The following is a 144,179-nucleotide window of genomic DNA, read 5'->3' as shown; positions in this document are numbered from 1 at the left end:
ACTGTAGCTCAGACAGAGTTGCCGCTGGCATCACAGTAGCCTCTTTTACGAATGTTATTCTTCTCTGGTGACTCAGTCTGGAGGGACCACCTGATCTACACAGTGTGGCAGTGCTTATTTCTCCATTTTTTCAGACTGGGTCGCACTGAGCTCTGAGGATTCTTCAGTGTCTTTCAGATCGTCCTGTACACTGCCCCAGATTTCTCCTTCTCTATTATCATTTCCCTGACTTGTCTGGAATGCTCTTTTGTCTTCAATTTAATTTAGTCTGTTGGAAATCTGCCATAATGTTGGTCCTTACTGGGAGTATTTATTCAGGATATCCTCCAGTTTTCCTCATCAACAAACTGGGGGTATTGGTAAGGTAATGTAGAGTATTGCACCTGAAAAGAGCTAATGTGGTAATTACGAAGGGGATGAATACTTTTCCAGCCTCACAATTTTGTTTTGTAATTTTTAATAGATTGTTGATAGGCTTTTGGATTTTGGCATGATGTACAATATTTTGTAGATTTGCTCAAAAAATCCTACAGTGATATATTTTGTAAAATGTGAAAACCATTGTGGGGGCTGTATAATTTCTCTGTGCACTGTATATGTTTCCATATGCATCCCTAAGATTCATTATCTTGCAGGCATACTTAATAAATCCAGTATAAGAGAACAAACTGCACAAATACTGGGAGAAAGAAAAATAATAAATACTGATACTTTTAAATAAATAAGCAATAAATATTGAGAAAATAAGATGAAGAATTTTGAAAGTGAATCCATAGGTGAGATTGTGGGAACAGTTCAGTGATGGGGCAAATGAAATTGAATGAACCTGTTCACACTGGTTCAGGAGCCTGATGGTTGGTGGGTAAAAACTGTTTCTGACCCTCTGGTATGGATGATCAGGCTCCTGTATCTCGTTCCTCATGACAGCAGCGTAAAGAAAGCATGACCTGGTTGGTGGGGATCCTTGTTGCTGTATGCTGCTTTCCTATGTTGATGCTCCATGTAGAGCCCCATGGGGAGGGATTTACCTATGATGTAATGGGCATAATACTCTGCTTTGTGCAGGATTTTCTGTTCAAGGGTTTCCTTACCATACAGAGAGGTAGCTAGTCAAAATAACTTCCCCCACACATCTACAGGAATTTGTCAAAGTTTTAGATGCCATGCCGTATCTTAACAGAATTCTAAGGATATCATTCTTTCTCTATATGTACACCTATGTGCAGGGCCCAAGGCAGTTTCTCTGAAATGATAACAGCTTTCCACCTCTGATCCCTGGATGAGGACTGGCTCATGGACCTCTTTTTTTCCCCCTTCTTCCAAAGTTAATAATCTGCTGTTGGTTATTAGGCTTACCCCACACCCTTGGGTACTGGTACGATTGTCTCCATTTTGAATCATGTGGAAACCTTGGGTTACATCAGTGAGAGACTGAAGAAGTCCTTGAACACGTCTACAATTGGGTGGTACAGGTTTTCAGGTACAACATCAGAGCCTGATGGGCCCAGGTCTAGTTCTATTATCCCTGTCAAAGTGTTAAGCTCATCTTGGAGAGAAGCATCATGGCCATTCATGATGTCAGATTTTCCCTTGTATGAGGTGATGGACCGCAAACCCTGGCAGAGCTGCATAGGTTAAAAGCTGGCAGAACAGCTTGCGATGAAAGACCTGAACTGTGCTGGAGAGTTTGATGTTGTATGTGTTAGAGTCCAATCAGAGTTCAGGAGAGAGTGAGTTTAAAATGAGCAGGTTTGGGTGAGGCTGGTTGTTTACAGCAGTTCAGATGTGGTAGGTGTCGGTGGCAGAGGTCTACCAATGTTGGAGTGACAATATAAAAAGAACAGATTCAGTTAAATCCAGTCTTTTATTCAGCAGCTAAGGTGTGGTGAGTGTGAGATCTGGTATCAGAGGCCTAAACTCAACTTCAAATGAAGGGAAGGTAGGGTCAAGCGGAGTGGCATTTGTCAGAATGTGCCAGTGCCTGGAGAAGTAAGGGGATTAGGAAGTCAGTGTAGGGATCCCCTCTGGCTATTCCGCTGAGCAACAATTATACCTCTTTGGATACTGCTGGGGGTCGTCGTGCATATTGGCATGAATGACATAGGCATGGAAAAGGGAAGAGGTCCTATGCAGTGCGTATATCGAGCTAGGACAAAGGCTGAAGAGAAGGACCTCCAAGGGTAATCTCCAGATTGCTCCCTGTGACCGCATGGATGAAAGAGTGGCTGTGAAGGGGTGAGAGTCTCAAACACTTGGATCATTGGAACTTCTTCTGGGGAAGAGGCTACTGGAACAAGACGGATGGGTTGCAACTAAACTGTAGAGGAACCAGTAACCTGCCCAGGAGGTTTGCTGATGCTACTTGGGACAGATTAAACTAGTTTTTTAGAGGGCTGCGAACCTGAGACCCAGGTCAGAAAAGTAAAAGATCCTTAACAGTGTTGCTGAGCAGGGAGATATGCTATCGAAACTCATAGCCACTTGAACGTGGCTACACAGGTCGATAAGGTGGGTACAGAGGGTTATGGAATTCTTGTTTTTAATAGTCGACACATTGAGTACAAAAGAGGTTATGTTGCAACTTTATTAAACTCGAGTTAGGCCACTTCTGGAATATTGCATATTGTTCTGGTCGCCCCATCATAGGAAGGATGTTGAGGCTTTGTCGAAGGTGCAGAACAGGTTTACCTGGATTTTCTATGCTATCATGAGAGGCAAGGTGAACTTGGGTTGTTTTCTCTGGAGTGCTGGAGGCTGAGGGGAGATCTGATAGAGTTTTATAAGATTATGAGTCGCATTTATAGTAGATAGAGAGTAGCTGTTTCCAGGGTTGAAATGTTTAATACCAGAGGGCATGCATTGAATGTGAGAAGCTGTAGGTTCAAAGACCATATGAGGTAAAAGTTTTTTTACTCAGAGTGGTCGATGTCAGAAATGTGCTACCTGGTGTGGTGGCTGTCATAAACATTAGAGACTTTTTACAGGAGTTTAGATAGGTACAGGAATGTAAGGAAGACGGAGGGTTATGGGCATTATATAAGTACGAGGGAAAAAGTTCAAAGTAAAATAAAAGCAAAACTCTATTAACAGCGAATGTATATGTCATCACATGCAACCCTGGGATTCATTTTCCTGCGGGCAAACTCAGCTAATCTATTGAATAGTAACTATAACATGATGAATGAAAGATCAACCTGAAGACAACAAACAAGTACAAATAAATATCAATAAATAATGACAACATGAAATAACAGGATAGTGTCCCTAAGGTGAGATAATTGATTGTGGACCGTCTCAAGGGATTAGTATTGGAGTGTTTTTGATTTGTTTTTTAACTGGTTCGGCACACCATCATGGGCTGAAAGGCCAGTTCATGTGCTGTACTCTTCTCTGTTCTAGAACTCAGAATCAGGTTTATTATCACTAATAAAGATCGTGAATGTTGTTGTTTTAAGGTAGCAGTACAGAGCAAAACTCAAGTTACATTAACAAATTATAGAAAAATAAATACAAAGTGTAGAAAGAGAGCAGAAATAGTCAGGTAATGTTCATGGGTTCATTGTCCATGTGGAAATCTGATGGCAGACGGGATGAAGCTGTTCCTAAGCTGTAGAGTGTGTTTCTTCAGGCTCCGGTACCTCCTGTCTGATGGTGGTAATGAGAAAAGGACATGTCCTGCGTGGCTGGGGTCTTTACTGATGGATGCGACCTTTTTGATTTCTATTGCACAGTGGTATCTTGTCAGTGTTTGTGTGCATTTTCTAATTTTTTATATTATATTTCTTTATATTGCTGTGAATACCTGGAAGAAAATTAATTTCAGGGTAGTATATGGTACACACACAATGCTGGAAGAGCTCAGCATATCAGGCAGTGTCTATGGAAATGAGTAATTAGTCACCGATTTGAACTAAGACCTTTCTTCAGGATGGCGGGATGTGATGCCTGAATGAAAAGGCGGTGGGAGGGGAGTGAAGTTAGCTGGAAGTTGATACGGTAAGCTAGATGGGTGGGAAAGGTCAAGGGTTGGAGAACAAAGAACCTGATTGAGAGGAGAGTGGGAAAAGGAGAAATGGAATGAGGAAGGAAACTAGAGGGAAGCAATAGGCAGGTGAGAAGAAGTAATAGGTCAGAATTGGGAATACAGCAAAGGGTGGTGAGTGAACATCATTCATTGGAGGGAGAAATCGATATTTATACCATCAGGGTGGAATATACCAGATGGAATATAAGGTGCTGCTCCTTCCCCTGGAGGGTGGCCTCATCTTGGCATAAGATATGAGTCCGAGACCTTTGTTCTCAGTATGCGACTTTCCATTCTAAGAGATCGAGTTGTCCTCCTCCTTTAATGAATGTTTTTGCTCCTTTGACCATTGTCACTGCCCTTTCCCACATCTCCTCTATTTCCCACACATCTGCAATCACCTTGTCTTCCTGCTCTCTAATAATAATAGTCCTTCTTCTCTTCACGTACAACCTCTGGATCCAACACTTTATCCTCTGCAACTTTTGCCATGTCCAAAGGGACCTTCCCACATAACATCTCAACCACCATCACCCCCTGACTTTCCACAGCGATGGCATCATTCATGATTCCTGTGTCCATTTGTCCCTCCTGACTAAACCCGTTCCATACACTTAACCCTGCAAGCATCCCCAGTGCTAAACCTGCCCATACATCTCCCCCCTCACCTCCATTGAGGGCCGCATTCAGGTGAGGCAACATTTCACCTGTAAATCTGCTGGGGCCATCATTTATGTCCGTGCTCCCAATGTGGTCTCCTCTGCATTGGTGAGACCTGTCGTTAATAGTCGGAATTGCTTCTCTACCACTACGGCATCATTCTCAACAAATGGAATTTCCCAGTGTTAAAACATTTTAATTCCCATTTCAATTCCTGTTCTGACATGTTGATCCAGGGCTTAATTGTGTGCCAAGATGATGCACATTCAATGTGGAAGAGCAACATCTTATATTCTGTCTGGGTACCCTCCTACCTGATGGTAGGAATATCAATACCTCCCTCCAGTGAACATAATTGCCCCTGCGCCACTCTGACATTTTACTTCTTACCCGCCTATTACTTCCCCCAGGACCTCTGCTCCTCCATTTTCTTTTATTTTACACTCTCCTCTCCTATCAGATTCTTTCTTCTGCAGCCCTTGACCTTTACCATGCACCTGGCTTCACCCATCACTTTCCAGCTAGCTTCTCCCCTACCTGCACCTTTTATTACAGGAATCTGCCCCACTTCTCTCTCAGTGATGGAGAAAGGTCTTAGAACAAATTGTAGATTGCTCTTTTCCGCAAATGCTGCCTGAGCTGCTGAGTTTTTGTGTGTGTTCCTTTGGATACTTGCATCTGCAGATTTTCCTGTGTTTTAGTCATATATAAGAACTTTGTTAATAAATTTAATTTGAACTTTAAACTTTGATGCATGTCCTGTTGAAAATATCCTCAAGGATGGGGAGGATAGTGCCCATGATGGATCCTTCATCTGATTGCTTCAATGTCTGAGGCGCAGATCAGATTGTCAGAGATGCTGACACTTCTCTCCACACGCCACCTCCAAACACATTCCGTGTTATTTACATCCGCCGACCAATCTGCAGTTGCAAAATATAACTTTGTGTCTATGATAATGAGATGTCTCTTGTGCTCTCACGAGGAATTAACCTGTGTGACGTTTCTGTTATAATTGTAATTGTTGCTACAGCAAGAGACAATTATTCAGAAGAAACTGTAAAGGAATGTGTAAATCAGACCAGCAGCCCTATGACAGTGATTGATTGTGTCTGGTGAGTGTTTTACAATAGCTTGTCAAGATGGCACCTGGGGAGATTTATACAATTGGTAGCCAAGGTAGTGTTGGGGAGGTTTGTACAAGAGATGGTCAAGATAGTGCACAGCTGTACTCTCCATCAAGACTGTGTTTCAGATTTAGTTGTTTTTTATAAGTTTGTGGGGATAGTTTTGAGGACTGAGTAGGAAATTAGGGGTCAGCTTAGGGTTTAACGACAGTGATCTAGAGGATTTAGAGGTCAGACCTCTTCTCCGCGTTCGATGGCCAGTGACATGATGAGTAATGAAGGACATTGAGAGATGAGGCCTTTTGAAGAAATCCTCAATGGTGGGGAGGCCAGTGACCAATGCAGAGTTAGTTCAGATGACAACCCTCAACACCTCTTTTCAATCTTGTGCTTTGTCACATCTATATCAGACAATGATGCAACTAGTTACAATGCTCTCCACAATAAATCTATAGAAAATTGCTGCTGTGTCTTCCGTTATAATTTATTATTATAAACTTATTATTATTACACAGATTATTCTAATAAGGAAAAATATTGACTGACTCTGTTTACATTTCTTGTTGCCCCAGTAAAGCAACCAGCATATTCAAAGACCATACCCTGGCCATTCTCTGATCTTCCCCACCCACCAAAAAGTCAAAAACACGTATCACCGGGTTCAGGATCAGTTTCTGCCCCCACTGTCATCAGATCTGAAATATATTTGTATGACAAGAGGATCTGTCCTGGGTCCAGCATGTAAGTGCCATTACAAAGCAGGCATGGCAGCTCGTCTGCTGTCTTAGAGCTTTGCACCGATACACCGTGCCACCTAAGACTTTGACAAATTTTGAGGTGTCACCCCCCAGATTAGGATTTTTTATCGCTATGCCATAGGTATTTCATTTCAGCAGTACTGTAAAATCAGCCTGTTCTACTCACAGCCTGCTCACAGCCTGAGCTAAAGATAAAAGGTTTTGCTGTTCAATTTATAAATGTGGTGTCAGATAATCAGGATTGGGAATTGGGAACTGGAGATCATTGAGTTGGAGTCTTTTTGGGGGGAACTGGGAGAAAAGACTGGAGGGAGGAAGACTGAGGATGCTGTCCCTGTTGACCAAGGTGCTGAGTGTAGATGAATAGCTTCAAGGAGGACCAGCACTCCTGTGCCAGACCTGTTTGTTCAAAATGGATCTTGAGCGACATTTGGAAGTTGTTGTGTGTGTTTCACACAGACCAATGATCCAGTGCACGAGTTAAAGACAGCTTCAAGATGAGCTCCTAACTAAGTGCACAATTGACTGTTTAAGAATAATGGTCCTTTTTGTGTTTTATCCCCCCCCCCTTCTTTCCTTTATAACCGCTTAAGTTAACATTTTTAAATGTACTTATTTATAATTGTATGCAGTGTATGTTCAGTTATTTCTTGCTGACACAACATTCACACGAAATGCAAAGATCATCGCCAGAGGCTCAGCAATCTCCTCCCTCGCCTCCCACAGAAGCTCGGGTACATCTCATCTGGTCCCGGTGTCTTATCCAACTTGATGCTTCCCAAAAGCTCCAGCACATCCTCTTTATTAATATCTATATACTCAAGCTTTTCAGTCTGCTGCAGGTCATCACACCAATCACCCAGATCCTTTTCCATAGTGAATACTGATGTAAAGTATTCATTAATTACCTCTGCCACCTCTTCTGTTCCATACACACTTTTCCACTGTCACACTTGATTGGTCCGATACTCTCACATCTTATCCTCTTGCTCTTCACATACTTGTAGAATGCCCTGGGGCTTTCCTTAATCCTATCTGTCAAGGCCTTCTCATGGACACTTCTGGCTCTCCTAATTTCATTCTTAAGCTCTTTCCTGCTCGCCTTATAATCTTCTAGATCTCCATCATTAACTAGTTTTTAAAAAATCTTTTGTAAGCTCTTCTTTTCTTCCTGACAACAACATTTGTAAACCATGGATCCTGTACACTACCATCCTTTCCAAGTCTCATTGGAATGTACCTACACAGAACCGCATGCAAATATCCCCTGAACATTTGCTACATATCTTCCGTAAGTTTCCCTGAGAACATCTGTTTCCAATTTATGCTTGGTAGCCTCATAAATCCCCTTACTGCAATTAACCGTTTCCCTAACTTGGCTGTTCCTATCCGTCTCCAATGCTATGGGAATGGAGATAGAATCCTGATCACTATGACCAACTTGTTCTCCCACTGAGAGACCTGACACCTAACCAGGTTTATTTCCCAATACCAACTTCTCATTTTGAAGGCTTATCTACATATTGTGTCAAGAAACCCTCCTGAACACACCTAACAAACTCCACCCCATCTAAACCCCTCAGTCTAGGGACATGCCAATCTATATTTGGGAAATCTCCCACCACGACAAACCTGTTATCATTACTCCTTTCTAGAATCTGTCCTCCTATCTGCTCCTTAAGGTCCCTGTTACTATTGGGTGGTCTATAAAAAAATACCCAGTTGAATTATTGACACGTTCCTATTCCTAATTTTCACCCGCAGAGACTCCGTAGAGAACACATCCTTGACTTCCTCGTTTTCTGCAGCTCTGACCAACAGTGCCACGCCCCCACCTCTTTTGCCTCCCTCCCTGTCCTTCCGGAAATGTCTCAAGTCTGGCACTTGAAGTAGCCATTCCTGCCCCTGCAACATCCAAGTCTTTGTAACGGCCACAACATCATATCTGATCTACACTCTAAGCTCATCTGCTTTATTCATAACACTCTTTGCAAAATAGACACATCTCAAAGCATTGGTCTGAGTGTGTCCCTTCTCTATCACTTGCCTATCCTCCTGTTTGCACTGTCTCCAAGCTTTCTCTACTTGTGAGCCAACCTCCCTTTCCTCTGTCACTTCATTTTGGTTCCCACCCACCAGCAATTCTAGTTTAAACTCTCCATACCGCCAGGATATTGGTCACCCTTGGATTCAAGTGCATCACATCATTTTTGAACGGGGCAAACCTGCCGCAAAAGAGGTCTCAATGCTTCCGAAATCTGAATCCCTGCCCCCTGCTCCAATCCCTCAGCAATGCATCTATCTTCACCTCATTCTATTTCTATAGTCACTATCACGTGGCACAGGGAGCAACCCCAAGATTACTACCTTTCAGGTCCAGGCTCCAGAACCAGTGTTTGACTACACTTCCTATCGAAGCATTTCTTAAATGCCCATAACATATCAGACTATAACAAAACCCCTGCAGGACAATACGTGGACGCTGCACTCTTGTGTTTAAAAAAAAAACACTGATCTCTGAAATCCACCCAATACTTTCCTCTGGTCACCTTAAAATTATATCCCCTAGTGATAGCCACTTCCTCCTGTGAAAAAAATTATCTGTGCCTCAGACCATCTTATACACCTCTGTCAAGTCACCTGTCATGCTGTTCACTCTTAAAGATAAAAGCCTTAACTCACTCAGTCAATTGTCATAAGACATTAATCCAAACTGCATTCTGATAGATCCCCCACACACACTCTCTAACGCTTCCACATCCTTCCCATAAAGAGTTGACCAAAGCTACACCCACGGTCTGCCCCGTCACACATGGGGGCATGTGATGATTGTAAAGGGGGAGGGGGGAATGAGGAAGCATGAAGCAGAATGGAGGGGGAGGGCTGGTAAACCTGTTATTGAGGGAGAGGAAGGAGAGTGGAGAAGTAACGGGGAAAGGGAGAAACAGCAGAGGTGTGGATGGGAGAAAGGTCTGTGGTGTAGGATGATGGGAGGGGAATGGAGGGGAGGAGGGATGCTAAGAGGGAGACATAGTAGGGGGTGGCATTTTCTGGATGCTTTCTTCTAAGTCACACACTGCCATGTCTAGGAAATACAGTGTTGTCCCTTCAGTGTCACTGGATCAAAATCCCGGAACTCCTGAACATAATTTTGGGTGTCATCACAGGTGAAAGACTGTAGCAGTTCAATAAGCCAGCTCACCATCTTTTCAAGGTCATCTCTGGTGGGGCAGTTAAACACAGGTTCAGCGTCTGAAACTCACGTCAATTTGGTGAATAAAAATAAATGATTTGCTGTTTGCTGGGGGTGGAACTGCAGATGGGGATTGTGGTTGGCTGAAAAGGATGATGCAAACACAAGTTGTACATTAACACTGAACATTGTTCTGTCTCTCAGCCACAGACACCACATTCGGTGATCTGTAAGTAACCAACACTGACCTGGATCAGCCCTGGAGAAGCTCGAATTGTTCTCAGACCAACTTGGATGACGGAAATCTTGATGGCTGGTACAGATTTAACAGGTAAAGCAAGCAGATAATCACTGAGGAACTGGACAATAAGATATAGTAGTGAAATTAGGCCATTTGGCCCATTGAGTCTGATCTCCTATTTCATCATCACAGATCCATCTCCCTCTCAGCCCCAATCTCCTGCCTTGCCCTAAATGGTAAATGTAGTGAGGCTGGGATCATCAGTGACTACACTGAGATGGGGTGTAAATACCAGGAGAGGTGGGATCCCACATTCTAAGGCACAGACAAGGGGGCGGTACAACAGAGAGGGAGTTCTCAGGATTGAGACGATAATGAACAGAGGCAGGGTGTCTCCAATTTCCCATCTCTCTCTGAGTGAATAAACTCCCTCAGATCAGGGACTGACTCTGATTGTTGTTTCAGTTCTGGAGAATGGAAGATTCCTGAGACGGTGGTTCCACACGGTAGCTGCTCTGGGGAGACCTCAGGCTTGTTAAACGGTAAGTTTAGAGTTTGCATCAGTGGGGCTGGGTTACTTTTGGAGAGGGTCAGACTGATGACCGAGATCCCTTCAAATACTGGTCATGTATCACTAAATAAACAGACAAATTAATTAAATAGACTGAAGATTCAGTTCCAATATGGAGAAAGGGTTGGGACATCGGAGTAATCCTGTAAACTATAAACCAGTAAGGCTGAGGTCAGTGGGCGAGAAGCTAGTGGTGGGTATTCTTAAAATAGGACATGACCATTTGGAAGACACAGGTGAAATAGGGACAATTAGCTTCCATTTGTGCGGGGCAAGTCATGACTTTCTGACTTGCTTGAGTTTTTCATAGAGTTGATAGGATTGATGAAGGTAGAGTTGTGGATATTATCTTCATGGATTTTACATGATAGGTTCATCAGACAGAAGAGCAGTATGAGGCTATTTGGCCCTTTGAGTCTTTGAGTCTGCTTCCCCAGTCCATCATGGCTGATTTATTATTATTTCTTCAGCCCATTCAAATGTCTTCTCCCTGTAACCTTTGACGCCCTCATGAATCAAAAACCTATCAACCTCAGCTTTAAATATACCCAATGGTATTGCCTTCACAGCTTCCTGTGGCAATGAATTCAACACATTCACACCCTCTAGCTAAATAAATTCCTCCTCATCGCTGATAAAGACAGGGTCTTGTGTTCGGAGGCTGTGTCCCTTACTATAATGTATAGATGTCATTGAAATGCCCCAGGTCCCTTATGGGAGGCTTATTCAGAAGATGAAGATGCTGTTGCAGGGAGTGTGGGATGGTCGAGGGTGAGGGCAGCAGCTCACCACTGACAGAGGCCGAACCGGACTGTGAGTTCTGCATCACAGTGCACATAGGGTGCAATATCACATTCCCTGGTGCACTGTGGGACTGAGTACATTTTATAATGTTTATAAACCTCATTCCAGGTTCCCATCCCAACGTGGGAGAGGGCCAGGTGACTAGGACCGTCTGTTTTACTTGGGCTGAGGCCACCTGTTACTGGAGCCTGGAGATCAAGGTGACAAACTGCTCTGGTTACTTTGTGTATTGGCTGAACCAGACACTCTCGGATAACGCTGGGTACTGCACAGGTAGGTCCCTGTTCCTCCATGGCACAGCAGTGCGGTAGTTGTGGGGAAGTCCTGGGAATCCCCGAGTTACCAACACACACACGGGCTGAGTTTTCTAGTCAGCAGCCTGTCCCGTGGTCAGTGATCTCCTTTCTCGTACCGCAGAACAGTACAGCACAGCACAGGTCCAGAGCCTTACAAAGTTGTGAAGACTTACTCTTAAAATCAATCTAACCCTACCCTCCTACACAATCCTCTAATTTTCTATCAGCCATGTGCCAATGAATTTCATCAATCTATCTCTACTACCATCCTTTGCAGGTGTTCCTCGCAACTAGCATATTGTATGTAAATAAATTAACATCTGACACCCACCCTCATATACCTTAACATTACGACCGCTTACATTAGTCACTTCCTCCCATGGAAAATGCCTGTGACTTTTCACTCGATCTATGCCTCTTACCATATTGTACACCTCCTCTACCAAAGCACCCCTCATCCTCCTTCACTGCAAATGGAAATGCCCTATCTCAGGTAACCTATCCTCATGAATAATGCTCTCTGCTGGCTGCAAGAAATGTTACCAGTTTCCCTCTTAAATATACTCCTGTATTGCAGTGCAATTCACTGCAACCTATAGCATGTGAATTTCTTCATGACAATGGGCTACAAAACTACATCAATGCTCTTCAGATCGCACGCTTGACAGTTAAATGTGCGGTGGATTTGAGGGTCAATGCCACAGCCGAAAATGTAGCAAGGGAGGCTGAAGCTCAGAGCCCTCCTCTACCTAGTTTCTTGGTCACAAGCGTACAGTCACTGAAAAATAAGATTGACGACCTCAGGGCAAGACTGCTGTATGAGAGGCCAGTGGGACAGATCATAATTGTTGGTTGCAATGAAAGTTGTTTAAATGTGAATACACCGGATGCAATGATACAGCTGGACAGTTTTAAGATTTTCAGAGTGGATCCAACCATGAATACTGGAAAGGTGAGAGATGTCCATGAATGTTTTCAGTCAATTCTCGTTGGTGCACAGAATTGGGGTTATGTCAGATTCTTGTTCCACTGACCTGGAACAATGAATGATTAAACATGGACTATTCAATTTGTCTCTGTGGTTCTCGTCCATAATCAGGACCACAGTTTACATATCCTCAATGGCTGATTACAAACAATCACTCATGAATCTGCACAATGTTGTCTGTAGGGAAGAAACAGCTTGTCCCAATGTGATTCAACTTGTAGTTGGCGACTTTAACAAAGCCTGTTTGAATAAAGCCCTGCATAATTATCACCAGTACGTAGCCTGTTGGACCACAATTCTGAACAAACTAGACAGTCGCTACACGATGATAAGGAATGCCTATCGTTCCTTCCTGAGACTGTATTTTGGCAAGTCAGACCATTTGTCTGTACACCTGCTACCTGCGTACAGACAGAGCCTAAAGAGCAAGGCTGCTGAGACCAAAACAACCAAGAGGACATTGCAGGAGCTGAGGAACAATTTCAGGATTGCTGAGAGTCCGTGGACTGGGCCGTGTTCAAGAACTCATCTGAGGAACTGAATGACTGCACCATGGTCATTAGGCTTCATTAAAACAGCTGTGGATGAGTGTTTCCAGGCAAAATAGTTCAGGGTTTTTGCCGGTCAGGAGCCCTGGAGAATGAAATCCAGAACTGCTGAGAGCCGGATCAGAGGCATTGAAGTGTGGAGATCAAGAACGCTACATGAGGTGCAGCTATGATCTCCAGAAAACCATTGCTGGGGCCAAGTGTAGACTGGAGTCAGTGAGGAATGCTCGACACTTTTGTCCGGGTTTGAATGAGGTAACCACCTACAAAGGTACATCTTATGGCATAGGGGAGATAGAACCATAGAACATCACAGCACAGAAACAGGCCCTTCATCCGATCTTGGCTGTGGCGAACCACATGGAGGAATGAAAGGATAGGGGTGAGAGAGAGGGTGCTCAGAGAGTGGAAAGGAGGAGGATTTGCACGGTGACTGATTATATAGAAATGACTGGAGTGATATTTCAGTAATCCATTATGTGGACAGAGGAAATAGGCAAAAACTCACAGGAGCATGACAGAGAGAGTGATGGGTTTCTGGAGTGGAAGGAATGTGGCGACTGAAGAGGGAGTGATGAATGTGTAAGGAGAGTTGGGCAGAGACATCAGTTAGAGTGACAATCCCACAAGAGGATGTGAAGAAGAGACTGACAAGAGAGTGATGCAGACATAGTGAAGGCCCCGTCGGGGAGATGTGGGGAGAAGGATTTGATGGGCAAGGGTAGAGGTATTAAAGAGCAGAGCAGAGGGTGTGTGTGTATTTCAGAAGACAGCTTGACCTGGTCTTGAGACTCCTGTTCCCTGCTATTGAGTTACATTCTGATACAATGGAAAACTTGTTTGTATGTCTTCCTATTACAGATTCCTGGTTGGACACAACTCTGGAACTCCAGGAGTTATCAACCGGAGAACCTGGTCTGGGTTTGTCCACCACCCCAGCATGGTCTGTGAGCCCAGGCTCAGATTCCCAGTCTGACATACGTCGGGAAGCACATGGATCAGTAACTGGAAGGCCTGTTCTGGCTTTGTCCAGCACCCCTGCAGGGTCTGCAAGAACCGACACAGATTCTGAGCCGGAAACAACTTGGGAATCCCGGGGATCAGCAACCGGAGGACCAGGTCTGGATTTGTTCACCACACAGCGAGGGTCAATGAGCTCAAATACAGATTCCCAGATGGAAACTTCTCGGGAAACCCATGAAACAGTGATGAGAGAGGCTGCTCCTGGTTTGACCACCACCCCAACAGGATCTGTCAGCTCAGGTATTTGTGATGAGGGAGGAATACCCGAAAGATCATTCCCTCTTTTAATCATTGATATTCGTCTGGGCTTTATCTGAGAGAAGTGTCTGGTCACAAAAATTTTGGGAGGGAGAGCTCATGAAGAGGGATTGAACGGTTTGGGTTTCTTTTCACATACAAGATATCTTTGTAAAATAGTTGTTCCCTTGGCTACCCTTCATAATTTACCTCCCAAGAGCAGAGTAGAGGGGAGTGTGTGTGTTTCAGAGGATAGATTTGACCTGGAATTGAGCCTCCTGTTCCCCACCAATGGGATACTTCCTCAAAGTTTTACAATGGAAGACTTCCTTTATATACCTTTTTGTTACAGATTTCTGGTTGGACACAACTCGAAAAGCCCAAGACACATCGACCAGAGAACCTGGTCCAGGTTTCTCCCCAACCTCAGCAGGAACTGCGATCCAAGGTACAGATTCCCTGTTGGAGACTGCTCGGGAAGCCCGTGGCTCAGCGACAGAAGACCCTGTTCCGGGTCTGACCACCAACCCATCATGGTCTACGAGTCTAGGTACAGATTCCCTGACGGACGTATCTCCGAAAGCCCATGGATTGTTGACTGGAGAGCCTGTTCTAGGTTTGACCGCGACACCAGCAGGGACCACGGGCACAGGTACATATTCCCAGTCGGACACAACTCGGGAAGTCCATGGATCAGCGAGTGGAGAGCCTGTTCCAGGTTTGAGCAGCACTACAATAGTTTCAGTGAGCACAGCTACTGATTCCCAGTCAGACACAACTCGGGATCTCAAGGGAGCAGCAACGGGAGAGCCTGGTTCAGGTATGACATCCACCAAAGCAGGGTCTGTGAGATCAAGTATGTGTGATGGAGAACAATGATGAACAATGTTTCCCTCCTTTCGTCTTAGTTACACATCTGTGCTTTGTCTGAGAGAGGTGTCTAGTTCCAAAAGTTTTGAGAGGGAGAGTTCATAAACAGAGATTGGATGGTTTTGTTTTCTTTTCAAATACAACGACTCTGCCAAATTGCTGTTCCAGTGACTACACATTATACTTCTACCTCCCAATCCCATCCTGACATGACTGTCCACGGCCTCTTGTACTGAAAGGTTGGATTATCCCTTGGGTTGGAGGAGCAACACCACAAAGTCCGTCAGGGTAGACTCCAAATTGTCGCATAGTCCTTAGCGTATCGCATTACAGTTCAGGTGACCCGGGTTCAACTCCTGTAACTGCCTGTAAGGAGTTCATGTGATCCACCCTTGACCACGTGTGTTTCCTCCGGGTGATTCAGTTTCTTCCCACTATTAAAAAACATACTATTTGGTAGGTTAATTGGTCATTGTAAATTATCCCGTGATTAGGCTGGCATTGGATTGGGAGGAGCTGGGTCAGAAGGGGCTACTCCATTCTGTATTGAAAAATAACAATCAGGGTGGTGTCACGTGATGATGTAGGATCGAGATGTTGGGAATCCAGCTCCCTCGTAAAAAGTAATAAATAGGGTTTAAATGAAGAAGCGTTAATAAATACCTGCTAGAAACTATTTATAAGCAACTCAGGATTATTTTTTGATATGGCTCCTAAACCGAAACAGAAGATCGTCGGGGAAAAAGGCCTAACCGTCTCGGTGAAGCCTCGGACTCAAGTTGGATCTCCTCCCGGCGAAGTGCATGGCACTTCTGATGATGCGGGACAGGAAGCTGCAGCAATGTCGGCAATCTCGCAGAAGAAACAGCAAGAACAACGCATGCGCGAAGAAACAAGTACGCATGAACAGATATTAACAAGACTATAACTCCCAACTACGGCTGGAAGTGAATCGGAAGTGGAAACAGACTCTTTGGGAAATTCAGAGGAAGAAGGAGGAGATTAAAGGAGACATAAGAGATATCCTGATATATATGATGAATGAATTAAAAGCTATAAGAACAGATAAGAAGGATGCAGAATACATTCGATAATGTGGTGGAAAAACAAAAGAAGTTGGATAATAAAATTAAAGAGATGGAAGTAAAAGCGGAAGAAAACATTAAAAGAATAGATGAGATAGAAGACAGTAATCTTGCCTGGACAATAGAAAGAAAACGGATGTTGGAAAAAATAGATGCGCTTGAAAACTCTAGTAGACGAAATAATATTATAATTGTTGGTCTTATGGAAGGTACAGAGGGAGAAAATCCAATAAAATTCTTTCAAGAATGGATTCCGAAAATTTTGGAAATGAAAGAAGGACGCAAAGTAATTGAAATTGAAAGAGCACACAGAGCTTTAAGACCAAGACCTCAACAAGATCAAAATCCAAGATCAATTTTGATAAAATGCTTAAGGTACCAAGATAAAGAAATGATCTTGAAGGCAGCTACTCAAGCTGCTAAAAAGAGAAATGGGCCATCGATAATAGAAGGGAAAAGAGTTTTTTTCTGTATCCAGAAATAAGTTACGATCTTCTGAAGAGGCGGAAGGAATTTAATCCAGTGAAAAAATCTTTATGGGAAAAGGGCTATAAATTTTTATTGAGCTACCCAGCAAAATTGATAATTTTCCTGGATAACGACGAAAGAAGATTTTTCGTTGACTAACGGAAAGCAGATTTGTACAGGAATTACCGGATGTCCATGAAGAGAAGTAAAGAATTATAGAAATGATGAAGACTGAAACAAGGTTGGACTTGATGGACATTTATAAGAAAAAAAATAGTTGAGTATTAATTGGGAGTAGAGACATTAATTATTTTCTTTTTTCTTCTTCACTAATATATTTTTTTTTGCAGGGAAGCTGGAGGAGCTCCTGATCGTTGGCTGCCAGTTTCGCGTGTACAATCATGGCGATTGCCATGACCCGTAAAATGGGGGGGGGGGGGGTGGTAATGTTGTGTTCTTTTTATTTGCAACATTAGTGGGGGGGGGGGTATTTTGTTTTTATTTTCTTATATATTAGTTACCTTTCGTCTGTTTTCCTTCTTTTTTGCCTGGATGGTTGGGGAGAGACTCAAAGCAACATGGAGAATTTTAAAGAGTTCCCAAGATATTATGAATGATTAATTTACTTAATTTTTAAAGTTTTAATGTTAATGGACTTGATGGACCTGAGAAAAGAAAAAGAGTTTTAACATATTATGGAAATGAAAGGAGATATAGGTTTTTTACAAGAAACACATGTAACAGAAACAGAACATAAGAAATTAAAGAGAGATTGGGTTGGAAATGTCATTGCAGCTTCATTTAATTCCAAATCGAGAGGAGTTGCAGTTTTGGTTAATAAATCTTTATCAATTAAAATACAAAATGTAGTAATTGATTCTGTGGGTAGATATGTGATTATACATTGTCAATTTTTTTCAGAAATATGGACTTATATGAAAGTTTATGCACCAAATGAAAATGATGCAAAATTCATACAAGAAGTTTTTTTGAACTTGGCTGATGCACTTGATAAAATATTAATAGGTGGAGATTTTAATTTTTGTTTAGATTCAGTTTTCGATAGGTCAACTAAAGTTGCTACAAAATCAAAAGTAATAAAATTAACTTTATCATTAATGAAAGATTTAAACCGGATTGATATATGGAGAAGAATTAATCCAAGAGAAAGAGATTATTCATTTTATTCAAATAGACATAAAACCTACTCAAGGATTGATTTTTCTTATTATCAAAAAATATTCAAGATGGAGTGAAAAGTGTGGAATATAAAGCAAGAATACTGTCAGATCATTCCCCCTTTGATAATGACAATGATAATGATGGATAAGGAGGAATCGATCTATAGATGGAGATTTAATTCAATTTTATTAAAACGTCAAGATTTTTGTGATTTTATGAAAAAACAGATTCAATTTTTTTGGATACAAATTTACATTCAGGTGAGGATAAAATTGTATTATGGGAGGCGATGAAAGCATATTTAAGGGGTCAGCTTATAAGTTACACATGTAAAATTAAGAAGGAACACATGGCGGAAATAGATCAATTGGAAAAAGTTATCATAAGGTTAGAAAAACAATCTCAAAGATTCATGACAGAAGAAAAACAAAGACAACTTTTTAATAAAAAAACTACAATATAACACACTCCAGACATATCGTACAGAAAAAGTAATTATGAGAACTAAACAGAAATATTGCGAATTAGGTGAAAGATCACATAAGATTCTTGCTTGGCAGTTGAACACAGAACAGGCTTCTAAAACAATAAATGCAATTAGAACAAGTGTAAATAAGGTTACTTATAAACCTCTAGAAATTAATGAAACTTTAAAAAAAAATTATACTGAACTATATCAATCAGAATCACAAAATAAGATTGCTGAGATAGATACATTTTTATCACAATTTGGAAGAACAGAAAGGACTAGATATGCCCTTTACATTAAAAGAGGTTGAAGAAGCTTTAGGATGACTTCAGAGTAATAAATCCCCAGGAGAAGATGGTTTTCCTCCTGAATTTTATAAAAAAAATTAAAGATTTATTAATTCCTCCTTTTAGGGAATTAATATATCAAGTGGAAAGAATGCATAAACTCCCACAATCTTTTTTAACAGCGATCATAACTGTTTTGCCAAAAAAAAGAGATCCTTTAAAACCAACATCAGATAGACCTATTTCTTTGTTGAATACAGATTATAAAATAATAGCAAAAATTTTATCTAATAGAATATCTAAATATTTACCAAAATTAATACATATGGATCAAACAGGTTTTCTTAAAAACAGACAATCAATGGATAATATAACCCTGTTACTTAGTATAATTCATTTGGCACAAAAAAAGAGAGGAAATGAGTGTGGCAGTTGCTTTGGATGCAGAAAAAACATTTGATAGATTGGAATGGGATTTTTTATTTAAGGTATTGGAAAAATAGGAGTCAGGAAAATCTTTTATACAATGGATTAAAACCTTAAATACTAATCCTCAAGCTAAAGTAGTTACAAATGGTCAGATTTCAATACCATTTTGCTTAACGAGGTCAACTAGACAAGGCTGCCCATTATCATCTGCTTTATTTGTATTGGCAATAGAACCATTAGGTGAATTAATTAGAACAGATTCAGACATTGGGGGCTTTAGAGTTAATCAAGAAGAATATAAGATTAATTTATTTGCTGATGATGTTTTGATTTATTTAACAAACCCATTGCAATCTTTGCAAAGATTATCTTTTAGATGTTGATAATGATGTAAAAAATTTATATAAACAATTATTTGCCATTATTAAAAAAAATAAAAGAGGATCTTGATAAATGGATGATGTTACCAATAACATTAATAGGTAGAGTTAATGCTGTAACAATGAATATATTTCCTGGACTGCAATATTTATTCTAAACTTTACCAATACAATTACCACAGAAGTTTTTTCAAGAACTGAATAAGTATGTAAGGGCATTTCTTTGGAAAGGAAAGATGTCAAGAATATCATTGGAAAAATTGACATGTAAATTTGATTTAGGAAGGTTAAAACTTCCAAATTTTAAGAATTATTATAAAGCAAATCAACTTAGATTTAATGCGTCTTTTTTTGATGAAGAAAAACCGGCATGGATTAGAATAGAATTAGATAAGATAGGAGAAAACGTACCAGAAGATTTTATATATAAATGGGAATCCAAATGGAAACGGGAAAAAAAAAAGAATCTCCTATATTAAGACACTTGATTGATTTATGGAACGAGGTAAATATGGACGATGAGATAAGATAGATAGATAGATACTTTATTCATCCCCATGGGAAAATTCAACTTTTTTTCCAATGTCCCATACACTTGTAGCAAAACTAATTACATACAATACTTAACTCAGTAAAAAATATGATATGCATCTAAATCACTATCTCAAAAAGCATTAATAATAGCTTTTAAAAAGTTCTTAAGTCCTGGCGGTTGAATTGTAAAGCCTAATGGCATTGGGGAGTATTGATCTCTTCATCCTGTCTGAGGAGCATTGCATCGATAGTAACCTGTCGCTGAAACTGCTTCTCTGTCTCTGGATGGTGCTATGTAGAGGATGTTCAGAGTTTTCCATGATTGACCGTAGCCTACTCAGCGCCCTTCGCTCAGCTACCGATGTTAAACTCTCCAGTACTTTGCCCACGACAGAGCCCGCCTTCCTTACCAGCTTATTAAGACGTGAGGCATCCCTCTTCTTAATGCTTCCTCCCCAACACGCCACCACAAAGAAGAGGGCGCTCTCCACAACTGACCTATAGAACATCTTCAGCATCTCACTACAGACATTGAATGACACCAACCTTCTAAGGAAGTACAGTCGACTCTGTGCCCAAAAAGAACTTTAATTCAAAATAGGCTTATTCCTTTTACAATGGATAATAAACTTTTCCATAATTGGTTCCAAAAGGGGATTAAATATATAGGTGATTGTTTTGAATGAGGTATATTGATGTCGTTTGATCAACTAAAAAAATATAAACTATCAAACAACACTCTTTTCTGTTATTTTCAACTAAAGGCTTATTTACGAGAAAAGTTGGGTCAAACAATGTTGATGCCAAAACCTAGTGAAATAGAAATATTAATTCAAAAAGGAAAAATTTAAAAAAATACATCTTATATGTACAATTTGATTCAAAAACAGACAATTAGGAATTCATAAATCTAGACAAAAATGGGAATCTGATTTGAATGTTAAAATTGATGAAAAAAGCTGGTCAAGATTATGTTCTGATAGTATGATAAATACAATAAATGTTTGACTTAGATTAATACAATATATTTTTTACATTAATTATATATAACACCACAGAAAATAAATAGATAAAATTCAAATATGTCTGACCAATGTTTTTGATGTAATCAAGAAATTGGTACTTTTTTACATTCTACTTGGTCTTGTTTTAAAATTCAACCATTTTGGATAAATCTAAGACTTTTATTGGAAAAAATTACTGGACTATAACTCCCACATAGTCCAGTATTATTTTTATTAGGAGACATTGAATGGACAATACCGAAACTTAAATTGAATAAGTATCAGAAAAAAATTATAAAAATTGCATTGGCAGTAGCCAAAAAGTTATCGCAGTTACTTGGAAATCTGATTTATATTTAACTATGGATCGTTGGAATAATGAAATACATTCTCACCTCTCAAGTATTCCACTTGAAAAAATTACATACAATCTAAGAAGTGAAAATGATATATTTTTGAAAATTTGGCTCCCATACGTACAAAAGATAGGATTAAATACATAGGTCCTTTGAAGATAAAATTATAATGTAATTGAGGAAAGTAAAAATAAATATTAAAATTATTTTGAACTCCATGGAGCATGTGGGGGTCCTCCGATATTCAGGCAATCTTTCTCTTCTTTCTTTTTTTTCTTTCCTTAGACAAGGGTTAAGGGGGAAGGGTTAAGGGGAGGCGGAGGGTTAATATTATTTTTCTTTTTCTTACTATTTTATCATCACATTTATTCTTTGTAATTTTCTAAAAAATTAATAAAAAAAAACAATCAATGAACCATGGACCAGCTTACCTACCGGATGTATAGTATGGAGAGGGGTGTGAATAATGTTTGTTATTTGGAGAACGTGTGGTGGGATGAATTTGCAGAGAAGGGTGGAGTGACTTAGAGTGTCACAGGTGAGAGTGGAGGAGTGGTGAAGGTGAGGCGAGAGAATGGTCACAGATTGGAAGGGAGGAATGACTCTGAAGAGTTACATGGTGACTGATGAGAAATAGAGATAAACAGAGTGGGATTTGAGTTATTCATTATTTGTAAAGGAAGAAATGGGTGAAGACACACAGGAGAGAGCGATGCAGAGTGAGGTGCGATGCTGGTGTGGGATGAGTGAGGCCAGTGTAGAGAGAGTGATGACTCTAAGGGAAGTTGGGCAGAGAGATCAGTGAGAGTGATGCTCCTAATGGAGTGTTGGGAAAAGGGACTGAAAAAAGTGTGGACAGACTGAAAGCCAAGAGAGAGAGATGTGTGGAGAGGGATTCCAGAAGCAAGGGGAGAGGTGTGTGTGTGTGTGTGTGTGTGTGTGTGTGTGTGTGTGTGTGTGTGTGTGTGTGTGTGTGTGTGTGTGTGTGTGTGTGTGTGTGTGTGTGTGTGTGTGTGTGTGTGTGTGTGTATTTCTGAGGATAGATTTGACTTGGAGTTTAACCTCCTGTTTCCTGCCATTGAATTACTTTTTGATCTAATGGAAAACGTGTTTACTACTTTACCCTTTCTCTATATATCATCTCACTGCAGATTCTTCATTGGACGCAACTCGGGAACGCCAGGAATCAGCAACCAGAGAACCTGATCCAGCAGGGTCTGCCAGCCCTGGGACAGATTTCCACTCGGACACAACTCAGGAAACCCATGGATCAGCGGTTGGAGAGCCTGTTCCGGGTTTGTCCACCACCCCAGCATTGCCTGCGAGCCCAGGTACAGATTCCCAGACAGAAACCACCAAGGGATCCCTGGGTGCAGTGCCAGGAGAGCCTGGTCCGGGTTTCACCACCACAGGATGGTCTGCGAGCCCAGTTACAGATTTGCAGACAGACAGAAATCAGCATTCCCTCGGAGCAGTGACAGGAGAGCCTGGTCCGGGTTTGACCACCACCACAGCAGGATCTATGAGCTCCGGTATTTGTGCTGGGAGGGGGAATGATGAACAAATCCTTTAGTCCTGGATATTAATCCTGGCTTTGGGAGAAGTGTCTAGTTCCAAAGGCTTTTGGAGGGAGAGTTCATGAACAGGGATTGGATGGATTTGCTTTTATTTTTAAAGAAAATATGTCTTTATCAACTTGTTTTTCTGATGTCAGTACATTATGATACTGCTTCCCATCACCATTCTGACATGACTGTCCACGGTCTCCTCGACCGACAGGATGAGAGCGCTCTTGGGTTTGTGGAAAAACAGTGCATAGTCCATAAGGGTAGACTCCAACTTGTGACAGCACAAATAAATAGAGCTTAATTGGTCATTGTAAATTATCCCCTGATTAGGCTAGCATTAGTTTGGGAGTTGCTGGGCCAGAAGGCCCTATTCCATGCTGTATTAAAAAATCAATACACCTGATGTTATGCAGATTATTATTTCTACCTTCCAGTAGTATCTGCTCCATCCCACTTCTCTCTTATTCCTTTCCCATTCCGGATCTGGTCTTAGCCCATCTCCATTTCTCAACTGTCCATCTCCTCCATCTCGTCCTGCTCCTTGATCGCTTTAATCCATGGTCCACTGTCTGTACTCACTGGATTATTTCTTCCTCAGACCTTAATCTCTTCCTCATATTATGTCCTAGCTTCACTGATCATTGTATTCACTCACTCAGATGCCTGGCTTCACCTATCACCTGCCAGCTTATACACTCCCATATTCTCATTCAGGTACTTGTGCCCTTCATTTCCAGCCCCAGTGAAGAGTCTTGTGCCAAAACATCAACTCTTTGTTTCTCTGCCACAAATACTGCCTGACTTGCTGAGATCCTCCAGCGTTTTCTGTATTGTGCTGGATGTCCAGCACCTTCTGATTCCTCGGCTTTACAAATATTTATTCCTGTTGTGTTGCTTAAGTTCTGCCACTCACGCTCCCTAATCTCTGTTACATTGTAACAGGCCTGGAGACATCCAGATTGGAACAGCCTGGAGGATATTCTTCTGGAGAACACAACTGGAGAATGTCCTCTGTCCCAGCAGGAGACGCAATTTCAGGTATGAGGACTTAAGAACTTTTTTTAAAGCTATTATTAATGCTTTTTGAGTTAGTGATTTAGATGCATATCATATTATTACTGAGTTAAGTATTGTATGTAATGAGTTTTTGCTACAACAAGTGTATGGGACATTGGAAAAAATGTTGAATTTCCCCATGGGGATGAATAAAGTATCTATCTATCTATCTATCTATCTATCATTCAGTCTCTCTCACTCTGTGAGGACTAACCTCCCAGGGACCAATCCACATACTAGATGTATAGTGTGTGTAGGGGTGTGAATGATGTTAAAGGTTGGAGAGAGTGGGGTGGCAGAAATGAACAGAGAGGAGTGGAGTATGGCACTGAGGGATGAGAAGAGCGATGGAGGTTAGGGGTTGAATGTTCATAGAGAGGAAGGGAGGAATGACTGGGAGGAGTTGCACGGTGACTGATCAGAAATAGAGATGTCCGGGGTGGGATTTGAGTAATTCACTATTTGTAAAGGAAGAAATGGGTGAAGTCACAGAGGAGAGAGATGGAGGGAGAAGTGGACTGCTGGAGTGGGAGGATTGAGGCGAGTGTGGACAGAGAGTGATGACTGTGTAAGGAGAGTTGGGCAGAGAGATCTCAGAGAGAGATGGTCCTTCCAGAGGGAAGGAAGAAAAGACTGAGGAGAGAGTGTTGCAGACAGACTGAATGCAGACGGAGGGTGATGAGTGCAGAGGGATTTGAGAAGCAAGGGGAGAGATATTAAATAGAAGAATAGAGTGTATATGTGCATTTCAGGGGATAGATTTGTCCTGGATCTCAGCCTCCTGCTGCCTGCCATTGATTTACTGCCTGATCTAATGGAAAATTTGCTTACAACTTTACCCTTCCTATGTATATCTTCCTATTACAGATTCTTCGTTGGATTCAACTCGGGAACCCCAACAATCAGCAACTGCAGAATTTGGTCCAGGTTTGTCCAGCACCCCAGCAGGAACTGCGAGCCAAGGTACAGATTCCCTGTTGGAGACTGCTCGAGAAGCCCGTGGCTCAGCGACAGAAGAAACTGTCCCGGGTTTGACCACCACCCCATCATGGTCTGCAAGCCTGGGTACAGTCTCCCTGATGAACGCATCTCAGAAAGCCCAAGGATCATTAACAGGAGAGCCTGTTCTAGGTTTGACCGCCACATCAGCAGGGTCCACGAGCCCAGGTACGTATTTCCAGTCGGACACAACTCGGGAAGCCCATGGATCAGCGAGTAGAGAGCCTGCTCCAGGTTTGAGCACCACTACAATAGTTTCAGTGAGCACAGCTACTGATTCCCCGTCAGACACAACTCGGGATCTCAAGGGAGCAGCAACAGGAGAGCCTGGTTCAGGTATGACATCCACAAAAGCAGGGTCTGTGAGATCAAGTATGTGTGATGGAGAACAATGATGAACAATGTTTCCCTCCTTTCGTCTTAGATACACATCTGTGCTTTGTCTGAGAGAGGTGTCTAGTTCCAAAGGTTTTGAGAGGGAGAGTTCATAAACAGAGATTGGATGGTTTTGTTTTCTTTTCAAATACAACGACTCTTTGCCAAATTGCTGTTCCAGTGACTACACATTATAATTCTACCTCCCATCCCAACCTGACATGACTGTCCACGGCCTCCTCTACTGACAGGTTGAATTATCCCTTGTGTTGGAGGAGCAACACCACAAAGTCCGTCAGGGTAGACTCCAACTTGTGGCATAGTCCTCAGCGTAACACATTACAGTTCAGGTGACCCGGGTTCAACTCCTGTAACTGCCTGTACGGAGTTCATGTGATCCACCCTTGACCAGGTGTGTTTCCTCCGGGTGATTCAGTTTCTTCCCACTATTAAAAACATACTAGTTGGTAGGTTAATTGGTCATTGTAAATTATCCCGTGATTAGGCTGGCATTGGATTGGGAGTAGCTGGGTCAGAAGGGCCTACTCCATGTTGTATTAAAAAAAAACAGTCAATGAACCATGGACCAGTTTACCTACCAGATGTATGGAGAGGGGTGTGAATAATGTTTGTGGTTGGAGAATGTGGGGTGGGACGAATGAGCAGAGAAGGATGGAGTGACTGAGAGTGTCACAGGTGAGAGGGGAGGATTGCTGAAGGTGAGACGAGAGAATGGTTACAGAGTGGAAGGGAGGAATGACTCTGAAGAGTTACATGGTGACCGATGAGAAATAGAGATAAACAGAGTGGGATTTGAGTTATTCACTATTGTTAAAGGAAGAAATGGGTGAAGACACACAGGAGAGAGAGATGGAGAGAGAGGTACGATGCTGGAGTGGGATGAGTGAGGCTAGTGTAGAGAGAGTGATGACTCTAAGGGAAGTTGGGCAGAGAGAACAGTGAGAGTGATGCTCCTAATGGAGGGAGGGAAGAAAAGACTGACAAGAGCAATGCAGACAGACTGAATGCTGAGGAAGAGAGAGATGTGAGGAGAGGGATTTGAGAGGCAAGGATAGAGGTATGAAAGAGGACAGTATGGTGTGTGTGTGTGTGTGTGTATGTATTTCAGAGGATAGATTTGACCTGGTCTTGAGTCTCCTATTACCTGCCATTGAGTTAGTTCCTGACATAATTGCAAACCTGTTTGCCACTTTACCCTTCCTTTATATACCTTCCCAGTACAGAATAAGCCTCTTTATCTGGCTTTATCTGGCTTTATCGTCCTTGGGACTCGGTAAATGGGTTGTGGGGGAGATGACAAAGACAGAAAACTGGAGATGTAATGGGTGAGAAATTCACTGGGAAAGTCTTTGTCAACCTATGACGGAGACCTGGTTCTGAATTACAGGGGTGTGTTTACTGACCGAAGACTGTCAGCAGGGGAGCCGATGAGGTTCGTGGGGCAAAGATCAGAGAATATGAAATAGGTCTGAAGCGTAGGAGAATGAGGAGAGAAGGCTTACAAAATTATGAGGGGTATAGATAGGTTGTGTGGCTAGAACTAGATGTCAGATGTTAAGCGAGAATGGTGAAATGATTCATTCAAGTGGAACATATGAGAGAATGTCTTCGCTCTGAGGGTTCATCAAGTGTGGAACAAGCTGTCAACAGATGTGGTGGACATTGGTTTGTTTTCAACATAGAAGAGAATTTTGTATAAATGCATGTATGGAGGGGTATATTGGGTGTGTTCTATAAGATGAATAAGGAAGACTACCCAAAGGCCCTCTGTGAGGCGGGATAACAGATGGGCCAAAAGAATGGATTTTACACGGCAACAATCGGAACAAATATAGGCATTGAGATAAAGATCCTTCGGAAGTGCAGGTGAGGATGGGAGAATGTGCTGACACATGGGTGGCTGTGAAGCCATCAGGAAGAATGAGGTACAGCGAGAAAAGCCAACAGCAACCTCACTGTTGCGGCAGATTAGACACGAGGGACCGAAAGCCGGGTCGCAAACCGTAGATCTGAAGGACTCAACGTTGTTGGAGTGGATTTGTTTGTAGGGGAATAAGGCCCAACAATGAGTGTAAATCCCCAGCAACCCCGCCCCCATGTGTGAGCACACAAATACACCTTCCCTCCCAGGTTGTGGAGTCATGCCGCAAAGCTAAGAGGAAGAAACCATTGAGGAGGCACAGAAATCAAGTGGGTCAAATGGGAACAGAGTGACCAAGTGACAGAGGCTGGACGTGGTCCTCTGTGATGAGAGAGAGAGAATGGGGGAGGGGGAGAGGGGAGGGGAGAGAAGGAATGAGGGAGGGAGGGATCAGTGTCAGGGCCAAAAGTAATGTCTTACAAGCTCTACAAAACCTACCCACATGCTAAAGATCTTCTGGAACTTAATGAGAACCTGGAAAATACAGTGTGTCCCATCAGAGTGGCAAAGAGGCGTGGTGGTTTTCATCCCCAATGGGCAGAACTCTAGTTCCATCATCCAGTTCAGGAGCATTGCACTGCTGAAGGACGAGGGGAGAATCTTCTCCTCTGCTGTGGCAAAGAGGATTTCCAGCTACCTCATAAGCAATGGATATATTGACACCAGCTGACATGCAGGCTTCCCGGAATGTGTGGAACATGCAGCCTTGATATTGGAACAGATCCATTGAGCAAAGCTTGAGAAAGGTGATTTACACGTCGTGTGGCTAGATCTTGTGATCGTCTGTGGATCTGTGCCACACCAGCTTATTAACGTTGTGATGGAGTTATTTTACATTCCTGACTGTATTAGAGGCCTGTTCGGGTATTAGAGGGTTGGGTAAAGAGGCAAAAACGGGTTTTTTTTGGCTGTGGCTGAGGAGGAAGGACGGAATCTGGAAGACCGACTAATCCCATTTGAAGCTGCAAGACGTGGCAGGGAGAAGATCCTACCACTGCCCCACTATCAGGAAATGTACCAGGGCTAAAGAAGCAAAACATCAATCAGCAGTGGCCTTCAGCTAATGACTCTCTGCAGCTGAGCTAGGGGCATTATTGGAGTTGTGGCAGGCAGCCATGCCAAGAGGAAACATCTTCTCCCTGTAAATCTCATTGACTGCGTGAGTGGTGGTGGCGTACAGAAATGGAGGGGGACGTGCCTGAGGAGAAGAGGAGGGTGTTGGGTTGGTGGTGTGGAGGACCTGGGGTTCACTAAAGGTGGACATGGGAGACGGCTCTCGAGTGCGTGACAAGGAAAGGAGACGGGACAGAAGGTATGGAGAGTAGAGGACTCAGAATCAGAATCAGTTTTAACATCACCGGTATACGTCATAGAACTTGTTGTTTTGTGGCAGGGTAATAAAATATTAATTATAGTAAGAAATATATATAAAATTAAATTAAATTGTTTGTGCAAAATGAGAGGGAAGAATATTGAGGCACTGTTCACGGGGTCAGTTTCCATTAAGGAATCTGATCCTGAAACTTTGGATTTGTGTTTTCAAACTCCTAATCCTCCTCCCTGATGGTAACATTGAGAAGAGAGCATGCTCTGGGTGATGAGGGTCCTTTATGACGGATGCTGCCTTTTGGAGGCATCGCCTTTTGAAGCTGCCCTGGATGCTGGGGAGGTTAGTGCTCAGGAATGGTTGAACTTTGCTCAGCTTTTTCCGATCCTGTGCAGTGGCCTCTCCATACTAGGTGGTGATGCAACCTGTTACAATCTTTCCCACTTCTGATCCTTCAATCAGGACTGTTGTGTGTCCCCTTGACTTATCCCATTTGATGTCCACAGACACTTGTTTCTGATGTGAGTGCATGATTGCTGCAGCAACGCCACTCAACCAGCAAATATATCTTAACCCAGTACCCCTCCTAATTACCATCTGAAATTATACCAACAATAGTTTTGTCATCAGTAAATCTACAGAAGGTATTTGAGCACCACCACAAAGCCATGAAGGCAGAGAGTATAGCAGTATGCTAAGCATGCAGTATTGAGATGTGCTGATGTTGGTTGTCAGCGAGGATATGTAATTTCCAATCCGCGCAGACTGGGTTCTCCTGGTGAGGAAATCAAGGATCCCACTGCAGAGGGAGGTACAGAGGCCCAGATCTTGGAGCTTGTTTATTTGAACTCTGGGTATTACTGTGTAGAATGCTGAGCTGAAGTCAATAATCTGTAGCCTGAGTTAGAGATTACTGTTGTTCAGGTGATCACAGGCTGAGTGGAGAGCCAGTAAGGTTGTCTTTGCTGCAGATCTCCTGTGGCAATAAGCATGCTGTAGCAGGTAGAGGTCCTTGCTTAGGCTGAAGTTGATTCTAGCCATGTAATTAACATGTCGACAGACGGAAACATGAAATTCAGAGACCTAAGGAGAGAGAAGCTAAGGTGCTGGAGTGGGAGGAATTGGGCAAGTGAGAGAGTGATGACCGTGTGAGGAGAGATGGTCAATGGGAGGAACAGGGCAAGTGAGAGAGTGATTACTGTGGGAGGAATGTGGCAAGTGAGAGTGATAACATTGTGAGAAAATTTGGTCAGTTGGAGGAATGGAGCAAGGGAAATAGAGAGTGATGACCATGTAAGGAATGGGACAAGTGAAGAGAGAGTGATGACTGTGTGAAGAGAGATGGTAATTGGGAGGAATGGGACAAGGGAAAGAGGGAGTGATGACTGTGTGAGGTCAGAGTGATCAGTCAAATGGATGCCAACTGTCGGAACTAGAGCGACTGTGAAGTGAAAGATCCAGACAGTTAATTCTGAGAGAGGGATATATAACAAGGCGGATTTGATAGGCAAGGATTGGAGGTATTAAAGCAAAAAGGAGAAGGGGATGTGTGTATTTCAAAGAGCAGATCTGATCAGGAATTAAGCCTCCTGTTCCCTGCCATAAAGTGTCTGAAATTCAGACGTGTTTACTATTATACTTCCTATTACAGATTTCCAGTCGGACACAACTCAGGAAGGCCAGGTATCAGTGCCTGGGGAACCTCGCCTGGGTTTGACCAGCACCTCAGCAGGGTCTGTGAGCTCTGGTACAGGTTCCCAGTCGGACACAACTCAGGAAGGCCAGGGCTCAGTGACTGGAGAACCTCGCCTGGGTTTGACCAGCACCTCAGCAGGGTCTGTGAGCTTTGGTACAGGTTCCCAGTCGGACACAACTCAGGAAGGCCAGGGCTCAGCGACAGGGGAACCTGTTCTGGGTTTGACCACCACCTCAGCAGAATCAGCGAGTACAGATACAGCTTCCCAGACAAACACAACTCGAGAAGTCCAGGGATCAGCAATGGGAGAACCTGTTTCAGGTATGACCAGCTGCCTAGGATAAACTGGGGTTTGCTGGGCTGCACAGCTTGGGGAATGAGAGGGGTCTATTCTGTGCTGTACCTCAATCAATCAATCAACAAATAGCTAGATAAATAACTAAATAACTAACTAACTAACCAAACTGATCACCCCTTCTTATTTCTAAGTTGTACCCAAGTCTGCTCCGCCATTTCATCATGACCGCTCCAATTTCATTTCAGGTCCCATCCCCGGCCTCATCTCCATATACCTTCATGCCCTGACCAATCAAGAATCAATCAAGCTCTGCCTTAAATAAAGGCTTAGCCCCCATAACTGCCTGTGTCTATGAGTTCCACAGTTTCACCACTCTCTGGCTAAAGAAATTGCTCCTTATCTTCATTCTAAACTGATTCGCCTATATTTTGAGGCTGTGTCCTCTGGTCTTAGACTCTCTCACCATAAGAAACATCCTCTTCATATCCAAACTATCTAGGGCTTCCACCATTCTCTTAGTTTAAGTAAGATCACCCTTGGTTCTTCTAAATTCTAGTGAATAGTGGACAGAGCCATCAAACACTCTTCAAACAACAAGCCATTCAGTCCTGGAATCTTATCCATGAACCTCCTTTGAACCCCCTCCAGTATCAATGCATCTTCTCTACAGAGCTCAAAACTGCTCACAAAGTGAGACCTCGCCAGTGTTTTATAAAGTCACAACGTTACATCAGCAAAATTACATAATTAACATTACATTTTCACAGCTTTTACATCCCTGCCCACATCAAATGAATGCTAATATTGCAGTTGCCTTCCTCACCACAGACTCAACCTGCAAATTAACCGTGAATAAATTCCTACGCAAGGACTCCTGATTCACTCTACACCTATTTTTTTGTATTTTCTATCCACTTAGAAAATAGTCAACCTTTTCATTTATTTTATCTAAGTGCATGGCCATACACTTCCTGTGATTTCATTTGCTCTCTCTCTCACACACACTACATCACACAGTATCTCTAATATTTCCATTCTTTCTCACTCTCTTACTCTCACTCTCAATCACACATTCTTTCCCATTCTCTCTCTCATACCCGCTCTCTCATCCTCTCTCGCACTCACGTGCTCTCTCTCTCTCACCCTCGCCTTCTCTCGCCCTCTCTTGCACACACTTGCTCTTTATTGTTCTCTCTCTCGCTCACAATTCGTCACTCTCACTCACTTTCCCTATCACGTGGAACTGCTGGTGGACCCATTAAACGACAATGTCAGGCGTGATTGTGAGCTGTAAGGCCCATAGGAGTTCAGAGAGAGGGAAAGCAAGGACAGGGTCAGAGCAATGGGGATTTGGGGAACATAGACTGAAAAGCGATGGGAAGACCGAATAAAACCCATCAGTAAGGACTGAGTTCTTCTCATTTCTATCATCATTGAGGAAGTACGGGAACCCGAAGACATACACATTCACTTTTCAGAAACAGATTTCTCCTTTCCGCAATCACATTTCTGAATGTACAATGAACAAGAACACTTCCTGTGTTATTGTCCTCTCTTTTTGTACTACATATTCCGAAGTGTTAGCAGTCTCAGGTATCTGTATTGGGCATCACTGATTGGGATGCTCTATCCCATGGTCAGTTCCTAAAACTCATCCTGTGTCAGACTGTGGAGAGAGACTGAGATCTGAGAAGGGGAAGGACGTTGTTGGTTTCACGACAGCCATGGTCTCCCATTCTCTGAACTAGTTTACCATTCTGATGAACTGTCTCACTGTTTCCAATCTTCCTTAATTACAGACCTGGAGTCTTCCGCAAGGGAACAGATCAAAGGATCATCGACTGGAGGGTCCACGCAAGAAATGACCTCTGTGCCAGGGGCTTTCTTAGGTACAAGTCACATGTCTGTTGGGTTCACTTGCTCTCTGTCTCTCACTCCCTCTTTCTCTCGCATTCGGTCCCTCCCTCTGACTCTGTGTCTCATTCTGTCTCTGTCCGGCTCTCTCTCCATCTCACTGCCTCTCACTCCATCACTCCCTTTTACTCCTTCTCATTCTCTCACTCCCTCTCTCACACTCTTTCATTTTCTCACTTTCTCACTCACTCATTCTCTCAAACACTCACTATCTTTCTTTCATTATCTCTCTCACTTTCACTCACTCCCTCATTTTCTCTAACTTTCTCTATCAGGCAGAACCTCTTGCGGACCCGTTTGCCTGCTGGTCCTGCAGTGCAGTTCAACGTAAGCAATGGTGTCAGTCGTGATTTTAGGGAGAAGGGGCCCATTGGTGGTCAGAGAGAGCGAATGCATGGAGGCCAAGAAGAGGTTTAGAGCATTGGGGAGTTGTGGATTAAAGACTCAAGAGAGAATTGGAGACTGAATAGGATCATCATTCTATCATTAAGGACACTCATCTCATTAAGGACATGATTTCTTCTCTTTTCTATTATCAAGTAGGAAGTATAGGAGCGTAAGACAAACACTCAATGTTTCAGGAAAGATTTGTCCCTTCTGCCATCAGATTTCTGAATGTACAATGAACACGTAACTACTTCCTCAGTGTTTCAGGCCTCTCTTTGTACACAAGTTATTCAGAGAGGTCAGCAGTCTCAGATGGGGATCACTGAATGGGACGCTCTTCCCCATGTTTTAGTTCCTAAAATTCATTCAATGACAGAATGTGGAGAGTGCAGGATGTTTGGGGAGGAGAGCGATGGTGTTGGTTTCACCACGTACCTAATCTGCCATTCCCTGAACTGCTGTCCCATTCTGATCAACTGTTTTAGTGTTTCCACTCTTCCCATGTCACTGTTCCATCTTTACAGACCCAGAGACTTCCACAAGGGACAGTTCAAAGGATCATCGACTGGACGATCAACACAGCAAATTTCCTCTATCGCAGTGACTTTCTTAGGTACAGGTCTTGTGTCTGCTGGGTTCATTTCATCTCCCTCTCCCTCCCTGTCTCTGTTTCTGTCCCTCTATCTGTCTCACTCTGTCCTGTTCTCTCTTGCTCTCTCATGTTCTCTCTCTCTCTCACTCTTACTCTCTCACTTTCTCTTCACATAGAATCTCTTGTGTCTCTGTTCTTTCATTACAGACCCGGAGACTTCCACAGGGGAGCGGCCCAAAGGATCATCGACTGCACAGGAACCATTCTCTCCCCCAACGGGTACCTCAGGTTTGAAGTCTCGTGACTGTTGAGGTCATTCAATGTCTGTCTGTCCATCTCTCTCCATCACCCTCTCTCGATCTCGTAGAATCTCTTGTCGATCCATTCCTCTGCTCAACCGACAGCGCAGTGCAAAGTGAACACTGGTATTAGGAGAGATGGTGAGGGGAGGAGCCAATAAGAGTCTGGAGAGATGGAAAGTCTGCTGGCCAGGGTCAGAGTAACAGGAAGCGGTGCATGAGTGACGCTAACACTCTATACCCCACTCACATTCTACCTCTCCCTTGTTCTCTCTCTACCTGACCCCCTCCGTTTTCTCTCACTTCCCCTGCCCCTATTTTATGGAAGATAGACATGGATATTTGATGTGGCTTGGAGAGGGGGAGGAATCAAGGTGTTAGAGAAAGGTGGAGGTGTAGAAGAGATTAGACAATCAAAAGAACGAGACGAGTGAACACATACTGTCAGCCACACCTGACCTAACCATGATACCATGTTGACACTGGGCTGTTTTGTTCAGGGGAACGCGTGTGGATTAAAGTGCAGTTGACATCGAGTGGAGACACGAGTGAGGAAGAACTGAGGGATGCCACTCGACGTAAGGTGAGAGAGTGAACTGAATGGGATGGGGTGGAGGGGTGAAGCAATATCATCCCTTTTCGTTTCCCTTGCTGCCTTCTCCTCTCCTCCCTTTCACTCCCCTTCTCTCATATATCTCTCCCTCTCCCAATTTTCTCTCCCTTCATCTTTCTCTTTCCTCTTAGCTCTCTCGCTCTCTGCCATACATATCCCTTGCCCCTTCACCACCCTACTCCTATGACTCCATGTTGGCAATCATTAAACTTTCCTCCTCTCTGGGCTGCAGCTCCAGGAGATGTTTGGTGATCCAGTTCTTCAGATCAAGCTTGTGCGGTTCAGGGTGGAGTCTCCGCAGGATGAGGGAGCGACCCAGCACTAAGTGAAGAAGTCTGCAATTCCATCTCCCCAATGTTTTACACCCTCTCCCTTACTCGAACGTGCTTTAAACCAAGGATACTGCCCGCAGAGGGTTAATCCTAGGTGAAACCTGAGATGTTGCTACACTACTGATACCTCAGTGTTCTGTTGTGTGTCAGCTTTTAGTTGGTCACATTGTCAAGTTTGCTCCATTGAGTAGTGATGGCAGAAGCCTAGAACTGAGATTGAGTACACTGACCTAGCCTGTTCCAGGAAGAGTACATCACCCGAACGACGTGATTGATCACAGAGCATCCTGGTTATGGTCCCTGTAAACCCCGACACCCCTCACTACAGGACTGGGTCAGTGTGAGACGTCACACACCTTCCACAGTGTATGGTCCCCGTAAACACCGACACCCCTCGCTACAGGACTGGGTCAGTGTGAGACGTCACACACCTTCCACTGTGTATGGTCCCCGTAAACCCCGACACCCCTCACTACAGAACTAGGTCAGTGTGCGACTCATATCTGGGCTTACTGTAAAATTTGAAAATTAGCTGATACTGTGCTTCATGGCTTTAATTCATCACCAATGATTTGTTGTTAACACCTGAACTGAAATTATCTGTAAAATAATGAATAACATTTGATAAAGCACAGAAACATAAAGTTGTCTTGGTCTGTGATTGTAATGAGGAAGGTCTCCTGGTCTCCAGACGTCCTGAAGAAAGTATTGCCCACCCTTGCACAGACATCTATGTACACTCACACATCACAGGACTCTCCTGCACATATCCACCCAATCACCATGACATATAACCATATAAAAATTAGAGCACGGAAACAGGCCATCTCGGCCCTTCTAGTCTGTGCCGAACACTTACATTCACCTTGTCCCACTGACCCGCACTCATCACATAACCCTCCATAATCCTGTCCATATATCTATCCAATTTTACTTTAAATGACAATACTGAATCTGCCTCTACCAATTCTACTGGAAGCTTGTTCCACACAGCTACCACTCTCTGAGTAAAGAAATTCCCCCTCGTGATACCCTTAAACTTTAGCCCCCTAATTATCAACTTATGTCCTCTTGTTTGAATCTCCCCTACTCTCATTGGAAAAAAGCCTATCCACGTCAACTCTATCTATCCCCCTCATAATTTTAAATACCTCTATCAAGTCCCCCCTCAATTTTCTATGCTCCAAAAAATAAAGACCTAACTTGTTCAACCTTTCCCTGTATCTTAGGAGCTGAAACCCACATAATATTCTAGTAAATCTTCCCTGTACTCTCTCTATTTTGTTGACATCTTTCCTATAATTTGGTGACCAGAACTGTACACAACACTCCAAATTCGGCCTTACCAATGCCTTGTACAATTTAAACATTCCATCCCAACTCCTATACTCAATGCTCTGATTATAAAGGCCAACATACCAAAAGCTTTCTTCACCACCCTATCCACATGAGATTCCACCTTCAGGGAACTATGTACCATTATTCCTAGATCGCTCTGTTCTACTGCATTCTTCAATGCCCTGCCATTTACCATGTATGTCCTACTTGGATTATTCCTATCAAAATGTAGCACCTCACAGTTATCAGCATTAAACTCCATCTGCCATTGTTCAGCTGACTCTTCTAGCTGGCCTAAATCTCTCTGCATGCTTTGAAAACCTCCTTCATTATCCACAGCGCCACCTACCTTAGTATTATCTGCATACTTACTAATCCAATTTACCACCCCATCATCCAGATCATTAACGTATATGACAAACAACATTGGTCCCAGTACAGATCTCTGAGGCATACCACTAGTCACCGGCCTCTAACCTGACAAACAGTTATCCACCACTACTCTCTGGCATCTCCCATCCAACCACTGTTGAATCCATTTTACTACTTCAATACTAATACCTAATGATTGAACCTTCCTAACCAACCTTCCGTGCGGAACCTTGTCAAAGTCCTTACTGAAGTCCATATAGACAACATCCACTGCTTTACCTTCGTCAACTTTCCTCGTAACCTCTTCAAAAAATTCAATAAGATATATCAAACATGAACTTCCACTCACAAATCCATGTTGACTGTTCCTATTCAGACTCTGTCTATCCAGATAATGATATATACCATCTTTAAGAATACTTTCCATTAATTTACCCAACACTGACGTCAAATTGACAGGCCTATAATTGCTAGTTTTACTCTTAGAACCCTTTTTAAACAACGGAACCACATGGGCAATACGCCAATCCTTCGGCACCATACCCGTCTCTAATGACATTTGAAATATTTCTGTCAAAGCCCCTGCTATTTCTAAACTATCTTCCCTCAAGGTCCTAGGGAAAATCCTGTCAGGACCCAGAGATTTATCCACTTTTATATTTCATAAAAGGGCCAGTACTTCCTCCTCTTTAATCGTCATAGTTTCCATAACTTCCCTGCTTGTTGCCCTTACCTTACACAATTCAATATCCTTCTGCTTAGTGAATACTGAAGAAAAGAAGTTGCTCAAAATCTGCAATTCATAATTCATAGTTCTGCACATCTGCCTGACACACTCTCATTCTCCATCTCTCCCTCTGACCCACTCTCGTAAAAAAACCCTGCAAGATAATTGGTAAGTTTGTCTTCTGATGCACCACATGGCATGAAAAATAACTTTATCTGCAACTGTTATATTGCATTCTGGATTCTGTTATTTTACCTCGTTCTGCCCCATTGAACTGTGTAATAATATGATCTTTGTGAATGAATGGTTTGCCAAACAAGATTGTCACTGTCCTTCGGTTGAGGCGTCAACAACACACCCATCTCGGAATGTACGGCAAGCCGACAAGCCACTGCGCACTACTGTTCCTGTCTTGCAATGCTGGTTTAATTCTGGATTATTTGGGAGCTCGAAGTTTACAGACTGTAACCCGGTACTCTCCGAGTTGGCAAACTACAGGCGTCCCCCAGCTTCACTGCCCTGGCTGTGAGTGGTGACAGAGTGGCTGAATGAACAAAGAGCCACACCCTCAACCTCTGAGCCCGAAACCCGCACAGAGTGCACAGATGAAGTACACAAGTTTCTACCCTCTGCTAGCCTGCAGATCACCCTTGGACAATGAATAGCAGATGCGTAACCTTCCCAAACCCTCTATCAGGGTCACACGATGCCATCGAAGCAAGTGGTGCACTTGTTTCTGTGACCATTGCCGCTAGACATACTCTGAAATAGTACTTATAATGGCTGAGGTCACCGCTCCTGTAAGGACACTGCCTGGGAAAAGGAAATGGCAAGCTACAGAAAAGAAAAGAAAAGAATGCCAGAGTCAATCATGGTCATGAACAGACCATGATCGCCCACGTCGTACCTCATGGCACATAATAATAACAATGGTCAACTTCCTGCATTCCCGGCAGAGTTTCATTTCTAGTGCTCAGTACTCTCTCGTAGAGGCTACATTCTCTTGCCGTAATACAATCCACAGTATCACTGACATCCAAGGTCCCATTTACTTGTCTTCACTTTTCAAACACAGGGTCCTGAATTTATGGATTGTTTCACTTGTTCACCAATTCTCTAGTGTCGCAAAATTAATTTCATTCTAGTGTAGCCCACTCACCTGGCTCGTAACAAACTTGGGTCATTAGCTAACTCTGCTACCAGCCATGTGACTCAGAGTTGACAAAACCGCCTTCCTTGAGTAACACACGACTAAGGCCGTATGATTTTGGTTCAACCAAATAGGGAAGTTTGAATGATCCAATGAGTGAACATTAACTGTGGTGAATGTTGGGTAAATGCTTCCCCATGCACAGTTGGCGTTCGCCAGGAAATAACAGATCATACACTGGCTTATAATTACAAAGGAAATGTATTTACCAATGTTTCAACTTTAGCAGATAGCAGAAAAATGAAATAAAAATAAAGGGGCCCATTGCAGATAAACCAGTCTAAACGTGCATACAAACGTTGGAGCTCCTTTCTGTACTAGTTCACTGGTTTGCTTTACTCACGATACTAAATTCCAGTCACCAGCCACAGGTCGAACTTCTCTCGAACAAACTGACTGACTAATAATTAGTGCCAATCCTCCTTGAAACCATTGGACAGCACAAATCATTCCTGGCAATAGGGTCACTCTTTGGGTGTGCTCCTCCAAGCGTCTTCCTTTCTCCACACCCCAAACCGGACTACCGTCTTTCGGAAATCTGATCACGCCCAGCTCTCTCGAAATTTCCATAGCATCCACCTAGTGCAATGTTAAAACACGCTCCATAACGAACTCGATTGACTGACACATCATTCCTAAGTTTGGCAAATGGCCCCTTATCACTAGTCTATGAAGCTTAACAACAGGACATACTGTGTTTACAGGGAAAATAAAAATGCTAAAATAAAAATATCTCATAGAATTGCAGTCGAAATGAAATAAAGCATGTTATGAACAAGTAACTACATGTCGGGCTATTTGAACTAGGATCAGTCTCATTGTGTTGATTTTACCACTGCCTCAAGAGTGGCACACACATAAAACATCCTTACAGCTCAACATGTCAATGCCATACCAGGCATCGTCCTCAACTGGTGACATTTGCGTGCTTTTGACCATAAGTCTCTAAAGATCTCAGAAAATCTCCCATTCTTTAAATCGTGGTGACTGTTCTTGTTTCAATTATATCTTCTGGCCGCTTCAAGATTGGAGATTCAAGATTATTCAATGTCATTTCGAATAGACAAGTTCAAAGAAGAATGAAATAAGAACAATAATTGTTAACTTGGATGCAGAACAAAAAAACATAAGATAAAGAACCCAAGTCTAAAAAAAAACACGAGCTATAACATAACATATATGAGGAAACAATAAATTAACTTTCATTGACTATTATGTGTATACTTGCATAATGGTGCTGACGCTCTGCAATATTTCAAATGAGCTAAAATATGTTGTTGATGATTTTTGTTGGTCTTCAGTGTTTGAGGATTCCCGCTTTCGTATCCAAGAATAATCAGCCATCATTGATCGATTCCAGTTGCCCTGTTTCTCCGTGAGCGCATTATTCTGGTGAAACCTTTCACCACGGTTGTCACTGTCAGCGCCAGGATTTCCAGGGAAGAGGTCTAAATGGAAATGCAGAAAATGAAGCTTCTGTGACACACTGCACTTCATGGTTCCGTATGCTTCAAGCATGTTGTCCAACATCTGCACGTCGTTTGGCGCTCTGTAGTTGCCAAGCAAATTTGCAGCAATATTCATGAAGGCATTTCCATGCTATTCCTTGGTTTGATTTGTTGACCAACGAAAATGTTTTCCTTAATCTTGGCAACAGTTATTATTACCTGAATTATGAATTTCAATATCAAATACAGGCAATTTCGAGTACATGGTGCGTGTAGGGATACCACGTCGAAAATGACTATTCTGTCCTCCGAGGTCAGCTGAGTGTTACAAAGTCATTGGAATTTGTGAAGCTATGCTCATACCCCCCAACAGAGGGAGACAGCATGGTCTACGTTGTTCATCTATCCTGTTCGATTAGTCCTCATCCAATCAGGTTTCTGCAGCCCCACATAGTTTACAATCGAATTCCAGACCTACTACCCCACTAAGCATTTAAGAACCATGCTATCTCGCTTTGTTGGGGGTATGAGCATTGCATCACGAATTCGACTGACTTGTTAAAAATGACTATAAAAAAAACATCCAGCTGACGCTGGAGGAGATAATGATAGGTGTCTACGTGGCGTACCTGTTCACGTGAGTTCCCATTAAGAACAGCTTGGTTCTCCTGCGGCCGAGGGTTGACCTGTGATCATTCGCACACACCCTTACATCAACGTACTTACTCTATAAGGGGAACCATAATGTACAAATGGACGCTGTGACCACGGGATCGCCCTTGACACCGATTTCTGTCAATTCCTACATAGAGGACTTTGAGGAGAGGGTTCAGAGTTCATTGCACTTACACTATAAACGCTTCGTCAGATATGTTGATGACACCTTTGAAGTGAGGACCCATGGACTCCAGATGCTCCAACAGTTCCACGGCCATCTGAACAGCATACAACCAAATATTCACTTTACAATGGAGATTGAGACGAATGGTTACCTCCAATCCTGGACATTCCAATAAAGTGGGAAGTAGACAGTAGCCTCAGACATGGGGTCTATCGGAAACCCAGTCATATGGACTGATATCTCAACAACAACTGGCACCATCACGCTTCCCAACGTAAAGTGGTTATTTCTAATTTCATTTATCGTGTGAGAATTATTTCTGACCCAGAGTCCCTATGACGAAATAAGACAATTATGCATGACTTCCCAACAGAATGGCTATAATGTGAAGGAAATGAAAGGACCGACTGAAAACCTGGGATACCTGACCATGCAGAGGAACCCGTCGTTAACACCTGCATTCCCTATATCTCCACAGTTTCTTCGAGGATCACAAGGTTCCGGAAGATATACGCGATTAATACCATCCACAAACCTATAAGGAAGCTCAAATCACGATTTATACGGTTCAAGGATGAGCTGGGACCCAGGACGGCTGGTGATTACTGAATTCCCTGTGAATGCGGACGAGGGTATATGGGCCAGATGGGACACGCGATGGAGACCCGCATCAAGGAGCACAGCAACAAACAGCAAATGCTGGAGGAACTCAGCAGACCAGACAGCATCTAGGAAAAGAGTACAGTCGCCGTTTCGGGCCGGAACCCTTCGGCAGTACTGTAGTAAAAAACCGCCGGAGGAGTATATTTAAAAGCAGGGGGCGGGGGGGGGGGGGGGGGGAGAGAGACACAAGGTGATAGATGAAACTTGAAGGGGGAGGGGATGATGTAAAGAGCTGGGAAGTAAATTGGTAAAAGAGAGAAGGTGCTCAGGTAGTGTATTTCTTTGGGCTACCCGGAAAGATCGGCGGTAACAGAGCACTGCATTTGTTGGCTTTTGGGACCACCTGGTGAAGGAAGCCGTTGAACTCAAGCTTGGGGAAAAGAAATTTAACAAAGGTGAAGGTCTCGCTCTAATTAAGAGTTTTGGAAATCGATTGTAGCCAATGGGCAACAGCGACAACCTGATTGGATGAGGACTAACCAATTAGTAGGAATGGACAACGGGATTGTAAATACCACCAGACTATATATGCCCAGGCATCATCCCGGATGAAGGTGGCAGAATTTGTCATCGAAAAGTCTGTTAAAATCAATACTTGTACCCAGATGGAAGCTTGAAAAGGACTTATTGGCGAAATACACCAGATCATTTTACGAGGGGATAATGCAGAGTTTTTTTTTCCACTGATGCTAGGTAAGTTTAGACTCAGACTCATAGGCACAGGGTGAAAGGTGGAATACTTAAGTGGAAGCCGGGAGGAAACCTCTTAACACAGAGGGTCATGCAAGTATGGAATGTGCTGCCAGAGGAACAGGTGAATGCGTTTGATTTCAACAAGGGAAGCTTCAACATTCAAGGACAAAGGGTTAAGATCCAGGTGCAGGACGCTGGGTTAGGAAAAATAACTGTCCGGCACGGACTATATGGTCCTGCCGAAAGTGTTGAAGACCGCATGTTATAATAGGACATCGATAGATTGCAGAACTGAGCTGAGAAGCGGCAGGTGGAAGTCAATCCGTAAATACGTGAAGTAATTCGCTTTGTAAGGTCAAACCTGAAGGCAGAAACAGGATTAATGGCAGATTCTGAATAGGGATCTTTACTGTCACATACATTGACCCCAAAAAGTTACAATGCAAGATGTTAGAGTGGTTTACATGTCATATGTTGTGCAAGCGTTAACTAGCTGGTGGATTGAGTTCAAAAGACCTGAGGTAACGTAGCAGATCTGTAAATTTCTGGTTAGACCACACTTGGAATGGTCACAATGGGCCCTGACAATATCGGAACACAATTGCAGAGGAAAGACAAGACCACAATGTAGTGACAGCCATGTGCGTTTATCCATAATAGTTCTAAAGATACATTCAGAGCTAATTGGGCATCCACTTAAATAATACAAATCACACAGATTCGCTGAGTCTATCGAAATAACCTTAACACAAGGCACGAGGAGACCGCTTACAAAGAGTGAGTCGCTTGAGAATAACACAAGGAACTCTGAACGATTAAAAACATTGTTAAACAACAATTATCCTATAATGTGCTCTAGAAACGTTGGAGCCCAATGTTCTCCCTTGCCCCTAAGAGGGCCTGAGAATTTATTACAGGAATATTGTGTTCAGTCTCTTTCCCTCATTACTGGACAGATGTAGAAGCTTTAAATAGGGTGCAGAATTAATTTACCAAGATGCTGCCTTGATTGGAGCGTGTCTCAAGATGATAGGTTGAGCGAGTTGGGGCTTTTCCTTTTGGAGAGTAGGATGATCTGCAGCTTCACTATGCTCTTTGTTCCAGGATGAGGCTATGCCAGTCAACAGAATGGTAATGACCTGTCTTTATTGAGGTCTCTGTCGTTATTGGTTGGGGAAGTGAGCACAGATAATGGACACCTATTACAGCTGGGCCGCAATCAGATGACAGTGTGCAATACTGATCACCTTGTTACAGTCAGGTGGTTTTCAAAAGGTACAGGTAAGGTTAGCCAGGATGCTGCCTGTCCCTATGGTTTATCATCAGAAGGTTGAGGATGAACAATCATGCATTTTCATTGCTATGTCAGGGGCTGAGGAGAAACTTTATTGAACAGTAAAATTATGGAGCATTGATACTGCAGATCAGGGGTTCCCAAACTTTTTGATTCTAAATGACAAATATCATCAAGCAAGGAGTCAGTAGACATGCGGGGGATGGAAAGGAGAGTTCCTGGAGAGTGGGGCAAGTTTTCTCTGTTGTTTTTCCCCGGTTATCAATTTTATCCTGTAACCTAAGGCCACCACCAGCATATTTTGTGTTATCTGCAATCTGTTTGGATTTATTCTCTCTGCCTGTCACCGCGGTTCGAATAATATGACCCAAGTGTGGACTGACGGACACTGAAGCAGGTCGATAGGTCACAGACTTTAATGTGATTAGTGTAAAATGGAGAAGAAAACAATAAATACTAGGCTAAACAGGGCCGCTAACTAAAACTAAAGCCATCTAGGGATATTTGTGCATTATTGCGTGTCTTTAGTGTGTTAATGTTCACAAAGGAGATAAATGAGCAGAATATCACTACTGAAATAAAAGGGGAACATATGCCACCTAGGATCAAATGCAGAACCAATTACTGAAACACATGAGAATATCATGAATGCATCTTTCATTGATAAGATTTAGCCACTGCATTCAATCATTGACAACTAATTGGCAGTGGCACAATGGAAACACCAATGTTATTGAACAGAAAATCCTACCAAATGTAGTGGTTACTGCCCGGTTCATCAGGGGTAAAGGCCTCCCAACTGTTCTGCACATCTGCATGAAGAGCTATGGCAGGAAAGCAGAATCCATCATCAGGAAATCCCCAATACCCAGGACATGCTCTCTTCTCGCTGTTGCCATCCAGCTTGTGGTACAGGAGCCCTCAGACTCACACCACTAGTTTCAGGAACAGTTACCACTCTTCAGTCATCAAGTTCTTGACTCAAAGGGGATAACTTCACTTGACTTCACCCATCATTGAAATGTTTCCAGAACCAATGGACTCACTTTCAAGAACTCTTCATCTCATGTTTTTGATATGTAGGACTTTTATTTATCATCATCTCTTCATTTTGTATTTGCTCAGGTTGTTGTCTTCTGCACTCTGGTTGAACGCCTTAGTTGGGCAATCTATCACTGATTCTGCTGTGATTATTCTTCTATAGATGACAAGAGAATTAATCTCAGGGTTGTTTATGCTGATGTATAATTGCTTTAATAATATGTAACCCCCTGGTAAGCCTCAGGCTCGCTCAGGTCACTTCTATCCAGGGGGGGGCAGCCTTTGGCCCCGCCATACTGGGTAATCAGCTTGTGTGGATGATGTGTGATGTCCCCAACATGCCAAATAACAGACAGTACACCATATGAGATTAAATGAGTTCACTTTATAGATCTTACTGGAGCTATGTACTTAACAGAGATACAATTTAAAAGGAAAAGTAAAAGGTGCCAAACTTATCAAGGTCCAAACCACTTCGTGCACAACTGTTGGAGCTCAATTAACAAAATCTTCTGGACACCATTCGATTCCCTCAAAACTACTCGACTCGTAGCACAGGACCACCCGTAAGCACCCCCTGTCTTTGTCTCCTCTCCTCGCCAGTAACCCTGGCCTCAGACCCCGCTCGGGTCTGTTCCATCGCCCAGTTTACAGCATTGTGTCCTCTCTCTCTCTCTCACCCCCTTGCCGACAACCCAAAAGCCCGCCAACAATAGCTGACAGATCCAGAAGAGAAAATAACATCTATCCCAATTGGTTAACAAATGAATACAATTCTCGTTATCAGTAATTTTCACCCAAACAAGCTGTGAGAGAAAACACTTATTATAACCATATAACAATTACAGCACGGAAACAGGCCATCTCGGTCCTTCTCGTCCGTGCCGAACACTTACTCTCACCTAATCCCACTGACCCGCACTCAGCCCATAATCCTCCATTCCTTTCTTGTCCATAACAAAGAAGCATTATTTTTTTTAACAAAACAAAGAAGACATTTTGATTAACGTACACATTAACAATAAAAGAAGAAACCCCCCTTACAAATAAAATGTACTTTAAACTTTGAAAATGGAAAAGTGTAACTTGTTTGTCAATAATATTTAGGAAATGCAGACCACGGACTATACAGATAAATATGTGTTTGTTTTTGCTTAGATTCACCCCCACTGTCTCAGATTCCCGACGACAACACCCCACCACCATTGCCATTCCGCCAATAGATTAAATACAGTGATACATTGAATGAACATAATCCAGGATCTTCTGTGTCAATTCTTTTCACTCCTCCTGCATTCTATATTCTGTTTATTTTCTGTACTTGGACAGGACGTACTTGCAGGGGGTCTGTTCTATCAGTATCTTACGTATCTGTGGAACAGAACAGTCAATGATCAGGAATAGGTGAAGAAACACAGTCAATTTGCACTGTCCAACAAGAGAAGATCTGCAGATGCTGCAAATCACAGAAGATCCTTGAGGATCTCAGCAGCCCAGCTAGCACCAATGGAAAATGTTCTGGGCTGAAACCCTTCAGCAGAACATAGGACATCTAGGATCCCCACCATCCAAGCCATGCTCTCTTCTCACTGCTGCCATTGAACAGAAGGTAGCGGTGTCTGAGGTCTCACATGACCAGATCAAGGATAATTGTTACCCTGCAACCTTTGGGCTGCTGAACCAACATGGATAACTTCACTCATATCAATACTAAACTGAAGCCACAACCTATGGACTCAGTTTCAAGGACTCTACAGCTCAGGTTCTCATTATTATATATTGATCGATCAATTTACAATGACCCCTAAAGTGTTCAGCCTCCAACACTTTGTTCCCCTAAATATTACAACCAGCGATTTTGGTCAATTAAACTGAGCATTTTTATTTGTGAATCACATGCTCCTTTTTTTCATAGTACAGCCCAAACACAGTGAGAATTGGAACACATGAGAGCATCAATAATAGTATTTTGCATGGAGACTGCCTGGCCTGCTGAGTTCCCTCAGTAATTTGTGTGGAATTTGCACTGTGTTGGGTTCATGACCCCTAGCAGGACAGCAGAATACTTGCCTCATCCCAGCATCATCCACAGAAATCCATCCGTACGCATTGAGAATCCCCCTCCTTCACAACAGGAATCACATCACCAAAACACAGTGAGACTTAATCCCTTCCAAAACAGATCATTAATTTTCCTCATTAATCAACAACCAACCCTAAACTCATCAGGGAAAATCACCTTCCAACATACAGATCAAGGACATCTCCCCATGAGGCCATCAGGGGAATCATCTTTCACATCACACCGGGAATCTTTTCCAAACCTACAAAGATCACCCACTCTGCATGCAAGACTATCCATTTCCCCTGGTTCCTGCCTAAACCAGAAATAACTCCTTCGTACAAAATAAGTATTCCCCGTTTCCTTGGTTGTGGATAAAACCAATTATTCAGAACCCAACCCTACCCCCAGGAAAAAGAAACAGAACTATGCTGTATACGGCACTTCCGAAAAGAAAGCTAGGGACCCTTCTCAACACCCTCAGTCTAGGGTATTCCATAAGCCCCCTTATAACAGCTAACTTCCTTTTCCTACATTAGAAAATACTATCTTACAGACTGCATTCCCAGTGCAATGTATCCCTGTCTCTTAAACAGAGCAACACTTTTCTCCCCCAGACCCCACCCTCTTCCCCATCTAGTTCCAACAAAGGTTCTCTCAGCTGAAACAAAGTCTGGTTCGCCTACCCAGTGCTGCCTGTCCTGAAGGACATTTCTAACCACTTTTTTGTGTGCATTCTTCACCCACTCCTCTACACCACCGGAAACCCAAACCTCAGACTGGTGGGATTCCCACATACCGCCCAGACATAACCGCATATTCAATTTCACAAAACAAGTGAGATTGCCACTTCCTTTACACAACTTGGGAGATACTGTTCTCTCCAAATCTGAGGGAAACACTTCAACGAGTACCATGGAAAACCTTCTACTCTGCAAATCAAGGGAACCAGAACAGCTCAAAGTGAAGGATAAACCATCTCATCAAACACCAGTGAAGTCAGAAAGTGATCATCAGCACCACCAAACTCTGGCATCTGTAGCTGAGTGGAAATGCCAGTCATTGGGAAATATGATGGGAAACTGGCATCTGGGAAGGAGGGAGCATTGCTGACTGTGGAACAAACTATGAAAATGTGGGATGATGATGATGGAGAAAAGAAGTAATATTGATTATGGAAGGGAAATAATGTTAACCACAGTAACTGGGGTTAACTGGTCGCTGGGCATTCTTTCCAATTGGCAGAATGAGAGATTAACTGGTTTTCCACTAATTTGTATAACATGCAAAGTCGAGATGTATAATCATACAATTATAGCTTTGATTTTTGACCATCATCCCAGATTCCCCACCACAGTAACTCATCACCAGCAACCCCACCCATTATCCAGTGATACATTGAATGATTGTAATTCAGGATCAAGAGAATCAATTCCTTTCCTTCTTTCTGCATTCTTGATTCTGTGTAACCATAACAGATGGACAAGCCTTACCTGCTCTCTCGGCATCTCACCTATTGAATGGACAGTCAACGGTGAGAGACAACTGAAGAAACACCGTTAAACAGCACTGCGTGGGGATGATGACTCAGTCCAGGACACCAGATCCACCAGCACACCTCCTACATCACCCACAGAATCCATCACAGGACATCAAGAGATTGGCTCTCCTTCACATCAAGAATCACACCTTCTAAACACTGAGAGAATCCCATTCCTTTGGATTCAGACTACTTGCGTTCCTCATAAAGCAACCTGCAACCCTACACCTACCAGGGGAAATCATCTTTCAACACACGAGAGGAAACCCTGTGCTGAAAGTTCATGGAAATCTGTGTGAGTGGACACGAGAGGAATGATCTTCCCCATCACACCTGGCCATCTCCTCTTTCAAAACAATGAAGCCCCCTACACTCCACACATTCAGGACTTTTCCCCTCCTCCAAACCATGACAGTCTCTGCTCCATAATAGATGTGGCTCCTTCCCCCAAAATAAGGATTACATTGTCTTTTAACTGGGCAGGTCAACATCTTCATCTCAGGCCACATATTCCAGCCCCCATAATAAAATGGAATACTACCCACAACCTCCAAAGAAACCAGGGAATTCATTTCATCAACCTCAATCCAGATCAGGGGTTCCCAACCTGCAGTCCACAGTCCCTCAATTAATGGTAAAGTTCCATGGCATAAAAACGTTTGGGAAACCACAAGCTACACAATTCCACTTATCATCATCATGTGTATCCCATGAATGTTCAATGGTTCAGTATCTGAGAAGGTACACAAAACACTATCTGAAATCTGTACTCTTCTGAGACATTCACAACCACAAAGAATGAATGACAGAAAACGTTAGAACCTCAAAGCTTCTTCCCCCTCCCATAAATAAACCAAGAAAAGCATCAGCCCACCAACACCACCACCCACCATGCAAGCAATACAAACTTTTCTACAAATGTGATTTGCCATTGCCTTCTTCTGGACTGTGTCTTTACAAGATGTGTGATCCCATCCATTGTCAATAAACTTCAGATTCTGGATGCAATCAAGATTTGTGATCTGCACCATCTGTTCATACTACCAGTCACCACCTGCACCCATGGTTTCACATGACCCTAATCTAGAGGCTGAGCAATGCAATACGTCAGTGGTCCCCAACCTCCAGACTGCGGACCGATAAATTGCCACGAAGAATGCAGCGGTAGCCGGAACACACCCAGCACATCTTTAAGAAAAAAGCCGAAATAGACAAGCTAATTAATTAGGTGCCTGCCGGCACGTAAATATCAACCTAGATCAGAGGCGATTGCAGATTGAATTGCCTCTGATCTCGGCTGACATTTACGTGCCGGGCAGCACCTAATTATTTAGCTTGTTTATTTTGGCGTTTTTCTTAAAGATGTGCTGAGTACCATTCTGGCTACCGCTGCATTCTTCGCAGCAATGTATCAGTCTGCAGACCGGAGGTTGGGGACCATTGCTATACGTTATGTAAGGGTGACCTGCAGGTCACCAGAGGAAAGGAGCAACCCAACACCTCATTTGGCAGAGACACATCTCCGACCCACCACCCAAAGAGGATTGCACTAAACCCCTCAAACCAGTTAAATCCCGTTCCCTACAATAGAAATATGAAACGCATCTGGGAATGAAGGAGTAAAGATGACGGGGTAAGTGCAAACTATGAAAAGGTAGGTGTTGATGGAGAGTTTAAATTGGGAAACAATGTTAACTACGAATGGCAAATTGGGAGCAGCCACTGTTACTCACAGTGGATAGATAACCACCATTCAATGAGAAACAGTGGCCACCAGACATGGGAGGGGAAAATGGGGAGATACAATCACAGCTACATTAGCCAGGTTCTTCAAACCGGAGTAAATGAGGAATAAATGTCTCACCTGTTGGAGAAACATGTCGGAGTTTTCAGGGTTGTTCTGTCCAATGTGTAACACTTGGGCCGTGTTAATCATCTCCTCACACTGCTCCTTTGTTGGGAGCCCCTTGACTGGAAGATTAATGCAGTTTTGAGTCACATTTCCACCTGGTCCAACCCAGAGACAGCAACACCAACAGGTTTGGCGATTGTGAAGGTAAGATCAGACACTATGTCACCAGGGAATGCACAACATCATGATCTGCACTGTGGCACAAAGGGGGCTCAGCAGGGAAAGAAGATTCGATGGACTGGGAGTAGAGACAGGAGACAGGGAGGGATCTCATCTGAGTCTAATTCAGAATACAACGAATGGGATTAAGCAATCTTCAAAGATGAGACGTACGGACTGTATAGTGTGAGGTTTGTGGTCTGAAGGGTAGGGGCATACAGAGAGAAGATGTAGAGACTATCAGAGAGTAAAGGTGAGGGTGGAGCATAGTAGCAATGTGCTGAGGAACTGTAAGCAGAGGGTGTGCTGTGATGTTGAAACAAGAAATGAGACATTTTCAGAGGGGTTCCTCCAACAATGTACTGATATGGTATTTGTTCCTGCTTCCAGAGGGTGGATCTCACATTATGTCCATTAACTGAGGATGCAGCATTGACTGAGGAGCTTACACTGAACCAAGTTGCGTCCCCACAACAGAGAGAGAGAGAGACAAAGACACACACACACACACACACACACACACACACACACACACACACACACACACACACACACACACACACACACACACACACACACACACACACACACACACACACACACACACACACACACACACACACTACCTGTGCACATTTCTTCCTCTTGGGCAGAGGATGTTTCCTGAATGGGTCCTTTAGTTGATGACTCACTGTGTCCTTCAGCTTTGGAAGTCAGCAGATGGAGACTATAAAATAAAGAGCATAAGAGGTTGACAAGTTGCAATCACTGAAATACATCATCAGGGTGAGACAGAGGTTTGGAGAAAAGCATGATTTCCTACCGCGGTGAAATCTCTAAGACTCTAAGACACTTACTCCCGCATGACCAAATTGGTCTCCTGAACAACTGTCACTGCCTTCAGCATGAGATAGAATGAACTTCCAGGAAGTGTTCCTTTCAGTAATTCCAGCTATTGGTACAGAGCTCAAATACAGACCATCACCTTGAGGGATCTCAGATGATGCTGAAATGTGGCAGAGATGAGAAAGATGAAAAACTGATGCCATTCACCTCTACAATTAGACCATAAGCCATTGGGACAGATTAGGCCATTAACCTCTATGAATCTGCTCTGCCGTTCATCATGGCTGATCGTAGATCCCATTCAACTCCTTACATCTGTCTTCTCACCATAGACTATGATGCCCTGACCAGTCAGGAAACTCCACATCCAACTTTTCTAGTCCTATCAACTCTCTGTAGGTTTCAATTATATCCCCATTCATTCTTCTATATTCCAGGGAGTACCAAAGGCCCAACATGCCAATTGCCCCTCATTCATTAACCCTTTCATTCCTGGAATCATCCTCATAAACTCCTCTCTGTGTCCACCCTTGCCTGGGTGATAATTCCATCACTGAAGAATGGTCGCATATATTATGGTCACAGTCGGTGACTTCAACAGGATTTCTGAAGACAACGGGAAGATGGACAGCATCAGCTCACCTCTCTCTCTCTCTTTCCAATGTTACTCAACTAACTACCTCAAACTGAACTGAACTCTCTTCATGATCGTCAGACTATATCCATCCACCCCTAGGTTTGAACAAGCCCAGTTTTGTTCCTATTTCCACACTATATATACACACACACATACATATCACTGCTAACCTGTGTAATATATCTGCATTTATAGTACTGTATTGCATAGTTACTAATAAATACTATTAGTTCATAGCAATACCAGACTCCAAAGTGTTTTCCATTTCTGCTGATTCTTTAACCCGTCACAGGTTACGTGTCACAGGACTTAACACTTTTGGCAATACTCTGCACTGTACTGGATATCTAGCAGGTGAATTAATCCAAGAGCTGTTTGTGGTCAGAGAATAGGAGAGACTGAATGAGCCTGACAGAAACAGAATTTGGTACCTGTGGACGTATCTCCCACTGGGACAGATGATGGTTCCTGGGTGTATTCTCCAGATGATGAATTTCTGGCTTTTTCACTTGTGGATATCTGGGAATCTGGAATAAAACAACAGAGAGAGTTGAGGGTGTGAACTTTGAGAAAAGTCATTGGGCTGGGACAGATGTTCGTAGAGCAGAGGGAGGATTCCATGTTGAAGGCAACATTATCCCTCTTACCTTCACCATCTTTCCCCCACAAACAATTGATATTACCCTCCTTCTGAGTGGGGATAAATTTCATGGAAGTAATGTGCAACTAATATTTATTTTCAGTAATCCGCACTGCTCACACCTGAGCTTGAAGACACCACTGTGCACGTGGACAATCCCAGACCTGGGTTTTTCCTTTACTCCTGCAATCTCCACCCTGCATCCTGGCATGGGACCCATCTCCCTTTCCTTATTCCTCTCCTCTGGAGGTAACCATTATTCTTCCAATTGATATCTGCTGAGTGGGAGATCGCGGAGTGAATTGGAGTGTCTTTGTGGATTTCACATGTCAGGACATGCCTGCCGCGCAGAAGGTCACGTTGTGAGTTGTAGATGGTTCCTTGTGGACTTCCTGCACCAGCTTTTAAAAGTGACCGAGACCTGACAGGAATCACTTGGATTGTTAGTAACTTATCAAGGGTCAGTAATGAAAAATGAGTTGTAGGTGGAACGGCCATTGTTGGAGTAAGTCAGTGATAGAATGGTCAGGCTTTCACTCAAAAGGCTTTGGCAAGAACAGTCAGAGACCAAGGTGCTGAATTGTTTGCAGTCATTTAGTTGATTGTAGATCTTAAGCTTAAGATTTTAGAGCCAAAGATATATCTATTGTAGCCAGGATGTTAGCTAAGGCAGTGAAATGCTCCTCCTCCATCATATGGGATCTTCGGGTACCCAAGAGTCTCCCTGATGACTACATCTGCAGGACGGCCAACTTCAGCTCCTGACTGAGGAGATCAGGGAAATTGAGCTGGACATACTCAGAATGTCCTGGAGCCTAAATACTTCATGGATGAATCTTTTACTGAAGTATTCACACCCAGATTGCAGGCTCCAGAGAGTAATATGCTGATCACCTGGAGAACTACGGGGTGTAAGCAGATAGCGCAGGGTTCCCCGGTGATCGCTCCACTCAGCAAGTAGACTCATTGGACACTGCTGGGGGGATTACCTATCAAAGCACAATAGCATCCACCAGGTCGTGGCAATATGACCGACTTTAAGGCTCAGATGATAAGGGTAAATTCAAGTTGAGCGATAGTGGAAGGATACGCTATAGTTCAGAGGACTGACAGCAGATTCTCTGGCTGAGAAGGAAACGCCAGGATGGTACGTTGCCTGCAAGGTGCTAGGGTCAAAGATGTCACAGAGAGACTGCAAAATATTCTTGAGACAGGATGAGCAGCCAGAGCCCATGGTGCACATCGGCACCTGTAGCATGGGTAGAAATGGGGAAGGGGGGGGCTGCACAATGAGTATAGGGAGTTATGGAAGAGTCAGAAGAGCAAGACTTCTCTGGTCTACTCCCAGTGTCACGTTAGTCAAGGCAGGAATAGGGGTATGGTACAGATGCATGGTTGGCTGAGGGTAATAAATTCTTAGGGTGCACTGTTCATAATATGAAAGAATTCACCCTACAGGTTCAGAGGTAGAATGAAGTCAGATGCATCCATATTTCAGTGGATTAAAGGGAATTACAGAGGCATGAGAGAGGAGCTGGTAAATTTTGATTGGAAAGGGACATTAGCAGGGAAATAAGAGAGAAAAAAACAATGGTAAGAGTTTCTGGAGGCAATTTTGAAGGCAAAGATAGAAACCCCAAAGATGAAGAAGTTAGTGGTAAGATACATGATTAGGAAGTTTTGAAAACCAACAGAAGGCAACTAAAAAAACATAAGAAAGAAGATGAAATATGAAGGAAAGCTATCAAATAATATTTTAAAAATTCTCAGAGGTTTTAGACATATAAAGAGGAAACGAGAAATGAGGGTAGGCATCAGACTGTTGGAAACTGACACTTGGAGGTAGTAATGTGGGAGGAAAAAAAGGTGCCAAACAAAATAATTATTTTGTGTCAGCTTTCACTGTGGCAGACAGAAGCAGAATGCCATAAATTCAAGAGTGTCGGGGGAAGAAGTTTCTTGGAGAGAAAATGCCTGAAAGTAGATAATTCAGCTGATCCAGTTGGTCTACACCCAGAGGGATCTGAAACAAGCAGCCTAAGGGATTGAGGAAGCATTAGTAATGGCCTTTGAAGCATCTGACTTGAGGAAGGTCCATTTAGAACAGAGATGGGCACAACAGTATCGTAGTGGTGAGCACGACACTATTACAGCATAGAGCATTCTGGAGTTTGGAGATCAATTCTGGTTCCATTTGGTATGTCTCCATGCAAAATGCATGGGTTTTCCCTGGGTTATCAGGATTTCTCCCGGAGTCCAAACACACACCAGGTTGGTCAATTGGTCATTGTAAATTGTCCCATGATTAGTTTAGGGTTAATCAGGTTTGTCGGTGGTGGCTGGGGCAGCGTGGCTCAAAAGTCTGAAAGAGCCTCCTCTGCTCAATATCGCTAAATAAACAATAAATAAATAACATCAAATAAGGAGGATTTTTTTCAACCTGCGGGCGGGAGTTTCTGTGGAACTCATTGCAATGGACAGCTGTGGAAGCCAAGTCATTTGAAAAGGAGGCTAATATTTTCTTGATTATTCCAGTGTCAAAGGTTACAGGGAAGTAGGCAAAGAGCGAAGTTTAGAGCTATGGAATGGGGAGTACACATGGTAGGCCAAATGGCCTAATTATGCTCCTATACGACCATAAGATATAGGAGCAGAATAAAGACATTTGGCCCATTTTCTGCCCCACCATTTCATTATGGCTGACACAGTTCTCTCTCAGACACAGTCTTCTGGCTTCTCCCTGCATGCCGTGACCAACCATTACCTTAACTATACCCAATGACTTGACATCCTTAGCCACCTGTAGCAACTGTCCCACAGATTTACCATTCTGTGCCAAAAGCAATTCCTCTTCATCTATGTTCTAAGTGGACATCCCTCTATTCTGAGGCTGTGTCCACTGGTCTTAGACTCCCCCATCAGAGGAAACATCCTCTACACATCTACTTCTTAGAGTCTTTCACAATTTGAAGGGTTTCAATGAGATGTCCCCTCTTTCTGCAGAATTCCTGAATGTGTAAACAGCAGCAGATGGATGTTCAGATTAATCACTATAGCTCATTCAGCTCTGAGCTCTTGTGAGGAAAAAACAGTTATCAGGTCTACGGAGCTTTAAAAATACAAAATTATTTGATATTAGACTCTCTTCTCGTGAGCTTCCATGCAGTGTGAACAGGTTTCCATATTTTTTTCTTTTCAAGAATGGACATTTCCTCAAATACAGTACATTCAGTTGGCTGGGTGGTTCACCTGTTCTTGTTAATGCATACTATGCTGCCCTTCATTAGTCAGGGCATTAACTATAGGATGTGACAAGTTATGTTGTGGTGCTATGAGGTGGGTGATAAGGCTGCACTCAGAATACCAGCTTCATTCATCAGTTTTAGGAAACATGTCACCAAATCAGAAAGACTGTTATAATATATTCACAAGACAAGACACTTGTTATAATATATTCACAAGACACTTGCCTGAATTTCAGTACCTAAGTTATAAGGAGAGGTTGTGTAACCTGGGATATTATTCCCTTCATCCCACAGACCAGCCATTGCTTCACCACAGAGACTTGGGTGAGGGTCCATATCTAAAACAGCTACCACTGACAAATGTGCTTGTAGATGGTTCTGGGATTGTGGACAAATTCTTGGTCTGTACACTACTGTTCCCAAGAGACCATGAATGTGTTTTAAATCAGAGACACATGGTGAGTTTAGGAGAGGGTGTATTGTGCTAGATTGTGATGGGAAGAGACTATAGGAATCACCACAACCAGCCTTCTATCGTACCATCATATGCCCATCAGGCCTGGACATGTACGGATATACAACACTCATCCAACCACCAGTCTCTGCAGTCCGCATCTTCCTCCCATGACAGATCCTAAGTCATCCCAAACAAATCACCTCCAACATTCTACCAATTGGGTCAAAGCCTCTTTGATAATTACTCCATTCCCAATCTAAGTCCCATCTTCCGAATACGTCAGACACTCCAGACCATTTGCCTAGGATGCAACATCCAGGGAAACTCAGATCTGACCCTGAATGCTACGGTCACTCAATTATCACCAACATCTGCACATTCTTCAGAAACACTTCATGTTTATCAGAGCACATGCACTTTCCTTCAACCTGTTGTGCCACGTACCAGAGCAAATGGCCTCCAAACAGACACTGCACTCAATACCTAGATATTTGTGTCCACTCTAATTGATCCGGCCCAACATGAAACACTTTTACTCATTTCCACACCCCTCTGGCTTGGTCTTTCCCATACCTTTTTGGCCCTCCCACACCTATTTGGCCTTCCCACACACCACACACCAATCTCCCATGGCAACCCCCTCAAACATCTCCCTGGATCACTCCATCATCCAAACCCCTCAACTCACTGACACACATCCTCCTTGACCACTCCGTCACCCTTCTCCTCTCAGTCAGTCACTTGATGCTGGTTGAGTCTGTTGAATGCGAACTGCAGGGAGGAGTCTCTGTAAAACACATCCCTATAACTGATACCTGAGATTGTTTCTGGGCACTTGATCGCGGACAAATCATCGCCAGGCTCAGGAGTTGTCCCCTCAGGTTGTGGAGTTGGTACAGATGCTAAATCTGTAATAAACAGGGCCACATGGTGGGAACAGAACAGACAATTGACCATCCAGTGGGGACTCCAACATCTCCCAGTCACTGAGGCTAGAAAAACTGGCCTGTAGTATCTTTCCTTCTGCCTCTCTACCTTCTTGAAGAGTGGAGTTACAATCGTAATTTTCCACTCACCCAGAATGATTCCAGAATGAGACATCTGAATGAGATTGTGCACCACCAGTGTTCTGGAACAGTAGGCTGAAGAGATTGTGGAGGGATTTGTAATGATTCTTGAAAGATCTACAACCCATACCACTAACAAAGTGCATGTTGATGTTTCTGGGACAGTGGACTAGGTTGCGCTCTGTACCGATTGCTCTTAAGAGTCCCTGAACGTGTTTTAAATGAGGGATGTATAGTGAGTGTTGGAGAGGATGCATAGTATGAACCGGTGATGGAACGAGACTACAGGAATAACCACAACCAACCTTCAATCATGCTATCGCAAGCCCATTGTGTTCCACCATGTAAGGTTATACAGCACTCACCCAATCAGAAATCACTGCATTCCACTTGCCCCTCGCATGAGAGGTCCCCTCAGCTGAACTATGTTGTCCATTGCAAATCACCTCCAGCTTTCTACGAGATGGCTGTTTCACAATTCCCCCTATTCCCGTTCTGAGTCAATCCTTGCCTGTATGTCAGACACCCCAGAACAATTCTCCAGGATGTAACATCCAGGAATGCTGGGATCTGACTATGTATGCTATGGTCACACAACTATCTCCAGCATCTGTACATTCACTTCACTTCATGTTTATCACAATGCATGACCTTCAGTCCATCCCGCGGTTCCACGTACCAGTCCCAGTGGCCTCCACAACAGACACTGCTCAGTATACCTAGATGTTTGTGTCCATTCCAATTGGTCAGACCCATCATGCAACACTCTTTTACTTGCTTCCTCACGACTCTACCTTTGGTCACTCCGACACCTTCTGGACCTTCCCACACTTCTCTGTCCTCAGCACCTCATCACCTACCTCCCTCAGCCACTAGTGCACTCATCTGCTTCAGGAACCCTTACAACCATCTCCCTTGGCCACTCTGTCAGCCATACCCTTCAGCAACTCTGTCACCCATCCAAATCTGCCACTCCATCACTCATCTCCTTTGTGCCGTCCATTACCCATCTCCTCTCATTTAGTTGCTTGATGCTGGTTTTATCTGTTGAACAATAATTGCAGAGAGGAGTCCCTGTAAAACACATCCCCACAACTGATACCTGAGTTTGTTTCTGGGTTATTGATTGTGGACAAATCATCGCTTGACTCGGGAGTTATCCCCTTGGGTTGCGGAGTTGGATCAGATGCTGAATCTGTAATAAACAGGCACGTGGTTAGAATAGAGGAACTGACAATTGTCCATCCCATTGGTAATCCGACATCTGGACCCTGAGGCCAGAATAACTAGCCTGTAGTATTCTTCCTTCTGCGTCTCTGCCTTCTCGAAGAATGGAGTTAAATTAGTAATTTTTCACATCCAGACCCAATACAGAATCTAATGATTCTTGAAATATCATAACCAATCCTTCCACAATCTCTTCAGCCTGCTCTTCCAGAACTCTGGGCGTACATCATCTCATTCAGATGTCTCATCGACATTCAGACCTTTCAGTTTCCTAGGAATCTCCTCTCTCATTATGGTAACACAGTCCAGATAAAGCTCCACCATTGCAATTTGCAAAAGGATCCATTTCAACCACCATACCACAGACAATGCCGTTCCAGATGGTTATGCAAATGTGGACAAGGTCATGCTCTGTACCCTACTGCTCGCAAGAGACACTATGTGTTGGAGACGATGTACTGTGCTAGATTCTGATGGGACGAGCCTACCGGAATCACCACAACCAGACTTCCAACTTAGCAACAAAGGCACATCTGTATGTTACAGTCAATCCTCCCACGGACACATATGCCAGGCACAGTGACCGATACAATCCCCGCTGCGCATGGCAAACCCCAAGCCCATCCCCATTGTTCAGAACCATCATCCAAGAGATTTACTTGCTCTCTCAAAACTCTCCCCTCGGTCAATCACACACCACTTGAGCCATCCAACACCCCTCTGTCCTTGGTTGGTCTGTCGCCCGTCCCCCTCGGCTGCACCGTCACCGATCTCCCTCGGCTGCTCCGACACACGTGTCTCTTGGACGCTCCGACACACGTCTCGCTCATCCACTCCGATACCAATATCCCTCGGGCGCACTGACACCCAACTCCCTCGGCCGCACAGTCACCAGTTTCCCTTGGCCGCTACGGCAATGTGTCCCTCGGCAGCTACGTTAACCCTCTGCCCTGATCCGTCCATCACCCATGTCCATTCAGTCAGTCCCTTCATTCTGGTCGAATCCATTGGATGATAATTTCAGAGTGTAGTCTGTGTAAAACACATCCCCACAACTGGTACCTGAGCTTGTATCTGGGTCCGTGATCGTGGACAAATCATCACTTGGCTCAGGTGATGTCCCCTTGGGTTGTGGAGTTGGTACAGATGTTGGATCTGTAATAAACAGGGGTACATGGTGGGTACAAAGGAATAGGTAACAGACCACCAGTCTGGGACTCCAACATCCTCCCAAACACTGAGGTTAGTGTAACAGGCCGATAGTTTCCTTCTTTCTGACTCACTACCTTCTTCAAGAGTGGGGCGATATGTGTAATTTTCTTGTCTTCCAGAAACATATAAGATCTAGTCATTCTTGAAGGATTATTACTAATGCCTCCACAATCTTTTCAGCCACCTCTTCCAGACCTCTTGCGTGTACACTATCTGGTCCAGGTGACTTGTCTACATTCGGATCTTTGTTTCCCAAGAACCTCCTCTGTTGTTATAGAAGCACAGACATTCAAATTACCACCGCAGAGACATGGGAGAGCCTCCATTTCTACCACCCCTACCACTGACTTCCAGATGGTTATGGGGCTGTGCACAAAGTCATAGTCTGTACTGTACTGTTCCCAAAAGACATTGAATGTGTTTCTTTCAGGGACACATGATGAGTGTTGGATAGGATGTATTGAATAAATTTGTGATGGGACTAGACTACAGGAATTTCCAAAATCAGCATTCCATCAGACCATCACAAGACTATCGCACTCCACCATGTAAGTTTATACAGTACTCACTCAAGCACCAGTCACTGAATTCCACATCCTCCAACAATGAGAGGTCCGTTCAGCTGAATTAAGTTGTCCATAGCTAATCATGTCCATCTTTCTACTAGATGGCTCTGACAAGTCCCTCCATTCCTACTCTGAGTCAATCCTTCCCTATATGTGAGACACTCCAGAACAATTCTCAACAATTTAACATCCAGGAATGCTGGAATATGACCATGTATGCTATGGTCACACAATTATCTCCATCATCTATATGTTTAGCACAAAGCTTGGCCTTCTGTTCATCCCGCAGTTCCACGTACCAGTCCCAGTGGTCTCCCCAACACACACTGCTCAGTATACCTAGATGTTTGTGTCCATTCCAATTGGTCAGACCCATCATGCAACACTCTTTTACTTGCTTCCTCAGCACTCTACCTTTGGTCACTCCCACACCTTCTGGACCTTTCCACATTCCTCTGTCCTCAGCACTCCATCACCTATCTCCCTCAGCCACTCGTTCACTGACCTGTTTCAGTAACCCTTACACCGGTCTCCCTCGGCCACTCCGTCACCCAGCCCACTCAGCCACTCCGTCACCCAGCTCCCTCGGCCACTCTGTCACCCAGCTCCCACGGCCACTCCGTCATCCATCTCCCTTGTGCCATCCATTACCCATTTCCTCTCATTTAGTTGCTTGATGCTGGTTGAATCTGTTGAACAATAATTGCAGAGAGGAGTCTCTGTAAAACACATCCCCACAACTGATACCTGAGCTTGTATCTGGGTCCGTGATCGTGGACAAATCATCACTTGGCTCAGGAGTTGTCCCCTCAGGTTGTGGAGTTGGTACAGATGTTGGATCTGTAATAACAGGGGTACATGGTGGGTACAAAGGAACAGGTAATAGACCACCAGTCTGGGACTCCAACATCCTCCCAAACACTGAGATTAGTATAATTCCCTTTTTCTGACTCACTACTGTCTTCAAGAGTGGGGCGATATGTGTAATTTTCTTGTCTTTCAGAAACATATAAAATCTAGTCATTCTTGAAGGATTATTACTAATGCCTCCATAATCTTTTCAGCCACTTCTTTTAGAACTCCATTTCTACCACCCCTACCACTGACAATGGACTTGCAGATGGTTATGGGGTTGTGGAAAAAGTCATACTCTGTACCGTTCTGTTCCCAAAAGACATTGAATGTGTCTCTTTCAGGGACACATGATGAGAGTTGGATAGGAAGTATGGAATAAGTTTGTGATGGGACTAGACTACAGGAATCTCCAAAATCAGCATTCCATCCGACCATCACAAGCCTATCCACTCCATGTAAGGTTATGCGGCACTCACCCAACCACCAGTCACCGAATTCCACATCCTCCATGCTTGAGATGTCCGCTCAGCTGAACTAAGCTGTCCATAACTAATAACCTCCATCTTTCTACTCGATGTCTCTTTGAAAATTCCTCTAGTCCTACTTTGAGTCAATACTTCCCTATATGTCAGACACTCCAGAACAATTCTCAAGGCTGTAACATCCAGGAATATTGGGATCTGAACCTTTATGCTACAGTCACTCAGTTATCAAGAGAATCTGTACATTCATTTCACTACATGTTTCTCACAACACATGACCTTCTGTTCATCCTGCAGTTCCACATCCAGCACCAGTCCCAATGGCCTCCCCAACATCCACTGCTCAGTATACCAAGTTATCTGTGTCCATTGCAATTGGTCAGACACGTCATGCAGCACTCTTTTACTTGCTTCCTCACCACTCTCTCCTCAGTCTCTCCCACATCTTCTCACCCCTTTCATTACCTGAATCATCCTCACGAACCTCCTTTGTACTCTGCCCAATGATAACACATCCTTTTGAGATACACAGCTTAAAACTTTTGGCAATAATCTGCACTGTACTGGATATCTAGCAGGTGAATTAATCCATGAGACATTCATTGTCAGAGAATGGGAGATACTGAATGAACCCGGAGACACAGAATTTGGTACCTGTGGATGCATCTCCCACTGGAACAGACAATGGTTCCTCGGTGTGTTCTCCAGCTGATGATTTTCTGGTTTCTTCACTTGTGGATATCTGGGGATCTAGAATAAAACAACAGAGAGCGTAGAAAAAAGTCATCAGGCTGGGAGATATGTCTGGGGACCAGAGGACTGGCTGCAAGGTGAAAGCAATATTATCCCTCTTACCTTCACCATCTTTCCTACACAAACAATTGATATTATCCTCCTTCCGAGTGGGGATAAATTTCATGGAAGAAATGTGGGATGAACATTTATTTTCAGTAATCCTCACTACTCACACCTGAGCTTGAAGTCCCAGACCTGGGACTTTCCTTTACTGCTGCAATCTCCACCCTGCATCATGGATTGGGTCCCATGTCCCTTTCCTTAGTCCTCTCCTCTGGAAATAACCATTATTCTGTGCTGCTGAGTGGGATATTGCAAAGTGAACTGCAGTTCTTTTTTTTTCAGATTTCACATGTCAGGTTTAAAAAAACAACAGGGGCAAGTCAGGACTTGCCTGCCAAACAGGTCACTGAGTGAGTTGGAGATAGATCCTTGTGGACTTAATGCACCAACATTTAAAAGGTACCATGACCTGATTGGACATGCGTGTTGAGCAGGAAATCACTTTGATTGTTAGGGTCAACGGTATTATCAAAGGTCGGTAAAAAACAATGAGGTGCAAGCGTAGCAGCGATTTTTGGAGTAAGTCAGTGATAGAGTGATCAAGCTTTGGCAAGAGCAGGCAGAAGCCAAGGTGCTGAGTTGTTTGCAATCATTTAGTTGATTGTCGAACTTAAGCTTCCGTTAAGAGCCAAAAACCTATCTATTGTAGGCAGGAAGATAGCTAAGGCAGTGGATTCTCATCCTGTATTATATGGGATCTCAGGTTACCTAAGAACTTCCCTGATGACAACATCTGCAGGACATCCAACTTCAGCTCCTGACTGAGAAAATCAGGAACATCTCGGAGGCTGAAACCTTCTTGGATGAAATTTTTACCTACATGCTCACACCCAGAGTGCAGGCTTCAGATTGTAAAATGTTGTTCACCTGGGGTGAACAACTATGGGGTGTAAACAGATATTACAGGGTTCCCCTATGGCCAATCCACTCAGAAGCAAGTATACCCCTTTGGATACTGCTGGGGGTGGGGTGACCTACCATAGCACACTAGCGTCCACCAGGTCATGACAATGTGGCTCATTCTAAGGCTCAGAAGGAAAGGGATAGTGGTGGGATATTCAATATACAGGGGGCTGACAGCAAATTCTGTGGCTGAGAAGGAGGTGCCAGGATGGTCTATTGCCTCTCAGGTGCTAGGATCAAGGTTGTCTCAGACAGACTGCTAAATATTTTCAAGAGGGTGAACAGCCAGAAAGTAGGAAGGGGGCCTGCACAGAGAGTGTATGGAGTTCTGGAGGAGGCTGAAGAGCAAGACAGTAAACTCTGGATTACTCCCAGTGTCACATGTTAGTCAAGGCAGGAATAGGACAATGGTATGGATGTATGTGGCTGAGGGTAAACAACTCTTAGGAGACACTGTTCATAATATGAAAGAATACCCCATAGTTTCTCGGCTGTCCTGTCACTCATCTGCCTCAGCCATTCTGTCACCCATCTCCCGCAGTCACTGTGACACCCACCTGGCCTCGGTCCGTCTGTCACCCATCTCCCTCAATTGTTCCATCACCCATCTTCCTTGGCCATTCCATCACCCATCTCCCTTGACTGTTCCATCACCATCTTCCTTGGCCATTCCATCACCCATCTTCCTTGGCCATTCCATCACCTATCTTCCTTGGCCATTCCATCACCCATCTCCCTTGACTGTTCCATCACCCATCTTCCTTGGCCATTCCATCACCCATCTTCCTTGGCCATTCCATCACCCATCTCCCTTGACTGTTCCATCACCCATCTTCCTTGGCCATTCCATCACCCATCTGCCTCAGCCATTTCATTACCCATCGCCCTCTGCTGTTGTCACTCATCTCCTGCAGTCACTGCGACACCCATCTGGGCTCGGTCTGTCTGTCACCCAGCTCTCTCAATCATTCCAACACCCTCCTTCCTTGGCCATTGTTACCTACCTCCCACAGTCACCCCATCATCCATCTCCCGTCATTCAGTTGCTAGTTTCTAGTTGAATACATTTGATGATAGTGTCAGAGTCTATCATCAAATATAATCTGTTTTATAGATTCTATGTAAAACAGAACCCAACAACTGATACCTGAGCTTGTATCTGGGTCCGTGAATGTGGACAAATCATCGCTTGGCTCAGGAGTTGTCCCCTCTCGTTGGGAAGTTGGTACAGATGCTGGATCTGTAATAAACAGGGATTACATGGCAGGAACAGAGAAACAGGCAATGGGGACTCCAACATCTTCCCAACCACTGATGTCAGAATAACTGGCCTATAGTTTCCTTTCTTCAACCTCTCTACCTTCTTGAAAAGTGGAGTGACATTTAAAATTTTCCAGTCTTCCGGAACCATTCCAGAATTTAATGATTTCTGAAAGATCATTCCAAATGCTTCCACAATCTCTTCCAGAACAGTAGGGGTACACCATCTAGTCCAGCCGATTTATCTACATTCCGAACTTCTCCCCAGTTATGGTTACACTGGCATTCACTACAGAGACTTGCAGGAAGCTAATTTTCTACAAAACCTGCCACTGACAAATGTGTTTTGTATGGATATGGGAAATTCGGCAAAGACCTGCTCTGTACCCTACTGCTCCCCAGAGACCCTGAATCTGTTTTAAGTCAGGGATACATGGTGAGTGCGGGGAGAGGAAATATTGAGCTCGCTTGTGATAGGAGAAACTACAGGAATAATCAAAACCAGCCTTCCATCATTCTAGCAAATGTCCACCACAGCTGCAATATAAGGTTATACAGTACTCACCCAACCACCATTCACTGTATTCCCCATGCTCCTCCCATGAGAGGTCAACTCAGCTGTCGTAAGTCATAAGAAACAAATCACTTCCATCTTTCGAACTGATGGCTAGAACCCTCTTTGACTTTTCTCTTCATACCCAACCTGAGCCATCCTTGACTGTACATCCATCACTCAGAACAATTCTGGAGGATGCAACACCCAGTGATAGTCCTATCTGACTCTCTGTGCTTTGGTAACAAAATAATCCCCTGCATCCTCACATTCATTTCACTTCATGCTTATCTGAATGACCGAACTTCTGGTCATCCCACTCACCCACGTACCAGGCCGAGAGGCCTCCACCATCCCACAGCTCGGAATATCTAGATATATGTGTCTGTTCCAATTGCTCAGAACCATTACGTAATACTATTTCGTGTTTCCACATCCCTCCATCACCTATCTCCTTCGGCCATTCCATCACATATCTACCTTGGCCATTCTATCACCAATCTCACTCGGCCACTCGGTCACCAAACTCCCTCCGTCACCCATCCCCCTCGACCTCTCCGTCACCCATCTCCCTTGGTCACCCATGTCACCTCATTCAGTCACTTGATTCTGGTTGAATAACTTCAATGATAATTTCAGAGAGGAGTCTGTGTAAAACACGTCCCTAGAACTGATACCTGATGTTGAATCTGGGTCCATGATCGTGGAGAAATCATTGCTTGGCTTAACACTTGTCCCCTTGGGTTGTGGAGTTGGTACACATATTGGATCTGTAACAAACAGGGGTACATAGTGGGGACATAGGAACAGACAATTAACCACTCATTTGGGCATCCAACATCTTCCCAAAAGCTGACTTCAGAATAAATGGCCTATCATTTACTTCCTTCTTCCTCTCTACATTCATGAAGAGTGGAGTGACATTTGTAATTTTCCAAGACATCCTGAATCTAGTATTAAATCAGTCGAACATGGTGAATGCAGGAGTGGAAGTATTGAACGATCATGTGATGGGATGAAACTAAAGGACTACATGACACTTTCAAAATGCCGATCACACCCGTTCACAAACACCAGTCACTGCATTCTGTGTCCCACTCAACTGACTTAAATCATCTCATCCGAATCAGCTCCATCATTCCAAATGATGGCTAGAACACTCTTTGACAATTCCCTCCATTCTCACACTGAAATATTCCCTACCCATTCGTCAGTCACTCCAGAACAATCCTCGAAGATGCAACATTCAGTGATACTCAGATATGACCCTGTCTACTGCAGTCACTCAATTAATCAGAGCATCTGTTTATTCATTGCACTTCCAGTTTATCTCAATGCACGACCTTCTGTTCATCCCATTCACCCACGTACCAGGCCCAGTTGTACTCCCCCACGCCCAAGCTCATTGGAAACCTACATATTTGTCTCCATTCCCATTGGTCAGACCTGACATGCAACACTCTTTTACTTGCTTCCTCATCACTCACACCTTCATAACTCTCACAACTTCTTGGCCTTACCACAACCCTCTGTCTTCACTATCCCTGTCGCCTATCTCACTCTTTTTGTTGCTCCATCACTCTTCTCCCATCAGTTTCTCCATCACCCCTCGATCATATGACTTCCTTCAGTATCTCACTCTCCCCTTACTTATTACCTCAACACATTGCTTCCTCCCTCACTCAAGAACTACAAGATTGCGCTGCATATGGCAGACATGTTGCGAGCTCCTTACCAACATAAGTGTACTGATAATTTCTGCAATTTCCTTTGAATTTCTTGTTCAAGAAGCTGATAGTCACATCATATATGACCGACTAAATCTTCTGAACACTGGGGAGTTGGCATTTTCCCACAATGCGCTGTCTTTTCTACACAGGGGTCCCCTACTTATTATTACACCATCGCTACCATGGAAGCGATGCTGGAGGTCAGAGAGAAGTAGCAACATCCTGGTGAGGTTGAGACAGCATGCTAATTGGCCATCACTCCGTAGCATACTCCTGGCTAACATGCAGTCCCTGGAAAACAAGCTGACCGGACTGAGAGGCAGAATTTCCTACCAGCAGGAAACAAGGGAATATAACATTTCAAATAATAACGAGGTAGCCTACAGAGAAGAATTCATCACCCTGACACAGTGGTATCAAGAAAACAACTTCTCCCTCAATGACACAAAAACAAAGGAGCTGATTGTGGACTACAGGAGGAATGGAGACAGATTCTCCCATAACACCATCAATAGATCTGGGGTTGAAAAGATGAACAACTTCAAACTCCTCAGTGTATGCATAACCACAGACATCTCGTGGTCTGTACATACCAGATGTGTACTGAGAAAAACACAACAACACCTCTTTCACCTCAGACGGTTGAAAAAGTTTGGCATGTCTCCAAATCTTAAGAACCTCCTTCAGGGACACAATTAAGAACATCTTGACTATCTGTATCACTGCTTGGTTTGGGAATTGTACTTCCCTCAGTGGCAGGACTCTGCAGAGAGTGGTGTGGACAGCACAGTGGATCTGTAGATGTCAACTTCTCACTACTCACGCAATTACAGTGACAGGTGTGTAAAAATGGGCCAAGGGGTCATTGGGGACCTGAGTCACCCCAACCACAAACTGTTCCAGCTGCTACTATCAATGTTAGCACAGCATTAAAACCTGGACCAGCAAGCTCCATGACAGCTTCTTCCACAAGGCCACTACGAGTAATTAATTGATCCTGATAGAATTGTATGTCCATTGTACATACTATTTATTATAAGTTACTATAAATTGCCCATTATACATTCAGATGGACACATAACACAAAGACTTTTACTCTTCATGTATGTGAAGGATGTAAGAAATAAAGAAATAAAGTCAATTCAATTAAATTCAATTCACCCCTCCAGTCGATCTTCCCCACACCATTAAGGTCATCCCACACCCTGATCTCCTCAGTCCCCTGAGTATCCCTCTCCCTTGTTCACTCTATCACCATTCTCCCCTCAGTCAATCCCACACTCCTTGATTCTGGTTGAATCTGATGAATGATGATTTCAGAGAGGAGTCTGTTTAAAACATATCCCCACAACTAATACCTGAGCCTGTAGCTGGGTCCGTGATCATAGATAAATCATCACTTGGCTCCGGAGTTGTCCCCTTGGGTTGCGGAGTTGGTACAGATGCTGGATCTGTAATAAACAGTGGCACATTGTGAGAATAGAGGAACAGAAAATTGACTAGCCCATTGGGATGAAATTAAACTGAAGAGAACAACGAACAATAAGAACAGAACTGCAGGTGCTGGAAATCTGAAGCTGAAGCAGAAAACACAGGAATGCTGAATCAGTCAGTCTGCATCTGTGGAAGCTGAAATGAATTAAAATTTCAGTTTGGAGGCAATCTGTCAACAATGATTGACACCAGACTGATAGACTCTCCAATAACAATGTGTCCTCATTCTCTAAGCATTGCTCACTTCCTGAGTTATTACGAGGCACTCACCATTCTCACTTCATAATTTCAATATACCTTCACATCACTACCTGACCCTGAGAATGGACACCATTAGTCCTAACACATGGAAAGGTTGAGAGATTGAGCAGGGATGAAGGCAGAACAACAACAGCTGGAGTTTCTGGGACCCATTTCAAAGGCACCAAACAGTCCTCTATTTTTCTTGGCTCCATGTACCTATCTAAGAAGCTCTGAAAAGACCCTATTGTATCCGCTTCCACCATCACCACCAGCAGTGCATTCCACACACCCACCACAATCTGTGTGAAAAAAATTCCTTTGACATCCTCTTGTACGTACTTCCAAGCATTTTAAAAATATGACCCCTTGTGTTTGACATTTCAGACCTGGGGAAAAAGCCTCACCCTTGTCACGTGACTGGGGTTGAAGTTATACTGGACTTGTGGTAATGGTCTTGTGATGGTGGAGTGACGTCATTTTCCCACCAATAGAGATCATGTGACAGGCTTTTTTTTTTACAGGGTATAAGAGGAGGACCCCTCACTGTGGGGAGGGGCAGTTCGTGGCTGGATTTGCCATGTTGACTTCATGCCACTGCGTGATTTAATGTTATGACGCAGTTTAGTTGAAAAATGAAGTTTTATCTAATGCCTAAAGTTTAAAAGGTCATTGCCAGCAGTTTCTTTACAATACTGCTAGTTAAGAATTAATGGAGAGTGAAGATAGGAGTTCGGGAGTTAAAGATCGAGGAGAATCGAATTTCGAAGGTGGAATGGGTTCAACCTTGTGTGATCCTCATTCGGAAGGATTTCGTTGACTGTTCTCGTGTTAATCTCTGCGGGATAGCAGAAGATTGAGAACAGTATGATAAAGGAAAGGTCAGTGCCTTTAAGCCGTTACGTTTCATAAAATTCTTCGTGGGAAGAGTTCAACGCCGGGGATCGAAGGAAAACGACGTGGAAGAGAATTTAAATTGCCTTAAAAAGTTTCTCCTTTTAAATGGACTGAGCATTTTGAACTTTTGGCAATATCGCTTTAAAGAACTGTTTTTGCAACATCGCTTTAAGAACTGTTTGAGCTGCATCGCTTTAAGAACTGTGAAGCTGCCGCACAGCAGCTGTTTTCCGGTTACGTTAGTGTTTGTTTACTTTTGGGGGGTTTGTTTTCAGTGTTTAATAAACGGGTTATTTGTTATAAAAACCCTTGCCTAACTCACATATATTTATTGTTGCCTGAATACGTAACACTATCCACATGATCAATGCCTCTCATCGTCGTATACAACTCTGTCAGGTCACCTCTCACCCTCCGTCAACTTAAGGAGAAAAGGGCAAATTCACTCAATCTATTCACATAAGGCATGCTCTCCAATCCAGGCAAAATCCTTGTAAATCCCTCTATCGTATGAACATCCTTCCAGCAATGAGTCGACCAAGACTGAACACAGTACTCCAAGTAGGGTCTGACCAAGGTCTGGAAAAGCTATAACATTACCTCACGGCACCTGAACTCAATCCCATGGATGACGATGGCCAACGTACCATACACCTTCGTAACAGCAGCTTTGAGTGTCCTATATACATGGACCCCAAGATCTCGCTGATCCTTCACACAGCCAAGAGTATTACCATTAATATTATATTCTGTCTTCAAAGTTGACCTACTGAAATGAATAGCTTCAGACTTATCTGGGTCGAACTCCATCTGCCACTTCACAGCCCAGCTCTGCATCCTACTGATGTCCCGGTACAACCTCTGACTAACCTCCAAACTATCCACAGAAACCTTAACTTTTGTGTCATCAACAAACTAACTAACCCACCCTTCTACTTCTTCATCCAGGTCAATTATAAAAATCACAAAGAGGTGGAGTCCCAGACAGATCTCTGTGGAACACCACAGGTTACCGTCCTCCAATCAGAATGTGAACCATCCACAACCACACTTTGGTTTCTGTGGGCATGACAAATCTGGATCCACAAAGCAAGGTCTCCTTGGATTCCCTGCCTCATTACTTTTTGAATGAGCCTCACATGGGGATCCTTAACAAATGCCTTACTGAAATCTATATATACTACATCCACTGCTTTACCTTTATCAATGTGTTTTATTAAATCCTCAAAGAATTCAAACAGGTTTGTAAGGCATGACCTGACCCCCTCAGGTTTGTAAGACATGACATGTCCTAAAAAATAATTCCAGGTGTTCATTTATACCCTGAGCTCATCCAACTTTCCTACAATATATGCAGCTCTGGACATGAGTTACACCATACTCAACCTATAGATTTCTGACTCGGTCTGAGGTCTTACCAACATCAGCCTCCAGATCCCTTCACTAACTGTTCTGGCATTCTGGTTCCCAAACCCTCTGCAACTCCAGCTGAAATCACACGTGCAGCATGAACAAACCTTCCTGATCGAATATTAGTTCGCTTCCAGTTCAAGTGCAAACCTACCCCACCATCCCTGGAAGAGAACCTAATGGTCCAAAAATCCAACTCCTAGACAAATCTTAAAACTGTATAATTGTCCTATTTCTAGCCTCACGATTACAACCCTGGAGATCCTGTTAGCGTTTAACTCCCTGAACTCCCAATGCAAAATCTCATCACTCTTCTTTCCCACAACATTGGTAACTACATGGGCAACAACTTTGGGATGTTCATCCGCCCACATAAGCATGTTCAGCACTAATCTGAGTTGTTCTGGACTCTGGCACCTTGGACACAACATACCATCCAGGAATCTCATTCTCACCCAGAGAACTTCTTTTCTGTTCCCCTAGCTAATGAATTCCCTATCATCCTCACCTCTTCTCTCCAGTTCCCTTCTGAGTCACAGAGGCAGACTTGGTTACAGAGACTTTCCTCTGCACAGTCATCCACCAACCCCCCCCCCCACAATAATATAATAATACACCTGTTGTTGAGGGGTTGGTCACAGGGTTCATCCAGTTCCAGCTCCAACTCCTTATTGCCAATTATTAGAAGTGCATTGGATGTATTTCTCATAGTTGTCAGTGACGCTGGAAGTGTCTTCTCACTTCCAATTTTTATTGAAGTCGCAAGAAGCTAAAGCCTCAAAATCTCCACTTCAACTCTGTCCACTCCTCCGCTTGCCCTGGCCTGATTTTAATTTGTTCCTGCTAATTAATTCTGAACACTGATTGGCTGTTGATGAAAGCATGAACAAAAACACTGTGTGTTGTTGCTTTTAATACTCAATCAGCCGATCTGAGTGAATTATGTCATCTCAAACTTCTGATCTCTTCGATTGGCCACTGTTTAAAGCTCCGAAAAAATGCTGGGAGTCACTTCCCTTAATACTTGATCAGTGAACCCAAGTGATTTACATCCTCTCCAGCTTCTGATCATGCCAACTGGCCTCTGCTCAATGATTACAGAAGGAGGCATTTGATGTCCTGAGGAAAATTAGGGTACATAAATCCCCAGGGCCTGAAAAAGTGTTCTCTGGCAAATCCAGAAATCGCTATGGCCCAAGCAGAAATCTTTAACTTATCCTTCACGACAGGTGAGGTGCTGGGGGATTGCAGGATAACCAATTTATTACGCTGTTTTAGAAAGGCTCTGAAAATAAATCTGGAAATTAGAAACCAATGAGCCTGATACCAGTAGTTGGAGAATTATTGGAGGTTATTCTAATGGATAATTATTTGGATAAACATGATTTGATTCATGATTGTCAGCATGGTTTCATGGTGGTAGATCAAGTCTAACCAATCTTGAATAGCTTTCCAGGAAGTTGCCAGGAAAGGTGATGAAAGCAAGGCAGTGGATGCTGTCTACATGGCCTTTAACAAGGCATTTGAAAAGCATGGGAGGTTGGTCAAGAATGCTCAGCTGCTCGACATACAAGATGAGGCAAGAAATTGAATTAGACATTGACATTCTAGGAGGAGGTGGAGAATGAAAGTAGATGTTTGCCTCTCTGACTGGAGTCCTGTCACAAATGCAGAGCCACAGGGATTGCAGAGTCCATTATACCTTGTCATCAATATCAACAATTAGTATGATGAAATGGTTAACCGGATCAGCAAGTTTGCTGATGACACTGAGATTGAAGGTGCAGTTAACAGTGAAGAAAGCCATCATGGCTTGCAAAGCGATCTGCATCAGCTGAAAACTGGGCTAAAAAATGGCAGATGGAACTGAATGAAGATGTGAGAGGTGTTGCACTACAGTAAGACTAACCCGCATAGGACTTACACAATGAATGCCGGGGCGTGAAGGAGTGCGGTGGAACAAAGGGATCTGGATATACAGGTCCATTTATTGAAAGTGGTTTCACGGGGAGATGGAGCCATAAAGAAAGCTTTTGGCACATTAGCCTTCACAGATCAAAATAGCCAATGTATGTCAATGTTAACATCATTGTTCAATGTGACCCCTGGTGGTAGCATTTGTATAATTCCAGACTGCTCTGGAAGTTTCTATGTTGCTACATTATTTGAATAGAAGTATCTGACTGGTTGACTTTTATCTGCATATTTGAATGGAATGTTTCTTACCCATGGGTATAAAAAGAGCTGACCAGACAACAGCACTGAGTTTTTTTCTGCTACTAGCAGGTGACAGTCCATTTTCAATTTCCCTTTGTTCTGCCAATACTCAATAAAAAGACCATGGAGCAACAAGTTTTGTGCTTCTTTCCTGACTTCGAAAAGAACCATGGTTTAAAAAAAAATCAGAATACAACAGAAGTTAAAAAAAAACAAAGGAAGACAACTTAAAAAGCAATTATGAACAAACACATGGAATATGAAGTATACAATCAAGGGAACTGGCTTTGCTGTGTTGCCTAGAAGACAACTCATACAAGATGATGCTTCAGTTCTGATCCATGGTGGGTAGCATTCCGGCTTATAAACTGAGTTGTTTAAAGGTATAACAATATGATAAGGGTCGTTACAATTCCAAGAGGTAATGAGAGGGACATTAATCTTCTCTTGTTATCATTGAAGGAGTCTCCCCTGTCCTTTAGGTCCAGATATACAGCTGAGTCTTGACTTAAGATGTTAGTCCCCCAGTGTTGTGCCACGTATTTGTGAAGTGGTTGTTCTGTCTCTCCGATATACAGATCTGTGCAGTTCCAATGTACTCAGCTGCATACCTACACCTAAAGGACAAGGACACTCCTTTGATAACAAGGACAGAGAAGACAGGTGGCTTGAAAGAAGGGCTAAAGAGCCATCTTCTTCAAACTGGAAAACCCATCCCTGAACAGATGTGTGGGGTATGACACCACCTATCAGCTACTTACAATGCAGTCCTTCCACCTCTAACGCTGCGTCTCCACAACACTTCACATCTCCATTCATGTAAAGATAAGACTAATGACCCTCTCCTTACCTTTACAACTCTTAGCAACCCTTGAGTGATTGCTATTCCTTTAAACAATTTCAAGTTTATAAGCTAGAAAACAACCCACCATGGATCAGAATTGAAGAAGTCTCTTGGATAAGTGGTGAAATGTCTTCCTGACAACACAGCTAGTACAGTTGCCTTGATTTACTACTGTCTGATGTACAGTGACCTAGATGACTGAGAACCTTCATAGACATGAAATATGAAGGTAAGGTAACCAATATGTGAATAAGGATACAGAAAAAAAAGAGGGAAAAAAGTGAATGTGGCTATTAGACCACTGGATAATTATGATGGTGAAGCAGTAATGGGGGACAAATAAATCGTTGTTGAACTTAATAAGAATTTATGTCAGCCTTCACTGAGGAGGACACTACCAGCATTCCAGAAATTTGAGTTTCAGTGGCAGAAGTGAGTGCAGTTGCTGTCACTAACGAGAAGACAACTGAAGGCAAAAAGTCTGAGGGAAGGTAAGTCACCTGGATCAGGTGGATTACACCTCCGGGTTCTGAAAGAGTTAGGTGAACAGATGATGGAGGCATTGGTGATATTTTGACAATCATTGAAAGTCAAATGGTTCTGGAAGACTAGAAAGTTGTAATTGTCACTCCACTCTTTAAGAGCAGAGAGAGACAGAAAAAAAGGAAATTAAAAGTTAGTTAGCCTGACTACAGTGGTGGGAAGATGTTCAAGTCCATTGTAAAAAGGATGAGTTTTCAAGGTATTTGGGGGCACAATAAAATAAGCAGAAGTCAGTATGGTTTCCTTGAGAGGCAATGTTGCCTGACAACTCTTTTGGAATTCTTTGAGGGAGTAACAGGTAGATCAGACAAAGGAGAATCAGTGGATGTTAATTTGGATTTTCAATAGGCCTTTGACAAGATGCCAGACATGAGACTACTTCACAGGATCAGTTTCCAACAGGAAAGATACCAGCAAATGCAGAAAATTGGCTGACCAGCTGGATGCAGAGTGGGAATAAAGGGGGGCCTTTTCTCATTGGCTGCTGGTGACTAGTGGACTAAAACCTATAGAAGACCAGAAGTATAGATAAAGTGGGTGCGGAGATAATGTTTCCTATTTTGGGCAAGTCTAGGACAAGTCTCCAAATAAATGTGTGTCCATTAAGAGCAGAGATTCTGAGAAATTTATTTACTCAGATGGTGTGAACCTGTAGAATTTGTTACCACAGGTGGCTGTGGAGGTAATGATATTAGGTATTTTTAAAGTGGATTTTTAAATAGATCTATTTTTAAATAGATTCCTGATTAGACAGGATGCCAAAGGTTACTGGGAGAAGGCAGGAGAATGGAATTGAGAGCGAAAATGAGTAAACAATGATTAACTAGCAAAGCCGACTCGGTGGGTGAACGGCCTAACTCTGCTCTTGTATCTCATGGTCCTGTGGTAGAGCTGCTGGCTCAGATGCTTTGCAACCAAGCTTCAATCCTAACTTCTGATGATATCTGTGAAGAAGCTGCATGTGACCATTTGGTGTCCTTATACATCCCAAACATCATTTATCCCAGTCGGGAAGGTGAATGAGGGAATGATACGTCCTGCTGAAGGGTCTCGGCTCAGAATGGCGACTGTACTTTTTATTTCCATAGTCACTACCTGGCCTGCGGTTCCTCCTGCATTTTATTCGTATTGCTTAGATTTACAGTGCCTACAGACCAGGAGGATTAGATTCTGACTTGGCAGATTGACTTGGACTCTGGGTACAGGGGAAATAACCGAGATAATCGAGATGATCTGCTGATCATGCGGTAGACAGTAAAATTCAGCAAACTGTGTTTTCATCATTTGGGATGTCTCAAAATTTCCAAATAATCCCCCCCCCCACTGTGTGTTAATGGGGAATGGTAACATACCTGTACAATAAACTTTGTTGCAGCAGAGTGTTGGCTTCAGCCAATACACAAAGAAAGCACCGCAGTTTTTGATCTTGATTGTCCGCTTTGTTTCGCAGTTGTTTTGCTCCCAGATGAAGCAGACAGTCCTGTGGACCTCCCCCTCTCCCACGCTGGGATGGCTGCCTGAAATGGGGTTTGTAAACATTGTAAAATATACTTGTCTCCACCGTATAATAAGAAACATGCAACCAGACCCACTGCAAATCCATTGTTCACAACCCATTGTCTGATTGGGCTCAGTCAGTGTGAGCTGCTGTCCTCCCCATAGCCACAATTAGTCTCAGAGGACAGCTCCTGTTGACGAGACCTTGTGGGTCTCTGTCCCATGAGACACAAGTCCTCCCCCCGAAGCACTTTGACAACACTGGAGCCATGAGCAAGCTGACCCACTGTTGAACATCTACAAAGAGAATCAGAGACCCCTGCAAGCTCAGAAAATATCCAAAACTGATAACAATTGCAGCAGAGATAAGTTGTTAAAATTCATGTTGCTTTTATAATTTTTGGATGAGTTTAACTACAAACATAACAAGCCTTAAAAAAGAAACAAGATTTTTAAAATATTTGCAACATGAAAACTAAGGAATGGGTTTAACTGAAAGCATTACAGAGTTTTATCAAGCAGTAGTAAATAAAGGAAACTGGACTTGCTATTTTGTCTAGAAGAAAAAAATAAACCCTGTGTTTGTCAGACCTACACACACAGTAAGACAGAAACACTTTCACCCTAAGGATCCTACATTCAGGCACAAATAGAGCAATATTGTGTATGTGTTTCAATGCAATGAGAACTGCACAGATCTGTATATCGGTGAGACATAACAACCACTTCACAAACAGATGGCCTCTGTAAACCTACACCTAAAGGACAGGGACTTTCATTTGATAACAAGGACAGGGAGGTAGGTGGTATGAAAGAGGGGTTAAAGAAGCCATCTTTGTCAAACTGGAAAACCTATGACTGGACAGAGGAATTTGAGTACGACACCACCTATCACTACTGACAATGCCGTATCAATACCCTGGCATCTTTACAACAGTTCACACTTCCATTCATGCAAAAGTAAGACTTTGACCCCCTCATTACCTCTGTAAATCTCAATGACCCTCATGCGGTTGCTATACCTTTAGCAATTCAGAGTTTATAAGCTGAAAAACCGCCCACCATGGATCAGAACTGAAGAAGCCTCTCGGATGAGCGGGAAAACATCTTCTAGACAACACAGCAAGTCCAGTTGCCTTCATTTGCAACTGCTTGAAATGGAATTACCTGGATGACTGAGAAACTTCATAGACAGTTATGTGGAAACATTACATTGTCTTATTAATTACCTCATGAACTGTGGGCTCCTATGGAATACATTCAGCTCCCTGGGTGCTGCTCCTTCACTCAAATTGCACCAGGTTTTATTCAGAGTGGGCTATACCGGCAGATCCAGAGTTCAGCTACATGCACCAGGGATCTACAGGAAGCCAATGCATCACTGCTAGATTCCCTGTAGATCCAGGGCTACAACATGGCTTAAGAGACCGGGGAACATTTCTCAGGGATGTCGAGTTCTGTTTCTGTAGAAGGGGTCATCTGACATGAACTGTGTCTAGTCTGACCTAACGGAATAGAAACCAAGTCCTTTTGTTGTACACTATGATCTTACCGTTTAACCAGCCTGAGCTTTTCCCGGAGCACTTGTATGTTGGAACGACAGTCTCAGGAATCCTCCAGCCTCCAGAACTGGAAAAAAAAACAGCATCTCCATCCTGAACTATCCAACCACTGTGAGAATGAGCAGGAACTGCAGCCTATTCCATTGGTTTAATATTCTCCCTAATCTCCCTGTATGATATTTGAGTAAAATATTCTGCAGATGCAGGAAATCTTGAGCAACACTCATGAAGTGCTGCAGAAACTCAGCAAGTTAGGCAAAGTTCAAAGTAAAATTTATTATCAGCACACATTCTGTAACCACATACAAACCTGATGTTCTTTTTCAGCGGGCACATTTAGCAAATCTTTAGAACAATAATTGTAAACAGGATCAGTAAACTGTAAACATCAGGACTGTGGACTGTAAATAAACTGTGCAAATGCAGATAATAAATGCAGTGGACAATCAACACATGACATTTTGAGCTGAGGTCCTTCACCCAAACTGGAATGGAACAGAAGCAGAAGGTACCCTACTCCCCCTCTCCTCTTCTCCTCCGTGGCCCCTTGTCCAGTCCATCCTGTCCTTCTGGTTCCCACCTCGTTCCCTTCACTGCACTGTCCACTTCTATCAGATTCTTCCTTCCTCAGTGCTCTGTCTCTTCTAGCCATCAAACCCCAGCCTCTCACATTTCCCACCCTTCGCCTCTTCTGGTCTCACCTGTCACCTTCCACTCGTACTCCTCTTCATCGCCCCCATATCTTCTTAAACTGGATACCACCCCCTTTTCTTTCAGTCTGGATGAAGGGTCTTGGCTTAAGTTACCTCTTGAATTGGTACCATCCTTCTGTCCGGGTTTCATCATTCATGTATTTACTGCATTTTTCCGATGAACAATCCGTGCTCCTCCAGGGCTGATCCAGGATGGTGTGGTTTGCACACGGATCTCTGAGTATGGAACCTGCAGCAGGAGTATGCTCAGTCTCAATGGTATAAACAATAATGGTAATTAGCATTACTAATTAACAGTGTTGATACTAATGCCTCTTACAACTTACCCCCACCAACTTCAGTTACAGTCTCCAAATAATGGCCAACTACTTGCATAAACACTGCCAGTTCAGTTTAATCTTTCAGCTCTCTTTATTGAATTGGTGGGAGTATCACTGAATCATGCTGTGTAGAAACACCTGTGCTGGTAGTGCCCACCCCTCAGCCTTATCAGGCCCAGCCTCGTCCAAGCCCTTCTTTGCCTAAATGATTCTTACTCATCTAGACACAAATTCTGCCAACAACCACTCTCCAAGACAGTGCAAACTAAGCATTTGCTGCTACGTGGGTTAAGGTCTTCTTCACAAAGCCTCTTAACCACTGCTACACATTCCCTAGTCCTTAATTTTATCTACCAACGATACAAGACCATAAGATGTAGGGGCAGAATTAGGCAACTTGGCCCATTGAGTCTGGCCCATCAACGTGGCAGATACATTTTTCCTCTCAGTCCCAATCAGAGTCAGAATCAGGTTTGTTATTACCGGCATATGAAGTGAAATTTGTTAACATAGCAGCAGCAGTTCAATGCAATATATAAAATAGAGGAAAATAATAATAATAAAAAAATCTTATTCAGTGTACTTTATACAGTGTACGTATATTGAATAGATTAATAATTGTGCCATAAAACAGCAATATATAAAAAAACTGAGGTAGCTTTCAATATCCACTTAGGAATTGAATGGCAGTGGGGAAGATGCTGTTCCTGAATCGCTGGTTGTTTAAGACGTCAGGCTTCTGTACCTCCTACCTGATGGTAACATTGAGAAAAGTGCACGCTCTGGGTGCTGGAGGTCCTTAATAATGGACAACATGTTTCTGAGACACCGCTCCTTGCAGATGTCCTGGGTGCTTTGTCGTCTAGTACCTAAGATGGAGCTGACTAAATTTCAGCAGCTTCCTTCGGTCATGTGCATTAACTTCCCCATTCCCCATACCAGACAGTGATGCAGCCTGTCAGAATGCTCTCCACAATACATCTATAGACGTTTTTGAATGTGTTTGTTGACATATCAAACCTCTTCAAACTCTTAATAATGTATAGCCACTGTCTTGCCTTTTTAATAATTGCAACGATATGTTGGGACCAGGTTAGATCCTCAGAGATCTTGACACCCAAGAACCTGAAGCTGCTCCCTCTCTCCACTTCTTATCCCGCTATGAAGATTGATGTGTTCCTTTGTCTTACCCTTCCAAAAGTCCACAATCAGCTCTTTCATCTTACTGATGCTGAATGCCAGGTTGTTGCTGTGAATCCACTCCACTAGTTGGCATAACTCAATGCTGTAAGCCCTCTCATCACCACCTGAGATTCTACCAACAATGATATATTGTCCGCAAATTTATGGATGACATTTCAGCTATGGCTAGCCACACAGTCATGTGCATATATAGAGTAGAGCAGCGGGCTAAGCAGACATCACTGAGGTTCACCAGTGTTAATGGCCAGTGAGGAGGAGATGTCCACACAGATTGTGGTATTCCAGATAGGAGGTTGAGGATCCAATTGCAGAGGTAGGTACACAGGCCAGGTTCTGTAACTTCTCAGTCAGGATTGTAGGATTGATGGTATTAACTGCTGAGCTACAGTCAATGAACAGCATCCTGACATAGGTGTTTGTGACGTCCAGGTGGTCTAAAGCCACATGGAGAGCTATTAAGATTGTATCTGCCATTGAATTATAGTGGCAATAGGCAAATAACAATGGGTTCAGGTTCTTGCTGATGCAGGAGTTCAGTCTAGTCATGGACCATTTCTCAAAGAACTTCATCACTGTCGATGTGAGTACTACCAAGCGGTCGTCTTTACAGTGGCTCAAGTTAATCTTTTCAATCACTGGTATAATTGTTGCCTTTTTGAAACAAGTGGGAGCTTCCACCCCTAGCACTGAGAGGTTGAAAATGTCCCTATTTACTGCCACCAGGTGGTTGGCACAGGTTTTCAGAGCCTCAACAGGTACTCCACCGTGACCTTCCGCATTACAAAGGTTCACTGTCCATAAAGACAGCCTAACATTGTCCTCTGAGACAGAGATCACAGTCATCAGGTGCAGCAGAGATCTTCACAGTCGCAGTTGAATTCTCCCTTTCAAAGTGGACGTAGAAGGCATTGGTAGTAAAGCATCATTGCCATTCATGCTATTCGCATGCGAACCCTGCCAGAGTTGTTGTGCACCCAATGTTACCTTCAACCTTGTTTGAAATTTTCTCTTCACCCTTTAAATAGTGCACTTCAAATCATACCTGGTTTTCTGGTACAGACCTAGATCGCCAGACGTGAATGACACAGATCTAGCCTTCAGCAGACGACGTACTTCCTGGTTCAACCACAGCTTTTGGTTTGGGAATGTGTAGTAAGTCTTTGTAGGCAAACAGTACATTCATCCACACAGGTTTTAATGAAGTCAGTAACAACTACAGCATACTCATCCAGCTTCAAAGATGAATCCCTGAATACAGTCCAGTCCACCAATTCAAAGCAGTCCCATAGGGGCTCCTGTGCTTCCCTTGCCCAAACCTTGTCGGTCCTCACTACTTGCGCTGCAGTCTTCAGTCTCTGCCTATACTCAGGGAGTAGAAGTACAGCCAGGTGATCAGACTTCCCGAAGTGAGGGTGTGGAATATTACAGTTGTCTTTCTTGATGATAATGTAGCAATGTTCCCTCTGGTATTGCAAGTAATCTGTTGATGGTAATTGTTTTGTGATTTTTCTTGTTCAGACTGGTCTGGTTAAAATTTCTCAAAATAATGGTGGAGGTTTTACAGTGCACTGTTTCGTGCATATTCATCCCATTGCTCAGATCATCTAAAGCAGGGGTGTCAAACTCATTTTAGGTCACGGGCCGGATTGAGCAAAATGCAGCTTCATGCGAGCCGGATCAGTCGGACGCGTGCGAACGCAGCTTTCGTTGCCTCCGTTTTTTCAGCCTGCTCTCATGTGTCTCAGTCTCTGCTATAACTACAAAGTGTTTCACTTTACAAATTCCGTTTCTTATGAAGCAGACTGCCGAGCAAGACTGCCGAATAAACACTAAAAACCCTGAAAACCTGGTACCTGAATAAACTCAGCATTAGCCATATCATACGCCATAGGCGCTTCGATTACTGGGGCCAGCTTTAATAGTAATTAGATATTATCTCACGGGCCAAAGATAATTCCACCGCGGGCCGGATTTGGCTACGGGCCTTGAGTTTGACATATATGATCTAAAGCCTGATTGACGTTGGCAGGAGGTGGAATGTATACGGATAACAAAATGACCCCGGAGAACTCCTGTGGTGGTAAAAAAGGACACACTTAATTGCTAGATATTCCAGGTTTGGTGAGCAGAATTGGGACAAAACTGTCATATTTGTGCACCAAGATGAGTTCATCATAAGACATTCTCCTCAACCTCTGCTTTTGAGAGACTCAGTAGATCTATCAAGACGGTGTATGGTAAACCCATCGATCTGAATCACTGTATCCAGAATGGAAAGGGTTAACTAGGATTCCATGAAACAAGGGACACACGGTCCTAATGTCCCTCTGATTCAGTACCCTAGCTCTGATATCATCAACTCTATTCACTAGGGACTGCATGTTCACCAACAAGATGATCTCCTGCCTTCTCCTCATGACCCATCAAGAATCTATCAGCCTTCTGCTCTACATCTACATAAAGATGGCCTCCAGAGTCATCTGTGGAAACAAATTCCACGTATTCACCAGTAACTCGCTAATGATTTTCCTCTGTATCTCTGTCCTTAAAGGGTGATGCTATGTTCCAAGGCTGTGTCATCTGGTCCTGGGCTCTCTCACCAGAGGAAGCATCCTCACTACATCCACCTTTCAACAGTGGATAGGCTTCAATGAAGTCTCCCCGTGTTCTTCTGAATTGTAGTGAATGCAAGCCCAGAGCCATCAAACATTACAACAAGCTGTCGATTTCTGGAATCATTTTCATGAACCTCCTTTGAACCCTCAGCAGTTTCAGAATGTCCTTTCTAAAATAAGGTACACCGACCTGGGCACCATACTCCGTGAGGCCTCATCAGTGCTTTATAAATCCTCAACATTGCATCCTTGCTTTTATATTCTAGTCATCTTGTATTGAATGGTAACATCGTATTTACCTTTCTCACCACTAACTCAACCTGCAAATTAACCCCTCGGGAATCCTATACAAAAACTCCCAAATCCCTTTGCAACTCAGATTTTTGAATTCCTCTCCATTTAGAAGATGTTTAACCTTTCATTTCTTCTAACAAAGTACATGACCATATACTCTCTCGGTACCCTTACATTTTATACACAAACATGGTATTTCTCTTCTTTGCCGAGGAGAACATGCCTAACCTCTCCACTCTCTCATCATAACTGAAACACTCCAACCTGGTGATCTACCACTGCATTCCCCCTGCAATCTTCCCATGCTCTGCTAACGAAAACCACCCCAATGTCTGCCAAGTTTTCAATAAAGTTATGCATTCTGTACCCCAACTAATAAATGTCTGTATCACATATTCATTCACAAATAGCTATCTTGTCATCTCCATAGAATGCCCTCATGTTGTCCTTCAACCTACCCTCATACTCAAGCGTTCATGGTGTACATTACAGTCTTATTTATAGTCCCAAACTGCAGGTGTTGCTGTACATGTGTTTATAAATTGATCTAAACTAGTCTAATCTGTATCAAATTCCATTTCCCAGTCCATGCAGCATCTTCAGACATCTTTACTGCACTGACACATGGATCTCTCTGTGTAGTCTGACAAACTCCAGCAACGTAACGCACTGACAAATCTTCATGTCATTGGTAAATTTACTATCGCACCTCACATGTCTATGCCAAAGTCATTCAAGTATGTGCATCTCCATTCAAATCAGAGTGTGGTGTGTACATGGTACACACTAGCAGGGGTGGTAGTAGAGACAGATACATTGAGGACATTTAAGAAACTTGGAAACTCATTTGGATGATAGAAAAAAAAGGAGTGTTATGTAGGAGGGGAGAATGGGTTAAAGGCCAGCACAATGTCATGCACTGAAGAGCCAGTACAGTGCTTTAATATCTTAAGTTGTGGAATTACACTCCATTCCCAGTGATATCCCAGATAACACTGCAGAGCAGATTTACTCGGCAATTGCCTGGTACGGGATGTGAAAGTTTGGGTTTGAGAAGCAAGTTTGGGTTTCCATGGCTTAGAGGCTGCTAATGGAAGATCTAATGAAGAGGAAAAGTAATGAGTTTCATAAACAGAGTAAGTACGAAGAAACCAGTTTCCAAGGCTGAAGTATCTATGATGGGAGACCTAGAATTCAGCTGAGGAACATGAGTTTTAGAGGGGATACCAAAAAAAAATTCTTATCACCCAGAGAGTGTCTGCAGTCTGAAACACACTGCCCGAGTTGTTGGTGAACAGATACTCATTGAGGACTAGGCCACCACTTGTGTTTCTTGGCTTTGTGGCTGCCTGTGAGAAGATGAATATCCAGTTCATAGATGGGCCACATACTTTAATCATAAATATATTTTGAACTTTGAAATTGCCACGACATTGTTGGCTTTGAACCAAATGTTGGGAAATGGAATAGTAAACTGTGGTCAGCATGGATATGATGGACTGAATAGCCTGCTTCCGTGGTCTATGGGAAATGGAATGATGCATGATGCTCAACATGGATCTGATGAACTGAATGGCCTTTCTCCATGCTCTATGGGAAATCGAATGGTGCACAGTGGTCAGCATGGATATGATGGGCTGAAGGACCTGTTTCTGCTCTATGGGAAATGGGTAGAGACAAAAAGCATGTTGTACTGAGACAAAATATCTATGACTGTGTAGCTTTAACCTCAAACATAAGAGGAAAACATTGAAACACATCTGCTCACCTCGCAGATTCCTTTCTGTCTAGCCCTTTATCTTTCCCAGCTCCCTGGCTTCACCTATCTTCACCTATCATTTTTCTCCATCCCACACCCGCCTTTTTATTCTGGTGTCTTCCCCCTTCCTTTCCAGTCCAAAAGAGGGTCCCGGCTTAAAATATTGACTGGTTATTAATTTTCACATATGCTGCCTGACCCGCTGTGTTCCTCCAACATTTTGTGTGTGTGTGTGTGTGTGTGTGTGTGTGTGTGTGTGTGTGTGTGTGTGTGTGTGTGTGTGTGTGTGTGTGTGTGTGTGTGTGTGTGTGTGTGTGTGTGCGCCTGTATTGCTTTACATACATGTTCAGACATTTCTGAGGTGTACAAAATTGCCAGATTAATCTTGACTGCGGATTTCAATCACCCTGTCACTATTGTGCAGGAACAGAAGGAAGGGTGGAAAAAGAGACAAGTTTTGGAATGTGATTGAGAGCACAGTCTGTAATCAGCACATGGCAAACTGAACAGTAGAGGAGGTGGTTCTGAAACTATCTTTAGAAGATGAACTGTGTCAAACAGAAAAGTTGCAAGTGGTATATTGTGCAGGGGATGGATTAAGCTGGAGAGAGGGCAAATGTATTTCAAAAAGTATTAAAACTGGACTAGATCCAGTGACAAAGGAAATTGAGAGCAGTCAAAGTTATTGAAAAATGAGATAATTAAATGCAATGAGAGAAACAGTGGCATGCAAAAGTTTATGCACCCCTGGTCAAGATTTATGTTACCGTGAAATTGCACCACTTCGGATCGCAAAACCCTGCAGCGGATAGTGAGGTCAGCTGAGAAGATCATCGGGATCATTCTTCCCCTGATCACGGACATTTACACTACAATCTATATCCGCAAAGGAAACAGCATTATGAAGGACCCCATGCACTCCTCATACAATCTCTTCTCCCTCCTGCCATCTGGAAAAAGGCTCCGAAGCATTCGGGCTCTTACGACGAGACTATGTAAATGTTTCTTCCCCCAAGCTATCAGACTGTTCAATACCCAGAGCCTGGACTGACATCTTGCCCGATTGTCCTGTTTATTATTTATTGTAATGCCTGCACTGATTTTGTGCACTTTACACGGTCCTGTGTAGGTCTGTAGTCTAGTGTAGCTTTCTCTGTGTTTTTTTTTACGTAGTTCAGTCTAGTTTTTGTATGGTGTCATTAACACCATGGTCCTGAAAAAACGTTGTCTCATTTTTACTATGTACTGTACCAGCAGTTATGGTCGAAATGACAATAAAAATGATTTGACTTTACTTGACTTGAATAGCTAAGTGAATAAAAGATAACCTGATTTCCAAAAGGCATAAAGTTAAAGATGACACATTCCTTTAATATTTTAAGCAAGATTAACTTTTTTAATTTCCATCTTTTATAGTTTCAAAATAGCAAAAAAGGCAAAGGGCCCAAAGCAAAAGTTTGGGCACCCTGCATAGTTAGTACTTAGTAACACCCACATTGGCAAGTATTACAGCTTATAAACGGTGTCTGTAGCCAGCTAAGAGTCTTTCAATTCCTGTCTGGGGGATTCTTGCCCATTATTCATTGCAAAAGGCTTCTAGTTATGTGAGATTCTTGGGCCGTCTTGCATGCATTGCTCTTTTGAGGTCTATCCACAGATTTTCGATGATGTTTAGGTTGGGGGATTATGAGCGCCATGGCAAAACCCTCAGCTTATGCCTCTTGAGGTAGTCCATTGCGGATTTTGAGGTGCTTTTAGGGATCATTATGATGTTGTAGAAGCCATCCTCTTTTCATCTTCAGCTGGTTTTTTTTTAAACAGTGTGATGTTTGCTTCCAGAATTTGCTGCTATTTAATGAATTCAGTATTTCCTGTACCAGTGATATGTTCCCCATGTCACTGGTTGCAACACAAGCCCAAAGCATGATCAATCCACCACCATGCTTAACAGTTGTAGAGGTGTTCTTTTCATGAAATTATCCACTCTTATTTTTCTCCAAATATATATTTGCTCATTTGGCCTAAAAGTTCTATTTTAACTTCATCAGTCGACAGAACTTGTTTCCAAAATGCATCAGGCTTGTTTAGATGTTCCTTTGCAAACTTCTGCCGGTGAATGTTGTGGTGAGGATGCAGGAAAGGTTTTCTTCTAATGACTCTTCCATGAAGATCATATTTGTGCAGATATCACTGCACAGTAGAACAGTGCACCACCACTCCAGAGTCTGCTAAATCTTCTTGAATGTCTTTTGCAGTCAAACGGGGGTTTTGATTTGCCTTTCCAGCAATCCTACAAACAGCTCTCTCAGAAAGTTTTCTTTGTTTTCCAGACCACAACTTGACCTCCACCATTCCTTTTAACTGCCATTTCTGAATTACATTAAGAAATGTAATTAATGTAATTAAATGTAATAGAAATGTAACTAAGGAAATAGCAACCTGAAAACGATTTGCTAACTTGTTATAGCCTTTTCCTGCTTCATGGGCATTATTTATTTTAATTTTCAGACTGCTGGGCAGCTGGTTAGAGAAGCCCATGGCTGCCGATTTTTGGGACAAGGTTTGAGGAGTCAGGGTATTTATAATGCTTTGAAATTTGCAACCCCTGGCCTTTCCTAATGATGACTGTGCACAAGTCATAGCTCTAACAAGCTATTTAAAGTCTGACACCTTGGTAAAAATTGTCTGAGAGCTCAAATCTCTTGGGGTGCCCAAACTTTTTCATGGTGCTCCTTCCCTTTTTTTCCCACTCTAAAATTGTACAAAACAAAAATAATGCTCTAATCTTGCTTTAAATATCGAAAAGCATGCTTCACCTTTAACTTAATGACTTTTGGAGATCAGTTCATCTTCTACTCACTTAACTATTCACAGTAACAGAAATTTTGACCAGGGGTGCCTAGACATTTGCAAGCTACTGTATGTTTATCAATCACGCATGGATGACGCAATAAGGTTCACTAAATGCTAACGCAACACTGATGCAGGATCTTCATCCTGAAATGTTATGATCACAATCAGGTTGAATATCACTGGCAGACAGTATGTTATGAGATTTGTTGTGTGTCAGCAGTTTTGGTTTAGAATGTTGTTCACTTCAATTGTTTGTATGATTTGTTTTATATTCTTTTGTGCATTAGGTGTCGGGTTTTATTTTCCTAATTAGTATTACTTACTTTTTAAATTGGGTCTTGTTTTATGGCTCCCTGTGAGCAAACCAATCTCAAGGTTGTATAATTTATACATTCTTTGATAATAAATGTACCTGATTGACTTGAAATCTTGTTGCTCTGTGGCAGCAGGATGCGGCAATACATAAATATTTATTTACTCTAATTGATCATTCTTATTAAGAAGTTAAATTAGTACACACAAAGAGAAAGAAAGTAGAAAGGTTGTGTTCATGAGTTCAATGTGTATTCAGGAATCTGATGACGGGGAAGAAGCTATTCTTGAATTGCTTACTGGTTACTGGTGTCACGAGCAGTTATGCTGTAATGAAGGTGAGGATACATCACTGTTGCAGGATCTTCATGTTGGAAACCTGCTGGACTGGCACAAAGTCCATCCTGTCCTTTAAATGAGGCAAAACAGGAAAATAGGGCAAGCTGTATTTTCCGGTGCTGAAGATATAATAAAATAATGTACGTAGGGTATGATATTGGTATGATACTCGGGTACAGATGTGGCATGGCAATTGCAATGACAGAATGATTCATTGCCTTTAGAAAAACATTTGAAAATAAATGGAAGTGCTAAATTTGGGGGTCTGTTGGGGTGTATATTCATCAGCTGCAGTCAATACAAACCTGCAAAGTGATGTTATCCTCAACAATGCTAACTCATTGTTCTTTTGAGAAAGCCAATCGGGTGGATTGATAGTGATACTTGATACATAGATTCTGACTGATTGTTGCCCATGGTATCCAAGGGAAAATGGCACAATATAAATGTAAGTGAATGAAAGGATGCTTCTGTTGGTGTTCTGCAAGTGTCAGGAACTCGCTTGTCCCTTATTCATGCTGTTAATATGAAAAACGTAGCTAACAGATTTTCTGATACCAACAACATTCTTTGTTTTGAAGAATAAAGGTCTGCAGGAAAACACTGTGGAAAGTTTAGTTTGGAACACAAGCAGCAAACAGAAATATTTCTGGAGAAATCCGAAAAATCAGCACACCGAGATATCCATACAAGGTGAGGCAGTATGGGATTACTGAAGCAGAGCAATAAATGTGGAGGGATAGAGGTTCTTGAATGCATTTAATCCTGCAGTCTTGCAGCTTCAAGACGACGGAAACCCATGGAAGAAGGGGAATGTGGAGGAATACCAGAATGTAATGGACAACTAAGGAGGTGAGATGAGAGACAGAAATAGGAATGGGTAAATGGTGAAAGGGAAGCAATTGGGAAAGTTAAAGTGTGGATCCAACGGAGGATAAAGTGGGATGAACGTAAACAATCTCAGCAAGCCAGGCTTTGACGAGAAGTCCTTTAAGACCATAGCTACCCTTTGCACAGCAGGGGACTGGAGCCATTTGCCAATACAAGAATGCTAATGAAGAACTCTAGGGTAACAGTTACTATACTTTACTAATTCTGAGTATTATTGGCCTTTTATTGATAGATTATATTGATTATTAATATCAGTATTATTATTGTGTGATCAGAGATTCCTCATTCCTCACAGTGTTAACAATTTGTCGATTTCTGTACAGAAATGGCATTTCTTGTTCAAACCTCAGAACAGTGTGTGGTGCCAGGGGCCAGGCTGTTCTCATTGCACATAAGGAAATGAAATGTGATTGAAGAGTTAATTGGTGACTACAAAGCCACTACCCAGGCTAAGCAGATGAGAAAGTCAAAGACTATTGAGATTCACTGATATTCAGAGACAGTCACTGGTCTTGAAATCATACTGTGATGAAGCACAACTGTAAAGGTTCCGCTACTACTGAATATTGAGGGACTTGACCTTGTTTACATCCTCTCAATGTTTCTCCAGTGCAGAGAAAGTCAGTGCAGAGTCTGCAGTGATGACTTGGCAATCCCCTGAGCTCTAGTTTCTCCCCACATGTCAATGAACTGCAAGCAGGTAAAATGGATATTGTAAGTAACCCATCATCCCATGCTGACAGGAAACAAGCACAGAGGAAATCTTAGGAAACTATGAAAAATAAAAAGTTACAGGGTTAGAATGACATAAGCAAGAGGTGGATAAGGTAGAACACTGAAGGCTAACATTAACAGTATCTATCTATCTATATATGTATATATATATATATATATATATATATATATATATATATATATATATATATATATACATACACACACACACACACACACACACACACACACACACACACACACACACACACACACACACACACACACACACACACACACACACACACACACACACACACACCTGGAATTGATTGATTCATTTATTTTGTCTTTCTATATTGACTTGTACTGCTGCTGCTAGGTTGACAAATTTCATGACACATGCTGGAGATAATAAACTGGATTGTGATTCTGACATGACATGTACAGAACGCAATTGTTCAGTGTTCAGATTGGAACGATGAGTCATTCCACCAATGAAAAGATGCGATGGTGAAACTGAACGTGTGGAATCCATGTATGAGACAGCACTCTCTTGCTTTGATGTGTAATAGTTAAACAGAGACTAACCTGTATAAAATCATGACAGTGTAATTGTAAGGATCTAACCATTCATGCAGACAACCTGCCGCACCAAACTGTACATGCTGGACAGTTTGTTTCAGAGGGACGTATGGGTCCATTATGGGTACTGATGACTTAGGATATCACAGAATTCCCTGTGTGAATGAGAGCAGTGACATACCTGCACAGTACACATTGTGACCAGTAAGTGTCGGCTTCAGCAGATACACAAAGTAGCCAATGCAATTTTTGATCTTAATATCCAGGCAAGTGTTGTTGTTTTGACTCATGTCAGATGCATGATTGTTGTTTCCATTCTCGGTGAAGCAAACCTTTCTCATCACCTCCCCCTCTGTCACCGTGGGATGTGAACCTGGAATAAGGTTAATACAAGTTCAATTGTCACTCAACCATCCATGAATACAGCCAAACGAAACAGTGTTAATACACAGCACAAGGCACATATAACATCTTTCAGATAGCAGTTAAACATACAATCACTCAATAATATAATATATGCCAATTCCCCGAGCCAACACATTTGTTGGCAAGAACAAGCCCGTAGCAATATGCAATCAAACCCAGTCCAGCTCATCTTCCACTGAGTGGCCACTGGAGGGCAGCACTGACTAACAGGGCTACCACATCACACCATCTCCGGCTCTGACTCTGATGCCTCTCCCCTGAATGGCTGCAAACAGGCGACACCACAGCATGATGCCCAGTTCTCACTACAGCTGATCCCCCCAATAAACCAGTGAACCAGACATTCAGCATTCCATATATACAATGCCCAACAGGGCCTTGCGATTATAGAAAAAAAACAACTAAAACCCTATCACAGGCTGTTAGACTGCACACCACCTTCACACACCAACTCTAACGGAAACACAGACCACAAAAGGTCCAGCTCCTCCACTAAGGAGCAACACGCTGATGGAGTCGACCTGCAGTGCTTGAAGCAATTCTTAATGCCCAGCTTGGGATTGAAAGAAAAGATGATTTTTTTAAAAAAAGACAGCAAGTATTGACTCTGCATCTGTGTGTGCTGGATCTTACCAGACAGCAAACAGAATAACTTGTACCCAGCCCCACAGGGAATGTGAATTTGCACCATTCTAATGCAGTGTTCAGAGTCACCAATGATCTGGTCTGGCATCAGTCAATGGCAAGCTGTTGCTTTCAACCCCACCCCACCCTGCAATCCAAACTCGCTGCTACAGATCCTGCACCCCGAGACCAGCTCCTGCTGGTGAGAGCCTACGGGCCCAGAGCTTGGACAAGAAGCTCCAGCCTCACCCCTGATGCGTATTGGACAGCTGGTGAAGCTGCACCACCAGGGCAAATGATCACATTTCAAATAAAACATTGTTTCAGAGACGTTCACACATTCAACACTTACTGCAGTTAACCACAATACCAAAATAAAAATGGTCAGTTAACCCCCATTGGATGATGCAGCAAGGCAAGGGTTTAGGTAGTGTTCAGGCAAAGGTAGTTTATGCAACACGCACAAAATTGCTGGAGAAACTCAGCAGCCCAGGCAGCATCTATGGAAAAGAGTAAAGAGTCAGTGATTTGGGCCGAGAACTTTCATCAGGACTGGGAAAAGAAAGATGAGAAAACAGAACAGTGGGGTGTTGGAAGAGGAGGAAGATGTGAAAGGTGGTAGGTGATCAGTAAAACTGGAAGAGGGGTACGGATGAAGTGAAGAGCTGGGAAATCAATTGCTTAAAAGGATAAAGGGCTGGAGAAAGGGGAATATGACAGGAGAGAGCAGAAGCCCATTGAAGAAAGGGGAAGTGGAGGAGCGCCAGAAGGTAATGAGAGAGGGGAAACAGGAATGGGTGAATGGTGAAAGGGGGAGCAATTAAGGAAGTTAAAGTGTAGAGCCAACGGAGGATAAAGTGGGATAGGGCAAGATGAGTCTTTGAAGAACATAGCTTCCCTCTGCACAGCAGCGCACTGGAGACATTTGGCATTACAAGAATGCAAATGAAGGATTCTAGGCTAACAGTTACTGTATACTGATTTTGAGCATTACTGGCCTTTTATGCATAGAATACATTGATGATTAATATTGGTATTATTGTTGTGTGATTCAAGATTCATCATGCAAATAGGGGTTTGAACAAACACAAGATTACCAATTGGTCAATATCTGTAAGCACTGGTCAACTTCTAAACAGAAATGGCATTTCTGTGTTCAAACTTTAGAACAGTGGTGTGCATAAGTAAATGAAATGTGATTGAAGAGCTAATTGGCGACAAAGCCACGATCCAGGTTAAGCAGATGAGAAAGTCAAAGACTACTGAGATTCACTGATATTCAGAGACATTAACTGGTCTTGAAATCATACTGTGATAAAGCACAACTGTATAGGTTCTGCTGCTACTGAATATTGAGGGACTTGACCTTGTTTACAACCTATCAATGTTTCTCCAGTGCAGAGTTGAAATGTGAGGGATGTCCACTTATCATAAAGGAAAGAAATTAATTGTTGATTTAACTCATTTTTACTTGCAACTCACCCTGACCATACATACTGCACATATTTTTATTTTATATATATTTCTGTACTTGGGAAAATATTTTACATTTAATCTTAAAATTCAAACAATTTAAATATAAATTTAACATAAAAGCAAATTGGAACACCAAGATTTAGAAAGCACAAATTAAAAGACAGATAATCAGCAATGAAAAACTGAACTTGCATGTTTTGAATCAGAAACAGCATCACTTTAAGTGATCAGTTCATGAGCTCTGTGTGCCCTGAGATAGGCTGGGCTGCTTGGGAACTGCTCCTCCATGGCAAGCAATGGAGCTACAGAACCTTCCCTGGGTCTGATCCGGAGCGATCTCAAAGCTCAAAGTTCGAAGTGCATGTAGTAGCAAAATATGCACACTATATACAACTGTGAGATTTATCTCCTTACAGGCAGTCCCAAACAATAGAAAAAACAAAAGAACCTATTTTTAAAAAATCATCAACCATCCAATGGGGCAAACAATAAACAAGTAGATGGCATTCTGAACTGAGGTTTACAGAAGTGAATCAGGAACCCGTTTGCTGCAGTCCGTTGCCTCAGAGTGGTGAGGAGTCAGACCCACAGCACCACTGCCAGAGAAGAAGAGGAAGGTGGCACTCCACTGCGAGACACCATGAGGATTCAAGACCAGTGTATGGTTTGAGTGACTGTGGGAGGCACCTTTCAGAGATGTGGAGACCAGTGTCCATGCTTAGGGGCTTGTGCAGAGACCTGGGTCATCATTCTGACCCACCTCATAGGCAAACTAAACCCTGCAGTTGTAATTTCTGGGCTTACCTTCCAACCAGCCTTGTCTCTTCCCGCAGCAACAATACTGTGGAACTGCTGTCTCGGGAATTTTCCATCTACCGGAACTGAAATAACAATTGGAGAATGGCTTCCTAAATTGATGCAGAGTATTCACTTTGAGAATTCAACCATATCTTCAACCCTGTCTGCTTTTAACTTTCCCCCATGCCATCTAATTTTCTTTTTTGATTCTCCATCCCTATTTTCCATATCTCTCTCCAGGTCAACCACTCACTGTGCAGAATGCGTCAGCTCTCTTATCCCTACAGTTGCCTGCTGCTCCATTGTGACGACCGATAATCTGGTCTTCCAGCAATTACCCCTCCCACACCCTTCAATCTCCCATCATGGTGGGTTTCAAGTCATTATTCCCTCATTACCTGCTGAATCTGTACCATCCTTGTTTAAGATCTTTGTCAGACATACATTGTTCACTCATGCTGGGAGAATTCATTCTCCTCCAGGGACGATCCAAGATGCTGTAATTTACACACGGATCACCAAGTGCGGAGTCTGTAACTGAGGGACAGGGTGATGATGATTAGCTTTTAGGGTCGCCTGATATCATGCTACATTTTAGTCACCCCCCCCCCCCCTCCACTTCCACCATCCCCACAGGACAAGCAACAGTCTTGTTCTCCAATCGATGAAAAGCTCTCAAATGAATGGTGGAAACTTTGCCTTATTCCAAACCTTTGCTCCATTGCACTTGGTGCAGCACACCCACAAACTCACATCAGTGATAACCTGATGGGTAACAGAAAGAGCAGCCCCAGCCATTCACTCTGGGTGTACTGGAGAACGTTACTCAACTGCACTCAGGGTTGTTGAAATGCGGGAAGCACCGTCATCAATTTCTGCTGAAATGGTTGCCTGCATTCTGCGCTTTGATGCTGATCAAATTCCTGAGAGCTATGTCACCATTTCCCACCACCATTCCCCAGTGGTATCCTCATCCCCAGCTACACTCTCCCCTATAACAAGTGCCATTCACACTCTTTGTCTCACAAAGCATTGCCCACCTCAGTTCCCTGCCACCCTCCTGCACCTCTCTCAATCCTGTCCTTCGCTCTGCCACTCTTCTCTGTCTCTCCTCCATTCAGTACCACCATTCCAACATCTCTCTGCTATTCTCAGATTTTATATATTTATCTTTTCATTTTTATTTTTTGGATACAGTTTGGAACAGGCCTTTCCATCCCTTCGTTCTGCATTGGCCAACATCTCTAGTTTAACCCAAGCCCAGCTGTGGGACAATTTACAATGACCAATGGTACATCTTTGTACCATGGGAGGAATCTGGAGCACTCAAGGAAACCGGTGCTGTCACAGGGAGAACGTACAAACTCTTGTATGTACAAACGTACAAGACCATTTGGATATTCACCCCATCGAGTCTGCTCTGCCATTGCATCAGGGCTGATCCCAGAGCCCATTCATCCCCACCCACCTGCACTCTCACTATATCCTTTGATGCCCTGACTGATCGGGAAACTATCATTTCTGCTCTAAATACACTCACAGACATGGCCTCCACTGCAGTCTGTGGCACAGCATTCCACAGATTCACCACTCTCTGGCAAAAAAAATCCTCCTTACTTCTGTTCTAAAAGGTCGCCCCTCAATTTTGAACTGTGCCCTCTTGGTCTGGATACCCCCACTAGAGAAAACTTACTTTCCACATCCACCTTATCAAGTCCTTTCAACATTTGGTAGGTTTTATTAAGATTCCACTGCATTCTTCTAAATTCCATAGGCATCTGACCCAATGCTGCAAAATGCTCCTCTTATGTTAACCCCTTCATTCCTGGAGTCATTCTTGTGAACCTTGCTCAACAGTGGGAATTGAACCTGGGTTATAGGTACTGTACGGTGCAGTGCTTCCATTGTTACTAGGCTGCTAATCGCTCATGATTGCCACAATCACCACCCCCTTTCACATCAGCATTCAGACCTCCAATTTCTTCCCTTCCCCTTGGGAAGGCTCATGATCCGATTTTAAACCTGGTCATCTCTCAGTGAATTATATTTGCCACCTTCTTCTTGTAACCACATTTCACATGGTGTTTCTTAAAAAAAATATGTAAATTAATTAGCCACCATATATTGCCCCGGTATATGGTTGAATGATATGCATGTGGGGAGAGCAAACTACAATCTACGTAGCATTGATGAGAATGGGTCAGCACATTCTTAAAGGACCAAAAGGCTGATGTCCCTGCAACAATTGTCTGTAACTCAACAACATAATTAGTGTTCAAATGCACCATTGCCATCTACCACCCCATGAATAAGAGTTCAACAAAAAAATCAATCCTGAAACAGTGAAATAAACAGAGATAAACATTGCCAGTGATGTCACCATAGCCCCTGTCTCAGTGGATGTGTTCAGTGGTAGGGGAGTCTGTGGTTCAGTGGGTACAGCCTCAGAATAGCCATTTGGCATACAGTGCCATTGCATTAAGGCCAGGACCAACAGGCTTTTTTCACCAGGCCATCAGATTTATCAATACACATTGATCTGATTGTATATCTGACCGACATTGACCTAACTGTACATACATGTATACACAACAATTAGGTATACAGTCCTCACAAAATTCTGGAGGAACTATGCAAGCCAGGCAGCGTCTATGGAAAAAAAAAGTACAGTTGATGTTTTCCCCATCCCCTTTTCTCTCTGTCCTTGCGTGCTCATCAACTCCCTCTGATGCTCCTCCCCTTTTCATTTTTCCATGGCCTTCCATTCTCTCCTATTAGACTCCAACTTCTCCAGTCCTGTAACTCTTCCATCCATCAATTTCCCAGCTCTTTCCATCATCGCTCCCCTTCTGGTATCACCTATAATCTTGTATTTATCTCTCTCCTCTCCACCCACTTTTTAAATCTACTCATCTATTTTTCTCCAGTCCAGTGTCAGTCTGAAATGTCAATTATACTCATTTCTACAGATGCTGTCTGGCCCACTGAGTTCCTATAGCATTTTGTGTGTGGTCCTTGGATTTCCAGCATCTGCAGATCATCTCTTGTTTGAAATATACAATGTTAGTATTTGGGTAATATCCTCCCACATTTCCCTTCTTTATAGTTTGTACAATGCACTGAAGATGCAACATAAGTGGGTTTAGACCATTGGATGTAAGAAATAAAATATCTTCACAAACAATGTGTCCATTTAGAATGGAGATGAGGAGGAATTTCTTTAGCCCAGAGAATAGTGAATAGGTGCATTTTATTGGCACAGTAGGGTGTGGAGGCCAAGACATTGGGTATATTTACGGTGGAGGTGATAGATTATGGGCATGGAAGCAGGAGATTGGAGCTGAGAGGGAAACGGATCAGCTATGATGAAATCGCAGAGCAGACTTGAAGGGCCAAATGGACTATTGGTTCTCCTATATCTTACAGTCTTATGGTGCCCAGTAAACTCAAAGACCAGTCTCTGCTTCAGCTCCCATTCTGCGTGGTCACTCTGAGAGTTACCTTCCACACAAGAAAACAAGTCCTGTATTCACGCTCTGTGTTTCAATGTGGGAAGCCCTGCAGGCAATGGCCAACCTCTCCTAGCTTAGCTGCTTGCGTACATGGATATCAGGACAAATTCCCAGTCTCTTCATAGTCATCCTTCATTGATGTTTCCTGCTGGAGTGTTTGGTGTGCTTCAACTGTGTTAAAAGCAGTTCAATAAAACTGCTGTAACTCAGGTTCCTCTAAATTTTCACAGAGTTTCAATACCTGAAACAAACTTAAAAAAAGGGAAGAAACACTACACTGTTGAGGGCAAGGTCCTCAGCATAAGTGCTGAGTGGAGAGATCTTGGGATCTTGGCTCATAACTCCTTGAATGTAGCTACACAGCTCGATAACGTGGTTAAGGTGGCTTATGGAATGCGAGCTTTTATTGGTCAAGTCATTGAATTCAGTCACAGCATTTGCCTCATTCTGGAGGTCAGGGAAAAGTAAGTGAGCTGATCACTAATGGCCCACTGGAAAATTCAGGCCACTCCGGCTGTCAAAAGACTTGGATGCTCCAAAAATGCACTGGGCTTCACACAGACACACAGATGTACAGAGCCAATATGAAGAGAAACATACCTGTACAATACACACTATATAAGCCCGGTGTTGGCTTCAGCTTATACACAAAGTAAGCTGTGCAGTTTTTGATTGTGATGTCCATTTGCTTAGTGCAAGTGTGTCCCTGCGGGTTATCTTGGACCCAGTTGAAACAAATGGTCCTGGTCACTTCGCCTGCTCCCACATCAGGATGGGGACCTGGAATGAAGTTTATAAACACTGTGAAATGAACCCACTCCAACATCAGGATGGGGATCTGGAATGAAGTTTATAAACACTGTAAAATGGACCTGTTCCCATGTCAGGATGGGGACCTGGAATGAGGTTTATAAACACTGTAAAATGGACCTGTTCCCATGTCAGGATGGGGACCTGGAATGAGGTTTATAAATACTGTAAAATGGACCTGCTCTCATGTCAGGATGGGGACCTGGAATGAGGTTTATAAAGACTGTAAAATGAACCCGTTCTCACTTTGGGATGAAAACTGGAAGGAGGTTTACAAACACTGTAAAATGAACCTGATCCCATGGTACAAAAAGGAATAATATCAGTACCTACCAAAGCACAGTGGTTCATAATCCAGGCACCGTTCCATTCTCAGTCAAAAGTTCACACTCCCCTCCCCATGATCCATGCACCCTGAGGTCACTTCGTGCTGGTAAAGCCCTTGGACAGGGACTCCCAACCTGAGGTCCACAGACCCCTCCTCAGGCAGCGGTGTAGGCAAGGTCATTGGATGTACTAAAGGTGGAGCTTGAGAAATTCTTGATTAGCCATGGCATCAGATCTTATGGGAGAAGGCTGGGAAGTGGAGCAGAGGGGGGGTAAAAGGAGCAACCATGATTGAATGGTGGAACTGACTCGATGGGCCAAATGGCTTAATTCTGTTCCTATGGTCTTACTGAGAGGGGTACATGGCGTAAAGGAATGTTGTGAATCCCTGTCCATAAGACCATAAAATATTGGAATGGAATTGGGACATTTGGAGATGGAATTGGGCAATGGAGGGCCTTCATTGCTGGCCTAAACATTATCGTCATGAAGGGCAAAAGAGAATTTTTAACCAAAGAAGAACTTTCAGTGAAGTGGTGCTCTATTCAATCTATAAGGGGGTCAGGAAGGTTGATCCACAACACTCCTGCAAACCCACCCCTCTTCTGGACTCCATAGAGATCCACAACTGGAGTGGAGACTGAGTAACTGTGAGGAAACCACTCGGTGAATGCTGCTGCTTACCCTACTGCAGACAGCTAAAGCCCTGACTCCAGCCAACATAGCTCTCTGGAACATAAGAGACTGACATTGTCAATCTTGCCCTGCTCAATAATCACTGTGGTAAATTTTTGTAAACCTACCTTTTAACCAGCCTGGACTCCATGTAGAGCAGTGAAAGAATGGAACCGTAGTCTCAGGAATCTTCACATTGCCATGACTGAAACAATGATCACAGAGTCATTCCCAGAATAGAGAATTTGGTCTATTATATCTGTCCAGCTCTGGACAGATCACAGGAAACTCAGTTTGTCCTTTGCCCCCTCCAAATTCTTGTGCAAATAACCATTTCCTCAAAGATGAGTGAGGGAGTTTCCTCTTCTCTTCACTCACACACTGGCACCCCAAAGAAGTGACATCCCTCTCTTCTCTGCATGACCATTCGATCACATTTTACCCTCATCGTAAACATACTAAATGCAGAAGGAAACCATTCAGCCCATCAGATTCAGACTGTACCCTTGGAAAGTCATCCTTTCAGCACCATTCACCACCTCCTCTAACCAAAAAATACCTACAAAATACAAATGACTCATTTACATCTTTTGTTATTATAATGCACTCTGTCGTATGACCATGGCCGATCAAGGTCTTTCTATGATTGTCATTTGTAAACCTTCCCACAGAAGTGATTTGCCATTCCCTTCTACTGGGCAGTGTCTTTACAAGATGGTGACTCCAGCCATATACATACTCTTCGGAGATTGTCTGCTGGCATCAGTGTTCACATAAACAGGACCTGGGATATGCAACAACTGCTATACAACCATCCACTACCTGCTCCCCAGCTTCATGTGTCCCAGATCATTGGCGGTGGGCGGTGGGGGGGGGGGGAGTGGTGAGGTCTAAGCAGTTGGGACACCTTGCCCAAGGGGGACCACAGACTAGCAGAGGGAAGGACTGCCTTACACTTCCTTGGGTATCTCTACCCCACCAACTGATACATTTGCTTTAGCTAGGGAATTTAGAAGGTAATTTATATTGCTAGCTCACAATGCAGTATATAGAAACAGCCAGGAAGAAGATGGCAAATTCACTCACAGCATCCTATTAGAATGTAATTGGGTTAGAAGTATTTAAAGTTATATCTTCATCTGCAATAATACCAAACAAGGCAGTAAGGGGATCTGGGTCAAATTGGACCCTAAAAAGTTGTGAGAAGGTATGGAATATTTCCTGCCAAAACTTTTCAATTTTAGGGCAAAACCAAAATGTATGAATTGAAGAGGCATCAGCAAAGTTGCATTTATTACAAAGTGGAGAAACATTTGGATAAAAACTGGACAACTTCTGTTTAGAAATGTAAGCTCTATGAACCACTTTAAATTGTAGAAGAGAATGACGAGCACAGAAAGATGATTTATTAACCCATTTAAGAATTTTATTCCATCTATCATCAGAAATCTGACAATTTAGGTAATCCTCCATGAACTTTAGAACTTTAAATACTTCTAAACTACAGGTTTTAGTTTTTACCTCTCTTTTAGCAAGGAGAGCAATCTTGCTTAAATGGAAGCAGTCTGCCCCTCCTACACATCTTCAATGGCTACGTGATATTATGTCTTATTTAAATTTAGAAAAGATCCGCTGCTCAGTCTTAAATTCAAAACAATCTTTTTATGATATCTGGGGACCTTTCCTAAATTACTTTTCCAATTTATAAAGTTTAACAATGCACAGACTTTTATGAATATTTTTATCTTCTCTTCTTAAGCGAATATGTTTTCTTTTCGAATTTATCCATTATCATCCTTCAGCTTTTTTCTTTGGTAGTTGGTAGGGGGTTGACTTTTTTTTATATATATTTTTTCTATGATCTATGACCTATCTTTAAATTTTTTATTACAGAGTAGTATACCTTTATGTGTTATGCTATAACATTTTGATCAATTTTATCACAATATATGAATGTACAAGTTATGTTGAGATGTATCTATGTGTTGCACTCTGTAAGTCTTGTGTTTTTTCTTCTGAATAAAAATATTGTAAAAAGAAAAGAATGTAATAGAGAACCCAGGACTGCTGAACCTCACCTGCTAAATCTGTACCATCCTTCCGTAAGTTTTCCGTCATCCATCCACCGACCACTGCACCGAGTTTCAGAGCAATTCGAGCTCCTCCAGGGCTGATCCAGGATGCTGTGATTTTTACACGGATCACCGGTGGTGGAGGCTGCAACAGAGGGACAGAATGATGACTGGGTTTTATGTAATATCCACTGTTCATTCAGCCTTTGCTATCCTCCACACAACGCCATTCCTACAAGTTTTTGTGAAGTGGGAGGAAAGAGCAGAACAGGGAAGAAACTACGTTGCTTTTCAGGGAACGTGTGTTTCTGGGGGGAATTCAGGAAGGTGCAGGATAGATACAACCCAAAGATGAGGAAGTATTCTATAGGAAGAATGAGGGAACCATGGGTGACAAGGGAAATTAAAGACAGCATTAAAGCAAAAGAGAGAGCATATAATTGAGTAAACATTAGTTGGAAGGTCACGGATTAGGAAGCTTTCAAAGATCAACAGAAGTCAACTAAAAATAAATGAGAGAAAAGATGAAATATGAAGGTAAGCTTAACAATAATATCAAAGAGGATACCAGAAGAGTTTGTCAGATACATAAAGAGTAAAAGAGAAGTAAGAGTGGATATTGGACCATTGGAAAATAACACCAGAGAGATAAGAATAAATGAGGGATGAACTCAATGAGTATTTTGCATCAAAACTTTGAGAAAATCAGGGGACAGAAGAGAGTTGTCATTACTATGGAAAAGGTGCTTGGGAAGCAGAAAGTTCTGAAGTTAGATTAGTCACATGCACCAGATGATTAAGCCACAGAGTTCTGAAAGAGGCAAGTGAGAGACTGTGGAGAAATTAGTATCGATTTTTCGCAAATCACTAGATTCTGAAGCAATGCAAAATTGTAAATGTCTACCTACTCTTTAAGAAGTGGAGGAGTCAAAACAAAGGAAATCAAAGGTCATTTAGCCTGACTTCAGTGGTTGGAAATATGTTGGATGCATGTGATAGAGTAGGCCAAAGTCAGTATGGTTTCCTTCTGGGGAGATCTTGCCAGACAACTCTGATGGACTTCTTTGAGTAAATAGCAGACAGGATAGACAAAGGAGAATTGGTGGATGATGTTTACTTGAATTATGAGAGGCTTTTGCCAGGCTGCCATACGTGAAGCTGCTTAACAAGATAAGGGGCCATGGCATTACAGGAAAGATATTAACTTGGATAGAATATTGTCTGATTTGAAGCAGGTAAGAAAAAAAGAATAAAGGGGGCTTTTCTTGATTGGCTGTTGATGGTTGTTCCACAAGGGTCAGTTTTGGGACCATTACTTTTTTACATTATGTGGTCATGATTTGGATGATGGATCTGATGGTTTTGTGACTAAGTTTTCAGAGAATAGAAGGTATGTGGAGGACAGGTAATGTTGGGAAGCAGGGAGTAGAAGAAATAAAGGCATAGTCAATTTTATAAACGGGTAGATTTTTTTTTTTAATGAGAGTTGCAAAGGGGCTTACTTGTCCTTGAGCAGCATTCCCTAATGGTTACCTTGCATGCTGAGTTGGTGGTAAGGAAGGTAAATGAACTGTTACCATTCTTTTTAGAGGGCTAGAATATACGAGCAAGGATGTCATAAGGAGGTTAGGCCAATCTTGGAATATTGTGAGCTCTCTTGGGCTTATTTAAGAAAAGATCCAGCAGAGGTTCCCGGGAGATAATCTGGGAATGAAAGGGTTAAATCTATGCCGACTTTTATGACTCTGGGCTTTTCTAGCTGGAATTTAGAGAAATGTGCTAGGACCTGATTGAAACCTCTTGAATATTGAAAGCCCTAGATAGCATGGACATGGAGAGGATGTTTCCTTTTGTGAGTGAGTCTCGGACCACGAGAGACAAACTGAGAATAGAGCAGCATTCATTTAGAGCAGAAATGAGGAGGGTGTCAGGGTGTCAAAGGTTATTGGGAGAAGACAGGAGTATGGTGTTGAGAGTGATACTTAAAAGTCAGAAACAAAACTGATGATGTTATATATGCAATAAAACAGTAAATGCCAGAATAAAGCAATGGGTTAGAAACCCTCACGGAACTCAGGTTTCAGTATGAAATCACTTCATTCAAAAAATATCATGTAAATCCTTTACGTAAGCAGAGTGTACTGAATAACTGAATTAGAAATGCTGAAAAACAGTGATTAATTTTTGAACTGCCAAAATGATGAAGAGTCTAAAATCAATGTGTTTCTTTTTTGATTTAATTTACTCGACAATGCATTGTGTTCTCTAATTTTCCTGCAGCATGTTGAATATCCCTGTACAATTAAGTCAGTACTGTTCCACAAATCAGCCCAAATCTACGTTCTGAAGTTTCCGAACTGCAGCTCAGAGCTTTCAACAAGATGCGGGGGTATGGGAGTACAGAGGAACTAGCCGAAGGCAGAGATATGAGTGGGGAAGGCAACGGTAACAAGCAGTGCAGCAGAGAGAAAGAAAACATTTTTGTGTCTTGTCTCAATTGTTCAATTTGTAATGGACGTGATCAGGGAAAGAAATATGATGAACAATATGAGACCAAGTTTTCTGGCAGGCTTATGATAGTGTCAAGGCTTTGTGTTGGGAGAAGAAACAACCAAACGTTCTCAATTACAAATTTCAGATGAAATACAAAAAGTTCGAGACATATTTACTAAAAGTATACATGGAGTATTGTGCATTTAAGGCCATGCTGGTTAAAATGGGAAAGTTTAAATGGACATACACTTTGTGAGGTGCACAACATGCTGCTCAACATCAGTGTAAGATCAAAGAATAAATGCATTGGCAACTTTATGAGCTGCGTGAAGACTGGGTGTTTCAATTATCCTGTCACTAATTGGGTTAGGACCACAGGAAGGATACAGAATCAGTAGAGTTCTTGGAATCCACAGAAGAGACCATTCTTGATTCGTACATAACAAAACGAACAGGAGATACAGCAATTCTGGACACGGATTCAGGATGATCCTGAGCAAGTTGACACAACCCTCCATGCTTCTACCATCCATGTGCCCATCGATGTTCCATTACCTGCCCTGTCATATAATGAAAGGCTTTGATAGACTGGAAACAGAGACATGTCCACAGTGGGAGAGTGTTGGATCAGAAGGCGTAGCCTCTAAATACAAGGACAGCTCTTTAGAATAGAGATATGGAGGAATTTCTTTAGCCAGAGGGTGGTGAATCAGTGGAATTCAGACTGCCACGTTGGCCAAGTTATTGGCGATAAACACAGTGGTCACTTTATTAGGTACACCTGAACACTAACTCGTTAATTCAACATTTAATTAGCCATTCATGTAGCATCAACTCAACACATAAAAGCATGCAGACATAGTCAAGAGGTTCAGTTGTTGTTTAGTCTAAACATCAGAATGGGAAGAAATGTGATCTAAGTGACTTTGATTGTAGAATTGTTGGTGCCAGAGAGGGTTGTTTGAGTAACTCAGAAACTGCTGGGATTTAATGCACATCAGTCTCTGGAGTTTACAAAGTATCATGAAAAAATAAACAAAAAAAAAGTTCAATACCCAATAAACTGTATACTGGGTGTATAAAGTGACACTGATTGCAAGAGCAACACACACATAATTCTAGGTGAACACAGCAGGTCAGGCAGGATCGATGGAAATGAGTAAACCGTCAACAATTAGAACTGAGACCCCTACTCGGGACTGGAAAGGAAGGGGGAAGAAGCCAGAATAGAAAAGGTGGGGCTGGGGGGGAAGGAAGGAAGTTAGGACTAGACAGAAGATGATAGGTCAAGCCATGTTGGTGGAAAAAGGAATGGGCTGGAGAAGAAGGAATCTGACAGGAAAGGAGAATGGATCATGAGAAAAAGTGAAGGAGGGGCAGCAGGGGGTGGTGATAGGCAGGTTATGAAAAGAATTAACAGGCCAGATGAGAATAGAAGAAGAGGAAAGCGGGGGGGGGGGAATAAAATACTTGAAGGAGAAGTCAATGTTCATGCGTCAGGTTGAAGGCGACCTTGGCAGGGTTACCCCCAGACTAACAGCAAGGGTCCTGTCTGAATCTCACCAATCAAGCCCCAGCTCTTATACAGGATATCCTGCACAGAAAGCGGCACTTCTGCTCACCAGGTGAACAGTGGGTATCACACACTAACTTACCCCAGTCCAACCCGATTCACTTTTTATCATCCAGATGTACCCAACAACTCCCTCCAGGATCTAACTCACCACCAGTCAAAGGATCATTTACAGTGGCCATTTAACCAATCAAACCTGAAGTCCTGATAAAGAGACCTGAACTGAAACATCTGTTCTTTAATCCTCTCCACATCCTCTCTCACTCTGAACCAAACCTGACCACATCCGGCATGAGAGGGAAACGAGAGAACCGTTTGGAGTCCACATGGTCACAGGGAGAACATGCAAGCTCCATGAAGATCAGGTTTGAACTGGGTCACTGGAACTGCCTTTGGTCCTTCCTCAAGCCGTGCCAAGGAGCACGGGCACCTCCGTTCCGGAGGTTTCTCTCTCAGTCAGAGGGTCTGCTGCAGTCACGGATGTGCTCCATTCACACCTCTCCCTACCGTGACAATCGGCTCTGTAACATCACCCAGCTACGCCTCTGCATCAGTCCATCTCTCATTCACACCTTCTGCTATCTCCCACTCTTCCCTCTGCTCTTCACAAACTCTGATGCCTGAAATTGTACCAAGGCTCCTTCACCAATCATCCGTGTCCACTAATCAGTTTACATAATGTACAGTCCAACTTTACTTTCACATCCCAACATAGCTCACCACTTCCTCCCAGTGTAACCTCCTCCAGCCTCTTAAAACTCCCCCAGTCCCAGCCTCTCAGAGTGTAATCACTGCATTGCCAGCCATGCTTTCTCCTCTGTCTTCAAGCCTGAAATTCTCTGCTGAAAGATCTCTGCCTCCCCATCTCCCTCCACTCCATAATGTTTATTTACCAAACCGGGTATCTGGATGTTTCTGATCACCGACTTTAATGCCATATGTTCCAGAGTCAAATTGGATTCATAATGTTCCCCAGGTCCTTCAGTACTTTTCCCCCATTAAGTACAGGCTCAGCTACAGAAATAATAAATAACATCCACTTCCTCTTACTGTACACCGCACGCAGTCTGTCCCTACAACACATTACTCACCCAGAGAACCCAGGATCAGCAACAAAATGATCAGCTCAGCCGGTAACATTCTGGAAATGAAAGATTGGAATTAACTCAGTGAGAAATGAAACACTGGGGCTGAGGACAAAGTGTAAATAGGGGAGGGAACTGAGGGACAAAATGGTTTTCCATCTGTAGTAGGATAGACATATCCCTCCATCACTGAAACCCCACAGGCAGAGGTGGATCTCCTTTTCTCCTTCATTGAGACCCCATGGATAAAGGTGAGATCTCTTTCACCGAGACCCCACAGTAAGAGGTTTCATCTCCTTTTCTCCCTCACTGAGATGCCACAGATGGAGGTGAGATCTCCCTCACTGGGAACCCACTGACAGAGTCAAGATGTCCCTCATTGAGGCACTAAACAAAGGTGAGGAATTGTTTTCTGAAACCTTACAGATGGATGAGACAGAGGAGGTCCAACAGCGCCAATTTATTTACACTCTCTCTTCCCCCCATCCCCACACACTGTCCCTGTGCAACACATGTATATGCAAACAGAGCACAAGACAAATTTCAAGTTCTAGCAGGTTTGGGGATGTCTACTCACGTGTGAATCCGGATGAGATGTGGGTGTGTGACTGGAGGGAGATGGGACCACCTACAACCTCCTCACTCTCTGCAATGAGTGGTGTCAGGCTCAGCGACAGGTCGACTACTTTCCGCTTCGGCTTCTCGAAGCAATGAAGTCTGAGCTGGGCAATGCAGCAGCTTTGCAACAGTATGTTTGGAAAAAGTATGCAAAATAAAACAAACATCATCAACCCTGAGCCTCTGCAATGAAGAGCCTATTGTTCCCTGTCAGTCCGTTTCCCTTAACAACCATAGGTTCAGTGATGGGTCAGTATTGAGCCGAGGAACAGGATTGCACACAGGTGCTGGAAACGAAATAGTCACAGGATAACAGTTGTCAGGTTTAAAATAGGCAGAATTGTGGAGTGAAAGGTGTGTTACTGGATATATCGTCTGTAATGGACTAACACATTAGTGGGAGTAGACGCATGGGTCCTCTTAAACATGTCATCGTTCCCACTAAACACAGCAGTCAATAAATTCCTAAAGTATTCAAACTTTCCTTGTAATTCAGATCCTCGTAAACTTTCTCTCAGCTCTTTCAATTTAATTGACATATTTTCTTTCTGCACACATTACTTTGATATCTGCTTCACTAACATCATTTATAACCTTAACATAACATCACGTCTTCTACTCAATGCCCTGATTTATGAGGGCCATTATACCTAAAGCTCTCTTTAGAACTGCATCTGTCTGTGACGCTGCTTTCAAGGATATAAATCTGTATTTCCAGGTTCCTTGGTTCATATACCTCAGAGCCCTAACATTCAGCATGGAAGTCTTATGCTGGTTTGTCCTTCCAAATTGCAGCATCTCACCCTTATCGGCAATAAATTCTACCTGCTCCTTTTCAGCCCATTTTCTCAGATTCTCTAGATCTTCCGCAAGCATTGATAACGTTTCTTGTTGTCCATGAAACCCACAAACTTGAAATCAGCGGCAACGTTGCTGATCCAGTTGAGCACATTATCATCCAGATTGTTGCTACAGATGACAAACAATGGACTCAGCACTGACCCCTGTGGACACCACTAGCCAAAGACTTTAGTTGGAGAGACAACCTACGCACTGCCACTCTCTGGCCACCCCGCTGATACAATGTAGAATCTAATGAACTACGCCATCAGGAATGTCAATCAAATTAACCTCCTGACCAAACTCCAAATGTGGGAAGTTGCATAAAGTCTTGTGGAAGTCCATATAAAAAAATCCATCACCTTTCTTTCATCAGCTTCTTGGTAACCTACTCAAGAAACCCAGTGTGTGCAGTTAAATATGACTTGCCTTGCACAAGCCTTGTTGACAATCTCTAATCAACCCTCTTTACCCAAATACTTATATATTGTTCTTTGCAATATCAACTAATAATTCAGGCTCACTGGCTTATTTTTAGAGGCTTTCTTGAACAATGGAACAAATTTAACTATCCTCTGAACCTCTGGCACACTCCCTTGGCTAAGGATATTTGAAATCTCTCTAACAGGACCACTGCAACTTCTACACTAGCATTCCACAAGGGCTGAGGGGACACTTTGACAGGGCTTATTTGCCTCAAAACAGAAAACACTTCCTCCTCTGTAATCTGGATATGGTTCATGACCTCACTACTCATTTGCCGCAGTTCTTCAGAGGCTGTGTCTGGGTCTGGCTCCATTCATAGATGACTATGGTGATTTGTATGAAGACCAATTTTGGCCGTTGCTCTTCTTTTGCTCTCACTGTATCTTTAGGAACCATTGGGATTCTATTTTCCCTTGTCTGACAGAGAAACCTCATGTCCTCTTTTAGCTCTCTAATTTGTCACAGGAAAGAAACATCTATCATCAAGGAATCCCACCACCCAGGCTGTGCTCTCCACTCTCCTGCTGCCATCAGGAAACAGGTATAGAAGCCTCAGGACTCACATCACCAGTTTCAGGAACAGTCATTACTCCTTGCCTCATCAGTGAACTGTCGGCACAACCTATGGATTCCCTTTAAAGGATTCTTCATCCCATGATCTTGATATTTATTGTGTATTAATTAATTATTATTATATCCTTGCACAATGGCTGTTTGACCATCCCATTGGGAGCAGTCTCCCACTGACTCTATCACGGTTCTGTACTTACTGCGATTGCCCACAAGAAAATGAATCTCAGGGTTGTATGTGCAACATATCTGTACTTTGATAAGGGCTTTACAATGAACTTTGAACACTGAACTGAGTACACCTTACTTGTGTCTCCTTTTGCCTTACGAGTCTCTGATTATCTCTCAACAACAGAGGTACCCTAAACCTGTGAGCTTTGCCTTTTATTCTAACAGGAACATACAGATTCTGTACACTCAATTTTTCACTTTTGAAAGCCTCCCATCCACCAGGCATCTCTACCCTGTCAAATCCACATTTAGCGAATCCCGTCTGATGCCATCAAAATTTGTTTTTCTCCAATTTAGATTTTCTCCTTGCCATCCCAATTTCCTTTTCAGCCATCTCCTATACTTTTTATCCTGTCTGTATATATGAAATATCTTTCTTCTTTCTACCTAACCCTCGACATTTCCCTCACCATATTAGGTTGTCTGTACTTGTTACCTTTGGTTCCTACATTGATGGAAATATGACAGTTCGGAATTCTTGTTATTTTTTCATAAAACAGCGTGACAGAATTAAACCATTTGGCCCATTGACTCTGCTCTGCCATAATCCCAATCTCCAGCATCTCCCTATAACATTTGAACCCTTACTAATCGATAATCTATTAATCTCTGCTGTATCTATACCAAAGGACTTTATCTTTCCAGCCACCACCACATAGCTAAAGAAATTTCTCCTCACCACCCCACCCCCAACCCCATTCTTCTAAACTCCAGTGAGTATAGACACAGAGCCATCAAACGATCCTCAGGAATACTTTAACCCTTTCACTCACAGAAAAATACTCATTAACCTCCTCTGGATGATTTCCAATACCAGCACATCCTTTCATAGGTAAGGATCCCTAAGCTACTGACAATATTCTAAATGCAGTCCTGTAAATACCTTATAAAATCTCAGTGTTACATCCTTGCTTTGATATTCTTGTTGTCTAAATAAATGCTATTATTGGATTTAACTTCCTTACCTTCAGTTCAACTTGGAATTGAACCACAAGGATTCCCAGGTGTGTTTGCACCTCTAACTGCATTCAGCATACCACAGTTGCTGAGGAAATGCTCGGTTGTGTGTAGCAGGAGAGGGATTTCATAAGGTCGAGACTTTCCAGAATTTGGTGAGAAGGGGTGAATGTTTGCTAGTGCTACTGCACGAGGTTGGTTGACTGGGTGGAGTTTGGGTGGAGGTGGTGAGTTTAAACTCAAGTTGCAGGGGGATGGGAACCAGTGCAATGGATCACATCGTGGTGAGGTTGTGGGGAAATATATTGTTACGCCTATATATGAAGTCAGGAATCAAAAGGTTGAGAATGAAAGGTTAATTTTCTGAGTTCTGTACATTTCAATTTAAATTTTAATGCAACGAGTATTGTAGGAGAAGCAGCTGAGCTCAGGGCATGGACAAGCATATGGAATAATGTCTCCATATCCATTAGTGAGACTTTGTTGCAGAAGGGGCAGGACTGGCTGCTCAGTATTCCATGGATCTGTTGTTTTAGACACAGCAAAGCAGACGGGATTGAAGGGGGGAGTGGTGGCATTACTAGTCAGGGAAAATGTCATGGCACTGTTCCAACAGGACAGGATAGAGAGATCAATGACTAAAGATAAATGGGTGGAACTAAGGGATAAGAAATGGGTGACCACATTAAAGAGATCAGATTACAAATCACTCAATAGTGAGCTGGATTTAGAGGAACAGATTTGTAGAGATCACACACTGTGACAATAAACACAAGGTTGTGATAGTAGGTGATCTAGACTTTCCACATGTTGACTGGGATGCCTCTAGTGTAAAAATACTCAATGGGATGGTTTGTTAATCAATACATGGTTTGTTAATCAAGGTCCCTCAGATCTTGTGGGATGTTACAGTAGTAATTGCATTTATATATAGTATTTAGGTTAATAGTGCTTAAAAAGAGCCAAAACAAACAAAAAAGCAAACAGGTTGAGTATGTGAGTTCATTGTTCATTCATAATGCTGATGTTGGTGGGCGTTGGGAAGAAGCTACTCCTAAAACAATGAGTATTTGGTTTCATGCTCCGGAACCTACTCCATGACGGTAGCAATGAGAAGAGGGCATGACCTGGGTGATGGAGTCCTTAATGCTGGGTGCTGCCTTTCTGAGGCACTGCCTGTTCAAGATGTCCTCACTGCTGCGGAGGATAGCACCTTAGAGGAATCAGGCTGTTGGCAGTTTTCTGCAGCTTTTTCTGAACCAGTACAGCCCGCACCCCCCCACCCCCGCCCCACCACTATACCATTCCAGCTAGTGATGCAACCAGTGAGAATGCTCTCTGCTGTACATCTGTATGAATTTCCGAGAGTCTATGGTGACATATCAAGTCTCCTCAGATTGACAATGAAATACGGCTACTGTCATGCCTTCTTCGTAATTTCATTAATGTTTGGCCCAGGATAGATCTTCAGAGATCTTGACACCAAGGTACTTGAAACTGCTCCCCCTTTCCACTGCTGATCCTTCAATGAAGGCTGGTATGAATTCCCTTGAGTTCCCCTTCCTGATGTCCACAGGCAATTCCTTGGTCCTACTGATGTTAAGTCCAAGGTTGTTGTTTAGACAGCACACAGTTCGCTGATCTATCTCACTCCTGTTCACCAGCTCTTCTGCCAACAACAGCAGTGCAATCGGCAAATTTATAGATGGTGTTTGAGGCACCCATGCCCACTCTGACCCCTGACACTCAAATTTCTGCCATACTGTCTTCCACTGTGAAGATAGACACAAAATATAGCTTCAGTTCATCTGTCATTTCTTTGTCCACCATTACCTCTCCAGCAACATTTCTAGTGCTTCAATGTCCACTCCCACTTCTCTTTTCCTCTTTATATATCCAAAAAAAAATCTATTTGTATCCACTTTTATATGATTGGATAGCTTACCCTCATATTTCACTTTTCACCCCTTATTGCATTGTAAAGTTGCCTTCTGTTGGTTTTTAAAAACTTCCCAATCCTATTGCTTCACACTAATTTTGCTATCTATGCCTTGACTTTTGTTTCATTGCATTCTTTGACTTCCCTTGTCAGCTCAACCTCCCGTTAGCCACATTGTATTTTGGATTGCTTTATCCTGGGCCTTCCAGATTGCTCCCCGAACATCCCACCGGTGAATATCTGCCATTATCCCGCAAGTGTTGCCTTCCAATAAACTTCAGCTTCCTCCTCTATCAAGCCTCTGTAGTGTGCTTTACTCCACTGTAATAATGATACATCTGATTTTTGCTCCTGCCTCTCAAACTGCAGGGTGAATTTTGTTATGTTATCATCACTGACTCATTATACAATACCTAATCCAGAACTGCCTTCTCCCTGGTTGGCACAATCACATGCTGTTATCCAAAGCCATCTCGGAGGCATTCTACTATTGCCTTCTTTTGGGATCCAGTACTAATCTGATTTTCCCTATCCACCAGCAAAGAGAAATTCCCCGAGGCCTGGTTCTGTGTTGTATGACTCCATGACTCTCTCCCTTCCTCTCTCAGCTCTACGGTCTTACACTTTCTAACTCACACCCCCCCCCCCCCACAATGCTCCTCACATTGTAGCAATACCTTGTGTTTCAACTTGTGATATTCTAGGACATGAAACTCCTCTGTTCTCCCTCTGTTTGCATCTGTTGACAAACAGGAGAAGAGAACAGGATAGAATTAACCAAAGGGATGGTCCTATTGCCTCTGTAATGCTCACGGAAGCAAGAGAAAATGATTTGGAATGTTTGGAGAGTAACTGTATATTCAGCCCCACAAAATATTTTGCATCTCTCTGACCTTCTCTTGCAATCCGCCCCCTTCTATGTATCTTCCTCTCTCTCCTAGCTGACTAGCTGATCTATCTCTCTCCTGTACACCACCTCGTCTCCATTAAACTTCAGCCAACAGCTACCAATTTGACAATTGGCAAATTGTCAAATGGTGTTTGAAGCACTCATGCCCCCTGACATGCTTGCATTTTGGGCACACTCACCCAATTCACCTCACTGCCCTATTCCAGGAACTCCTCTCAGTCCTGTCTCTAGGTGAGTTTGCATTTGTGGCTTTCAATACTTGATACCTGAGAAAGTGAAATGAATAGTCCTTTGTGTTCAATCTATGTTTCCTGTTGCCCATAATTTCCCGTCACGAAATTTCCCTTCCCCAAAACCATTCCAGAATCTGGTCATTGTTGAACGATCACCATTAATGCCTCCACAATCATCTCTGCTACTTTCAGCTACCCAAGTACCTTCCTCTTAGTAAGAGCAACTACACTCACTTTGCCCCGATACTCGATATTCTGGCATAGTATTCTGGTTGCATGCCATCTTGGACAATGACTCCCATCCACACCATAATGTACTGGTTAGGCACAGGAGTGCATTCAGCCAGAGACTCATTCCACCAAGATGTAACACTGAGTGCCATAGGAAATCATTCCTGCCTGTGGCCATCAAACTTTACAACTCCTCTCTCGGAGTGTCAGACACCTTGTGCCAATAGGCTGGTCTTGGACTTATTTCCACTTAGCATGATTAACTTATTATTTAATTATTTATGGCTTTATATTGCTATATTTCTTCACTATTCTTGGTTGGTGCGGCTGTAATGAAAACCATTTTCCCTCAGAATCAATAAAGCAAGTCTGTCTGTCTAATGTTGGTGTCTTTCACAATGAAGCCCAATGCAATGTAATTATTAAGTCTGCCACCTTTTTCTATTCCCCATTACAGTCTCTGCAGGATTATTTTCCACTCTTGCCTCTATTGTACCCTTTGTAGATCTGGGGACAAAAAAGGTTTTGGTATCTTCCTCTATATTATTGGCACATTTACCTGTTGATTTCATCCTTTCTTATTGTTTTTATTGCTTTTACTTCGTTTCTAAAGTCTGAAAGTTTCCCACTAATTATTGCTTTATTGAATGCCCTCTTTTGATTTTATGCTATCTTTGACTTCCTCTTAGCCATGATTGTCTCGTCCTCTCTTCACAATATGTTTTCACCTTTGGCATTTATCTATTCTGAGCCTTCTGAATTACTCCTAGAAATTCCAGACATTGCTGCTCTGACATCATCCCTGCTAATGCCCCCTTCCAATTACTTTGTCCAAATCAACTCTCATGCCTCTGTAGTTCGCTTTTCTCCAATGTATTACTGATACGTCCGATTTTATCTTCTTCCATTCAAACTGCAAGGTGAATTCTATCACATTATGATCACAGTCTGATTACACAAGACAAAATCTAGACTTGTCTTTATCCTAGTGTGCTCAACAAGAAGTTGCTTTAAAGTCATCATACAAATTCATTCTTTTGGGATCTGACGCCAACCTGTTTTTCCCAATCTTCATGAAAATTGAACCCGCCATGACTATCATTGCATTGCCCTTTTTACAGTACCTTTCTATTCCCTGTTGTAATTTGTAGCCGGCATCCTAGCTACTGTTCAGAGACTGGCATATAACTCCTGTCAGGGTCTTTTCACTTCTGCAGTTTCTTAGCTTTACCCACAAGGATTCTGCATCCTCCCAATCCCGTAAGACCACAAGACCAGAAGGCACATGAGCAGAATTACTCCATTCAGCCCTCCGAGTCTAATCCACCATTCCATCATGGCAGATCCCGGATCCCACTCAACCACATACACCTATATTCTTGCCATATCCATTGATGTCCTGACTGGTCAGAGAACCATCAACTTTTGCCTTAAGTATATGCATGGACCTGGCGACCACCCCAGTCTGTGGCAGAGCATTCCACAGATTCACCATTCTCTGACTGAAACAATCCTCCTTACCTATGTGCTAAAAGGTTGGCCCACAGTTTTGAGGCTGTGCTCTCTAGTTTTGGATAACCCCACCATAGGAAACATACTCTCCAAAATCACCATGTCTAGTCCTTTCACCTTCCAATAGATTTCAATGAGATTCTTGGGCTTTTTTCTAAATTTCAGTGAATCCAGGCTGAAAGCTGCCAAACACTTCTCATATGTCAAACCCTTCATTCCTGGAACTATCCTTGTGAACTTTCTGGACTCTTTCCAATGACAACACAACCTTTCTGAGATATAGGGCCCAGAAATGTTGACCATACTCCAAGCTCAGCCTGACTAGTATCTTATAAAGGCTCACCAGTATCTCCTTGCTTTTGTGGTCTGTTCCCCTTGAAGTAAATGCCAACATTGCATTTCCTTTCTTTACCACAGACACAACCTGTGAATCAAACTTCTGGGAATGCTGCACAAGGACTCTTAAGTCACCCAAAAGAATGGACTCCAACACTTTTCCTCACAACTGAAGTGAGGTTAGGCTGAATGGACGATAATTTCTTTTCTTGTGCCTGCCTCCATTCTTAAAGAGTGGAGTGACATTTGCAATCTTCCAGTTCTCCGGGACCGTGCAAGTATCACGCGATTCTTGAAAGATCATTACAAATGTATCCATTATCTCATCAGCAACCTCTCTGGAATCTGGAATGTAGTCCGTCTGGTCCCAGTGACTTATCAACCTTAAGACGTTTGAGTTTGCCACGCTCTTTTATCCTTGTAATAGCAATGGCACTCACACCTGTCCCCTAAAACTCATGAACCACTAGCACAGAGCTTATTTTTTTCCCCCACAGAGAAGACTGATGCAAAGTACCCATTAAGTTCATTTGCCATTCCTTTGTCCACCATTACTGCCTCACCAGCAACATTTCCCAGTGATCCATTATGAACTCCAATGCTAACTCTCTCTCAGAACTCTATGATATGGCAAAGTACAGCTCCAACACCATATACAAGTTTGTTGATGGCACCACTGTTGTAAGTTGTATCAAAGTTGGTGATGATGCAGCATATAGGAGGGAGTCAGAACACTTCACTGAGTCATGTCCTAACAACAACCTCTCACACCATGTCGATAAGACTGAAGAACTAATAGTAAATGAGGATAAGGAAACCAGAGGTCCATAAGCCAGTAATCACCGGAGGATCAGAGGGGAAGCACACCAGTAAGTTTAAATTGCTGGGTGTCTCTCTCAGAGGACCTGTCCTGGACCCATTATAGAAAGATAATTGTGAATAAAGCATGACAGCACCTCTGCTTCCTCAGTTGTCTGCGGAGATTTGGCATGTCATCAAAAACCTTGGTAGTGTTCTGTAGTTGTGTGGTGCAGTTTGCTGAACGGCTGTGTTACAGCCTGGTCAGGGAACAGCAATGCCTTTGAGCAGAAAATCCAACAAGTTGTAGTGGATTCACGCAGTACATCATGGGTAAAACCCACACAACTATTGAGCACATCTACATGAATCATGGCTGTAGAGAAATAGCATCAATCATCAAAGATCCTCATCACTAAGGCCAAGCTCTTTTCTCACTGCCACCATCAGCCTGCTGAGCTCCTCCAGCATTTTGTGTATGTTCCATGTCATTCATAGCTGTTAATTTCTAACTTTGCTTCAGTTCAATTTATGTCCCGTTCAAAGTTTTTTTGTCTTTTTTTTATTCATTCAGGAGAATTTTGTAACCTCTCCTGCACTCTCCTTTTTACTTTATCCTCACTCATCCAAAATGTTGAAATGTTAAGCCTAATATTTAGGTCAAAAATAAACTTCATCCAATCCCACCGACTGCAATTTTAACTTATCACCTGCCTAAATTCCAGCACTATGTTGGTTTTGTTACCAGTAGTGAAAATCCACTGAACCTGACTTATACTAACACACCAATTGTATATAAAACAGTTCCTCTGCCCCAGATCACTTATCTGTTATTTTAATTGCAGAATTCAAACCACTAATCAAACTGGACAAACCAGTTCTGAGGGAGTGGTCTCACCATTGCCGAACGGCTTTGTAAACACAAACTGGAGTATGCTCAGAAAGGCTGCTACCCAGGGCAACCACATTCACATCGAGGAATATGTGGATTCCATGACCAGCAAACACAGACATGTACTGAGGAATTTACCATCACAGAGCAGATACTCTGTCTGGCTGAAGCTGAGGTGAGGACGACCCTGGCCAGAGTCAATCCATCCAGATCTGCAGGGCCTGATAATATATCAGGTGGGGTTCTGAAAGACTGGGCAGCCCAGCTAACTGAGTTGCTGACAGATATATTCAACATCTCACTGGAACAGTCCATTTTACCCTCGGTTTTTAAGATGGCAACGTCATCCCACTGCCTAAGAAATTGAGAATAACGGACCTAAATGAGTGTCATGAAGTGGCATTATCATTAACTATTATGAAATGACTTGAGCAGCTGGTCAGACTGCATTGAAGCCTTTCTCCTACAATACACCCTTTACAGTCTGCTTATCACTTGAATCAGTCCACTGATTTAACACCATTATACCCCAGAAACTGGTGGGGAAACTGTCCTCGCTGGGTCTGAGCACCTCCATCTGTAACTGGAACTTGGACTTCATAATGGTAAGGTCACAGTCAGTCTGTGTGGGCAGCAACATCTCTAGTTCCATTACACTGAGCACTGGTACACCCCAGGCTGTGTGCTCGGTGCACTGATGATGCACAACTTATGGTAATGATGAGTTAGAGTACAGACAGGAAGCGGAGCGAAAGTGTGAGAACAGCAACTTAAGTCTGAACTTGGATAAGATCAAGGGAATGACTGTGGATATTTGCAAGGTTCAAATGAACCATCCCCCTCTGTGCGACGTGACTCCTCTGTGGAGATTTAGGGCACCAAGTATCTGGGAGTTCATATTCTGGATGACCTCACCTGGTCCATCAACATCACCTCCCTGAATGAGGCTGCACAGCAGCGCCTCCACTTTTTAAGGATTTTCAGGTGCGTGAGCACCCTCTAGCAGCGAAATTTTACAGGAGTCCTGACAAGGTGCATCTCCATCTGGTATGGGAGCAGCAGAGCTTCGAATCCAAGGTCTCTACAAAGGACAGAGAGAATGGTGGAGATTATCGTTGAGGTTTCCCTACCATCCATCAGGGACATTTATTAGGAGTGCTGTGTACACCGGGCACTTAGGATCCCACCTATCCATCCAGCATCCTCTTTCACTTTCTACTGCCAGGCAGGATACTCCGATGCTTTAAGACAAGCAGAGTCAGGATGGGAAACAGTTTATTCCCTTGGGCCATTAGCCTTCAGAACTCACTGCAGCATCGCATTCATAATGTCAGCAGTTCATTGGTTCTGTACGCAACAATATTTAATTTATGCTCTTTGCTTTGTGTGTTTATGCAAGATCCATTTGCAGATTTTATTCTTACTTTCCTAAGTTATAGTACCTCATATGTGTGTTATGTGTACGTCTGTGCTTTACCCCCGGTCCAGAGAAATCTTGTCTCCTTTGACTGTATACATCTACGTATTTCAATGACAATAAACTTGATTTGATTACCCTTCCTCACTGTCTCAGCCATACACTGTGTCCACTTGTATACCAACTTCCCATCCTCAGCCCTATCACTCGAGTTTCCATTTCCCTGCCAAAGTTGTTTAAACCTCCACAAGAGCTCTAGCAAACCTGTCTGCAATGATATTGGTCCCCTCTCGGGTTCAGGCCTGAAATATCAACTGTTTATTCCTTTCCATAGATGCTGCCTGACCTGTTGAGTTCCTCCAGCATTTTGTGTATGATCCACCATGTCATTCATAGCTGTTAATTTCTAACTGTGCTTCAGTTCAATTTATATCCCTTTCAAAGCTTTTTGTCTTTTTATTTATTCAGGAGACTTTTGTAACCTCTCCTGCACTCTCCTTCTTTTTACTTTATTCTCACTCATCCAAAATGTTGAAATGTTTTAGCTAACATTTAGGTCAAAGACGAACTTCATGCAGTCACACTGACTGCAATGTTAACCTATCATCTGCCTAAATTTCAGCACTATGCCGGTTGTGCTACCAGTAGTGAAAATCCACTGAATCTGGCTTATACTAACAGACCAAGTGCATATAAAGCAGTTCCTCTGCCCCACACTGGGCTCCCAGATCACTTATCTGTTATGCTAATTGCAGCATTCAAACCACTGATCAAACTGGACAAACCAGTTCTGAGGGAGTGATCTCAGCATTGCAGGATGGCATTGAAAACACGAACTGGTGTATTCTCAGAAAGACTGCTTCCTTGGCCCGAGTCAACCCATCCAGATCTGAAGGGCCCGATAATATACCAGGTGGGGTTCTGAAAGACTGGGCAGCCCAGCTGACTGAAGTGCTGAAGGATATATTCAATATCTCTCTGGAACGGTCCATTTTACCCTCGGTTTTCAAGATGGCAACGCCATCCCAGTACCGAAGAAAGTGAGAGTAACGGACCTAAATGAGTGTCGTGAGGTGGCATTACCATCAGCAGATTGTGAAATGACTTGAGTGGTTGGTCATAGACTGCTTTAAAGCCTTTCTCTGGCTACACTATACCCTTTCCAGTTTGCTTATCACTTGAATCAATCCACTGATTGAACATCATTATACCCCAGAAACTGGTGGGGAAACTGTCCTCGCTGGGTCTGAGCACCTCCATCTGTAACTGGATCATGGACTTCATAACAGTAAGGTCACGGTCATTCTGTGTGGGCAGCAACATCTCTAGTTCCATTACACTGAACACTGGTACACCCCAGGCTGTGTGCTCAGCGCATCGCTGATGCACAACTGTATCACTGGATTCATCTCAAATCATGTCATACTGTTTGCGGATAACACTACAATGCTTATGGTGATGATGTGTTAGAGTACAGAGAGGAAGCGGAGCGAGAGTGTGAGAACAGCAACACCAGTTTGAACTTGGATAAGACCAAGAAAATGGCTGTGGATATTAGGAAGGTGCAGGTGTACCACCCCCCTCTGTGTGACGTGACTCCTCTGTGGAGAGTTAAGTGCACCAAGTTTCTGGGAGTTTATATCCTGAATGACCTCAGCTGGTCCATCAACATCACCTCCCTGAAAGAGGCTGTACAACAGTGCCTCCACTTTGTAAGGATATTCAGGTGTATGAACACCCTACATCAGTGAAATTTTACAGGAGCCCTGACAAGCTGCATCTCCATCTGGAATGGGAGCAGCAGAGCATCGAATCCAAGGTCTCTACAAATGACTGTGATTATGGCGGAGAGTAACATAGACAGTTTCCCTACCAGCCATTGGGGACATTTATCAGGAGTGCTCAGGATCCTCTTCCAGCATTCTCTTTCACTTTCTATGCATTAAGACAAGTAGAGTCAGGATGGGAAACAATTTCTTCCCTTGGGCAATTAGCATTCTGAACTCACTGCAGCATCGCATTCATAATTTCAGCAGTTCATTGGTTCTGTACCCAACAGTATTTAATTTATGCATTTTACTTTGTGTATTTATGCGTGATATATTTGCAGATTTTATTCTTACTTTCCTAAGTTATTGTGCCTGGTGTGTGTGTTATGTGCATATCTGCGCTTTACCCCTCGTCAGAGAAATCTTGTCTCCTTTGATGGTATACATCTACGTATTTCAATGACAATAAACTTGATTTGCCTATCCTTCCTCACTGTCTCTGCCATACACTGTATCCACTTGTATACCAACTTCCTATCCTCAGCCTTAACACTCGAGTTTCCATTCCCCTGCCAAAGCAGTTTAAACCTCCACAAGAGCTCTAGCAAACCTGTCTGCAATGATATTGGTCCCCTCCTCGGGTTCAGGCCTGAAATGTCAACTGTTTATTCCTTTCCATAGATGCTGCCCGACCTGTTGAGTTCCTCCAGCATTTTACATGCATTTCTTTGTTTTTCCAGCATCTGCAGAATCTCATGTTTATGATTTGCCAGGTCCTGTGTTATTATAACACAATGGGTATCCCTCCTCTCCAAATTTAAAATTGAAATCCATATCTTTGTTCCCAAAAGCACCTTGAATTAAAGTCTGTTCCTCTGAAATATCACTTTAGCCATGCAATTACTGACCAATCCTCATATTTCTAAACTCAGAGCATGTAACAGAGATTATAAACTTGGAAATCCAGCTCTTTAACCATCAACCCAACTCCCAGAGCAGACACTGCAACATCTCATTGCTCTGAAATTAAGACCAAGCTAAACAATAATCTCTGGCTGATCTCCCTCACCTTTCCCAATGTCCAGATGCACTAGTGGCCATCTCAGACCAGATAGTTATTACCAGAGGGTGCAGTTTTATGGTCAGTAGTCAAAGGTTCACGGCGGATATCAGGATTCTATTTTTACCCAGGGGCTCTTCAGAGTTTCGAATGCAGTTCCTGAGAGTGTAATATCCAGATGAGCACTGGAATCAACAAGGCTTAGGAGGAGATGAAGGAAGTGTGTTCAATTGGGATTAGTATAGATAGGTACTTGATGGTCAGTGTGGTCTGGAAGGGCCAAAAGGCCTGTACGTGCTACCAGTTTTATGACTAGAGTTTCAAAGTTCAAAGTAATTTCATAACCAATGTGCATACAGTATGCTGTATGTCATCATACACTACCCTAAGATTCATTTCCATGCAGACACTGATAGTGTTATAAAGAAATACAATAGAAGCAATGAAAACTACACACAAATAAACTACACACAACCAATGTACAAAAGACAAACTGGTGGAGTTGGCATCATGCCGTGGGGATGCTTTTCAAGAGCTGGGACTGCAAATCTGGTCAGTATTGCTGGGAAGATGAATGCTGCTAAACACAGAGATTCTGGGTAAAAACCTGCTAGCTCTGCCAGAAAGCTTAATGTTCATCTTGTATTAAGACAACAACCCAAAGCACAATGCCACAGCAATCATGAAGCGGCTTCAAATGCAGAAAATTAATGTCCTCGTCCCAGTCAAATTCTGAACCTTAACCAATTGAACATCTCTGGCAAGACCTCTTGATGGCTGTCCACCACTGCTCCCCAATAATCTGGCACAGCTTGAACAATTTTGCAAGGAAGAATGAGCAAATCTTGTTCCATCACATTTGTCAAATTTAGTACACTAATTTAAAACATTAATCTCTGTAATAGCTGTGAGAGATTCAACTAATTAATGAGCAAATGGGAATGAATACTATTGACTTTTGAATTTTTAGTTTTTCTTGCTTTCTAATTCTCCCTGGATTTGGGTTCTATAGCAAAAATTAAAAGGCTCTGTGACCTTTCATCAAATGTTACCTATGTCTATGATGTGAAATCCGTCTGTTCTCAGTCTGTTTGCATTCAGTGGCGAACAGAACAGAACCAGGCAGAATTAACCAGAGGGATATTCCTATTAGATCAGGATTGGCCACAGAAGCAAGCGTAAATAATTTGTAATTTTTGCAGGGAAATAGAATATTCAGCTCTAGAAACTGCATGGTATCTTTCTGACCCTTTCTCTCCCTGTACCAGATCACCACCCTATTTTCCAGGAAACTCTGTCACCTCTCTCTGTGGGTGAATTTGCATTTGTGGCTTTCAACATGTGATACCTGCGTGAGTGAAATGAACAGCCCTTTGTTCTCAATCTGTGTGTTTCCTGTTGCAAATGTGGTGTCAAAAAGAGACTGGATTAAAACATGCAGTATTGTTTTTTAAAATACAGTATCTGCAGAGATATATTACATTATTTAGAAGGAATCTGTAAAAACAGGTCACTTGGAAAAAACCTTCCTGTTTAAATATACCAGACATTGCCTCCACAACCATCTTTGGCAATGAATTCCCAGGAGTCTCCCTCGCTAATGAAATTCCTTTTAATCTCTGTTCTAACTGGATGTCCATCTATTCTGAGGCTATGACCCTCAGTCCTAGACTTCACCACGATGGGACACAGTCTCTCAATGTCCACTCTGTCCAGGGCTTTCAGTATCCAATAGGTTTCAATTAAATCCTCCTCATTCTGGTAAACTCCAGCAAATACCTACACAGAACCATCAAATGTTCTACAGACTTTAACCCTTTCGTTCACAGGATCATTCGTTCACACAGTGAACCTCCTCTGGATATTCTCCAATGCCAGCACACCCTTTCTTCAAAAAGGGCCTCAAAACTACTCAACACTCCAAAGGTAGTCCAACAACTGCCTTACAAAGCCGCAGCATTCCATCCTTGCTTTTATATTCTAGTCCTCCCAAAATGAATTCTAACATCACATTTGCCTTCCTGATCAACTCAGCCTGCAGGTTAACCTTTGGGCATCCTGCAGGAGGACTCCCAAATCCCTTTGAATCTCTGACTTCTGAATTTTCTCCTCTTACAGAAACCAGTCTACACCTTTAATCCTTCCTCCTAAGTACATGATCATACACTTCCCTACACCTTATTCTATCTGCTACGCTTTGCACAGTCTCCTGACCTATGGAAGTCCTTCTGTAGGCACCCTGCTTGCTAAACGCTACCTCCCTCTACTTATCCATAAATCCATCAATCCTTTCATCTAGACTATTGAGATACAGTATTATGTGAAAAGAAATTATCTCAACACCGATCAGGGTAAAACAAAACTAGTCATTGGCTAGCATTCAGAAAAGGCCCCCCTTTATTCCTACTTCCAGATTCCTGTCCGTCAGGCATTCCTCCATTCATGCTGATACTTTCCTGTAATACCATGGGCGTATATCTTGTTAAGCAGCCTCTTGTGCAGCATCTTGTCAAGGGCCTTCTGAAAATGCAAGTAAACAACAACCATGGACTCTCCTATGTGTTCCCTACCTGTCATTTCCTCAATAAATTCCAACACTTGGCAGGTAAGAGAACCTTGCTGACTTTGGCCTAATTTATCACATGCCTCCTAGTACCCCAAACTTTATTTTAACACTGGAAATTCTTATCGACCATTGAAGTCAGGCTAACTAGCTTATAATTTACTGTCATTTGCCACCCTCCCTTCTTAAACAGTGGAGTGACATTTGTAATTTTCCATTCCTCTGAAACCATTCCAGATTCTAGTGATTGTTGAAAGATTACTACCAATGCTTCTACATTTTTTTTTTGCCCCCACCCCAGTCTGTGGCAGAGCATTCCACAGATTCACCATTCTCTGGCTAAGACAATCTTCCTTACCTATGTTCTAAAAGGTCGCCCCACAATTTTGAGTCTGGCTCTCTAGTTCTGGATAATCCCACCACAGGAAACATACTCTCCAAAATCACCATGTCTAGTTCTTTCAACTTCCAATAGGTTTCAATGAGATCCTTGGGTATTTTTATAAATTCCAGTGAGTACAGGCTGAAAGCTGCCAAACACTCCTCATATGTCAACTCCCTCATTCCTGGAACTATCCCTATGAACTTCTCTGGACTCTGTCCAATGACAACACATCCTTTCCGAGATATAGGGCCCAGAGCTGTTGACCATACTCCAATCTCAGCCTGACGAGTATCTTATAAAGGCTCACCACTACCTCTTTGCTTTTGTGTTCTATTGCCCTTGAAGTAAATGCCAACATTCCATTTCCTTCTTTACTACGGACACAACATGTGAATCAGACTTCTGAAAATGTTCAACACGGACTCTTGTCCCTCTGCACCTCTGATGTTTGAGTCTTCACTACATTTAGATAATAGTCCGTAATGTTGTCCCTTTTATCAAAATGCTTTCTCATTACCAACACTGTATTCCATCTGCCACTGTTTGCCCATTCTTCCTATTTGTGTAATTCCCTCTGCAATCAGATGGCTTCCTCAGCACTACCAATCCCTCCAGCTATCTTTGTATCATCCACAGACTTTGTCACAAAGCCATTAATTACATTATCCAATTCACAGACAAACAAAATGTGTAAGTAGTGGTCACAATAAGTAGAGATCATAATACTGACCGCTGAGGAACACCACTAGGTACTGGCAGCCATCCAGCAAAGCCCCATTTATTCCTACTCACGCTCTCCTGTCTGCCGACCATTCCTCTGTCCATGCCAGTATCCTTCCTGTAATGCCATAGGAGTTTAATTTGCTAAACAGTCTCATCAGTATCACATTATCAAATGCCTTCTGGAAATCCATCTGAATGACTTTCCCTGCCTGTCATTTATCTAACCGACTTGTTACTTCCTCAAAGAGCTCTGACAGATTTGTCTGGCAAGCTTTGTCTGTCTTCAGAGAAACCGTACTGACTTTGACTTAGTTTATCATTAGACTCCAAGTACCCCAAACATTCACCCTTAATAATGGACTCCAACACTTTCCTCACCACTGAGTTTAGGTTAGTATGAAAGGCCTATAATTTCTTTTCTTGTGCCTTACCCCATTCTTAAAGAGTGGAGTGACATTTGCAATCTTCCAGTTCTCCAGGACCATGCAAGTTTATTGTGATTCTTGAAAGATCATTACGAATGCATCCATTATCTCATCAGCAACCTCTCTGGAATCTGGAACGTAGCCCATCTGGTCCCAGTGACCTATCAACCTTAAGACGTTTGAGTTTGCCATGCACTTTTATCCTTGTAATAGCAATGGCACTCACTCCTGTCACCTAAAACTCATTAATCACCAGCACAGCGCTTGTTCTTTTTCCCCCCACGGAGAAGACTGACGCAAACTACCCATTAAGTTCATTTGCCATTTCTCTGTCCACCATTACTACCTCACCAGCAACATTTCAAAGTGATCTCTCTCTCTATCAGAACTCTATGTCATGGCAAAGTACAGCTCCAACACCATATACAAGTTTGCTGATGGCACCACTGTTGTGAGCTGTATCCAAGTTGGTGATGAATCAGCATATAGGAGGGAGTCAGAACACTTTACTGAGTCATGTCCTAACAACAACCTCTCACACCATGTCGATGAGACCAAAGAACTAATAGTATACTTCGGGAGAGGAAAACCAGAGGTCCATAAGCCAGTAATCACCGAAGGATCAGAGGGGGAGCACATCTGTAAGTTTAAATTGCTGGGTGTCTCTCTCAGAGGACCTGTCCTGGTCAGGGAACAGCAATGCCTTTGAGCAGAAAATCCAACAAGAGGTAGTGGATTCAGCCCAGTACATCATGGGTAAAACCCACACAACTATTGAGCACATCTACATGAATCATGGCTGTAGAGAAATAGCATCAATCATCAAAGATCCTCATCACTAAGGCCAAGCTCTTTTCTCACTGCCACCATCAGCCTGCTGAGCTCCTCCAGCATTTTGTGTATGTTCCATGTCATTCATAGCTGTTAATTTCTAACTGTGCTTCAGTTCAATTTATGTCCCTTTCAAAGCTTTTTTTGTCTTTTTATTCATTCAGGAGAATTTTGTAACCTCTCCAGCACTCTCCTTTTTACTTTATCCTCACTCATCCAAAATGTTGAAATGTTAAGCCTAATATTTAGGTCAAAGACAAACTTCATCCAATCCCACCGACTGCAATTTTAACCTATCACCTGCCTAAATTCCAGCACTATGTTGGTTTTGCTACCAGTAGTGAAAATCCACTGAAGCTGGCTTATACTAACAGTCTAAGGGCATATACAGCAGTTCCTCTGCCCCAGATTGGGCTCCCAGATCACTTATCTGTTATGCTAATTGCAGCATTCAAACCACTGATCAAACTGGACAAACCAGTTCTGAGGGAGTGATCTCACCATTGCAGGACAGCTTTGAAAACACGAACTGGAGTATGCTCAGGCAACCACATTCACATCGAGGAATATGTGGATTCCATGACCAGCAAGCACAGAGACAAGTACTGAGATATTTACCATCACAGAGCAGATACTCTGTCTGGCTGAAGCTGAGGTGAGGAAGACCCTGGCCAGAGTCAACCCATCCAGATCTGCAGGGCCCGATAATATACCAGGTGGGGTTCTGAAAGACTGGGCAGCCCAGCTAACTGAGTTGCTAACAGATACATTCAACATCTCACTGGAACAGTCCATTTTACCCTTGGTTTTTAAGATGGCAACGTCATCCCACTGCCTAAGAAAGTGAGAATAACAGACGTAAATGAGTGTCATGAAGTGGCATTACCATTAACTATTATGAAATGACTTGAGCAGCTGGTCAGACTGCATTAAAGCCTTTCTCCTACATTACACCCTTTACAGTCTGCTTATCACTTGAATCAATCCACTGATTTAACACCATTATATCCCAGAAACTGGAGGGGAAACTGTCCTTGCTGGGTCTGAGCACCTCCATCTGTAACTGGATCCTGCACTTCATAACGGTAAGGTCACAGTCAGTCTGTGTGGGCAGCAACATCTCTGGTTCCGTTACACTGAACACTGGTGCACCCCAGGGCTGTGTGCTCAGTGCACTGATGATGTACCACTGTATCCAGGATTCATCTCAAGCAGTGTCTTACAGTTTGCGGATAACACTACAATGCTTATAGTAATGATGAGTTAGAGTATAGAGAGGAAGCGGAGCGTAAGTGTGAGAACAGCAACTTAAGTCTGAACTTGGATAAGATCAAGGGAATGGCTGTGGATATTTGCAAGGTGTGGATGAACCATCCCCCTCTGTGCTATATGACTCCTCTGTGGAGAGTTAAGTGCACCGAGATTCTAAAAGTTCATATCCTGGATGACCTCAGCTGGTTCAACAACATCAACTCCCTGAACGAGGCTGCACAGCAGCGCCTCCACTTTGTAAGGCTATTCAGGTGCGTGAGCACCCTCCATCAGTGAAATTTTACAGGATCCCTGACAAGCTGCATCTCCATCTGGTATGGGAGCAGCAGAGCACCGCACTCAAGGTCTCTACAAATGACTGTGAGTACAGCAGAGATTAACATTGACGGTTTCCCTACCACCCATCAGGGACATTTATCAGGAGTGCTGTGTACACCGGGCCCTTAGGATCCCACCCATCCATCCAGCATCCTCTTTCACTTTCTACTGCCAGGCAGGAGACTCTGATGCATTAAGACAAGTAGAGTCATGATGGGGAACAGTTTGTCCCTTGGGCCATTAGCCTCACTGCTGTATCACATTCGTAATGTCACCAGTTCATTGATTCTGTACCCAGCAATATTTAATTTATGCTCTTTGCTTTGTGTGTTTATGCAAGATCCATTTGCAGATTTTATTCTTACTTTCCTAAGTTATAGTACCTCATATGTGTGTTATGTGTACGTCTGCGCTTTACCTCCGGTCCAGAGAAATCTTGTCTCCTTTGACTGTATACATCTACGTATTTCAATGACAATAAACTTGATTTGCCTATCCTGCCTCACTGCCTCAGCCATACACTGTATCCACTTGTGTACAAACTTCCCATCCTCAGCTCTATCACTCGAGTTTCCATTCCCCTGTCAAAGTTGTTTAAAACTCCACAAGAGCTCCAGCAAACCTGTCTGCAATGATATTGGTCCCGCCTTGGGTTCAGGCCTGAAATGTCAACTGTTTATTCCTTTCTATAGATGCTGCCTGATCTGTTGAGTTCTTCCAGCATTTTGTGTATGTTCCACCATGTCATTCATAGCTGTTAATTTCTAACTGTGCTTCAGTTCAATTTATATCCCTTTCAAAGCTTTTTGTCTTTTTATTTATTCAGGAGACTTTTGTAACCTCTCCTGCACTCTCCTTCCTTTTTACTTTATTCTCACTCATCCAAAATGTTGAAATGTTTCAGCTAACATTTAGGTCAAAGACAAACTTCATGCAATCACACTGAATGTAATTTTAACCTATCACTTGCCTAAATTTCAGCACTATGTTGGTTTTGCCACCAGTAGTGAAAATCCACTGAACCTGGCTTATACTAACATACCAAGTGCATATAAAGCAGTTCCACTGCCCCACATTGGGCTCCCAGATCACTTACCTGTTATGCTAATTGCAGCATACAAACTCAGCATTGCAGGATGGCATTGAAAGCATGAACTGGTGTATTCTCAGAAAGGCTGCTACCTTGGCCAGAGTCAACCCATCCAGATCTGAACGGCCTGATAATATACCAGGAGGGGTTCTGAAAGATTGCGCAGCCCAGCTGACTGAGGTGCTGAAGGATATATTCAATATGTCACTGGAACGGTCCATTTTACCCTCGGTTTTCAAGATGGCAACATCATCCCAGTACCGAAGAGAGTGAGAGTAACAGACCTAAATGAGTGTTGTGAGGTGGCATTGCCATCATCGATTATGAAATGACTTGAGTGGCTGGTCATAGAGAGCATTAAAACCTTTCTCTTGCTAAATTACACGCTTTCCAGTTTGCTTATCACTTGAATCAATCCACTGATTTAACACTATTATACCCCAGAAACTGGTGGGGAAACTGTCCTTGCTGGGTCTGAGCACCTCCATCTGTAACTGGATCCTGGACTTCATAACGGTCAGGTCACAGTCAGTCTGTGTGGGCAGCAACATCTCTGGTTCCATTACGCTGAACACTGGTGCACCCCAGGCTGTGTGCTCAGTGCACTACTGATGCATGACTGAATCACAGGATTCAGCTTAAACCGTGTCATACAGTTTGCAGATAACACTACAATGCTTATGGCAGTGATGAGTTAGAGTACAGAGAGGAAGCAGAGCGGGAGTGTGAGAACAGCAACACAAGTTTGAACTTAGATAAGACCAAGGGAATGGTTGTGGATATTAGGAAGGTGCAGATGAACCATCCCCCTCTGTGCTACATAACTCCTCTGTGGAGAGTTAAGTGCACCAAGTTTCTGGGAGTTCATATCCTGGATGACCTCAGCTGGTCCATCATCATCACCTCCCTGAACGAGGCTGCACAGCAGCGCCTCCACTTTGTAAGGTGCATGAGCACCCTCCATCAGCAAAATTTTACAGGAACCCTGACAAGCTGCATCTCCATCTGGAATGGGAGCAGCAGAGCATCGCACCCAAGGTCTCTACAAATGACTGTGATTACGGTGGAGATTATCATTGAGGTTTCCCTACCATCTATCAGGGACATTTATCAGGAGTGCTGTGTACACCGGGCCCTTAGGATCCCACGCATCCATCCAACATCCTCTTTCACATTCTAATGCCAGGCAGGAGACTCCGATGCATTAAGACAAGTAGAGTCAGGATGGGAAACAGTGCCTTCCCTTGGGCCATTAACCTTCAGAACTCACTGCAGCATCGCATTCATAATGTCACCAGTTCATTGGTTCTGTATGCAACAATATTTAATGAATGCATTTTACTTTGAGTATTTATGCATGATTCATTTGCAGATTTTATTTTTACTTTCCGAAGTTATTGTGCCTCGTATGTGTGTTATGTGTACGTCTGCACTTTAACCCTGGTCCAGAAAAATCTCGTCTCCTTTGATGGTATTCATCTACGTATTTCGATGACAATATACATGATTTGACTATCCTTCCTTTGTCTCACCATACACTGTTTCCACTTGTATACCAACTTCCCATCCTCAGCTCTATCACTCGAGTTTCCATTCCCCTGCCAAAGCAGTTTAAACCTCCACAAGAGCTCTAGCAAACCTGTCTGCAATGATATTGGTCCCCCATCGGGTTCAGGTCTGAAATGTCAACTGTTTATCTTGCTGATCTCCCTCACCTTTCACAATGCCCAGATGCACCAGTGGCCATTCTCATACCAGATAGTTATTACCAGAGGGTCCAGTTTTATGGTCAGTAGTCAAAGGTTCACAACAGATATCTGGATTCAGTTTTTACCCAGGGGCTCTTCAGAGTTGGAATGCAGTTCCTGAGAGTGTAATATCCAGATGAGCACTGGAATCAACAAGGCATAGAGGATGATGAATGAAGTGTGTTCAATTGGTTTTAGTATAGATAGGTACTTGATGGTCAGCATGGTATGGAAGGGCCAAAAGGCCTGTACGTGCTACCAGTTTTATGACTAGAGTGTATTCAAAGTTCAAAGTAATTTCATAACCAGCGTGCATACAGTATTCTATATGTCATCATGCACTATCCTGAGATTCATTTCCATGCAGACACTCAGTGTTATAAAGAAATACAATAGAAGCAATGAAAAACTACACACAAATAAAGACCGACTCACAACCAATGTACAAAAGACAAACTGGTGGAGGTAGCTTCATGCCTTGGGGATGCTTTTCAAGAGCTGGGACTGCAAATCTGGTCAGTATTGATGGGAAGATGAATGCTGCTAAACACAGAGATTCTGGATAAAAACCTGCTAGCTCTGCCAGAAAGCTTAATGTTCATCTTTTTACCAAGACAACAACCCAAAGCACAATGCCAGAGCAATCATGAAGTGGCTTCAAATGAAGAAAATTAATGTCCTTGTCCCAGTCAGATTCTGAACCTTAACCGATTGAACATCTCTGGCAAGACCTCTTGATGGCTGTCTACCACTGCTCCCCACTAATCTGGCACAGCTTCAGCAATTTTTCAAGGAGGTATGAGCAAATCTTGGTCACATTGGTCAAATTTAGTATACTAATTTAAAACATTAGTCTCTGTAATAGCTGTGACAGATTCAACTAAATAATGAACAAATGGGAATGAATACTATTGACTTTTGAATTTTTAGGTTTCCATGCTTTCTAATTCTCCCTGGATTTGGGCTCAATAGCGAAAAATAAAAGGCTCTGTGACCTTTCATCAAATGTTACCTATGTCTATGATGTGAAATCCGTCTGTTCTCAGTCTGTTTGCATTCAGTGGCGAACAGGAGAACAGTACCAGGCAGAGTTAACCAGAGGGGTATTCCTATTAGATCGGGATTGGCCACAGAAGCAAGAGTAAATAATTTGTAAATTTTGCAGGGAAATAGAATATTCAGCTCTAGAAACTGCATGGTATCTCTTTGACCCTTTCTCTCCCTGTACCAGATCACTACCTTATTTTCCAGGAAACTCTGTCAGCTCTCTCTGTGGGTGAATTTGCATTTGTGGCTTTCAACATGTGATACCTGCGTGAGTGAAATGAACAGCCCTTTGTTCTCAATCTGTGTGTTTCCTGTTGCAAATGTGGTGTCAAAAAGAGACTGGATTAAAACATGCAATATTATTATTTGAAATACAGTAACTGCAGAGACACATTATATTATTTAGGAGGAATCTGTAAAAAAAGATTAGAAAAAAAGTTTCTCTTTAAATACACCAGTCTTTCCCTCCACAACCATCAGTGGCATGAATTCCAATGACCACTCTCTAGCTAATGAAATTCCTTTTCATCTCTGTTCTAAATGGACGTCCATCTAATCTGAGTCTATGACCTTCTGTCTTAGACTTCACCACGATGGGACACAGTCTCTCAATGTCCACTCTGTCCAGGGCTTTCAGTATCTGATGGGTTTCAATTAAATCCTCCTCATTCTGGTAAACTCCAGCAAATACCTACACAGAACCATCAACCGTTCTACATACATTAACCCTTTCATTCGCAGGATCATTCCTGTGAATCTCCTCTGGATATTCTCCAATGCCAGCACACCCTTTCTTCAAAAAAGGTCCCAAAACTGCTCAATACTCTAAATGGAGTCCAACAACTGCCTTACAAAGCCTCAGCATTCCATCCTTGCTTTTATGTTCTGGTCCTCCCAAAATGAATTCTAACATCACGTTTGCCTTCCTGATCACCAACTCAGCCTGCAGGTTAACATTTGGGCATCCTGCAGGACTCCGAAATCCCTTTGAATCTCTGACTTCTGAATTTTCTCCTCTTTTAGAAAACTGTCTACACCTTTAATCCTGCTACCAAAGAACATGATCATACACTTCACCACACCGTATTCTATCTGCTACACTTTGCACAGTCTCCTGACCTATGTAAGTCCTTCTGTAGGCACCCTGCTTGTCAACACTATCTCCCCTCCACTTATCCATAAATCCATCAATCCTGTCATCCGGAGTATTGAGATACAGTATTATGTGAAAAGAAATTATCTCAACACCGATCAGGGTGGAATTCAGAAAAGGACCCCCCTTTATTCCTACTCTCAGCTTCCTGTCAGTCAGGCATTCTTCCATTCATGCTGGTATCTTCCCTGTAATACCATGGGCGTATATCTTGTTAAGCAGCCTCTTGTGTAGCACCTTATCAAGGGCCTTCTGAAAATGCAAGTAAACAACAACCATGGACTCTCCTATGTGTTCCCTACCTGTCATTTCCTCCATGAATTCCAACACTTGGCAGGTAAGATAACCTTGTTGAATAAGGCCTAATTTATCATGTGCCTCCTAGTACTGTACTCCAAACGTTATTTTTAATACTGGATATCTTACCAACTATTGAAATCAGGCTAACAAGCTTATAATTTACTGTCATTTGTTCCCCTCCGTTCTTAAAGAGTGGAGTGACATTTGCAATTTTCCGTTCCTCTGAATGCATTCCAGATTCTAGTGATTGTTGATAGATCACTACCAATGCTTCTACTAACTTTTCAGCTACCTCTTTTAAAACTTTGGGGCATAGTCCACTGGTCCATGTGACTTATCTACTTTCAGCTACCCAAGCACCTTCTCCTTAGAAATAGCAACTACACTGACTTCTGCCCCAGCACACCAATTGCTGCCCTACTGACGGTGTCTTTCACAATGAAGACTGATGCAAAATACTGATTTAACATTTTTTCTGTCTTTTTTGTCCCTCATTACTACTTCTTCAATGTCATTTTATATTCTTGCCTCTCTTTTATCTTGTGTATCTGAAAAAAAAAGCTTTTGGAGTCCTCTTTTATATTATTGGCAAATTAACTTTCATGTTTCATCTTTTCTGCTTATTGATTTTTGTTCATGTGCAGAGTTGGAGGGGCCTCGGGAAGTCACTGTGGAGCAGAGGGTCTTGGTGGACAGCATGGGAGGATTTCAATTCAGCACAGAGCGGGTGGGTGGGGAACAACAAAAATATCTAAGTAAGATCAGAGGAAATGAAACCTTCTCCCTGTCTCAAGACCACTACCTGATGATTTGTCTCTGGCATTATTTATTTATTTATTTTGCAAATTACAGTAATGTTTCTGTCTTGCACTTTCCTGCCAGCATAAAACAATTTTCACAACATATGTCAGTGATAATAAACCTGATTCAGTTTCCGAGCTCCATCTCTCACCTCGGCCTTGTTTCCAACTGTTGCTCAATGTCGCCCTGTGGTTTTTCACCAGATGTTGTCTTTGTGTCTGACACGGAGAGTCCATCGTTCATTCTCTGTCAGTTTCCTTTATAAACTCAACATCAGTATGTGGCACCAGAGACGGCTGGAATCTGGAGCAACTTACAAGATGGTGAAGGCATTCAGCAGGTCAGGCAGCATCTGCAGAGGTAAATGAGGAGTTACTGTTTTGGGTTGAGACCTTTACTTAATCTATGATCAATTACCTCCTCAGAATATAACCAGACCCAAACTGTGTCTGTGTCCATGCTGTCACACCGCACACAGGATTGTAATGGACAGAGAGTGAGAGACAGACTGCAGGATTGATCCATCCACATCAGCACAGTGTCAGATATGCAGTTTGCAGAGGAAATTCGGATTAGATCAGACTGGTAACGTGGTAATTACAGATATTGTGGGTCAAATGGACTGTTCCTGTGCTGTACTGCTTTGTGCTTGAGTGGCATTCGTGTTTTGTACATCGAACACATTACACTGACACCACAAACAAGAGAAAATCTGCAGAGGCTGGAAATCTGAGCAACACACTCAAAATGCAGGAGGAACTCAGCAGGCCAGGCAGCATCTAGGGCAAAATAAACACAGTCAACATTTTGGGCTGAAAAGCTTTGGCAGGATTGGAGAACGGTGGGGGCAGGGGAGAGTTGAAACTTGGAGGTGGAGGGCTGAAGCAAAGAGCTAGGAAGTTGATTGGTGAAAGAGACATTAGACCATGGAAGAAAGAGAAAAAGGGGAGAGGAGCACCAGATGGAGGTGATGGGTGTGCAAGGAAATTACATGAGAGAGGAAAAAGGGGATGGGAAAGGAAGAAGGGGGATTACGGGAAGTTTGAGAAATCGACGTTCATACCATCAGGTTGGAGAGTACCCAAACGGAATATAAAGTTTTATTTTTCTCCCCAACCGAAGTGTGGCTTTTTCACTACAGTGGAGATGACCTTAGAAGGACATATCAGAATGGGAATGGGAAGTGAAATTAAATTGGGTGGTCACTGGGAGATCCTGCTTGTGCTGGCGGACGGAGCATAGATGCTTGGAGAAGCGCTTCCCCAATCTACGTCAGACCTCATCGATATACAGGGGGCCACACTGGGTGTGCTGAACACAGTATATGACCTCAACAGACTTACAGTTGAAGGGTCACTTCACAGAGTTCAGGAAAAACTTTTTCACCCAAAGAGTTGTGGATCTATGGAATGCTCTGCCTCAGAAGGCAGTGGAGGCCAATTCTCTGGAAGCTTTCAAGAAAGAGTTAGATAGAGCTCTTAAAGATAGCAGAGTCAAGGGATATGGGGAGAGGGCAGGAACATGGTACTGATTGTGGATGATCAGCCATGATCACATTGAATGGCGGTGCTTGCTCGAAGGGCCGAATGGCCTACTCCTGCACCTATTGTCTATTGACTCAAAAAACAAGTTGTGTGGTCATTTAAAAATGATGTACATCGGTATTTCTTCTCACTGTGTTAAATCCAGAATCTTCAACACTGGAGATATTGAATCATTCATTGTCATTTACAGTCATTGAAGGTGGGCATGCAGGTACAGCAGGCGGTGAAGAAGGCAAATGGTATGTTGGCATTCATAGCAAAAGGATTGGGGTACAGGAGAAGGGAGATTCTACTGCAGTTGTACAAGGCCTTGCTGAGACCGCACCTAGAGTATTGTGTGCAGTTTTGGTCTCCTAATCTGAGGAAAGACATTCTTGCTCTAGAGGGAGTACAAAGAAGGTTCACCAGATTGATTCCTGGGATGGCAGGAATTTCATATGAAGAAAGACTGGAGCGACTGGGCTTATACTCACTGGAATTTAGAAGATTGAGCGGGTATCTTATTGAAACATAAAATTCTAAAGGGATTGGACAGGCTAGATGCAGGAAGATTGTTTCCGACGTTGGAGAAGTCCAGAACAAGGGGTCACAGTTTAAGGATAAAGGGGAACCCTTTTAGGACCGAGATGAGGAAAACCTCCTTCACACAGAGAGCGGTGAATCTGTGGAATTCTCTGCCACAGGAAACAGTTGAAGCCAGTTCATTGGCTATATTTAAGAGGAAGTTAGATATGGCCCTTGTGGCTAAAGGGATCAGGGGGTATGGAAAGAAAGCAGGTACAGGGTTCTGAGTTGGATGATCAGCCATGATCATACTGAATGATGGTGCAGGCTTGCAGGGCCAAATGGCCTACTCCTGCACCTATTTTCTATGTTTCTATGAATGAAATGGATCAATCTGTGAAGGAATGGAAATTTGAGAGCTTTGTGGAGCCAGCTTAGGAGAGGTCTTGAGGCCAGGGCAAACCACCTGGATCGATTTGAGAAGTGAGCCAGGGTTGAGAAGCCTGGTGACCCAGTCAAGCTCCTGATCTGTTCTGTTTTCCCCTGTGGAGGTGCAGATGTCCCATGATGTAACTCTAGAGCAGAGATAAACAATAAATCACTTTAATAATGACAGGGATGGGACAGCAGTGATATCTCAGTGGAAAGTAAGATCAGAATGTTCCGACTCCCAGTCTCAGCACCATCTCTGACCTCAGCTTGGTTTCCATCTGTTGTTCAGTGTTCCCCTGTGGCTCCACACCGGACATTGCCTCTGCGTCAGACAAGAATCCATCACTCTCGCTCTGATACCTTCCTGTAACAGACCCGTCATCAGTGGACTCTCACCATTGGAACTCTGCCCACCTCAGACCCTCGTCCATCCCTCACCCTGAGAGAGCTCACTTTGTCTGTTCCTTATCATAAGAAACTCCCTCAAAAACCTTCCCTTTACCTCAGGATCTCCCTCCTGTTGGGCTTGAAATTCTGCCCTGTGTTCGTTTAGGAAGAGAGACAACTAACACCGGAATATTACAAAACGTGGCTTTATTGCAGAATTCGTAACTGGCACAGCGAATCTACAGAGTCGCTGGAGAAGGCGTTCTGTTTTCCCCTTACAATCTGCTCTTATTTATACCCCTTTTCCCCCAGCACACCCCCCGCTACATATTAGGTAATATCGGGCACTTGTGTCCATCTTATTGGCCCGCAGCCATATGCTCACGAGTTACCTGTTTCTTTTGTTTACTGAATCGCGTGACACTAATAGTATCGGTGTAGCGGGGTCCCCAGTTTCGCTCCCCCCTCCCTCGCATCCCGGCCTCCTAACATTATGTGTGTTACGTGAGCCACTCCTGACCTGTAATGGCAGTCTCGAATTAACCCCAACACTCCCTCCCTTGGCCTCCCAGAGGCCACATCCCCACATCCCTTACAATCTTTTCCGCGGCTGCCGGGATCAGGCAGAGAGGTGAGGGTCCCCCGGCACTCTTTGGCGTGTCCTCCCTATTTGCTTATCCTGATTTGTCCGACCTAGGGTCACAAAATATGGGTAGGGGTTCCCTAAACATCCGCAATTTTTACAAGTAGCATGCAACATTTATAGAAAACTTATTCAAGAACAGATTCACAATCCCCCCCTTGCCATGGTCCATTTCAGTCCGTGTCCTCCCATAGCGCGTCCGCTTTCCGGGAGGGCCGTGTCCTCCCCTTCCACCGGGAACAAGGGTGCCTGGTACGCCGGTGGAGGTCCATTCTTTCCAGTCAAGGCTCGATCTATAGTCCGGATGACTAGGGTCCTAATACAGGGTATGCAACAACAACCACACGTGATAAAGATAGCAATTTAAATAGACAGTCCTAGAGCCGACTGTCCCAGAAACGCTCCCCACTTGCCAGAGATCTTATTTAGCCAGTAGAAAATGATGCCAGTTATTGTCCCCCTCCCTTCTTACCTTTTAATGCCCTGTTGGAGACCTCGGCGACAGGATATGGACCATGCCACCGTTTTCCGTTCCAGGTGAGCTTCCCTGGGCCTCGGAGGAACACTTCCACTCCTACCTTGATGGTGTCCGACCCCTGCGGCTGCTCACTGTTAGATTATTGAACTCGCAGTTATCAATTTTACCATATTTCTAAAAACTCTCATATACTGTTACTCAACACACCAATGTCTGAGTTTTGGTAACTCGAAATTGAAGTGCTCCATGGCTCCCTAGTACACAGCGAGGATCAAATGTGGGACGGTCGCCTTTCAAAACCTGACCTTCGCGTGGGAGATTTCTCCTCTTAACAACCAGTCTAAGGTAGGCGCCGTCATTATCCCTGTGTACTACGGTGCCCGCAACACTTTTCTCCTCACTCCTGAGACTTTTATGCCCATCGTGGGCGGCGGGTACCCTCACTCAGAAGACTTTTCCACGGGCGGAGAATCTTCCTAAAAACAGATAAGAGTTAGTACTTACCAGTCACGATTCTGCACCGGGAATGATCTCTCCCAGGGTAATTTGGGGTTGGTGAGGATCCGTCAGCAGACAAGATCTAACTCAGTGATTTAACTATCTAGTGGAAGTCTTCGATATAACAGGCACTTCCTGACCTTAGTCGAGCTTGCGGCCGCAAGTTGTCTGCCGTCGGACCCGCCAGCCTGTGTTGTCTCTCCCTCCCCACGTCGGGGTCACCAAATGTTGGGCTTGAAATTCTGCCCTGTGTTCGTTTAGGAAGAGAGACAACTAACACCGGAATATTACAAAACGTGGCTTTATTGCAGAATTCGTAACTGGCACAGCGAATCTACGGAGTCGCTGGAGAAGGCGTTCTGTTTTCCCCTTACAATCTGCTCTTATTTATACCCCTTTTCCCCCAGCACACCCCCCGCTACATATTAGGTAATATCGGGCACTTGTGTCCATCTTATTGGCCCGCAGCCATATGCTCACGAGTTACCTGTTTCTTTTGTTTACTGAATCGCGTGACACTAATAGTATCGGTGTAGCGGGGTCCCCAGTTTCGCTCCCCCCTCCCTCGCATCCCGGCCTCCTAACATTATGTGTGTTACGTGAGCCACTCCTGACCTGTAATGGCAGTCTCGAATTAACCCCAACACTCCTTATCAGTCCATCCCTCTACCTGAGGAGCTCCTTCAAATCCCATGAGCTCCCTCTTTCATCCTTAATTAGACCCTCCCCTTCAAACCCTCGCTCAGCCCATGATCATCACTGCATCACAGGATCTCCGACGTCGTAGACAATGAGCTTGGAGTAGGTGTGGAGGCGAGGGAGAGCATGAGGGGAGTGAGCTTTGGCCGCAATGTGAATCCAGGTGTCCCTACAAATTCTCAGCTCCCAGGGGAGTTGAGGAGTTCAGCTTCCTTGGTCTTTCACGTCTTAAGCAATTCCCTCACCTTAGACCCTCCCTCCGTTTGCACACTGGGAAGGTTAGCTACAAATGACTAAGGGCCTCTTTCTCCCTTCTCACTCTGTCCCCCTCCCACTCCTTTCTCTCCCCTCACTTGCACCTTCTATCACAATGACTAACCTCCTTCGTCCTTCCTTCTCATGTTCCTCCTGAGTCTCTCTCCCCACACAATCTCACCATCTCAGTGTCTCTCCTCAGGCAATCCCTCCAGCTTCCTCTCCTGCTTTGTTCCCCATTCTTTCTCTCTCCTTATTCCTCCCTTCCACCGTCATTAGCTACCAGCAGCCCTCCTCCTTCATTTCCTCCCTCTTCACTGGCCCACACTCTCCCCCCCCCTCTATTTCTCTCCTTTGTCCCTCTGACCTTCCTCTAACCACTTGATGTTAGCCAGCTCTATTTGGTCCTTCCTTTAGTCTCCCTTTACTCCCTCCCTCTCCCTGAGTTGCCCTCACCCTGTCCGCTTAGACCCGCATTTCAGACACTCCCTCTACTTCAGGACTGTCCCTCAGTCCGTACCCACCCTGGGTGTTGCCTGACCTTAATACTCCCTCACCTCAGACACCCTCCCTCCCCCGAGACCCTCACTAAACACCAAACGCTACCTCACCTCAGACTCCCTCCTCCCCCCGAGACCCTCACTGAACACCGGAACCTCCCTCACCCCAAACTCTCTTTCTCCCCCAAGACCCTCACTAAACAACAGACGGTCCCTCACCTCAAACTCCTCGGACACGGTCAAACTGAGAGGCGGAGTTTTCCAGAGGATGAAAATGTCGGAGCGAAGCTCGCGCAACTGACGGGAATTCCCAGACCGATGGTGGAGAGAGAGGTTTGAGCTCGCGCCGTGGTCGGGGATACTGACCAATGGTAGGGAGAGATTGGAGCTCGCGCAGAGCAGGGGCCACTGGCCAATGGTAGAGAGGGGTTGAGCTCGCGCCGTGGGCGGGGCTACCTGATCAATCGCTGAGAGTGACCGGAGCTCGCGCGGTCAGCGGGATTCCCGAACTAATGGAGAGGGCGGAGCGCGATAATCGCGCGGTGGGCGGGGCTCCTTATCAATGATGGAGAGATATCGGAGCTCACCAAAGGGAAGAGATTACTAGAAAATAGCGCAATGGATGTTGATGCCCAGTTCCCCTGTCTAGACCCTCGTCCCTTTGTGGTGAGTGGGTGTCCGTGTCTTCCCTCTCTCTGCTGGACTCCACATCAGTGACAGTAAAGTGATCACACTCACGCACACAGAGAGTAAAGCTCCCTTTATCAGGGGTTCCCAGCTGTTCTCTGTCATGGAACTCTCCCATTAACTGAGGGGACCCTGGACCCAGGTTGGGAGCTCCTGCTTCTACATCACACACGCCCGAAATCAGACACACGGTGAAGCTCTCTCTGCAATCTCCAATCAGATACTTCTAGGGATGTGACATTGCCTAAGGCTCCCTGCACACTATGCCATCACACACTCTTGGGGTCAGACAGAGTGAAGCTATTTCTACAGGTCCCATCACACAATACCAGTGTCAGACACAGTGAAGCTACCTCTACACAATACCATCACACACTCCCACAATTAGATACTGTATGTAGTGAAGCTCCCTCCACACTCTCCCATCTCACACCCCCGTGGTCAGACAGAGTGATGCTTCCTCAACATTGTCCCACCACATACTCCTACGGTTCATCCACATCCACCACTTGTCAATCAGCTTTGCTGATGTCACTAGGGTGAAGGGTTCAATCTTCAGCTACCTTCCCATGACCTTGATAGGGGGTTGGAGTCACTGGTTGTGGATAGAAGATCGGAGTCACAGGCCAGAGGTCTCAAATAACAGCTGGAGTCGTGGCAGTTGGTCGTCTATCGGGGAGGGACGGAGGAGATTTGTGAGCAATAGGATGGGAAGGCGGATGACCAGATGATGAGTTGGCGGGAGTGACTCAGTTAGTGTTGGAGGAAGTGGGAGGCAGGGTAGCACTGCGTCAGAAAAGGCCATCGGCAGAAGGTTAAAGAGAGTGTTGTGAGAGGGGGCACCGAAGGAAAGGAGAGGAGGGATGAGGATTTAAAATTGAATGAACAGGGAGGGAAGTGAGTGGGTGAGCCAAAGGAACAGAGAGCGGAATGTTTCAGGAGAGAAAGGATGGCGAGGGTGGGAGAGAGCGATTCGTAACACGGGAGCTGGAACTGGGGGTACCCACGGGGAGGAGTGTGGCGACGAGAAGAGAATGGCACTGTTAACCTACACCACCCACCCCCGTCTCCAAAATCCGCCTCGATTTTTTTTGCTACCCTCCTCAAGTAGCTCGGACCGAATTCTTCAGGCTGCCCCGTGCAGTGGGGAACGTGTCATCACTAGGACCTGTCAAAGGCAGGAACGGGCGCGGGATTTCTGGAGGAGATGGAGGCGAGGTGTGGCGGTGCGGGCTAGATAGCGTGTATCACCGCCATTATCGGCAGGGGCGAGTGGAAGGGGGGGAGGGAAAGAGGAGGGGAAGAGGCGATACGAGTAAAAGCATCATCGCCCTTGTGTCATCCATTATCCATTACCATTGCCACTCCCTCCCACTCCCCTCTTCACTCTTTGTATCCCCTGTTCTCTCTCTAACTCTTCCCCTACCTCTCACCTGCACCCTAATCTCCTCTCTCTACCTCCTCTCCCCACACTTTTTCCCTCTTTCTCCCCTCTGTCCCCATCTCTCTTTGTACCCCTCCAGCTCTCTTGCTCCCCCGTCCCTTCCCACCCCCTTTTCATCTCTCCTCTCTCTACTGTCTCTTCTATGTCCTGTCCCTCACCGTCCACACCCAGTGTACAGGAAGATCCCACTCACACCCGGAGCATGTGCGGTGGAGTACTCCATGCTCCTACAATTGATAATGTTGATAATGGCCGTGAGGATGAGCATCACGGGAGAGACAAGGCAGTTTACCAGCAAAAATCAGCGTGATTACGCTCACAAACCTCTGAGAGAGAGCGTGGCGGGTGCGAAAGGAAGATATGGCGTTCGGCAGAGCGACATGGGAGGGGCAGAGAGCCAGGTGGAAAGAGAGGAGTAGAGAGGGAGAGAGAGAAATTGTGTGAGAGCGAGAGGTGAGAGACAGATAGGAGGAGGAAAGAGAAGGAGAGTTGCGTTTGGAGGTGGCCGGGGAAAAGAGAGGAGAGAGATGAGAGAGGGAAAGTTGGGTTGGGATCTGTTGTAGGTGACGGTGGGAGACAGAGGTGGGGAGAACGAAGAGGGGCATGGTGAAGAGGGGAAGGGTGGGAAAGAGATGGGCGTAGATACGGAGGAGAGAGGAGAGGTGGGGGAGATAATAGTCGACAGAGGAGAGAGACGTGAGACAGAGATGGGAGAGAGTGGTGGAAGACAGAGGGTGGAGAAAGGTGAGAGGGAGAGAGAGGTGAGAGACGGAGTGGATAGAGATGGAGAAGGGTGAGGTGAGAGAGGGGTGAAAGGGGAGAGAGGGTGAAAGACGGAGGGGAAAAGGCAAGTGAAAGACAAAGACGTGAAAGAGGGGAGGAGAGGTAAGAGAAAAGGTCAATAGTGTGGGAGAGAAAGGGAGAATTAAGTGCGAAAGAGACGGGGCGGAGGTATTTCCTCTGGAGGTGTAGAGAATGGTGAGAGACGAAGAAGGGAGAGCGGAAGAGATAGTGAAAGAGTGAGACGGAGAGCTAGCCAGTAAGAAAGAGGAGGAGCAGTGTCTGGGGCAATGAAGTGAAAGGTGTGTGTAGAGACGGTGGCGAGGGAAGGAGAGCGTTGGCCTGGGAGAGGGGGATTTTGGGTGAGGGAGATGTGTTTAGAGGTGTGGTGGAGGTAGTGAAGAGAACTGTGTTAACTCGATCATTTCTTCGGCAGTCTGAACGGGGCACGACAGCGCAAGCACATGAAGGTCGGCCTGTGAGAACAGCGGGAGAGTCGGCGTCGTAGGAGCGGGATACGGAGTAGTGGAAGACAGGGTAGGGAGGCATTGGCTCGAGAGGCTTCGGCGAGCAGAGGCTGAGGAGGAGTTTGCAACCAGTGAGGTATGGCGCCGGGTAAGCTCCTTTAATTAATCTATGTGAGTTAGAAGAAGGTAATGGAGGCAGCAGTTAGGGCAGTCGAGTGCTCCGTTTGCAGTACGTGGGAAGTCAGGGCCTGGTGACTACACCTGTGAAAGGTGCATCCAGCTCCAACTCCTGACAAACCGAGTTAGGGAACTGGAACTGGAGCTGGATAAACTTCGGATCATTCGTGAGGCAGACGCAGAAATAGACAGGAGTTACAGGGAGATAGTCACCACTAAAAGTCAGGAGGCAGGTAACTGGCTGACTGTCAGGAGAGGGAAGGGGAATAGACAGGAAGAACAGAGCACTCCTGCGGCCGTTCCCATCAACAATAAGTATACCGCTTTGGATAATGTTGGTGTGAACGACCTACCTGGGACAAGTTGCAGTGGTCACGTCTCTGGCACCGAGACTGGACTCTCAGCTCTGAAGGTGAGGAGGGAAAAGAGGACAGTAGGTGCCAGGGTCTGTAATATCTCGGATCGTGTTCTCAGAATTCTCAAAAGGGAGGGTGAGCAGCCGGATGTCGTGGTCCATGTCGGGACCAATGACGTGGATAGGAAGAAGGAGGAGGTTCTGCAAAGAGAATTCCGGGAGTTAGGAGCAAAGTTGAAGGACAGGACCTCCAGGGTTGCAATCTCAGGATTGTTACCCGTGCCACGTGCTATTGAGGCTAGAAATAGGAAGATAATGCAGCTAAATACGTGGCTAAGGAGTTGGTGCAGGAGGGAGGGTTTCATATTTTGTTCCAGGGAAGTTGGGACCTATGCGGACGGGACTGGTTGCACCTGAACTGGAGGGCGACTAACATCCTTGCGGGAAGGTTTGCTAGTGCTTCTCCGGGGGGGGTTTAAAATAGATTTGCAGGGGGAGTGGAACCAGAGTGTTAGAGTAGATAGTGAGATGGAGGAGGATAAAAGTCATACGAGAACTGCAAACATATGCATGGAGTAAAGCTGGAGCTAACATATAAATAGGCTTTCTGGAAAGAGAAGCAAAATAAAGGGTGTAAATGTAGTAAGGTACAAGGGCTAAAGTACGTTTACTTCAATGCAAAAAGCATCAGGAACAAAGTTAATGAACTGAGAGCTTGGATACATACATAGAACTATGACCTAGTGGCCATTACAGGGACTTGGCTGGAACCAGGGCAGGAATGGATTTCAGTGTATTAAAATGTTTGTGCGTCAGCAAAGTGGCCATTGGATCGTTTCTAAAGTGAAGTTGTTCTGTGGATTGTATCTCTATTCATATATGGGTTTCCATGTGCGTGTTTGTAGGTCTGGGATTGGGAGTGCTTGTGTGT

At 43.5% G+C, this 144,179-nt stretch overlaps 1 protein-coding gene across 1 annotated transcript; it reads right to left on the bottom strand.

Moving 5' to 3' along the window:
• Positions 1 to 45,810: 45,810 nt before the first annotated feature.
• Positions 45,811 to 105,998, bottom strand: LOC140722724 (uncharacterized). The gene is made up of 21 exons (XM_073037415.1): positions 105,950 to 105,998; positions 100,799 to 100,937; positions 98,849 to 98,925; positions 97,509 to 97,688; positions 93,795 to 93,933; positions 93,403 to 93,479; positions 90,254 to 90,445; positions 78,281 to 78,416; positions 77,465 to 77,541; positions 75,768 to 75,932; positions 68,129 to 68,221; positions 65,718 to 65,810; positions 64,375 to 64,467; positions 62,121 to 62,216; positions 60,877 to 60,969; positions 59,414 to 59,506; positions 58,227 to 58,319; positions 52,147 to 52,242; positions 50,859 to 50,936; positions 50,026 to 50,132; positions 45,811 to 45,930 (listed from the first exon to the last, which is right to left on the bottom strand). Exons 1-21 carry the CDS (start codon positions 105,996 to 105,998, stop codon positions 45,868 to 45,870), a joined length of 2,229 nt encoding a protein of 742 aa, XP_072893516.1. The 3' UTR covers positions 45,811 to 45,867.
• Positions 105,999 to 144,179: the final 38,181 nt, after the last annotated feature.

The sequence above is a fragment of the Hemitrygon akajei genome, unplaced genomic scaffold, assembly GCF_048418815.1.
Source record: "Hemitrygon akajei unplaced genomic scaffold, sHemAka1.3 Scf000086, whole genome shotgun sequence".
NCBI classification, from domain to species: domain Eukaryota; kingdom Metazoa; phylum Chordata; class Chondrichthyes; order Myliobatiformes; family Dasyatidae; genus Hemitrygon; species Hemitrygon akajei.
Note: the sequence above shows the minus strand (reverse complement) of the source record. Positions and strands in the feature narration are given on the sequence as shown.

Excerpts from the sequence above, each read along its gene's own strand:
- LOC140722724 (XM_073037415.1), bottom strand. The coding sequence starts at position 105,998 with ATGTTACCGGCTGAGCTGATCATTTTGTTGCTGATCCTGGGTTCTCTG. Across the intron at positions 65,811-68,128 it reads GGACCCAGCTACAGGCTCAG|ATCCAATATGTGTACCAACT; the intron begins GTATTAGTTGTG and ends TGTTTGTTACAG. Across the intron at positions 60,970-62,120 it reads AGTGGGAGATGCATCCACAG|ATCCAACATCTGTACCAACT; the intron begins GTACCAAATTCT and ends CTGTTATTACAG.